The 141,641-nt window shown below is 49.8% G+C and overlaps 5 protein-coding genes and 1 pseudogene across 7 annotated transcripts in view; 3 read left to right on the forward strand and 3 right to left on the reverse strand.

Moving 5' to 3' along the window:
• The first annotated feature begins 15,411 nt into the window (after positions 1–15,411).
• Positions 15,412–40,205, forward strand: TOP2A (DNA topoisomerase II alpha). The gene is made up of 35 exons (XM_065896507.1): positions 15,412–15,432; positions 16,300–16,455; positions 16,672–16,762; positions 17,177–17,240; positions 18,729–18,874; positions 19,068–19,165; positions 19,421–19,633; positions 19,980–20,153; positions 20,343–20,444; positions 20,559–20,696; positions 22,074–22,212; positions 23,232–23,389; positions 23,690–23,815; positions 24,479–24,589; positions 24,734–24,839; positions 24,931–25,040; positions 25,294–25,386; positions 25,792–25,906; positions 25,997–26,118; positions 27,327–27,475; positions 29,235–29,466; positions 29,655–29,789; positions 29,914–30,114; positions 30,293–30,488; positions 32,404–32,495; positions 32,599–32,763; positions 32,888–32,971; positions 33,857–34,039; positions 34,359–34,449; positions 37,567–37,719; positions 37,935–38,058; positions 38,179–38,222; positions 38,643–38,783; positions 39,226–39,425; positions 40,077–40,205. The coding sequence occupies exons 1-35, from the start codon at positions 15,412–15,414 to the stop codon at positions 40,203–40,205; spliced, it is 4,602 nt and encodes a 1,533-aa protein (XP_065752579.1).
• A 4,184-nt stretch (positions 40,206–44,389) lies between these two features.
• Positions 44,390–46,127, forward strand: LOC136139060 (large ribosomal subunit protein uL15-like; annotated as a pseudogene).
• A 6,529-nt stretch (positions 46,128–52,656) lies between these two features.
• On the forward strand, positions 52,657–53,514 carry GJD3 (gap junction protein delta 3). The gene has a single exon (XM_065897895.1). The coding sequence runs from the start codon at positions 52,657–52,659 to the stop codon at positions 53,512–53,514; it is 858 nt and encodes a 285-aa protein (XP_065753967.1).
• A 5,066-nt stretch (positions 53,515–58,580) lies between these two features.
• Positions 58,581–93,667, reverse strand: RARA (retinoic acid receptor alpha). Of its 3 annotated transcripts, XM_065897819.1 has the most exons (9): positions 93,496–93,667; positions 81,624–82,164; positions 67,622–67,770; positions 66,151–66,292; positions 63,652–63,812; positions 63,241–63,417; positions 61,749–61,953; positions 60,773–60,931; positions 58,581–60,131 (listed from the first exon to the last, which is right to left on the reverse strand). In XM_065897819.1, the coding sequence occupies exons 2-9, from the start codon at positions 81,799–81,801 to the stop codon at positions 59,914–59,916; spliced, it is 1,389 nt and encodes a 462-aa protein (XP_065753891.1). In that variant the 5' UTR covers positions 81,802–82,164; positions 93,496–93,667; the 3' UTR covers positions 58,581–59,913. The 3 variants fall into 3 exon arrangements, with proteins under 3 accessions (XP_065753891.1, XP_065753892.1, XP_065753893.1); XM_065897820.1 differs by lacking the exons at positions 81,624–82,164; positions 93,496–93,667 and adding an exon at positions 73,106–73,274 and having other exon boundaries at positions 59,914–60,131; XM_065897821.1 differs by lacking the exons at positions 66,151–66,292; positions 67,622–67,770; positions 93,496–93,667 and having other exon boundaries at positions 59,914–60,131; positions 81,624–81,801.
• A 14,801-nt stretch (positions 93,668–108,468) lies between these two features.
• Positions 108,469–118,637, reverse strand: CDC6 (cell division cycle 6). Its single transcript, XM_065897793.1, has 11 exons — positions 118,460–118,637; positions 117,332–117,613; positions 117,008–117,207; positions 116,582–116,757; positions 115,867–115,973; positions 114,959–115,098; positions 114,011–114,111; positions 112,776–112,840; positions 109,654–109,856; positions 108,863–109,003; positions 108,469–108,558 (listed from the first exon to the last, which is right to left on the reverse strand). The coding sequence occupies exons 1-11, from the start codon at positions 118,635–118,637 to the stop codon at positions 108,469–108,471; spliced, it is 1,683 nt and encodes a 560-aa protein (XP_065753865.1).
• Positions 118,638–126,850: 8,213 nt separating this feature from the next.
• Positions 126,851–141,641, reverse strand: part of WIPF2 (WAS/WASL interacting protein family member 2) — a 38,969-nt gene continuing 24,178 nt past the window's right edge. Inside the window, exons 5-10 of the mRNA XM_065897378.1 lie at positions 138,360–138,492; positions 137,530–137,646; positions 136,521–137,177; positions 128,848–129,057; positions 127,389–127,490; positions 126,851–127,146 (exon numbers count right to left, since the gene is read on the reverse strand). Of these exons, the coding sequence (XP_065753450.1) occupies positions 127,106–127,146; positions 127,389–127,490; positions 128,848–129,057; positions 136,521–137,177; positions 137,530–137,646; positions 138,360–138,492 (1,260 nt within the window). The 3' untranslated portion in view covers positions 126,851–127,105. The remainder of the gene's footprint in view (positions 127,147–127,388; positions 127,491–128,847; positions 129,058–136,520; positions 137,178–137,529; positions 137,647–138,359; positions 138,493–141,641) is intronic.

A 141,641-nucleotide genomic window follows, 5' to 3' on the forward strand; every position in this document is an offset into this window, starting at 1 on the left:
GCACCTACTGGCAACCATAAAGACTGCAGGAGGGCTGGGGAGTTATGGCCGAAGACAAGATTCTGGGATTCTCTCCGCGCCGTCTCATGGACGACTGGGGTCTCTTCTGCCCCATCTGCCTTGGAGAAGGGTAAAGAGAACCAGGATCCTCAAGTCCCTGGGGGAAGCCTGGCCTGTCTCTGATTCAGAAAACTGCCCCCAGCCCCCTCCCCGTCCTTCACCATCAATGGACCCAGTTCTGCCACAAACTTATTGTGTGAACTTGGACACCACCCCTTGGAGCTCAAATGTCCCTAACTGCAATGGAGGTAGGTCATCTCCACCTAGCCTAGCTTTTGAAGCTCTTGTGAGAATAAAATGGGACCAGGAAGAATAGTTCTGATCCCAATGCCAGACTTGTCTTCTAGAGACCGCAGACCTGGGAGGCATAAAGGTACTGGGACATGGAGGAAGGAGGGCAGGACTGGCGAAGAAGCATGAATGCAGGTGAGTGTAGGCAATCTGGACAGATTTCCAGGTGAGACAGATGCCCACACTCCTACCCCAGCAGCCCCCCCAATCCAATCCATCCTCGGGCTCACCCCCATCACCATCTAGGGTAATTCCTGGGAGGCAGGAAAATGAACACGAGGAGGCCTCCCCACCATTCATGCAACCCACCTTTACTGAGCACCTGTTGTGTGCAGGCTTTGTGCTACATCCAGGGGATCCAGACACAGCCGAGACCGCTGTCCGCCCTCAGGGAGCTTACTGCCTAGTGAGGGGAGACAGACATATGAATAAAATAAGTGCAGGTGCCCTGGGGGTGTTTATAGGGGGCAGGGTGGGCCAGAGGCACAAATGGTCAGTTCGACATCCAGAGCGTGGAAAGACTTCATGGAGGAGGTCACCCTTGAGCCAACAACGGTCTTCAATGCTAGAGGAACAAACACAGGTAGTATCGGGCTAACCTGGATTCTATCCCAGTTTTGCCACCAAGGTCACCGGGGAACCTGAAACAAGTTACTGTCTGAGCTTCACTTTTTTTTTCTTTTTTTTTTTTAACATCTTTATTGGAGTATAATTGCTTTACAATGGTGTGTTAGTTTCTGCTTTATAACAAAGTGAATCAGCTATACGTATACATATATCCCCATATCTCCTCCCTGTGGCATCTCCCTCCCACCCTCCCTATCCCACCTCTCTAGGTGGTCACAAAGCACCGAGCTGATCTCCCCGTGCTACACGGCTGCTTCCCACTAGCTATCTATCTTACATTTGGTAGTATATATAAGTCCATGTCACTCTCTCACTTCGTCCCAGCTTACCCTTCCCCCTCCCTGTGTCCTCAAGTCCATTCTCTACGTCTGCGTCTTTATTCCTGTCCTTACCTGGAAAATGGTAAGAAAGAAAAACGGGTTGGGAGGGAAGAGAGAGAAAGAAAGAGTGGCCCGTGCAGTACCCAGCAAACAGTAGGCACCAAATGTTTGCTCCCTCCTGTCCCTCCCTGGTGGAAACTAACTTCTCCACGTGGCTGGAGATCCCTCGGTGGCAGGATCTGTGTGTCCCCCACCAGACCAGAAGTTCCCAGTGGACTGGGTTTAGTATCTCCTCCTCCTCTGGCCTGCTGGTGCCTGCGAGAGGCTGTATATAAAGGGCATGGGATTTGGAGTCCCTGGACCTGGGTTCGAGTAGCAGCACAGCCACTTAAGAGCTTTGTTACACTAGAAACTAACATAACATTGTAAATTAACTATACTTCAATTTTTTTAAAAAAGAGTTTTGTGACTTTGGACACACAATGTCTTGAAGCGTCATTTTCATCCTTTGTTAAAAAGAGAGAGAGAGAGAGAATAATTGGGCTTGCCCCACAGGACGATTGCAAGAAAAAGTGAGATAATGGAAGAGAAAGGGCTTTGGAACCCGAGGAATGAGAAGCAGATGCTGCGTATTGGTTTTCTCCACCTGACTGCTGTCTATTTGACGATAGGGAGCCCCCCAGAGGCAGAAACCTGGTTCTCCTTCTCCGTGGTCTTCCCCAGCCCAGGGCTCTACGGGTAAAAGAAACTCTTCCTTCCCCTCAGCATCCCTGTCTGTCCCTCACCTCCTGGACACCCAGGGGGGCCAGGAAGACGCTCCTAATGGAGGGGTGAAAAGCCTTGCTCCCTTCAGCCTCTTCCACCCCACACCCTCACTGGCTTGTTGCTTAGAAAGAGTCTCACTAGCTCCCTTGTTAGGTCAGTATCGAATGTCTACTGGGCTCCAGCTGGGCTTCTTAGATAATCAATAAGAAAAAGAGCTCTATTCCCAAGGGAAAGACACAGTCCTGTCCTCAGGGAAACCCCCGATCTGATGGGCTTGCCCCAAGGAGCATCTCATAGGATGGAGTAGGCAAAATGTACATAATAATGAAGATTAACATTTAATGAGCGTGGACCTTACACTGGACACGTTCTAAGTGCTTCACTATGTCCCCTTCACAACAACCTCATGTAGTTAGTCACTATCATTATCCCCTTTTTCAGATAGGGAAAGTGAGGCACAGAGAGGTATGTAACTCACTCAAGGTCACACAACAAGTAAGTGGAAGATCAGGGATGTGAACCCAGGCAGCCTGGCTCCAGGGTCTGTATGATTAACCCTTAGGCTTTACTGCCTTCCAAAACAGCTGGTCGGAAGCATTGTAAACAAATGCCAAGAGCAAAAGACTGTGGTGCAGCGTGCAAGCTGATCAGAGCAGAGGGGACACTGACGTGGGACGGGGCCCCAGGCCTCCCCATAACTTTGGCTTCCCAGCCCCTGTCTGGCTGCCCTGGACTGTCCACTGTGCCCACACCAAATAGGGAGCTCAGCTTCCCTCCATGTTGGCTGATGTCCAAGCCCCCGATACAACATCCTTCGTAGTCGCCCCAGGTGTGGGCTGAGCAATGGCACCTCAGTATGGCTGCCTCCTTGCCCACCAGTGCCCCACACTTGGCGAGACCAGATCAGGAGAGCAAGGATCTCCACAAAGACTCCACAGCACAGAGGGAGGTCTGGTCCAGAGGACAGAGCCTGAGTCCTTCCCACAGGTCATGCAGCTCCAGAAGTGAACACCCAGGCAGGGGAGAGAGTGGGGAAAGGAGAGCCCATCTGCCGTTGGGCTGGCCGGGATCCAGTTTCATATCTCCAGTCCATCCTGCTCTGCTGCTTGCACGCTTTGTGGCCACTTGCCCTTCCTCGGCTTCAGTTTTACCATCTGTAAAATGGGGGGAGGGGAACTCACTGAATTGTGAAGTCCTTTCTAGCTGGAGCAGTCTAGGAATCTAGAACCTCTGGAGTTCTTTTACATGGTCATAGGCCCAGTGTTGGCGTTTGCACTGTTTCCAGGCTTACTGGCACTGGCAAAATCTCTGTCTCATTGCTCAAAGCCTGCACCGCAGATGAGCCAAGTGAATGATGCTGGGCTCTTTGAGAGCTCTGTCACCACCCAGAGAGGAGATAAGGCTCACCCAAAGGCACACAGCGAGTAAGTAATCCAGCCAAGACTTAAGCGAGATACAGTTACTGCCTGCTGCAGACTTAGCCACCTGTGCCATGCTACCCCTGCTGCCAGAGCATCGCCGGCAAGCCATGGGTTCAAGACTCAGGGAAGGTGGAGATGGGGGCAGTGGGCGGGGGAGAAAAAACAGATGCTACCTGGGCGAATCTATTCAGAAGACACTTGCAAAAGTAGAGACACAGAGGCAACTCCGGGCCAAGAGAGACAGATGTTAGGGTGGGAAAATCATCCTCCCTGCTTCCCCTGACACCTGTTAAGAGCAAGGTGTCTGCTTGCCAGGTGCCTCTTGGCCTGATAGCTCAGAAGCTCAGAATCAGAGCAGACCCCGAGTCCTTTCGCCACACTCCCTGGAAGACTCCAAGCCCTGCCTCTTACTCCCCTGGCCCTGGAGAAAGAGTGCTACCTACCCCTTAGAAAATCCCAAAGAGACTCTACCAAGGGACTGCTGACCCCACAGAATCGCCCCCAAAAGAGCTCTAGGATTAGAGACCCCACAGAGGAGTCCTCAGATTCAGTAAAACCCAAGAGACAGGGCCTGGGTTCCAGAGAGATCCCAACACTCACACACACAGGGGCCCTATTCCCCAGCTGCATGCGTCGCCCTCTCCCCACCAGCACTAGGAGTTCACAAATAGCCCCAGTCGCACCTTCTGCTTAGTCCCAGACCTCTCTTCTGGCCCCATCACCCCACGTCCAGAGCCAAGAGCTCTGGTCCCTCACATCAGGCTTGGTGTCTCACCCTTTCTTTCCTCCCCACCCCTGCCCACTTCACCCCAGCCTTCCTCTTCTCCCCACCCAGGAGAACATCCTGGTCAGAGGAGCTTCCCAAGCTTGGTAACCAACATCCCAACACCACCGGGGAAACGTGAGGAAGACACACACCCCCCAGGACAAGTGAGTAGACTGCAAGAAAGGAAGGGGGAAAGGAGTAACTATGACCTCCATTCCCTCATCTGCAAAATAGGGGTGATAACCATACCAGCCTCGTAAGGTTGTTACAAGACGCTGTACAGAGTGCTTCCTTCTGGTTATACCTCATTTAATAAATACATATGGAGGGCTTCCCTGGTAGCGCAGTGGTTGGGAGTCCGCCTGCCGATGCAGGGGACGCGGGTTCGTGACCCGGTCCGGGAAGATCCCACATGGCGTGAAGCGGCTAGGCCTGTGAGCCATGGCCGCTGAGCCTGCGCGTCCGGAGCCTGTGCTCCGCAACGGGAGAGGCTACAATAGCAAGAGGCCCGCGTACCGCAAAAAAAAAATAAAATAAATAAATACATATGGAAAAACATAATGGAATACTACTACATATCCTCCACCAGACTTGGTAACGATTTTAAATATTGACAGTACCAGAATGTGGAGTAAGGGGATTCTCGTACAATGCTGGCAAGAAAACAAACTTGTACAACCACTTGGAAGCAACCAACAATCCCACCCCGAGAATACACCCAATAGAAAAGTCTGTGTGTGTTTATTTGTGTGTATTCCAAAACACACGTATAAGAGTATTCATAGCGGCATTATTCGGCCAAACATTGGAATCAATAGTAAAATAGATAAATCTATAATTAAATAAACTATCGCTACATCCAACAACATAGATGAATCACACATTAAACAGATTAATACTGTATGATTCTCTTATTCAAAAGCAGGCAAAGCTAATCTGTGGTTTTAGAAATCAGGTTACTTTTGGGGAGAAGGGTGGGAATAATCACTGGAAGGGGTCTTATGGGGTACAGGTAATGTTCGTTATTTAGTTACATGGTGTATTAACTGTGTAAATGTTCACTGAGCTAAACGTTTCTTGTTTCCGCACTTTCCTGTATGTTACACTTTAATGTTTTTGAGAAAAACCTTTTTTGTTTATTTTTTTAAAGAGCCCTAGCTCTCAAGTCATCCCGCCTGGACTGGATTTCTGGCAGTAGATTTAGAATAAGTTAGCACATCTCTCTGTGCCTGGGTGCCCTCATCTTTCATATTAATCACCCGTCGTGTTATATAGGGCGGCTCTAGTGATTACATGAATGAATCCGCGTAAAATGCTTACAATGATGCCTGCCCCTTATTAAGTGTCCAATGAGTGTTAGTTATTAGCCATGACCAGCCAGGTTAGTGAGGTGAAGAGCCTGAAACCAAAGCGCCGGCACTGAATTCTGGATTTGCCGTTTCCTAGCCCTGTGACTTCAGCCAAATGACATCCTCCCTCTTTTATCCTTAAACGCTCTCTGTTGTAAAAGAGGAATAACACCAGCGCAGCCTGATAGAGAGCTGTGCGAGAACCTACAGAGACTATCTATGTAAAGCAGTCAGCGCAGTGCCCGGCACAGATACATATTAGCCATGATGGTGATTGATCACCATGGTAACCCTATAAACCCATTTTATAGATGGGGCTCCAGGTAGTCAAAAGACTGGATTAAGGTCTCATGGAACTAAACGTGATTTAAATCCTTTTGGGGGATGATAGAGCTCCACCTGGCACCCCCGCCACATCCCCTCTTTCACATAACCCCCATCCTCTTCTCTCCTAAAGCCTGTATTCCTCCCACTCTCACCCCTCAGCCCTCACTGTTCCCAGAGGCTTGATATTTGGAGCCAGTAATCCTCAATACCTGTGCAGTCTGTTCCTCACCCCTACCCAGTCACGATGATCTAAAGAGCAGCAGAAGCTGGTCCCAAAGCCAGGGGAAAACCAGACAGCCCGTAATAGAGACGAGCTTTGCCCTCAGGTTGGGGTGCACAAGCTATAGGTCAGAGAGCTCTCGCAGTCAGAGCTAGGGGTTCGAATCCCAGCTGTGCCCTGATTAACCGTGTACTGTGGGCTTGTCTCTTCACTATGATGGTCCTCAGTTTCCTCATCTGTAAAATGAGGATGCCAGTCCCTACTTCACTCTGTAGGGCTATCAGGAGTATCAAATGAGGCTATCCATATAAGTGAAAGGACATATATCCCAGAACACAGGTTACAAATTAGTAGCTCGATGTTTTGTCAAATCACACTGACATTCAGCCTCTACTCAGGCTCCCCCCACCAGCAAACAAACAAGCAAGTATGCATTAGGAGAGGGAGGGAAGGGCCTGGAGCCCAAAGAGATGAGATGGCCAGAGAGACAGATGGATGCGGGTAGAGGTACACAGCACCACACCCCAGCCTACTCCTCCCTTTCAGGGTCCCACCCTGATGCCCCCTGCAATTCTGAAACCTAGTCTGATGTGTGGGTTTTCCAACACCATCAAGACATTCTACAACACTAGCTTGGTGTCCTACGATTTAACTCAATTCTCACTGTCTACCTGGAGATGGCATCAGATCCCACAGGTTAAGGGCTCAGTCCAACAATACCACCCCCCCTCACCTTCAGATGCCAATCACAAGCTCAGGTTGTCACCTGGGCTTCTGACTGACCAGCTTTATATAAGAAGTTCCAATGACGCCCCGCCTTGGGTTCGATTAATTTGCTGGGGCACCTCACAAAACTCAGAGAAACATTTTACTTACTAGATTACTGGTTTATTATAAAAGGATATAACTCAGGAACAGCCAGATGGAAGACAGACATAGGGCAAGGTATGGGGAAAGGTGGGTGGAGCTTCTCCTACCCAGCCACTCTCTTAGCTCTCTGAGTGTTTGCTGATGCAGGAGCTCTCCAAATCCCATCCTTCTGGGTTTTTATGGAGGCTTCATTACATGGGCATGATTGATTAAATCATTGGTGATTGAACTCAATCTCCAGCACTTCTCTCCTCCAAGGTCAGGGTTGGGACCAAAATTTCTAAACCTCTGATAACTTTCTACTCCCATCGGGGCTCCTGGCTTAGCCCCATTGCCTTCCCCTACAAAAGTCCCTCACCCCAAATATATACCCTCCCCTTCTGTGGTTCACCTCCAGCCTTCCTGCCTCTCCTTCCACATATAGGATGGAATTAGGCCTCCTGGTCCCCCTGGCTGCCAGTAGTTTCCAGAACCCCCAGGACATCAGGGATACCCTGGCCATGAAGACTCCCAGGACCACCCTGGATACCTAGGGACTGGGACTGGCGGGCTCCCAGGAACCGCAGGGCAGCCCTGGCTGTCCAAGGCTGCCAAGCCCACATGGGCTCCCATGGAGGTCAGGGACTGGTGGGGGACCCTCTGGGCAAGAGTTTCCTCCAGGCCAGACAAGTCAGCCAGGTCCACTCACCTTGGCTCCCAGTCTCCTCTATCCTGAGCCCGCCTGCAACTCCCTCAACACCCTTTTTAACTTCTTTCTGGGGACTGCTCACTTATTGCTGAGTTTTAGCCATCATTTTTCTAGTTGTCCTATTGCCATGAGTAGAATGTGAGTTACTGGACATCGGCAACTGGGCCTTTCTCTCCTCCTCTTCCCCCTGTTTCTTTACTTTCTCCCTCCGTCCTTTTCTTTAGCACCTCACCTCCATCCTTCCCTACAACCTTTCCCATAACAAATGCTGCTCACATGTAAGACACTGTGTCCGACGCATCCCTGTGTAGTCTTAGACTGGCATGTAATAGATGCTCAGGAATATCTACTGTTGGTTCACTGACCCTCTACCCTACCTCCCCTCTCTCCCACCTATCTCTCTCCCTTTGGGGATCTTTCCCCAGGACTGAAGAGCTCATCTCATCCTGTGTCGTACCCCCCTTCCCAGTACAGGGCCAAAGAGCAGAGGGAGGCTCTATGGGTGGCCTAGGTTTGTCCCATAGGCTTGGAGGGGCCTCCTGGAGCCCCAGGTCCATCTGGAAATGTCATCTATGCTCAGTTGGATCTCCCTGAGAGGACAGGACAGAGGACCCCTCCTTCATGGCTGCTGTCCCCTCTTTCTCTCTTATTTCCTCTTCCTCCCTGAAGCAATGTTCTCAAATCTGCCTTTCAGATCTCACCATCCGCTGTTAGAGATTAATTGGCTTTGAGGAGGCAGTGTATGTAGTAGAACATCAATAGTCTGGGAATTGTGTGATCTTAGACATCTCACTTCTCATATGTCAGTGAAGCCTGTGAAAGTATTTTTTCCCCTCAGAATAAATGATTCCAGATGCTCCCTTCATCCTCTCTTCTCTCATTTGTTTGCTCAAAATTTGTCCTCTGCAATACCCTGCCGTTCCCCTCATTCCTTCATCTGCTCCACCTCTTTCCGAGTGGCATCAGTGGACACCCTCCTCGCTACTGCCAGTACCCCCATCACTACCCCCCAACACACACCTTCTGTATTCAGGTAGCCCCAAGAAAAGGAGGTAGGAGGGTGTCTACAGAGACCCCGTGGGACTGCCCTGGCTCTGCTTCCAGAGGACAGACCTAACCTGAGTCCCACCTCCCTGCTGAGTGCACGTGAGGCATGTGGATAGAGGAGCACCACACCTCAGCACACCCCCACCTCACCCCATCCTTAGAGGTGCCCAGGTTCGATCCCTAGTCAGGGAACTAAGATCCTGCAAGCTGAGTGGCGAGGCCAAGAACAAAAGTAATCTGGGAAGAACAGAGTAGCTGAGAGAACCGTAGGAGGAGGAGGGCTTGTGAATGAGATTGCTGGGCCTGCTGACTCTTTATCCGCTTTCCAGTTAGGAGTAGGATTCATTCGCCCTAGTGGAGAATTCCTCGCCTTTTCACCTCATGGGGATGCAGACTTACTCAGGAAAAGTCTCTCCTGGGACACTTGCAGCTTACCCCTTCTGCCTCTTCTGGGTTTTCTTTCCTGCAGCTCCCTCACTGGGGAGAGAGTCCAGGCCCAGATGCTCCAGGACAGTCCCAGTGCCCCCAACGGCAGCCCAGCCAACATCAGTAATAGATACTGAGCTTTCCACTGACTCCGCGGAGGATGGAGCAAACTGTTGGTACAGTGGGCCCTAGCTTCCAGTTGGGGGCGCAAGCAGAGGCATTTCCCTTCACTTTAGTGTTTGACTTTGCCAGACCAGCCCTCCAGAGTCCTGCGCTCCTGAAACAGGGGTTTTGCTGCTGGTATGCTGCCCCCATGTGGACAATGAGAGTACTGATAGTACCGTTAGCGGAGAGCCTCCTGGGGAATAATGGGCATCGTACAAGGTGCTGAGGATTCCAAAGACGCAGGCAGCCCCTGCCTTCAGAAGTGCTTGTGGTCTGAACACGGAGCCCTGCAGGTAGACACACCACGGTCAGTGCTGCATAATAGAGAGAAATGCCCCGGATGCCAAGAAAACAGAGGAGCCAGAGTGGTTAGGAAGAGCTTCAAGGGAGGAGACTTTGGATCTAAGTCTTGAAAGGTAAGTAGAAATTCACAATCTTGAGGAAATCACCCTCCAAGCCTCAGTTTTCTCAGTTTAAAAGGTTTTTGTAAAGACCGGGGGGGGGGGGGGGGTGGAATTATGTAAGGTGCTTATTATGGTATCTAGTACATAACCGGCACTCAGGAATTTACATATATCCGATTTATTCTAAGGGACTGGCTCCGATTATGGGAGTTGACGAGTCTGCAATCTGTAGGGCCGACCGGCAGGCTGGAGACTTGCAGGATTTCTATGTTACAGTCTTGAGGCAGAATTCTTTCTGGGAAACCTGTTTTCTGCTCTCAAGGCCTTCAACTGATCAGATGAGGCCCACTGGAATTATAAAGGGTTAATCCTTTTACTTAAGGTCAACTGATTGTAGATGATGCTAATTACATCTACAAAATACCTTCACAGCAATATCTAGACTAGAGTTTGACCAAACACCGGATACCCTAGCCTAGCCAAGTTGACACAGAAAATTAACCATCACAGACATCATTCCAAGCAGAGGCTACTCCAGACAGGGGCTATATTACATTTCCCCACTTGATTAGGCTTTTTTTTTTTTTTTTTTTTTGCAGTACGCAAGCCTCTCACTGCTGTGGCCTCTCCTGTTGTGGAGCACAGGCTCCGGACACACAGGCTCAGCGGCCATGGCTTACGGGCCCAGCCGCTCTGCGGCATGTGCGAACCCGTGTCCCCTGCATCGGCAGGCGGACTCTCAACCACTGCGCCACCAGAGAAGCCCTGATTAGGCTTTTTGAAAAATCACTCTGTTAAACGAGTAAAACGTAAGTGTTTAAATAATACTAGGCTTGAATCTGATAAATAATTTATAGCACAATTCATAGAAATGTAAACTCCAGTGGGCTTGAGCTCTGGTGCAGCTCCAGGCTGGGCACTGGTGGGGGAGGGGAAGACAAAGATGCAGACATACCCTGATTTAAACCAACTCAATGCACAAAAAGTTATATTTGCAATCACACAGTGTTAAAACAAGAAGGGCTCCCCCCCTTAAAAATCATTTGCCCAGGGTTTTTGTTTGTTCATTTTTGTTCGTTTGTTTTTTTAATGTAAGTAGTGGATCATCATTTTCAAATGAAATCTTGCATAGAATCTTACACAGGACATAGAAGATGAAAATGGAGCTTCTCTGGGTTGGAGAACCTGGGCCTCACCTCCTCTAACCAACCTCCCCATTCTCACCATCACCTCTCTAAGACTGAGGAAGGTATAGGCTTCAGTTTACAGGTGGGGAAACTGAGACCTAGAGAGAAGAGATGTGCCCAAGGTCATGCAACTAGTGACGACACAGCTGAGCTAGGACTTCCCACCACTACACACTGTCCCTCAATTTGGTCCAAAGATTGAGTTTTTCTGCAGTCTTCACCACTGGGTTCAATCAACTGCAAGTTCCCCCCGTATATTGAAAACCTCTCTATCTACGAAGCTCACATTCTCACATAAACTTGTATAGTCAGGTATGCCATGTCTTCACTGAGGTGGGGAAAAGGGACAGCAGTGAGAAGGCTGTAGGGCATGGAGGAAAACAAACACTTAGAAAGCCACGTGGCAAAAGGTAATGAAACAGAGAATTACCCAGACCCATGATTACTGAGGGAAATCTTTTAAATTTTGCTTATTTAAGCTAACTTGTCACATTATAAAAATAATATGTCTAGAATTTAAAATTTTTCACATAGGATAGAAGGGAAAACATGAAAAGTTTTCCTTTGCCTCCATATGTTTACGATTCCTTCCAGATGTTTTTCAATGCATACATAAACATTTACCCAAATGGGATTATGCCCTACACACTATTCTTTACCTCACTTTTTAAAACTTAACAATATATCTTAGTGGTATTTCCATATCAGTACACCTAGATCAACTTCATTCTAGAGGAAAGAAACACTGCCCTTCCAAGGGGAGTTCCCAGTGGGAGGATGGAGACCCCTCCCCCACGGAGTGGAGAGACAGGAAACGCACAACACCCAGAAGAAATACTGATGAAAGGAACTCATCCGCATATGCAAATGTACTCCAAAGGTCTTGAGGGAGCCTCAGTAAAAAAAGATGGCCTGAGAAGATTCTCTGGAGACTCCTTGGAAGAGGGAAATCTTGAATTGGTTTTGGAAGAATGGATTTGTTAAAATGGACCAGGATTTGGGAGGAAGGTCTTGAAAAGGAGTAGAGGTAATAACTGCTAACATGTTTTGAGCACTTACTAATTTGCCAAGCAACGCACTAAGGGCTTTGCATGTGTTACCCACCCTGTGGGGAGGTACTCTCATTATCCCCATTTTAGATGAAGAAGTGGAGGTACAGTGAGCCTGAGTGACTCGCCCAAGGTCATACACCCAGCAAATCAGGAATCTGACTCAGTTACTCAACTTTGCCCCTACAGGTGGGTGTAAACATGGGGGCAAGGTCCAGAGTATCTAGTTTGGGCCCCTGCGGAATTGGGGGAAGGAGGGGTCGGGGGAGGATGAGGGTGATGGCAGCCCCCTCTCTCCTTGGAACTGACCCCCAATCCCTTCTTGCCTCCCAGGACTAGAGGCTAGCAGGCACCTAGAACTCTCTCTTTGTGGACGATGCCTCCCAGGCCACCTGTCCCAGACTCCCTTCTTCCCCCTCTCCTACCTCAAGTCCTGCAGGACCCTCTGTGATAGGCTCTGGAAAGGAGGAGGGGCTGAAAGAGAAATAGCTTGTGTCCCGAAGAGAAGCCCACCCCCACTGCCCCACCCCACCACAAGACCATCCTGGGCTGGAGGACTGGAAGGTTGTCTTAGGTGCTTCCATATCTCATTTAGCCCTCTGTACCTTTGATAAAGGATAATGACATGGGGAAATTGAGGCTCAGGGAGATTTCTGACTCAGGCATGTGTGACTCCAAATTCCTTTTGACTCCCCAGTTCTGCTTCAGGGCCTTTGGAACAAAGACCCACACAGTCAGGATCAGGCTAAACTGCAGGGATATTTAAAGCTGGGTACCAGAAAATAGGGCTGGAGCTGCTTATTAAATTCCCATCGCCTCATCCCCAGATGGGTCTTGCAGGGAATTGCAGCCTGGGATGAGCTACAAGGTGGAGGCCAAGAGGCAGAGGCTGGATTGCCATCCTTGGGGAAGGATGCCCACCTACCCTTACTACCTGGGGCCTCTGTGTTCCAAGCGGTAGAAGGCATGGCTGGTCTCTGTCAGGGTCACCCTGTGTCTTGGGGAAGCTGCGGAGAATGACAGGCTGGCCCCAGAGCCTAGGACCTGCTCAGCCTTCCAGATGGGCAGAAGCTACTGGATGTGGATGGGCTTCCCTACAACTGCTCTGAGACCCTGGTGGTCCTGTGCATTGAGGCTGCCTTTCTTTTTTCTTTCTTTTTTTTTTTTTTACGGTACGCGGGCCTCTCACTGCTGTGGCCTCTCCCGTTGCGGAGCACAGGCTCCGGACGTGCAGGCTCAGCGGCCATGGCTCACGGGCCCAGCCCCTCTGCGGCATGTGGGATCTTCCTGGACCGGGGCACGAACCCGAGTCCCCTGCATCGGCAGGCGAACTCTCAACCACTGCACCACCAGGGAAGCCTGAGGCTGCCTTTCTGTATCAGTACAGAGCAGGTGTTGAGCAGGGTGGAGCTGAAAACACTCAGAAACTACTGGAGGCCAGGAGACCAATAGGACAGGGACCAGAGCAATGCCAAAGCTCCATTCCTTTGGCTTTTCCAATTACCCTAGTCTGTGGGCCACTTCCATCCCTGACTTCCTGTCACAACACACCCCCTCCTCACTGGCCCTCCCTGGGGCTTTGCCAGCAGAGTGGGCATTGGCTACTCTGCGGTGATTTAACAATTGGTTGACCTGATTTCTTTTCGAAGGAAAAAGAAGAAGGATTAAATCCACAAATTGTCATGCCAACCTAAGGAAAATCCCTGCTTCCTGATTCTGATACTGTTAGTTTACTATTCTAAACACCTTATGTTTATGTCCTGTAATCCTCTCACCACTCTGCGGTAACAGTTATTTTTCTTCTCTTTTTTGAGAGGAGGAAAAGAAAACACCGAGAAGCCTGCCTCCATCAAGACCACACAACTGGCAAATTGCTGAGTTGGGATTGAAACTAGGGGAATAATGATTGGAAGGAGGTGGTCCTGATGGGTTCGTAGTCACTCTAATTGTGCAGTTATTTTTTCTAGCATCTTGTAAGGGCAACGACTTTTTTTTTTTTTTGTCATTTTAACCTTGTGGATTGAGGAGGACAGAAGAAACCCATTCAAACATTTAGACGTCAGAGTAAACACTTCGGTCTTTGGCATTTCCTCGTCAAATCTGGACTGCAGGGCTCAGGGAATTTAAATCAGAGGAGAGCAAAAGTAACAAGTACGAGGGCATCCTGCTGGCCGTCTGAGGGAAAAGTTATGGTCTTAGAATGGCTCCTAAACCATCCTCAACTCCTGAGGTGGTGACTATAAATTATTCCCTTTGACTGACCAGTCGCGGCCCCACGCCGCTCTTCCCCGGGGCCTGGAATGCTGCTCTCTCTTCTGTGTGGCCTCTCTATGCCCTTCTATTATACGAAAACCCACCAACTATACAGCTTTTGTTTCTTTAAAAATAAATTTGGGGGACTTCCCTAGTGGCGCAGTGGTTAAGAATCTGCCTGCCAATGCAGGGGACATGGGTTCGAGCCCGGGTCCGGGACGATCCCACATGCCGCGGAGCAACTAAGCCCATGAGCCACAACTACTGAGCCTGCGCTCTAGAGACCGCAAGCCACAACTACTGAGCCCGGGTGCCACAACTACTGAAGCCCGCGCGGCTAGAGCCCGTGCTCTGCAGCAAGAGAACACCGAGCGTGCGCACTGCAACGAAGAGTAGCCCCCGCTCGCTGCAACTAGAGAAAGCCCATGCGTAGCAATGAAGACCCAACGCAGACAAATAAATAAATTTATTAAATAAATAAATAAAGTTGGGGGGTGGGGGGGGACGGAGTTTGAGGCAGACGCCAGAGCCTGTTCGCTGAACTGAACCAAATCACGGGGTGTCTGTCCAGAAAGCCGGCGCTGTTTCCTCAGGAAACGGAGTTAGGACTCCCGTTCTTCTCGCTAAAAAAAAAAACAACCCTCAGGATGGAGGACGGTTTTTAGATTTCAGTGGTCTGAAAGACGTTAGCAGCTCCTGAGGTATACATACCCTCCACTTCTCTCTTTTTACCCCAGCTCGGACCTCAGAAAAACCCCTCCCACTTCCACAGCGGATCTCTCTCAGAGTTACACACGGAGAACAAGCCAGCCCCTGTCATTGGCTAGCTTCCCTGTCCGTCTCTCGGCTACGATTCCGAGTGGTGCCTTTTGAATGTCCTCTAGTCCCGCTTCCCTTGCCTAATTGGTTCATTCGAACGGGCCCCCGGCCAGCTCAGTCATTCATTGGTGAATATGAAAGGACAGCTCTGATTGGCTTTTCTGATCGGTGCCAGTGAGAGCGCCTCAGGGATTGGCTTACCTGGTTTGGGCGGGCTAGCGGAACGCTCAAACCGGAGTGGAAGCGCTCTCTTAACCGACGAACGTCTGTGGAGAAGAGGTTTGCTCCGTGATTGTCTCAATTTGCTCCGGCTTAGTCGCTTGCAGGGTTCTCGAGCCGTCCTTCACGACCGTCACCATGGAGATGTCGCCACTGCAGGTACGACTCGCGGAAGGGTCGCGTCGCGGGGCCTCAACGCGGTCCGGCATCCCTTCGGCTGCCTGTGAGAGAGGGAGGCGCCTGGGCAGTGGTCCGGCAGAGGCTGACCGGGAGCCGGTGTTCCGCGTCGATCCGGGTCCCCTGGGCTCGGCGTGATCGCGAAGAGGCTGAAACCCCTTTCTCGTGCTAATAGTGAAGTATTATCGGCTAACCTGGCTTCTAGGGTGTGCAGTTGTGTTTTTACTGTGCCTAGGAATTCACTTAGTCCTGGAGTAGATCGGTGGGATCATGGTCCGCGTGGGGCTTTAAGCGGCGCAGACAGATGCTCTCCTCTTCTACCTGGGGCTGAAAATGGGATTGAACGCCCCTGACCTTGGAAGGGGCCGAGCCAGGCACAGGGTTCCCACCGTGCTGCCGGCAGCCCCGGGGTGCTCAAAATACATCCCTCCAGTGTTCAAAACGTTAACGTGCCCAAAGGATGGGACCCATAGCCTCGCAAACTGCTGCTGCTGCTGAATGAGAATCTATTATTTGCCTGGGACCTAGTAGGCACTCCGTAAATATGTGTGGAGTCGGTGAAAGAAGGGGGTGTATGCTATTGATGGCGTGTAACACGTAAAAATATTTCCATGTCGGACACTCTTGGCAAAATAATATGTCAATTTAAACGGACGCCTGGGAACCTGGCTGCAGTAACTTAAACTGCCACGTTGGTACAAAACGATGTCAGCTCCACTGATAACTACTAAAAGGCTGTGATTTGTTATAGTATGTGTAAGCAGGTCACTGTGATAGGTGTTTTGCTTATGGTTTCTGATACACCCGTGACTCAAAATACCTTCTCTTCAATTTTTAAAAATTTGTCAGCCTGTAAGTGACAATATGCAAGTCAACAAAACAAAGAAGAATGAAGATGCTAAGAAAAGACTGTCTATTGAAAGAATCTATCAAAAGAAAACACAACTGGAACATATTCTGCTCCGCCCAGACACCTACATTGGCTCTGTGGAATCAGTGACCCAGGTAAAACCAAGCTAATTAAATGCAGTTACCAAGTAGTTAAAATGTGTACTTTTCCAGGTTAATTTTCTGTACTTCATTTACTTGGAGTGTCACTGGAACTGACCTAATCTATCATGTATATTATCCTGCTAATCCAGAAGACTTTACAGTAATCATGATGGTAACATAGAATAAATATATGGTCAAAGTAACCATATTTCTTTGCCTTATTTCCAGCAAATGTGGGTTTACGATGAAGATATTGGCATTAACTGTAGGGAAGTCACTTTTGTTCCTGGTTTGTACAAAATCTTTGATGAGATTCTAGGTGAGTGTACTCTTTTTTTTTTTTAAACATCTTTATTAGAATATAATTGCTTAACGATGTTGTGTTAGTTTCTGCTGTATAACAAAGTGAATCAGCTATATGCAGGTGAGTATATTCTTTAATACAAAGGTCCACTGGTCAGATCCTTTCTAAGAAGTGTCATTCCTAGCAAACCTTCTGTAGCCAGAAATCCTATCTTTTCAAACAACAGTTGGCAAAGGTGAGGCAGTCTCCTGGAATCTAGGAAGTTGACTTCTTTCCTAGAAACAGGCCCATGAATAAAAATTGCTAAATGAACCTCATTAATGTTATTCCTGTGCTGCTTGCGATTTTTTTCTTTTTATGTCTTAGAGTTAAAGGATGTTTTTTAAAATACTTTAACTTTTTACCAATGTGTATTTTATCTTCTTTCAGTCAATGCTGCAGACAACAAACAAAGGGACCCAAAAATGTCTTGTATTAGAGTCACAGTTGACCCGTAAGTCTCTTGCTTAGTCTTTTGTTTTTTATAGCTCATTGTTACTGTTAGTTGCATTTACTTTGATTTATAGTAAAGTTGGCTTTTTTTAATTTTTTAATTTTTTTTTTAGGAGTTTATTAATTAATTTTTGCTGTGTTGGGTCTTCGTTTCTGTGCGAGGGCTTTCTCTAGTTGTGGCAAGCGGGGGCCACTCTTCATCACGGTGCACGGGCCTCTCACTGTCGCGGCCTCTCTTGTTGCGGAGCACAGGCTCCAGACACGCAGGCTCAGTAGTTGTGGCTCATGGGCCCAGTTGCTCCACAGCATGTGGGATCCTCCCAGACCAGGGCTCAAACCCGTGTCCCCTGCATTAGCAGGCAGATTCTCAACCACCGCGCCACCAGGGAAGCCCCCTGGCTTTTTTTTAAATGGGAGTTTGCAAAAGTGCAGAAAGGTAGAAGGCTAAAATGAACAATCTATGATACCTACAATCTAGATCCAACAGTTATCAACACTTTGCCATATTTGCTCCATCTATATTTTTTCTGAATCATTTCAAAATAAATTACAGACATTATGACACTTCATCCCTAAATATTTTAGTAAGCATCTCCACTAACTGCTCTAAGTATTCTGGAGTCTATAGGCGTAACTTTTTCTCATGATGCTATTCAAATAGTAAACCAGCAGGTGGTGATAGAGAATAATTTGATCTAACATTTCTGCTTATAAATGTCCCCCTTTGTGGGTAGTCAGGGTGTTGCTTCCCCTTGTTATTAGCCTGATGAGTTATAATATAAACTATACTTTAGACTCTTTTTGGGAAACGTGTTAATGATGTACTCAAATGCTCCTAAGGACTCGATATCATAGTCTTTTAAAAATGTTAAGCTAGATTTAGTTAGTCTTTTTTGTAGATAATACTCAGTACTATTTGTAATAAGAACCATAGTTTGTTTCCGGTTATAACTAAAATATATTATCTTCTGAGAATTAAAATAACTAAGAGATAAGTAAGTCCAAATAAATTTTTAGCATTTTATTAGCGAGCAGGGAAGTTTACAATTAATAATGTCCTTTCATATTTGTTTTGCAATGTACTTTGTTGGGTGGGAAAGCTAAGGGTGCTGGGACAGTACAGATGATCCCCTTAAAAGTGATATAATAATATTGTTTCCAAATTTTGTCCTTTTCTTTCCATTGGGCATAAATCATTTCCCTTTGTTTATCCTAACATTTTAAAATTTCCTATTTTTTCAATATTATCAGTGTCTGCTCAGGTGTTGGAAAAGGATTGATTTTTTTTTTTTCCTCTGGGCTCCTATTTCAGGAGTGTTAGGAACTAAGCATGCCGACGCTCAAAAGGTATATATGAAAAAGCATCATAAAGAAATTGAGACTTGTGAACTCATGTATTTTAGAGATAATAATATTTAAATATTAAAAAATATTAAGCACTACTTTAATATCTGTTTTATAAAAAATTTTTTCACTCTTCTTTTCTTAGGGAGAATAATTTAATTAGTATATGGAATAATGGAAAAGGTATTCCTGTTGTTGAACACAAAGTTGAGAAGATGTATGTCCCAGCTCTCATCTTTGGACAGCTCCTAACTTCTAGTAACTATGATGATGAAGAAAAGAAAGTAACGGGTAGAGTATTGAGGAAAATAAAAAACATATTTGTTGCTGAAAAAAAATACATCTTTTAAATGACTGTCTGTGGCATAAAGGTTAAAAGCATGGAAATAAATCTCTGTAATTGAATAACATTGCCAGTGATTAAGAAATAAAGCTGTTAATGAGATAAGAACAATTAAATAGTATTTTACATTTATTTGCCCAGGTGGTCGAAATGGCTATGGAGCCAAATTGTGTAACATATTCAGTACCAAATTTACTGTGGAAACAGCCAGTAGAGAATACAAGAAAATGTTCAAACAGGCAAGTAAATAGGTATCTTGTGCCTTGATTATAAATTGTACTATAGCAATTTATATTGGTATTAATGGTTTAACATAATTATAAGCTATTACATCATGGGAAATTATTCATAAACATATATTGGGGGGGTTGGGGGGTTTTTTGGTTTTTGTTTGTTTGGGAGGGTTTTTTAGGACTTGTAAATTTGCGTTATTTAGTTCTAGTTTGTGAGATTACTTGAATTTCTTCTCTCTCCTCTATTCTTTATTTCCATAGACATGGAGGGATAACATGGGGAGAGCTGGTGAGATGGAACTCAAGCCCTTTAGTGGAGAAGATTATACATGTATTACCTTCCACCCTGATTTGTCTAAGTTTAAAATGCAAAGCCTGGACAAAGATATTGTTGCACTGATGGTTAGAAGAGCATATGATATTGCTGGATCCACTAAAGATGTCAAGGTCTTTCTCAATGGAAATAAGCTTCCAGTAAGTACTTTCCTGGGTGTGGGCAATGAGGGGCTATTGTGATCATTGTCAAAGGCAATGCTGATTTTTTTTTTTTCCATCCCATATATTTTTCTTAACCACTTCTCAAATATGTTCCTGTAAAGAAAACATTATGCTACATTTTTTTAAATCAGTTAGCTCATTTTAAGGTCAATAAAGTCTTTCTCAAAGAATCTCCTAAATAAATCCTTTTGTGTCTTTTAATGACCATCCTCTTATGCCCATCAGTGAACACCATTTCATTAGTTTTGAAAAATCTTTACAATCTACTTTTTAATTTACTTTAAATAAATTTTTCATACTATTATTTTTAATTCCTGTTTAGATAAAAGGATTCCGTAGCTATGTAGATATGTATCTGAAGGATAAGGTAGATGAAACTGGCAATCCACTGAAAATTATCCATGAACAAGTAAACCCCAGGTGGGAAGTGTGTTTAACAATGAGTGAAAAAGGCTTTCAGCAAATCAGCTTTGTCAACAGCATTGCTACTTCCAAGGTAACTTTATTTTTGAATTATTAATCATGATTTACCTTTACATATAAGAATTATTGTTTAAATTTATAAAATGAACTTGAATATTTGGCTACCTTGGCATAAAGGAAGCTAAATTAGATTTTTTTTTTATGTTTTATTATTATAATTTTGCGGGTAATGAATTTACAGTTTGGTATTTTTCCTCATTAGGGTGGCAGACATGTTGATTATGTAGCTGATCAGATTGTGACTAAACTTGTTGATGTGGTGAAGAAAAAGAACAAGGGTGGTGTTGCAGTAAAAGCACATCAGGTATGATACTTTAACACAGTGTTCTTTTTCTAAAGTCAAGAAATAAGAGAAAGGCTATAAATAAAGCAAGGCATGAGTAAGGTTTTAGTGATTTATTATCAACTTTTACTGCAGGTAAAAAATCACATGTGGATTTTTGTGAATGCCTTAATTGAAAACCCAACCTTCGACTCCCAGACAAAAGAGAACATGACTTTACAAGTCAAGAGCTTTGGATCAACGTGCCAGTTGAGTGAAAAATTCATCAAAGCTGTGAGTACTTAGAGGAAAATAAAAAATAGAAGCACCTTCCTTTATTTTCCATTGCCCTTCTCACCCCTTTATTTCTCAGCAGAAATAAAGCTTCCTCCCACGTCTTCTCACTCTGAAAAGGAAATAAAAAAACAACTCTTACCTCTTACCAGGTCTTACCAAGCCCTTAATTACCATCTATACACCATCTATATTTACCCATTACATGTCACCAGTTTAGATCACTTCTGAATTTAACCCATCTAACTGCTTACCAAGCATTGAATGCCTAAAGTTGCTCTCAGTGGACACATCCAAAACTGAATTAGTTATCTCCGTACTAACTGATCGCCATACAAGGAACTCCCCCACCCCCAGAAAACAAAACTATTTCCTGTTTTAGTCAAAGGCCCCAACTAACCACTAGGTTGCATAAATCTAAATCCAAATTCCTTAATTTGGCCTGCAAGACCCTGCCATTTCCAACCTCATCTCAGTACCACTTTTCCTACATTATCTAAGCTTCACTTCTACTGGCTTTAAATTACTCAAAAGCAGAGTACTCTTCCCCTCCTTAGAGCTTTTTCACATTTCAGGCAGAGGATTACTCTGCCTGAAATGCTTTACACTTGGCTATTTTAAGTCTTTTTTTTTTTTTTTTTTAATATTTATTTATGCATGCATGCATGCTGTGCCGGGTCTTAGTTGTGGCACGTGGGATCTTCATTGCAGTATGCGGGATCTTTAGTTGCAGCATGCGGAATCTTTAGTTGCAGCATGCGGACTTCTTAGGTGCGGCATGCAGACTCTAGATGCAGCATATATGCAGGATCTAGTTCCCTGACCAGGGATCGAACCCAAGGCCCCTGCATTGGGAGCACAGAGTCTTACCCAGTGGACCAAAGGGAAGTCCCCAACTACTTTAGGTCTTTAATGTCATTTCCTCAGGAAAGCTTTTACTTTCTACTTCTTTCCCTAAGTTTGTTCCCATATAACACTGGACATGCATTACTATATGTAACATGCTTTTCACTTATCTGTATCACCTGTCACACTTGTAATTTCTCATTTTATTTCTGTCTTCCTCGTAGTAAACTAAACTCCTTGAGGACAAGGACCATGTCTAATTTGTTTTAACCAATAGATCTCCACATGCAGCTCAGTGCCTGGCACAATATAAGTATGTAGTCAGTAAATATTTATTGAATGAATGAACCCAAAGGAAGCAGCTCCCTCAGTAGTGGTAACCTGAGGCAGGAAGATGTGCCACCCTCTAACCAGACATTACTTTTCTACCTCTTTTCATCTTTGAATTCTTTTTATTTTTGTGTGAGCTCATTTGTACTCCAGATTTCTGACAGAACTCTTCTTCCCTAACATGAATCCTCTCATTTTCAGGCAATTGGCTGTGGTATTGTAGAAAGCATACTAAACTGGGTGAAATTTAAGGCCCAAGTCCAGTTAAACAAGAAGTGTTCAGCTGTAAAACATAACAGAATCAAAGGAATTCCCAAACTTGATGATGCCAACGATGCAGGTACACATTTAATAATGTTTCCAAACTTTAAATATCGTAGTTCAGTTATTTGTTTTATTCATTAACAGCATACTGTGGGTATTTTTCCCTTGACACTTAATACTCAATGGAATATTTGTACTTTGTTAAAAATCAACCAGTTCCCTGTTATTGAACACTTGGGTCGTTTCAATTTTTAGCTGTTAAAAGTAGTGTTGAGATGATTATTTTGGGGTATAAAACAAGAATGTTTATACAGTAATCTATTACCTAATGTAGAGGAGAAAAAAGTCTTCTCAACCTTCTTAGGTCCCTGGCTATCTCTGAAAATTAAACTGACAAAGACAGATTAACAGGAAAAAAGCATGTGAATTTATTTAATATGATTTTTTGTGACACCAGAAAATTGTAAGGAAATGCAGACCCAAAGAAATGGTTAAACCTAAGTGGTTTTATGCTAGCTTTGATGAAGAATGGAAAGTTGTGGAAAGATATGATAGGATAATGATTATGAGCTAAGTATAGTAAACTTGGGGAAACTTAGCAAGGCCTTTTCATTCAGATTCTTCTTGGTGACCCTCAATCTTGGATTAGAATATTCCTTTCCACCAGGTATAAAGAGGGCATCTCCTCGTGAGGGTCTTACGACATGCTTCAGGGACGAAGTTTAACGGGGAGGTCAGGAGATCTTTCTGCTTCTACCATTTTCTCAAAATTCCCTCAGCTTGAGATATTCAGTCTGCCAAGGTGCCATATTTTGGGGTAGCATGTCTTAAACCTCATCACCAACAAATATATTAAATGTAATATGATTATATGAATGTTTAGCAACAGTATAATTGTCATGAGAAATTAGTCTAAGAAACTTAAGACTTTATTAACTTACAAACTTAAGCTAAACTATGTATCTAATTACTTAGCTCCATTTGACTCCTCAGCCAACTTGTTATGAATTGTAAATTATTTGTGTTTTATCACATGTCTGAGTTAGTATATTTGAGGTTGAACTAAATGTGCTAATATTAATTTGTTTATTTTAGGAGGTCGAAACTCCACTGAGTGTACACTTATCCTGACAGAGGGAGACTCAGCTAAAACTTTGGCTGTTTCAGGCCTTGGTGTGGTTGGGAGAGACAAGTACGGGGTTTTCCCTCTTAGAGGAAAAATGCTTAATGTTCGAGAAGCTTCTCATAAACAGGTAGAATATACAAAAACTATCTTCAGAATCTAAATCTAATTTTATAATGCAGGACTTCATGCTTGTATTTCATTCCTTTATTGGGCATTTTGAAATACATCTTGGATATTTTTTTGTTATTTTAGGAAATTGGGTACACTGTAGCATATCTTAACAGATCTTTCTGCTTACGGACATATAGGCTAGTAACTCAAAATACTGGAGTTCAAGAAAACCCAAGCAACATATACTGTTGTAATTCTTTGTTCTTTTAAAGTTTATAAACAAAATAGTACTTTTTTGGCTATACATCCATTTCAGATAATGGAAAATGCTGAAATTAACAATATAATCAAGATTGTGGGTCTTCAGTACAAGAAAAACTATGAAGATGAAGATTCATTGAAGACTCTGCGTTATGGGAAGATAATGATTATGACAGATCAGGTCAGATTTGTTATCAAATATTTTAATTTTTAAAATTTTATTTATTTATTTATTTTTGGCTGTGTAATATACATACATACAGCGCACAGTCTTCATTGCTGTGCGCTGGCTTTCTCTAGTTGCAGCAAGCAGGGGCTACTCTTCGTTGCAGTGCACAGGCTTCTCATTGCGTTGGCTTCTCTTGTTGCGGAGCACGGGCTCTAGGCATGCGGGCTTCAGTAGTTGTGGCACACGGGCTCAGTAGTTGTGGTGCACGGGCTTAATTGCTCCGCGGCATGTGGGATCTTCCAGGACCAGGGTTCGAACCCGTGTCCCCTGCATTGGCAGGCGGATTCTTAACCACTGTACCACCAGGGAAGCCCGATAGCAAATATTTTAGATTGTTAACCTAAATTAAACACATCTTATTGTTGCATTGCTTTTCTGCCATGAAAGGAAATTACTTAACTGGAGCTTTGTTCATTATTTTTAATCCACATCTAATAAGATATATTATGTTTGTATTTTATGTATATTACATATATAAGTTAAGTGAGTCTGAATTTGAATAGCCTTTTTTTTAATCCCCATAGAAAATATTTTGAGAAATTACCAGTAAGTCAATCATAATCTTTTTAGTTTCTAAACAATTCTTTTGTGTTTTGGCTTTCCAAATATTTCTAGGACCAAGACGGTTCCCATATCAAAGGCTTGCTGATTAATTTTATCCATCATAACTGGCCCTCTCTTCTGCACCATCGTTTTCTGGAGGAATTTATCACTCCCATTGTAAAGGTATACTAATTTCTAAGATACCATAATGGATATTTTAAGGCCCTTCTCCTCAACCCTGGATACACATATAACCCCGGTGATGTATGATGGTATGCAGGGGACCCAGAAGTGTGGAAAGCCACAGCAATGTGTTTTTTACCTCAGGTGTCTAAAAACAAGCAAGAAGTGGCATTCTATAGCCTTCCTGAGTTTGAAGAATGGAAGAGTTCTACGCCAAATCATAAAAAATGGAAAGTCAAGTATTACAAAGGTTTGAAATGAAACTCACATAGAACTTCTCATTTTGTTATATACCATTGTACAATATTATATGGAGTAACTTGGTGTTCTTGGTTTTGTAGGTTTGGGCACCAGCACATCAAAAGAAGCTAAAGAGTACTTTGCAGATATGAAAAGACATCGTATCCAATTCAAATATTCAGGTCCTGAAGATGATGCTGCAATCAGCCTGGTGAGTTTGAGTGTATTTCATACATACCTTCTAGTTTTAGAAATCAGTGCTTCAACTATTCAATTGAAACATTTAAATTTTCATATAGTAAAATGTTTTATAAAATAGATTGTTTTTAGTAAGCATATCCCAAAGAAAGGAGCCAGATATTTTAGAAACTGAGTTTTTGTTGTTTATTTGTTAACTTTTTATAGAAGAAATATTTTGGAACCTATTCGTGCCAGTGACATCTTTTTCATCTTCTAATTTGTAGGCCTTTAGCAAAAAACAGATAGATGATCGAAAGGAATGGTTAACTCATTTCATGGAAGATAGAAGGCAACGAAAGTTACTTGGCCTTCCTGAGGTAAAAAAATGTTAAATGTATCTCACAAAATGTACTATTTATTACCTTTAGAGTTGACATTATAGCAAATTAAAGTTACTGAATAATAAGTACCTCAGTTAAAAAGTTAATGGATAACTATTTATAAATATCCTTACTCTTATTTAGACTGCTGCATAAATGTATTGGACCTGAAGGAAACTACAGTCAATGCACCTGTTTCCTGATTGTGCAGCAATTAAATTCATTTTGTCTTAAAACATATAAAATCCTTCATAATTCTTCGCTTCTGAGGGAGTTAGCAATTATCATAGAAGTGATAATGCTAGCGTGTGTCTTTGTTTTATTTTTGTATTAAGCATTGTTAAGACCAGTGATATTTTTTATTTTAAACTAGATCATGTAATACTCTCCTTGGTTCCTCAGGATTACTTATACGGGCAAACTACCACATATCTGACATATAATGACTTCATAAATAAGGAACTTATCCTGTTCTCAAATTCTGATAATGAGAGGTCTATCCCATCTATGGTGGATGGTGAGTTCTATTTTTATCATAAGATGGGAATCAATGCCCCGAAATGGTTCATTTGAGGATATTAATATTTGCACTTCTTTCATTTTAAAGGTTTGAAGCCAGGTCAGAGAAAGGTTTTGTTTACATGTTTCAAACGGAATGACAAGCGAGAGGTGAAGGTTGCCCAGTTAGCTGGGTCAGTAGCTGAGATGTCCTCTTATCATCATGGTGAGGTAAACACATAATCTATAATGTTTCCAGAAAGCATTATAGCAGAAATACCTGCAAAGTCGTTCTCCAAACAGTTGATGAAAGTATAAGCTATACATCCATAGTAGAGAACAATGTGGTGAAATATATCAAACTATAAAATTGCTTATGTTTTGACCTAACAAATCTGTTTATAAAAATAATGTTCCTGTAAGGATACTATAATAGATCAAAAGATATGCAAGGATCTGTGTTCAAAGAGATTTAGTGATGTTTGCTATAACTTTGTTATGCCAAAATTTAGACATGGAAAGTGTCCATCAATTGGAAAATTATTATAAATTATGACACATCTATGAATGGAATCAGTGATATAACTTAAGTAAATCTATATGTACTAACATTGAAGAATGTCCATGTTCTATTGTCAGATGAGGGAAGAGAAAAAAGAGGCAGAATAATACTTGAAGGATACACTCCAAATCGTTAACTTTGGTTATCTCTGGGAATTGGAAAGGGCAACTTTCCAATTTTTCATATATGTCTAAATTGTTTGACTTTATATCAATGCAAACATACACCTGTTCATTTTTTATTTTGTAATTGAAATTGCTTTTTTGCATTTATTATGTAAAACAGTTTTAAAGAATTAGATTGCCTATAAGTTTCTGGAACTTTAAAGGTAATGATTGTCTTGCTTGTTGCTTCAGTCAAAATATAGCAGGTACTCAATACGTGTTCACATAATAAACATTTGTTGAATGCTTAGCATGTACCAAGTATACAAAGATAAATCATACATGTTCTCCACCTTTAAGGTATAATCACAGCTTAACCAGAGGATTATATCACACACACACACACACACACACACACACACACACACACACCCCCGTATAGAATAGTGATACATGCTAGAATAGAAATGAGCAAAGTGTTTCACACAAAGGAGGAAGTATTTCATTCTGCTGAGGGTGAATAGAGGAGCTATACCTTCAAGGTTGAGTAGGACTTGATAGAAATTACTGGAAGGCAAGATCCCTGAACTTGGAGCCAGAATTCTTAGGTTTAGGGTACTACTCCTGCCATGTATTTATCTGGGAAAAGCCAATAAATATCTACACTTCATAAAACCTTACAGGATTATAGTGAAACACACTCATGATAACAAACACGTTATTATCGAGAGACTACAGATTAGATTAATGAATCTTTTTCCCCCCACCCACAGATGTCACTAATGATGACCATTATCAATTTGGCTCAGAACTTTGTGGGTAGCAATAATCTGAACCTCTTGCAGCCCATTGGTCAGTTTGGTACCAGGCTGCATGGTGGCAAGGATTCTGCTAGTCCTCGATACATCTTCACAATGCTCAGGTGGGTATGCTTCCGATTTTTTTGTGAATTGCCATTTCCAATTTTGAAGTATTGTGAGATTTAGTTGACCAAAAATAGAAAAATCCAGTTAATCGGAAAATAGATTTTTGATGCAGATGCTTGGATTATTAATTGCTTAAAACTAGCTCTTTAAAGTTTAACTATGCTACTGTTTGCAATGAGTAGAAAGTCAAAATTCTATTTCAGTTTGATAGCTTAGCCTTTGTATCCCTTAGAAGTATTGTTTCCTTGCCAAACTATAAATGGTTTTACTCCCATTTCTTTTATTTTATTCTCTTTCTCCATATAGAGCTGTGGTTCTCAACCAGGGTAGATTTTACCCTTCAGGGGACATGTGGCAATGTCTGGAGACATTTTTGATTGTCATGACTAGGGAGCTATGCCACTGGCATCTAGTGAGCAGAGGCCAGGGATATTGCTAAACACTCTGTAATGCACAGGGCGGCACCCCCACGGCAAAGAACAAAGATGGCAGTAGTGCCGAGGTTGGGAAACCCTGTAGAGTTTGAGCCGGAGTAAAGAAGAACTTGATTCTTCTTAAATACCACAAGTTGAAATTTTACTTCCTTTACAAGTCTGTGGAAAGTACATTATGAGTGGTCAGTTTTCACCTGTCATCTTATTCAACTTTTCAACAGCATAGGGTACGGTAATCACTCCATCCTTGAAAGTCTTCTTTCATTATTTGTTCTCCAAGACACCAGACTGTTGGTTCTCCTCCCTATTAGTCTTCACTGGGTCATTCTCATCTTCCCAACCTCCAAATACTGGCCTGCCCTAGGGCTCCTTCATCAGACCTCTTTCCACTAACTATACTGCCTTCCCATCCATGGATGGTACCTCGTACATCCAGTCTCATAGCTCCAGCCCTACCCTCTAAATTTCATGTCCCCTCTCAACATTTACCACCTGGATGTCTAATAAGTATCTCAAACGTTAAATTCAAAACCATATCCTTAGTCCCTTTCTCAGTAAATGGAAAGCCATCCTTCTAATTCTCAGGCTCAAAATTTGGAGTTACCTTTGACTCCTTTTCTCCACACTTGCATCCCTGTGGGCCCCACATTGGAAAAATACTAAGCCACCCCATTCATTATATTCATACAGACTATTATAGTCTACCATTCTTCTTTCTTTTGACAGCCAATTGATTTTTTAAAATAGGTTACTGTGGTTCAGAACCTTCCAACTTCTTCATTCAGAGAAAAACTAAAGCCCTATTTTAGCAAACCAGACCCTATATGATATGTGCTCCCACTCCCCATGTCTTTTGATTCCATCTCCTACTATCTCTGCTTCAAACACACCTGGCCTCTTTGCCTATAGTCAAACATGCCTTCAGGGCCTCTGACTTACTGGTCCCTCTGCTTGCAGTACTCTTTCTCTCAGTTTCTTCTCTGCTCAAATGTTATCCTATCAGAAAGTGCTTACCATTCCTTAGCATCCCCTCAATCAATCTTAGCTACTTTATTTTTCTATTTAGCATTTACCGTACCGCCTGACAAAATGCCTGTACTAGAATATCTCCCTATACTGAGCTCCTTAAAGACTGAGGCTTTATATCTGCAGTGCCTGGCATGTAGAAAGTACTCACTAAATAATATTGGTAAATGAATATTAGTCAGCAAGTAAAGCCAAAGTAATTTTCATGTATATATCTGAGATAACATATGTTCTTTCCGTGAAAGTTCTGTCAAAGCCAATATTTTTCTAAAATAACATTCTTTGTTTTCTTTAGCCCTTTGGCTCGGTTGTTATTTCCACCAAAAGATGATCACACGTTAAAGTTTTTATATGATGACAACCAGCGTGTTGAGCCTGAATGGTACATTCCTATTATACCCACGGTGCTGATAAATGGCGCTGAAGGAATTGGTACTGGGTGGTCCTGCAAAATTCCCAACTTTGATGTTCGTGAAGTTGTGAATAACATCAGACGTTTGATGGATGGAGAAGAACCTTTGCCAATGGTAACTATTCTGTGGTACTAGGAACCTTATTAGTTTTCCTCTGGTTTCAATTCAGCAGTTGATATGGTTAAAGAAGACACAAATAGAAAATTTATTTCATGCTTAATGTTAGATTTACTGTTTAATGCTGTTGGAATTTGTTTTAGTATCACATTTAGAAAATATTCTTTTTTAAAATACTAATTTAGCTTCCAAGTTACAAGAACTTCAAGGGTACTATTGAAGAGCTGGCTCCAAATCAATATGTGATTAGTGGTGAAATGTCTATTCTTAATTCTACAACCATTGAAATCTCAGAGCTTCCCATCAGAACATGGACCCAGGTAAGTAATTATGGGTTTCTCTTTTGATTTTTGTGATAGGGGAAACACCTTTTATACTGATGTTTGTTGAATATTCAGGAGCCTATGTTTGAGAAACTTACAAAAGGATTCTTTCTTTCTTTAGACATATAAAGAACAGGTTCTAGAACCCATGTTGAATGGCACTGAGAAGACACCCCCTCTGATAACAGATTACAGGGAATACCACACAGACACCACTGTGAAGTTTGTTGTGAAGATGACTGAAGAAAAACTGGCAGAGGCAGAGAGAGTTGGACTACACAAAGTCTTCAAACTCCAAACTAGTCTCACATGCAACTCTATGGTATGTCTTGTTTCATGAGAAATATGTATGTTTCCATTTATATTAAAGATTAATATCAATTTTTAAAGGATATCTTAGGCTACTTTTACAGTTTCAAAGGATAAAGTCATTTCTCTAAAACGATTAAAGTTTAGCCAATTTATCTGTTGTTGACTCCAATCTTGTTTTTCTTTTCTAGGTGCTTTTTGACCACGTAGGCTGTTTAAAGAAATACGACACAGTGTTGGATATTCTAAGAGACTTCTTTGAACTCAGGCTTAAATATTATGGATTAAGAAAAGAATGGCTTCTAGGAATGCTTGGCGCTGAATCTGCTAAACTGAATAATCAGGCTCGCTTTATCTTAGAGAAAATAGATGGCAAAATAATCATTGGTATGTTTTTGGAACAATAACTTCCTGTACTAAAATTACTATCGTACCTCACTTCCTTTAAACATTTTTGGCGAGAGGGATGATGGAGAGGGCGGGCAAAATCCGTTTATTTCCACTGGTTACACGTACAAGTATTTCTTTCAAATACCTAAATTAGCATTTATAGTTTAAAAGAGATAGCTTTTCCTAGATTGAGCATCGTGAGAAATCAAGATTTAGTTAACATTTAGACAGGAAGAGAACAGAGAGCTAGAAGAGGTCCCAGTGTAAACTGATTGATAAAGAGCAGAGATAAGTCTGATAGAAAAACAAAAAAAGGAAGGAGGATTTTAAATGGCTTATATTATAAGTAAATGGTATACTCAAGACTGAAAGTTATGTCTAAGGGAATTTTTTTAAGACATTCTAGAAGCAACTAAATCAGAGTTTAAGTAACCAGGAAGAAAACAGTTTTGACTAAAGCTGGAGGGTTGAAAGAAATGGCTCAGCTCTGGCCAGAGTAAACTAGAAAAGCCAGGTAACTATGGGTTGTAGTAGCAAGTCCCAAAACATGACAACACAAGTTACCAGTGATCACAGGATCATTTTCTGATGGTACATGAAAATGTTTAACTTAGTAGTTACATGTTCATTTTCATGGATATTTTAAAATACAGTAATGATGGCATATCAGTCCCCTAATTTCACAGATGATATTGCTTAAGACAAAGCTAAAATAAGTAATATTGGATATGACTCAAGGAAAAATAAAAAGTAAAGAGTATTTAGTTGACTGGAATTTAGGAAATACTAGTGACTATCCAGTCTTCTTGAGGAGTAAATATAGAGGGCCTAAAAGTGTGACCTATATCAAGTTAATTGATGAAAGGTTGTACTCAAAACCTCACTCTATTATAGCTAGTAACTCTCAGTGTCCCTCAAAGTCTAACAAATTGACTGCAGTAAACTTTGGGAGAGGGGTGCTATAGAAAAAAGGGAACAAATGCATAATAGGGGACTATAATCAAGAGAAATCAATGTCTGAATGGGTGGCACTAAAAACTTGCCCACTCAGGTGTTGAAATTAAAAGACCAGGGAGGAGACTCCCCTGGTTGCGCAGTGGTTAAGAATCCTCCTGCCGGGCTTCCCTGGTGGCGCAGTGGTTGAGAGTCCGCCTGCCGATGCAGGGGACACGGGTTCGTGCCCCGGTCCTGGTAGATCCCACATGCCACCGAGCGGCTGGGCCCGTGAGCCATGGCCGCTGAGCCTGCGCGTCCAGAGCCTGTGCTCCGCAACGGGAGAGGCTCCTCCTGCCAATGCAGGGGACATGGTTTCAAGCCCTGGTCCGGGAAGATCCCACATGCCACGGAGCAACTAAGCCCGTGTGCCACAACTACTGAGCCTGCGCTCTAGAGCTCGCAAGCCACAACTACTGAGCCTGCGTGCCACAACTACTGAAGCCCGCGTGCCTAGAGCCTGTGCTCCGCAACAAGAGAAGCCACCGCAATGAGAAGCCTGCGCACCGCAACGAAGAACAGCCCTGGCTCGCCACAACTAGAGAAAGCCCATGAGCAGCAGTGAAGACCCAACACAGCCAAAAATAAATAATAAATAAATAAATTTTAAAAATAAATAAATAGAAGACCAGGGAATATAATTGAGGTCAATATTTATCAGAAATAAAGGTTTTGATTGTCTTGTTATTCAAGTTATGGTTAAGTCACTACCTCATATATGATTTGACTGCCCCCTTGTGGTAATTTACATTTGTCAGTGGTTTAGGAGCAGACTTGACTATCCACCAGGATGTACAAATTTATGGAAGAAGACAGTTTAATCTCCAGTTTTAATCTTTTCACTTAATATGGTAAAACCTTATCCCTTTCCTAAAATATTGCTCAAAACTACTATCTCTGTTCACATTTGTTTAAACAGAAAACAAGCCTAAGAAAGAATTAATTAAAGTTCTGATTCAAAGAGGTTATGATTCGGATCCTGTGAAGGCTTGGAAAGAAGCCCAGCAAAAGGTAATTTCTTGGTTAGCATTTTCTGTATTATTAAAGACTACGTATAGTCTAATGTCTATGTTTCGCATTTCCTACTAAAGCTACATTTTAATTTCTCCTTTAGGTTCCAGATGAAGAAGAAAATGAAGAGAGTGACAATGAAAAGGAAACTGAAAAGAGTGACTCCGTAACAGATTCTGGACCAACCTTCAACTACCTTCTTGATATGCCTCTTTGGTATCTAACCAAGGAAAAGAAAGATGAACTGTGCAAACTAAGAAATGAAAAAGTGAGTTGTTGATGGATAGTACATGTTGCTTGGTTGTATTCCAATGGTGAAAGTAAATTGTGTGCTTTGGGAAAACGCTGTTTATGCACATAAATTAACTTAATTTTCTGACTGTCTTATGAAGGAGCAAGAGCTAGAAACATTAAAGAGAAAGAGTCCATCAGATTTGTGGAAAGAAGACTTGGCTGCTTTTATTGAAGAGCTGGAGGTATGTAGTTTATAATGCCTGTGTTAGAATTTTTATTAATGAAATAATGTATTCTAGCAATATACCTCTTTGTCAAGAAATTTCACAATTGGCAATAGAAAGAATATAGGAGGCATGGAGATACATTCCAAGATAACACATAAAATAACAGATTGTTAGAAACTAGTTAGAATAAAGTAAATGGTGCCAAGAAACATACTACCTAAAAGTTTTTGGACAAAGAGGGGAAAGGGCAGGAGTTGATTTTTCACCTATTGGGACTGAGAAGATACAGAGAATTCAAACGCGGAAGAAAACCAGCCCAGTCCCTCAAGTAAACCTGAAAGGACAAAAACAGTTTCCTTCAGGGCTAGCTAATCAGTAGTTCCAGGAGATCCTCTGTTACCAAAATTGCTAATGTGGTTTGTTCTCCAGTATTATCTTAACATAAGAAAAAGTATTTCATAAATTAAGATAAAAGGCCTAACATGTAGATTTATATTATTGTACTTCAAGTTTGGATGTCCAGCTTGTAATCGGTTGATTGGATAAATGTACATTACTGGAATCACATCCTTTCTTATTTCTTAATTGAGTTTACAAAGTGTGCCTTAATGTTGGTGGTATACTTGATAGAACAGCTTATCACAAATTTATGTTAAGATGTAACAAATTGAAATCAGTTTAACCGTTGCCTTTTATTCTGTCCCTATAAAGTGGCATCGATGCTGTAATGTCTTTGTTAGCTTATAAACTTGCTTTCTTTTTTTTTTTCTTACATCTTTATTGGAGTATAATTGGTTTGCAATGATGTGTTAGTTTCTGCTTTATAACAAAGTGAATCAGTCATACATATGTTCCCATATCTCTTCCCTAAACTTGCTTTCTTATATCAACCTTTTGTAGGCTGTTGAAGCAAAGGAGAAACAAGATGAACAAATAGGACTTCCTGGGAAAGGTGGGAAAGCAAAGGGGAAAAAAACACAAAGGGCAGAAGTTTTGCCTTCTCCATGTGGAAAAAGAGTCATCCCCCAAGTGACCATAGAGATGAAAGCAGAGGCAGAAAAGAAAATTAAAAGAAAAATTAAGGTAATACTCTTGAAAGCATTATACATAAAACACTTTAAATATTTTCCCACTTAAAATTGAACTAATCATAAAACTTCTAATACCATACTCAGGAATTTATCAACTAATCATAACTTTCCTTTCTTATGAGCCTGATTTTTTTAATGTTTAAGTATCTTGAAAAAGTCATACCCATACCCTTCTTTATTCAGAGCTCTTAGCCAAAATACAAAGGAAAAAAAATCACTCTTTGACAGATATATATTTGTATATTTGACCTTATATTATTCCAAATAATAAACGGGCAGAACTTAACCATTTTTGTCTTGCTATCTTTTAGAATGAAAATACTGAAGGAAGCCCTCGAGAGGATGGAATGGAAATAGAAGGCCTAAAACAGAGATTAGAAAAGAAACAGAAAAGAGAACCAGGTATTAAAACATTTTAAGGAAAATTAGTTGAGACTAAATTATGTTTGTTACCTAGTACGTTCCATATAGATGTTCAAAAGTTCTTATTGAGGTACATGAAGAAGGGCTATATCTGAAGTATACTTGAACTTCCCTAACATTGTCCTTGGGATTTGATTTATTTTAGAAGAGATCATTTTGTAATGAAATACTTTGTTGGGATCTAAAGAAAGTGTTCAGTTTTTTAGATTTCACTTTCTAGCCAGTTATGAGGTTTTAATATATGTAATATATTCATATGTAAAGCTTCTTGAGGACAGTCACCATATCTTAGTCATGTTGTTTTATCCCTAGAGTTCAACACTATGCCTGGGATATACTTAACACTCACTCAGTAAATTAAATAGAAGTAAAAATTCTGTTAACCATTTGATTATGCCTTTACTGAATATCTACTTTTTTCTGACTTCTTCATTGAGATATTCACATACCAAATTCACTCATTTAAAGTGTACCATTCAGTGGTTTTAGTATACTCAGTTTTAGAACAGTTTCTTGTCCTGGAAAGAAACACTGTACCCAATTACTGGTCACCCCCCCCCATTTTCTCCCAACTCCCCCTCCCTCTAGGCAACCACCAATTTACTTTCTGTGTCTAGATTGCCTATTCTGGACATTTCATATGAATGGAATCATATAATACGTTCTTCTGTGGCTGGCTTCTTCACTTAGCATGTTTTCAAGGATCATTCATGTAGTAACATGTATCAATACTTCATTCTATTTTGTTGCCAAATAGTTTTTCATTGTATGAATATACCACATTATATTTATTTGTTCACCAGCTGCTAGATATTTGAATTGTTTCCACTTTGGGGCTTTTATATTTCTTTGGCGAAATGTCTATTCAGATCCTTTGCCCATTTTTTAATTGGGTTATTTATCTTTTTATTGTTGAGTTAGTTGTAAGAGTTCTTTATATTCCAGATGCCAGACCTTTATCAGATATATGATTCTCAAATATTTTCTGCCAGCCTGTGGATTATCTTTTCATTTTCTTGATGGTGTCCTTTGAAGCACAAGTTTTTAATTTTGATGAAGTCTAATTTATCTTTTTTTTTTCTTTTGTTGCTCATGTTTTTGGTGTCATATCTAATCTTTTGCCAAATCCAAGGTCATTAAGATTTACCCCTAGGGTATTCCCTGGCAGTCTAGTGGTTAGGACTCCATGCTTTCATTGCTATGGGCCCGAGTTCAGTCCCTAGTTGGGGAACTAAGATCCCACAAGCTGTGCGGCATGGCGAAAAAGAAGAAAAGAAAAGATTTACCCCTTATTTTCTTCTAAGAGTTTTTAGTTTTAGCTCTTACATTTAGGTAATTTTGAATTAAGTTGTATATGGCATAAGGAAGGGGTCAACTTCATTCTTTTGCATGTGGATATCCAGTTGACCCAGCCCCATATATTGAAAAACCTTCTTCCCTGTTGAATTGTCTTCACCATTGCCAAAAATCTATTGACCATAAATATTAAGGTTTATTTATGGATTCTTAACTATTCCATTGATTGATGTATATGTCTATCCTTGAGTATCTACTTTTGATAGATAACGTTCAGTTCTGTGGGGAATACAAAGATGAATAAAACAAATGGAAACATCTTAGTATTAAAAAGAAGTAATGAAAGTATGTTGTGTGTGCTGTGTTGTGGAAAGTTATATATTGGCCTTATAATACAGCACATATTTAACTTTAAACCTACCTAGCAATCGATTAGCATATAAAAGCAGTGAATCAGATAAGTATTTTGAACATTCACGTTTCCCATCACTATCTCAAATCTTGTGAGGACACAAGAAGTGGGGAAGCATGGCACTTACCCTCAAGAGGTTTATCAGGAAAGAAAGGTAAAGCAGTACATACTAGCCATTGTAGGGATAGAGAAAGGTGAGATCAGTGTGGGTACATGTAGATTGCAGAGGCTTTGTGAAAGAGGTAAAACTTGGTTTAGAGTCTTAAAGATTGGGTAAGATTTAGGTATCCTAGACTGGGAGAGGGCAAATGGACATATAATATGCATGGGACGATGAGAAGGCCCCTTAACAGAGTGGAAAATAGTAGAAAATAGTTAAACCAGATTATGGAGAGTTAGAAAACCAGGTTGTTGGAGGAGGGTGGATAAGATTAGATTCAACTAGGAGATATGAAATAGGTAGGTGTTTGAAGGAAGAATATGAAGAAAGGACTAAGTCAGATCAATAAGGAGTCTGTCCTTATCTTTGGGCCTAGATGAGGGAAATAAATAGCAAAGGATTGGTATGAGAGACGTTTGAGGAAAAGAATTAACAAGACTTAGTGACTTTAAACCTCCTTAACTCAGCCATTAAATGCTCCTCGAGGTTCGGGCCCAGCCATTCTGTTCCCTTCGAGCCGTTCCCCTCGCCTTGACTTCAGCAGTAACCTTCTGTTGATCTTGCATCTGTTCTTGTGCCTTTCCCATCTCCACACTACAGTCTGAGAGAACTCTAAAATGCAAATCTGGTCATATTTGTTCCCTGTTTAAAACAAAATCCTTAACAAGACCAGCCACTCTCTTGGGACTTCCCCGGTGGTCCAGTAGTTAGACTCCGCCTTCCAATGCAGGCGGCGGCGCAGGTTCGATCCCCGGTCGGTCAGGGAACTAAGGTCCCACATGCCGCGGGGTGCAGCCAAAGATTTTTTTAAAAAGACCAGCCACTCTCCCTCTGACTTCTGTTTTCCAGCCATAATGGATTTCTTTCAGTTTCCTAAGTGCACTATGTTTTCTCACAGGGCTTTGTACATGTTATTTCCTAAACTGGAATGTTTTGTCATCCAGCTCCCTTCAGCTAGTTAACTTAAGCATCTCTTTCTTGGAAAACCCTCTTATTTATATACATATGCATACATACTACATGCCCTATGTAAACATATATACCATGTGGGATTAGATAACCAAACTATAAGCTCCACAGAAAGGGGGACTATGTCCTTTACTGTTCACCATTCTATTCCCAGTACTAGCACAGAGTTCAATAAATATTTGAAGGATGGATGGATGATAGATGGAGAAAAGTGAGTCAAAGAATATGTAAACATGGTTAATTCCTATCTCCCTTCCAGGTACCAAGACAAAGAAACAAACTACATTGCCATTTAAACCAGTCAAGAAAGCCAAAAAGAGAAACCCCTGGTCTGATTCGGAATCAGATATAGGCAGTAACGAAAGTAATTTTGATGTCCCTCCCCGAGAAAAAGAGCCACGGAGAGCAGCAAGTAAGGAAGAGTGAAGATTTGAATGGGCAATCTATTTCAAGGCACATAATCCCAGAAATTGTTATATCTTAGAGCAGTAATTACATTTTTGAGAAACTAAAACATCTTTTAGAGGATTAAACTGAAGCTTATATCTTCAGGAAATGTTATATTAATCTGTGGATTAAATATTTCTCCTATTATCCTGATTCTTTGTATATGTATATTTTTAACAGCAAAAACCAAATTCACAATGGATTTGGATTCAGATGAAGATTTCTCAGATTTTGATGAAAACACTCAAGATGAAGATTGTGTCCCATCAGATGCTAGTCCACCTGGGACCACAACCTCCCCAAAGTAAGCATCCTCTCTAAGAGGGATTTTATCATGATTGTTTTTAATAGCTGATGATATATTCTTTGTTGTTTGACACATTTAGAATTGGTCATCAGGATTTTTTTATTATTATTATTCTAGACATACTAACAAAGAACTGAAGCCACAGAAAAGTGCCACATCAGGTATGTTAAGTAAAAATACTGAGATGTCTGCTTTACTGGAGCACTCAGGTCCACCCGGCTTCTAACCTGGCCTACATTATCCAAGTCCTGTCTTTGAAAATAAATGTGGGTTCTTGTTAGCATTACATTGATATTGTTCATTAGGTTTAGTTTTGCACATAAATAGGTTCTACATTTAAACTAAATGTACTAAAAGTAATCATTTGCTTGCCAGGTACTATGCTAGGTGCTAGAGATACAAAAACTTAACTGTTTGCTCATGAAGAACTCAGTAACCAGAACAGAGTTATAAAAGTGTGTTTGACATATTCCAGGAAAGTCACAGACTTTGTGCTTAAATAGAAATTCAGAGCAGGGACAAAAGCAGTAAACAGATTTTCATGTATTGCTCATATGTATTATTTTCCTTTCCATTTGAAGTAACGGACCTTAACGCTGATGATGCCAAGGATAATGTACCACCTCCTCCAAGCTCTCCTGCTACTGATTTCCCAGCTGTAACTAAAACCATAAACCCTGTTCCTAAAAAGAATGTGACAGTGAAGAAGACGGCAGCAAAAAGTGAGCCTCAGTCTTTGAGATGGGTTAATATTGGGATTAACTACTGGCTGCCACAAGTCAGCTTCAATTTTTATTCCCCAAATTTACTATAGATATTGAAATCAAGCCTTTACCAAATGAAAACAAATCTTTAGATCTTCATAATCAAAACTGCTAGTCAAAAGGTTTAAAAATAGCATGTTTCTCAAAATGCCAGGTGTTAGTTAGCTCATTTCTATGACAGGGATGGGAGTTAGAAACAGTTGCAAATGTTTAACATGAAGCATATACCTACAAAAAAATCATATGCTTAAGAATACTTTGATTCTCTAATGCATTTCATCTCTGTTAGGTTGTCTTTTCCTATGTTGAATATAAGCAGTCAACAGGTTGCTAAAGAAGGTTCACTGTGGGAACAATTCAGCTAAGAGTGCCCCTGACAAATTCCTGTGTTCACTTGCAGGTCAGTCTTCCACCTCTACTACAGGGGCCAAAAAAAGGGCTGCACCAAAAGGAACCAAAAAGGATCCAGACTTGGATTCTGATGTCTCTAAAAAGCCTAATCCCCCCAAAACCAAGAGTCACCGCAAAAGGAAGCCGTCCACTTCTGATGATTCTGACTCTAATTTTGAGAAAATGATTTCTAAAGCAGTCACAAGCAAGGTATTTATCCTAGTCAGTCCTTTTGCTGTAGGTATTTTGAAGCACATAACCAAGCTTTGCTCCTAATAATTTGGCACATTTTTAAGGAAATAAATTTAAATCCCATAGTCCGTTGGCCTTTTACTCTATGTAGTTTAGTTATAAAAAAGTTAAATATGCCACTAATTAGTCAATGAGAGAGTTGCCTTCGGTCTATTTCTTTCCTTCTTTCTATTTTTTTTAATTTATTTATTTATTTTTGGCTGCGTTGGGTCTTCATTGCTGCACGTGGGCTTTCTCTAGTTGCCGCGAGCAGGGTCTACTCTTCGTTGTAGTACGCGGGCTTCTCACTGTGGTTCTCTTTTGGAGCACGGGCTCTAGGCACACAGGCTTCAGTAATTGTGGCACGCGGGCTCTAGAGCGTAGGCTCAGTAGTTGCGGTGCACAGGCTTTGTTGCTCTGAGGCATGTGGGATCTTCCCGGACCAGGGCTCGAACCTGTGTCCCCTGCATTGGCAGGCGGATTCCCTGTGCCACCAGGGAAGTCCCAATTTCTCACTACTCATTAGAAGGTGGAAAACTCCTTGAGTTGTAGTCTGTTGATATATTTTTTGCATCAAAATTCTGCTGTCAGGTTGACATTGTACAAACTACTTGGGCTTTTCTCTTTTAGAAACCCAAGGAGGACAGCGATGACTTCCATCTGGACTTGGACTCAGCTGTGGCTTCTCGGGCAAAATCAGGACGGACAAAGAAACCTATAAAGTACCTCGAAGAATCAGATGAAGATGATCTGTTTTAAAATGTGAGGTGATTATTTTAAGTAATTGTCTTATTGAGCTCAAGACTGGTTTTAAATTTGTGAATCTCAGTTTCTTCCCCTCTGAATTTAGTTTGGGGAAGGTAGTTTTAATTCAGAACCATCAAAGTGAAGTAGAGCCCAAGTGTCCCTTATCTTTATATAACACTGTCTAAGTAGTGACCATCTCGTGGGATTGTTTTTTTCTCTGCTTTGTATATGTATTGAGTCTGTTTTCTTTTGCCTTTTAAGTCTGATTTTAGGTTCTTCTGGGCTCTGGAGGCAGTTGTGTGGTCACTTCAGCATAATGTAGCTTGACCACTCATTAAGCTAAAATTGGAGCACTTTGACATAAAAGTTTCTACTCTGCCTACTTCCTGTAAATATGAGATACAGCATGATGAATTTCTCTGTTTTATCTTAGTTTCACAGATAATTTTCCGTCAGATAGAACTTTATGTAGTTCCAGTACCAAATACTTCTCGCTCAGCCTTTTATGTGCTGAATTTTTAAGCAGTGAAAAATTGTTCATATTCTTCATATCTTTTTGAAGAAGCTGAAGAAAAACACCATGGCTGTGTCTATATAACCTCAACACAGTCAACTGGATGAAGAAAATTAGACCCTAAGTTGAGATTATCTCAACTCTTGACTTGTCCCCTCTGGCTGCCTGTGAGTCTGAATCTCCCAGGGAACAAATTTCTAGGAGGCACTAGATTGCAGAAGAGTCGGGGACGGCATTCCCTCAAAGATCTTATATATTATATTGATGCCATACTCAGCAGCGAGCTGTTACATCCAGTTTGAGGAAATCTCCATAATTTTCAACTTGTAAACTTTTTAAGACCTTCCTGCATTCGTTATATGTGTGTGAGTTGAGTGGTGTTATCAATGTTTTTCGTAAATATTTACTATGTTTTTTCTATTTAGCTTAATTCCAACAATTTTGTGCTTCAATAAAATGTTGTCGATATTGCAACCCATGATTGTTGCCCATTTTTTCCCCCTGCACCACACTCTTTTCCTTAGTCTAAAATATATCCTACTTCACTATTCACCGTAAAATGGTTTTGAGAACTATTCTGATCATTTTCTGATGTGCCTGCTCCTGGCCATAGTAGTAGTTCTGAGAGAGAGGCACCATGACCTAACTGGGGCCAACCAGGCTTATTCCTGAGATTCTTAAACGTGGGTGCTAAATTCACCTCTTCCACACTCAAAAGGCATTGGTCCTACATCAATAAATAACTTTAAATATAAGCTTATTTTTTTTAATGATTCCCTACTTTAACAATATTTTGATAAACTAGTCAACTGCTTGATGATATCAATAAGTTATATTGGGGCAACTGGCTAATCATTTAGGGGAAAAAAATTTAGAAAAATCTAACCCCTTCCTCCCATCTTACCAGAAAGTTAAGTTCAAACAGACTTTTTTTTTTTTTTGGTGACACCATGTGGCACGTGGGATCTTATTTCCCCAACCAGGGATAGAACCCATGCCCCCTGCATTGGGAGCATTGGAGTCTTACTCACTCTGCCAGGGAAGTCCCTCAAATAGACTGAATATCAAAAACAAAACTAAAGAAGTACTAGAAGAAAAGTAGTCGAGTTACAGAGGGATAGCCTAAACATATCCCCAAGGGTGGTGTTGACAAAGATATGGAAAATGAGCCCTTTCACTAGAACCTGGACGAAAAGGTCAAACTCTTTTGTCCCGGCAATTCTCACTTTAAGAAATTTAGTTCAGGAGAATTGGACATGTGCAAAAAGCTATGTAAATACACACAAATGCAAGTTCAAGTAACAAAAGATATCAGTATCCTGGTTACAACATAATTTTACAAAATGCTACCATTGGGGGAAAGTAGGCAAAGTGTACAAGGGATCTCTGTATTATTTCTCACAACTACATGTAAATCTGTAATTATTGCAAAAAATAGCCACATACAAATATGCCTATTAAAGTTTCTGTAATAGGGCTTCCGTGGTGGCACAGTGGTTAAGAGTCCCCGTGCCGATGCAGGGGACGCGGGTTCGTGCCCCGGTCCGGGAGGATCCCACATGCTGTGGAGAGGCTGGGCCCGTGAGCCATGGCCGCTGAGCCTGCGCGTCCGGAGCCTGTGCTCTGCAACGGGAGAGGCAACAACAGTGAGAGGCTCGCGTACCGCAAAAAAAAAAAGTTTCTGTAATAATAAAATTGAAAGTAAACTAAATGTCCAACAAGAGACATCTGGCAAAACAATTAGTTTAAACAAATTATGGTACAATGAGGAATACCAGGTGCTCATTAAGAATGATCAGGCATATTATTTATTGACATAAAAAGGTATTTAGGACATTGCTGAGTGAAGAAAGCAGGTTACAAGTCAAAGGTGAAATCCCTGTCTGGTATGTATGCATTTGTTTACAAAATAAATGGTGGGACAAAAGCATATAAACCTTCTTTGGAAAGGAAAAAATCAGAAATGTTTCCCTCTGGAAACTAGAAGTTCTCTCCTGGTCAGTAGTGCACTTGCTAACTGAGATAAGTGCATTCCGTCCTTGACTCTTCATTCCTTAAGCCACTGACATTCTAGGAGTTAAAATTTTTAGTGCTAATAAACTTCGTGGTTATACACATTTACACCCTTTATAGAATGTAGTTATTCCTTAACACATATGCAACATTGCTTAGATAAATACCTATTACATCAACTATAAATTACAAAAGAATGGCTATTGAGAAAATAAATAAGGGATTCAAAAATTAATTGATAAGTGATACAATAAGTTTTCTAAGGCTTTTTGTTTAGGCTACATTGCATCCCTCTCTTCCTCCTGCAGTGGAATTTTTTTTTTTTTTTTTTTTTTTTGCGGTACGCGGGCCTCTCCCATTGCGGAGCACAGACTCAGCGGCCATGGCTCACGGGCCCAGCCGCTCTGCGGCATGTGGGATCTTCCCAGACCGGGGCACGAACCCATGTCCCCTGCATCGGCAGGCGGACTCCCAACCACTGCGCCACCAGGGAAGCCCTGCAGTGGAATTTTTAAAAATGATTTCTGGCCATTTTTCCTGAAACCCAAACACATAGCAAATCTGCGTTTGTTTTTTAGCTGTGCCTCGCGGCTTACGGGATCTTAGTTCTCCGACCAGGGATTGAACCCAGGCCCTCGGCAGCGAGAGCGCAGAGTCCTAACCACTGGACCACCAGGGAATTCCCACATAGAAAAATTTTTAATTAACTTTTTTTCCTACAGTAATGGATGTTTGTTCTTGCCTGCCTCAGTAATAACACTTTTGGAAAATTATTGTCTGAAAAATGAAACGTTTGTGTCCAAAAGAGTTCATTGAAGCATTGTTTACACTGGTGAAAAACCAGGAACAGCACAGATGTCCCACAATAGAAGAATTAATTAAGCTGGCACATCCTTACTTACCATGTATTATAGAATCAGTTAAAAGTAATGTTTTCCCAAAATATTTGGTAGCACAGGAAAGTTCTCATTCTGTTAGGAAGAGGGCGGAAAAGATACCAAACTCTTATATAATTTGTCAAAACTCAATTATAAAATGGTGCATTTTACTGTGTATAAATTAGATCACAATAAAGTAGGGAGGAAAAGCTATCTTTCAGACAGTATGAGGCTCAAATATAAACCAGTGCTTCTCAAACCTGTGTTTCAAAGCCCTTAGGGATCTTGTTCAACCGCAGATTCTGATTCAGTAGGTCTGGGGTGGGGCCTGAAATTGTACTACTAACAAGTTCCCAAGTGATGTCAATACTACTGGCTGGAGACCCTGCTTGGAACAGCAGAGGTGTAAACTCTGGACCAGTGCTTCTCTGCGTGTGGCCTCTGGACTGACTGTGGCAGCAAGACCGGAGAGGTGGTTAGAAACTCTTATTATCGGGCCCACCCCAGAACTACTGACTTAAAAGCACTTGTATTAACAAGCACTCCAGCTAATCCTGATGGACACTAAAGTTCGAGAATGCAATATGCATTGAAAGGCCTTATTGCAAGTTGCAGCAAAATGCCAGTTGCTTTTCTTTGGATAATGAGATTTGGGTGATTTTTGTTTTCTTCTTCGTATCTTCCTGTAGCTTACAAAAATAGTGATGTTACATGTGTTCTTTCAAAATGAAAATAACTTTTAATTTTTTTTCTGGTTATAAAAGTAATATATGGGTTCCAGTTCTAACGTGATGCTGAACTGGTACCACTCCAGGAGTTGCCCTCAGGTGTTTTTCACTCATGGGCTGCCTCCTTGCAAATCTGAGCAGGCTGTATTGAAAAACCCTGTGATGCTTAATTGTATGTGTCAGCTTGACTGGGTTAAGGCATGCCCAGATAGCCGCTAAAATATTACTTCTGAGTGTGTCTGTGAGGGTGTCTCTGACAAAGATTAGCATGTAACTCAGTAGACTGAGTTAAGATGATTCCCACCAATGCGGGTGGGATCATCCAATCCACTGAGGACCTGAATAGAACAAAAAGGTGGAGGGAGGGTGAATTCGCTCTAAGCTGAGGTGTCTATCTTCTGCCCTTGGACGTCAGTGCTCCTGGGTCTCAGGCCTTCAGACTCAAACTGAATTACACCCCCAGCTTTCCCAATTCTCCAGTTTGCGGATGGCAGATCGTGGGACTTCCCAGCCTCCATAACTGTGAGCTAATTCCTATAACAAATTTTTATATATATATATATATATATATATATGTATATATATATATACCTCCTGTTGGTTCTGTTTTTCTCCAAAGTCCATTTTGGTACCTAAAGAACCCAGGATGACCTAGGATAGTGCATGCAGCAGCCTTGGTTCTGAATGCTGCAGAGAAGATCACATGGACCTGTAAAGAAATCCAGATCAAAACTACGAGGGACTTCCCTGGTGGCACAGTGGTTAAGAATCCACCTGTCAATGCAGGGGACACAGGTTCAGTTCCTGGTCCGGGAAGATCCCACATGCCGCAGAGCAACTAAGCCCGTGCACCACAACTACTGAGCCTGCACTCTAGAGCCCATGAGCCACAACTAGTGAGCCTGCGTGCCACAACTACTGAAGCCCACTCTCCTAGAGGCCATGCTCCGTAACAAGAGAAGCCACCACAATAAGAAGCCCGCGCACCGCAACGAAGAGTAGACCCGCTCGCCGCAACTAGAGAAAGCCCACACACAGCAACGAAGACCCAACACAGCCAAAAATAAATAAATAAAATTTATTTTTAAGAAAACAAAAGGGCTTCCCTGGTGGCACAGTGGTGAGAGTCCGCCTGCCCATGCAGGGGACACGGGTTCGTGCCCCGGTCTGGGAAGATCCCACATGGCGCAGAGCGGCTGGGCCCGTGAGCCATGGCCGCTGAGCCTGCACGTCCGGAGCCTGTGCTCCGCAACAGGAGAGGCCACAACAGTGAGAGGCCTGTGTACCGCAAAAAAAAAAAAAAAACTACAATGAGGTATCACACCGGTCATAATAGCCATCATCAAAAAGTCTACAGCCATCCAGACTGAGGGAGACCTGGAAACTTAGGGCCACATGAGATACAGCCACAGCTGCAACAGCAAACACCGGAAGCACCCGGGAGGCCACGGTAATGCTGGTGGCATGCATCACCACAGGATTAACTTCCACAAATATCACCCAGGATACTTTGGGAAAGTTGTTATCTGGCATTACCACTTAAAGAGGAACCAGAGCTTCTGCCCAGCTCTCAACCGTGATAAATTGTGGAACCTTGGTCGGTGAGCAGACACAGGTAAATGTTGTCAAGAACAAGACGAGCTGCTCCTATCATTGATGTGGTGCCATCAGGCTACTATCAATACAAAGTTCTGAGGAAGGGAAAGCTCCCAAAGCAGCCTGCATCGTAAAGGTCAAATTCTTCAGCAGAAGAGTTGAGAAGATTAAGGGTGTGGGTGGGGCATGTGTCCTAGTAGCTTGAAGCCACCTGGTAGAAGATTCATTAAATGTTAACAACTGCTTAAAAAAAAAAGAAAAGTCTACAAATAATAAATGCTGGAGAGAGCGTGGAGAAAAGGGAGCCCTCCTACACTGTTGGTGGGAATATAAATTGGTGCAGCCACTATGGAGAACATTATGGACGTTCCTTAAAAAACTAAAACTAGAACTACCATATGATCCAGCAATCCCACTCCTGGGCATATACCCTGAGAAAACCATAATTCAAAAATATACATGCACCCCAATGTTCATAGCAGCGCTATTTACAATAGCCAGGTCATGGAAACAACCTAAATGTCCATCAACAGAAGAATGGATAAAGAAGATGTGGCACATATATACAATGGAATATTACTCAGCCATAAAAAAGAACAAAATAATGCCATTTGCAGCAACATGGATGGACCTAGAGATTGTCATACTGAGTAGAGTCAGACACAGAAAGACAGATATCATATGATATCACTTATATGTGGAATCTAAAAAAAGGGAACAAATGAACTTTGCAAAACAGAAGTAGAGTCTCAGATGTAGAAAACAAACTTATGGTTACCAGGGGATAAGGAGGAGGTGGGGGAGGGATAAACTGGGAGATTGGGACTGACATATACACACTACTATATAAAATAGATAACTAATAATAACCTGCTGTGCTCTGTAATGACCTCCATAGGAAAAGAACCTTAAAAAATAAAAGTCTACAAATAATAAATGCTGGAGAGGGTGTGGCGAAAAGGAAATCCTCCTACACTGTTGGTGGGAATGTAAATTGGTGCAGCCACTGTGGAAAACAGTATGGAGGTTCCTTAAAAAACTAAAAATAGAAGTACCATATGATCCAGCAATCTCACTCCTGGGCATATATCCAGAAAAGATCCAAGCACCACAATGTTCATTGCAGGACTATTTACAATAGCCAAGACATGGAAACAACCTAAGTGTCCTTCGACAGATGAATGGGTAAAGAAGATGTGGTATATATACACAATGGAATACTACTCAGCCATAAAAAAGAATGAAATAATGCCATTTGCAGCAACATGGATGGACCTAGAGATTATCATACTGAGTTTAGTAAGTCAGAAAGAGAAAGACAAATATTATGATATCACTTATACGTATAATCTAAAAAATAGTACAAATGAACTTATTTGCAAAACAGAAACAGACTCACAGACATAGAAAACAAAGGGGAGGGTTACCAAAGGGGAGGGGGGAGGGATAAATTAGGAGTATAGGATTAACAGGTACACACTACCATATATAAACGAGATAAACAACAAGGATTTACTGTAAGCACAAGGAACTATATTCAATATCTTGTAATAACCCATAATGGAAGAGAAGTTTTAGAAAGAAATATATATATGTATATATCTGAATCACTTTGCTCTACACCGGAAACTTACACAATATTGTAAATCAACTATACATCAATTAAAACTTTTTTTAAATAAAAGCAAAAAAAAAAAAGATCACATGAAGATCCTCCTTTCTTTACTTAGGAATCATTCACTTGATCTTCTTTCATTAGAAAGACTGACTTTTCCAGTCTGGCCCTAAAGACAGTAATAGAACACAGTCATGTGCGTCACAGCGAGAAGAGATCAATCTTGAATGTGCTGTGTCTGCTGGAAGTTAAAACTAACAGAGAGCAGCTCCTCACTGGCCTATTATATGCCATGGAAGGCACTGAACTCCCTTGCGGTAAGTCGATTCTTGCAGTGTGTATTTCTTATTCCCGGCCCTGTTTATGAATGAACTAGTGATAGTAGACACACTCACACCTAGGGAACATTGGTGTCACTACACTGCCTTATACTTAAGAGTAACGTGTGCACGCATGGTCACGCGGCAATAAATGACAACACTGTAGAACAGTTTTATGCAAAAACATGTCTCCTCCAAGTAGAATATGTGTTGCAACAATGTCAAGAGTATTTAATTTAAAAAGAATGAATGAGGAGAATTGTTGAGTTTTGCCGACCCCTTCAGTTGTAAGGAATTAAAATGCTAAAAATTGGTGGGCACAAGTTCGCTTCGGGTACCACCAAAAAGCCTCCATGCAGCCTCCACCTGACCTACTGATAGGCACTCTCATTAGTGACAATTTACCTGTGGAAAATGAGGAGACAGTTTGCCAAGCCGCTGAGCTGTGGCTAGAGTTGAACACAGAATCACCTTCACGATATTTCTCAACCACATCAAAGTGGATGCTCTTGGAATGACTAAAGAGGAGATGACGATTTCCATTAAAGCATCTTCTGAGGACACTTGTTATCTCCTGATAATGACATCTCGAGAGCAGGCAGTCAAGTTGCTCTGAAAAACAAAAAGGAATCAGTAAAAACAAGCCAACTCCAAGCTGCCTTCAGATCTGCAATTACTTTTACTGGCCCGATGCACAGCAAGATTTCCAAAGACCCTTGGCCATTTAAGTGATCAAAGCCCTGGAAGAGACCAGAGTGTCCAACGGACCAGCAGCGTCCTCATCTTCTTGGGGCAGAGGAGCTCTGCACCTTCCGCAATCCTCTCACCCCATTTCATTCATTCTGTTGCCCCACACATATTAACTGATCTTCTACTAAGTGCCAGGAACTGTTCTAGGTGTTGGGGGCAAGACAGTGTATAAAGCACCAAAAATCCCTGCCGTCATGGAGCTTACACGCTAACGGAGGAGATGGATGCTACACAGGATAAATAAGAAAAATATAAAGTATGTCATGAAGTGGTCAGTGCAAAGGAAATAAAGCTAAGAAAGGGGATAGAGGTCAGGGGTTAAATTCCAGTTAGGGCAGCAAGGAAAGGGCTCACTAAAAGGCAGTATTTATGTAAAGACTTTTTTAAATGTTAGAGGGACACGGGAGAGGAAATACAGCCGTGTGTTGATGATGTCACGAGTATTAATTTACCAGGTGCCAACATGCGTGTGCCTGCATGTGTGTGTTCGTGTGTGATGGACATGCATGGGAAGTGGCTCCACAGCCTGACGGGTCAGGGTGAGGTGTCTGGGACAGAGACTGAACGTGGACCAGGGCAGGACAGGCTCTGAGCCCAGCCCCAGACCTCACGTTTGGCCAAGAACAGGGCCACGTGCCGCCAGCTCTGGGCAACAACAGCGACACCTCCTCCCATGCTGGACGGCGCTATCTGGGAAGAAGGATGGGCCCCGGAGATTGTAGAGTGTCCTGTGTCTGGCCCTGTGGTATCAGGGACTGGGGACAGCACAGGGTGACCGTGGGCTCCATGTCCCCCACCCCCCCAGCCCAGCCCACCTCCTCTGCCACTTTCCACTCTCCACAGGCAGATGGGTCTGGTCTGATGAGGATTTTTCCAGGCTGGGCTGGTGGCCTGACCCGGCAGTGGCCATGCGTCCAGGGCAGGGACCATTCCAGGGGAGATGAGGTATGTCCCTGAGCCCCCGTGGCCGGGGAGCAGGGGGCAGGGAGCAGCTTTAGCCAGAAGCAGGTGGAGGCTGGGAATGGGGAGGTCAGCAGTGCCCTCACATCACATCCTGTTTTTGGAATGGGCCCCAGCATGTTCTTTCCTTTGGACTTGGTCCAGGCCAGTGTCTCCCCACCCAGGCCCAGTCCCAAGGGAACCCCAGCACTCCCAAGCATTAACCTAGGGTTTTTCCAGGCTGGGCCAGGCCCCTGAGCCAGCGTGGGTGAAGGATACCTTTCCCACCCCTTCTTGAAATCGTGCCAGGGGTCCCCATCGGCCCCCACAGCTGAAGAGGAGAGAAAGTGTCACGGAAGAGGAGTCCTGGCACGGCCCCCACCAGCCCCACACAAAGCCCTGGGGACTGTTAGGCCCTGGGACACCACCTGGGAAGCGCAGCCAGGCTGGAAAGGGGACAGTTCCACGATGTGCTTGAGAACACGGTCTCCGAACCAGTGAGGCTGGGCGTGCGGCCCGGAGCTGCTCTTGCCGCGTGAGTGTACCGCGTGGCTTAGCGCTCTGAGTCTCAGCTGCCCTGCTGCTGGCTCACCAGGAGGGCTAAGCGAGCTGACTTGCGCGATAAGTGGGGCGCAGGGCCTGGCCCGGAGCAGCTGCACAGGTGGACGAGTGGAACGGTGTGGGTTGGGCAGACTCCTGAAAAGGCAGAGAGAACAAACAAGTGCTCAACCTGGGAGTGTCCCCTCCCTGGCCGCTCAGGTCACCATTGGTCATCCTAACTCTCCTCCCCTGTGGGACAGCTTCTCCTGCCACGTAGAGCAGTAGGTGGCTCAGTCCAGAGCCTTATGGGGGAAAAGAAGCCTTGCTTTCTATTTACTTTTTGCATTATGAAATGACACACTCATTACAGTAAATCTGGAAATTACAGAAAAGCAGGAAGGAAGCAAAAGTTCTTATTTAAGTCCCAAAGCCAGATACTCTTGATACTTCAAGGTTTTTCCAAAAGGGAATTTCTTCCAGGCTTGGGCTGTTTTGTTCTCTGTAACATGGCTGGGACCTTAGCATTAAGACGCAGAGCCGGAAGGGAACTTGGAGGTCAGCCGGCCCAGGCTCCCCAGCTGACAAGCCAGGAGACTCTGGCCCAGAAGAGCTGAGCGACTGGTCCAAGGTTAGCAGTGACAGAGCTAGAAGGAGAGTTACCAGGTGTCTGCTGCCTCTTAAAATACCAGTGCCTCCGGGCTTCCCTGGTGGCGCAGTGGTTGAGAATCTGCCTGCCAGTGCAGGGCACACGGGTTCGGGCCCTGGTCTGGGAGGATACCACATGCCGCGGAGCAACTGGGCCCGTGAGCCACAACTACTGAACCTGCGCGTCTGGAGCCTGTGCTCCGCAACAAGAGAGGCCGCGATAGTGACAGGCCCGCACACCGCGATGAAGAGTGGTCCCCGCTCGCCACAACTAGAGAAAGCCCTCGCACAGAAATGAAGACCCAACACAGCCCTAAATTAATTAATTAATTAATTTTAAAAAATACCAGTGCCTCCAACACCGGAGCAAACCTCGCTCCAGCCCTGAAGACGGGACAGTCACTTGATAGTGGACCTAGACCTTCCAGTTTGGGGGAATTTATTGGTGATTGGCAATAGAGGGAGCTCTGGGGCTTCCCTGGTGGTGCAGTGGTTAAGAATCCGCCTGCCAATGCAAGGGACACAGGTTCGAGCCCTGGTCCAGGAAGATCCCACGTGCCACAGAACAACTAAACCCATGAGCCACAACTACTGAGTCTGTGCTCTAGAGTCCGTGAGCCACAACTCCTGAAGCCCGCGCGCCTAGAGCCCATGCTTGGCAACAAGAGAAGCCACCGCAATGAGAAGCCTGCATGCCACAACAAAGAGTAGCCCCAGCTCGCTGCAACTAAAGAAAGCCCGCGCACAGCAACAAAGACCCAACGCAGCCAAAAATAAATAAATTTATTTTAAAAAGAGAGAGAGGCAGCTCTGGTTAACCCCTTCCCTCATTTCCAGTTGGGGACACAGCCGTGGGGTGGGGGCGGGTGAGGGGATGGAAAGGGAGGTTGGCAGAGCCCAGCAAGGGGTGTGGCCCTGGGTCTGTTCTCAGGGGTGGAGCCAGCCAACAGGGTCACCCTGTCCCTTTAAGAGAAGGGGAGAGCTAGCCCCTCTCAGCCATCCTGTCTTGTCATCCATCCCAGCAAAATCCGAAAGGGAAAATGAAAGAGGGACCAGGAGGAACAGGTCCCAGCCATCTCCCAAGGTCCTTTACTCGGCTTTAACATCCCAGCGTCAGCTACAGGGCGAGTGGTTACGTACGGGTGAGAGTCTGGGGGCATCAGGGGCCTGTGGGACCTGTGAGGGGTGGGGGGAGTTGGGGGGTTCTCGGGAGATATGGGAGGCTGGAAACAGAGGGACACCAGGGAGGAGATGGGAGAAGGTGGGCCGGCATTCCTGCCACACTGGACTCAGATGGCAGGGGACACCTAGGACATTGGGTAGAGTTATGGAAGTGGGGTTACCTTTGTGTCCGCTCCCTAATTTTGAGAGCAGTTCACTGCAGTAAAAAGGGCAGGAAAATGGGCGGAGAAAGAAGGAGGTGGGTCCTTCTGGGTTTGCTGGCTCCACTTCTCCCAGGGGTACCAAATTGGGTCCGACGGAGAGCTGGGTTTGGGGCACCACTCTTGCGCACAGAAAGCATCCTTGAGCACATGAGGGCGCTGCTGGGTTCCCGCTTCTACAAATGCAGTCAGAGGCCGTTGGAGGGGGCAGGGGGGCTGATCTCCAAGGCCCTTTCCCACCAACCTGGACTCTGGAGGAGCAAAGGGTCCAACCCAGCAGGCCCATGGGTGTCTGACTAGAGCACCAAAGTGGAGCTCCTCCCCAGCGCCCATAGTGGAGAATCACCTAACCCCTCCCGCCCCCGCCCCCCTTGCTAAGCCCTTTGTTCCCACAAAGTCCCCGTTAAACCCAGGCCTGGCTGACCCCCTGGCTCACCTCGAAGTTAGAGGAGGTCCAACTGACTCCACCCCGACGGGCACGGAGGGCTGGGGATCCCGATCCTTCAGCCTCTGACTGCCCGCCCCGCGTCCGTCCCCAGCGCCATGGGGGAGTGGGCGTTCCTCGGCTCGCTGCTGGACGCCGTGCAGCTGCAGTCGCCGCTCGTGGGCCGCCTGTGGCTGGTGGTCATGCTGATCTTCCGCATCCTGGTGCTGGCCACGGTGGGCGGCGCCGTGTTCGAGGACGAGCAGGAGGAGTTCGTGTGCAACACGCTGCAGCCGGGCTGTCGCCAGACCTGCTACGACCGCGCCTTCCCCGTCTCCCACTACCGCTTCTGGCTCTTCCACATCCTGCTGCTGTCGGCGCCCCCGGTGCTCTTCGTCATCTACTCTGTGCACCGGGCCAGCAAGGAGCCGGGCGGCGCGGCCGGCGGGGTGGGGTCGCTGGGGACCCCGGGGGGCCGCCGCGCGTGCCGCTGCTACCTGCTGAGCGTGGCGCTGCGCCTGCTGGCCGAGCTGGCCTTCTTGGCGGGCCAGGCGCTGCTCTACGGCTTCCGCGTGGCCCCGCACTTCGTGTGCGCCGGTGCCCCGTGCCCACACACGGTGGACTGCTTCGTGAGCCGGCCCACCGAAAAGACCGTCTTCGTGATCTTCTACTTCGCCGTGGGGCTGCTCTCGGCACTGCTCAGCGTGGCCGAGCTGGGCCACCTGCTCTGGAAGGGCCGCCCGCGCGCCGGCCACTGTCGCCAGGAGGCCGAGCGCGACAACCGCTGCAACCGCGCGCACGAGGAGGCGCAGCAGCTGCTCCCACCGCCGCCGCCCGCCCTGCCCGCCAGGCGCCCGGGCCCCGACCCCTACGCCCCGCCCTCCTATGCTCACCGGGCGCCGGCCTGCGACAGCGAGGGCGGCAGCGGCCGCAGCAAGGCATCGCTGGCCACCGTCCGCCAGGACCTGGCCATCTAGAGCTACCTGGGGCGGGGGTGAGGTCAGAGGCCAGACCCCACCACCCCGGAGCGAGAAGCAGCTCTGCAGCAACTGTTCGCAGGGTCCCCTGCCCAGCAGATGACACACAGGGGGCATGGCCCGCCGGGCAGCATCCGCAGCTCCCAGCCAAGCTGGGGACATCTAATGAACTAAGGCCGGTCCTTGGTGCCGTCATCCAGGCAGAAAGGAAGGAGGCTGGGGGGCGGGGGGGCTGAGAGAAAGTGGACAAGAGGAGGGCAGAGCTAGTGCAAAGTGGAGGGTCCGGTGGAGCCCGGGTTGTCTTACTGGGGACAAAAACAACGGTGATACCAGCATCCCTGGGGGCCTCTCCTTGTTCAGACTGAAGCGTGGCCTCTGTGTGGGCCCTCTGTGTATGTACACACACATGTACACATACATACGGTGTGAGCTGTGGGTACCCAAGCACACGTAACACCTGTGTGAGCTCTTTGCGTGTGTGTGCGTGCACGCATATATCCTGGGTGAGCTCTGGCTGTGCACGCGTGTACATAAGCACATGTCCATCCTCTGCAGGCTCTCTGCGCGCGTGTGGGCCTACCCCCTGTGCGTTCTGCACATGTGCACGCATCTGTGCGCCCCGTGTGAGCTGTGTGTGTGATCTCTGACACGCACTGTGCGAGTGGCCAGGATCCAGTGCCAGCAGCAGCCACGGTGGCTCCCTCCCTACCTGCAGGGGTGTCACAGGATCATCTGCCCTCCTGACGGATCCCACACAGAAAGGGAGCGGGAGGGGAGGCCTCAGTCTGGGCACCATCTACACTCTCGACCTTGTGGCCTGGGCAAGGTGGCTGGGCCCTCCTTTCATGGAGATAGAGTGGGGGTGGGCAGTGGGGTCAGAGGGCAGGATTGTTTTCTAGCTTCCCCCTCTTCACCCTGCCACTGTTACCCCAGTCCATAAACATCCTCAGAAGAAACCTCCCCCAGAACGTGTGCTCCTGGCCCTGCATTTTCCTGCAGCCATCACCCGCTTCCCCTCCTCCCTCCCACCGCGGCCCCACCCCCGGGGAAATACAAGGATCTGTCTACGTGTCTGCCTCCTTTTCCCCTCCTATCTCTCCTCTGCCCACATCTTCTTCCTCCTTCACCGCCCCAGTGGGGATGCTCTCCGTAAGCAGCCAGCAGCAAACTGAAAACTCCAGGGGCCACCATCTAACCACACCTCCGGGGCTCCACCAGACCCTGCTGAGCAGGCTGCCAGTGCCCCAGTCTTCCATGTCCCCAGTCGCTTCCTCTCTGTCCTCCTTTTTCCTTCACGCCTCTTCCTCAGCTTTCCTGCCTGGCTCCACACAGCAGCTGGAGGAATCTTTCTAAATAGCTCCCCTACTTACGTCCTTGGGGCTCCCCCATCCTCAGGGTAAGTCCAGCACCTGAACGAGGCTTTTGAAGCCCTGCACGTCTGGCTCTGCTTCATCAGGCCCCCTCCCCTTGGCTTCTCCAAGGTCGCCATGCCCCAAACCATACCGAGTTTTCTGTTCCTACCAAGCATGGTACCCAATCTTGCTTCTAAGTGTTTCAACATGCTGTTCCTTTGCCTGGAGCGGCCTCCCTCTCTGCACCGCCCCCTTCCGCTAGCTAATTAATGCCTACCTGCCTTTTGGTCTCACCTGGGAAGAAACTAGATGGCTTCCTTTACAGACAGCCCAACCCTCAAACCAGAGCTGGAGGCCCCAAGGCAGCACCACTGCTGGATGCATAGCTCTCTCCTCCTCACAGGCCCATAGTAGGTGCTCAGTAAACTTGGTCTGGATGAGGAACTGGTGGTGTTCCCCAGGCCCAAGCACTTATCCACGCTCACGGTGTGTGCCACCGTCCCTCCACCTACAGTGAGTTCTGCGTCTGCCGCCTGGACCCTTCCACGCAAACTCAGATGTGAATGTCCAGCTGTTTTCCATATATATTCATTCAACAAATACTTCTTGAGCACTTAGTGTATACCAGGCAGTGTTCAAGATGAGCACTGTTTCATAGAAAGAGGAGGTGAGCCACCCATATAATTCCAAGTTTTCCATTAGCCACGTTACAAAGTGAAAGGAAACAGGTGAAATTCATTTTAGTAATATATTTTCTTTAAGTGCTTTTTCAACACACCATCAATATAAAAAAAGTATCGAGGAGATGTTTTATATTCTTCGTTTTGTACTAAGTCTTTGAAGTCTGGGGTGTGTTCTGCACTTGGAGCACATCTCAGTTTGGACCAGCCGCGTATCTAAGACTCGGCCGCCACCCGTGGCGAGTGGCTGCTGTATTAGCAGATTCTGGTGTTGGGCTCCAGTGGTGAACAAAACTTGCCCCTGTGAAGCTCACATTCTGGTGGACAATAAATATAGACTGTACCACCAGCCAGTGTAAAGAGTAAGCGGAGAGAGAGTGAAACCCCTGAGGAGTGACGGGGAGCAAGAACATACCAAGTTGCTAGCCGTGAAGCTTCTCCGGGAAGAGCATTCCCATTGGAGGGAATGGCGAGAACAAAGGTCCTGAGGTGGGAATAAGCTGGAGGTCTTGGAGGCCAACAAGGAGGCTGGTGTGGCAGGAGTGGAGTGAGGGGCGTGGAGAGGGTCACCAGCAACTCACATGGTGCCCCAACTTCCTTAGCTCTCCTCTCAGTTGCTGGGGTCCCCATCCACCCTGGCCACCTCCGTCTGTTGTTGCCAGAGCCCGTCCTCTGCCCGCCTTCCATATCCCATCAATCACCTGGTCCTCCTGTTTTACCACCTAAGCATTTCCTCCCCTTGGCCACTCTTCTCCACCCCTTCAGAGGCTGCCCAGGGTCAGCCGGTCACCGATGGCCTGGGGTACTCCCTTCCTAGCCTCTCCTCCCGCCCCCTGCAATTCTAATCTGAACACTCACTCACTGGCTTCAAATCCTTCACTGCCATTGCCCTCAGGATCAAGTCCAGCTCCTGAATTGGCCTTGACCAGCCCGTCCCAGCCTCTACAGCTTCACCTGTTCTGCCTTTTCAACCGAAACCCAAAATGGTTAAAACACAGAGCTGGGGATAGTTTCTGATCACCAGAAGCTTCTTATTACCTCTGCATTCCACCTGGCTAACTCTTCCCCTTAGAGATTTAGCTGGGAGAGAGCACCTGTTTCAGGAAGCCTTCCAAGCCCTGCTCCAGGCCTGGTTAAATGCCTCTGCCCTGTGCTCCCATAGGCAAAGCACACGTCAGCCTTCGATGACCAGACTCCAGCAGTGGTTCTCAACTGGGGGCGAGTTTGCCCCCCAGGGGACATTGGGCAACGTCTGCAGATATATTTGGTTGTCACAGCTTGAGGGAAGGTGCGACTAGTGGATAGAAGCCAGGGATGCAGCTAAACATTCTACAGTGTGCAGGACGGCCCCTCTCAACAAATAATTCATAGCCCAAAGTGTCACTTGTGCCGTAGACAAGAAACTCTGCTCTACAGTGAACTATGAACCATCCAGCGCAACCTCAAGCCCCAGCAGCAAAGTTACTATCCCAAGGGGGGTGCTTTGTAAGTGTGGGCGTCACTGCTTTAGTCGTCACAGTGAGGGGCACCCTCTTGGCATTTGGCGGGTAGGGGCTAAGAATGCCAATGTCCCCCCACAATAAAGAATTGTCACACACTCCTTTAGAATGTCCCACTGACACTTACATAGTGAACAGCCTCTTTATAATTACCTGACCCTGTTTTACATATAAAACATTAAGGGTTTAGTTTGGGATTTTTTTTTTTTTTGGCATGGTTTTATTATTCGTTCTTGGTTTTTATCTACCCATACTCTTTAATTTTCCTGGGCTCCTTGTACAGAATAGCTCCTGACTTTCTTACTTCTTTTAAATCCAAATGTTCATTAAAAAAAGAGAAGCAAGCATAAGACTGTGTCCTATCTGCCCAATAATTGGGCCCAAGCATTGACACATGGAAATTCACAGTACTTTCCCTGAATTTCTCCTTTACAATATAGTGTGCCAGCATGGTGGCTTTTTAAAGCATGTGTTTGGTATGTTATGTTAAATTATGTCAGGTTCATAAAGAAACCTGTTAGAAAGTGTTAGAAAGTATTTGCTAGAGGAAGAGAGCCTCTGTCCTCAGCACCCTCTCCAGCCTGGGCCAGACTGTGACATAAGTGAGGATCTGGCGCCACCTGATGGCTGAAGTATAAATGGCAGGTGGACCCCCGTGGAAGGAACTCTTCCCGCCCAGGAATCTCTTCTCGCCCAGGCGCCCTGCTAACCCTCCCCAAACGCAGCCTCCACTGCCACCTCCGCAGACGTCCCTGCCCCCAAAATCTCAGTGCTTGATGCTTCTTCAAGGGCTTCAGGGATCCAGGAAAGAGCCCTGGCTGAGAGGTAGGAGCCCTTAGTACTGTTCCCCGATCTGCCACTAACTTGCTGTGTGACCATGGGCAAGGGCACTGCCCTCTCTGGGCCTTGATGTGTAGTGGCGGGGTGGGGGGGAAACTGGCTTCTGAGGACCCTCAAGGCCTGTCACACTCCATCCTCTCAACCAGGAGCATCCAAGTGCCCTGTCACCTGTCTGTCCTCTGTGCCTCCTGCCCACAGAAGTGAGCTTAGGGGTGGACAGGGGAGGGCAGGACAATTCTTCCTGGAGGCAGAGGGACAAGAGGGCTGGCCTCCCAAGTTTCCATCCCAATCCTGAGCGCTTCTTAGTTTGCAATGAGCCCCTGACCCAGGTCCCCATGCCAACTGCCACTCCTGATGTGAAGGTCATCTGTGGTCACTCCAAAAATAGAACTCTGCCACTAAGTGACCCCCCCAGACTCAACCTCTGGCTTCCCAAGGGCTAGGGACTCTGAGGGCCGAGGTGGCTTTCTGCCTCGGACCGGGGACTCCCTGAAGGCGCAGGCAGTCTCTCCCTTTCTCCCCTCCCCCCACTCCACACTGGGGTCCCTAACGGGCTGTGAAAGCCCCTAGACCAAGGGCTTTCTAAGGGCAGGCTCTGAAGGCGGCTTGGCCCCCCCCAGCGCCCACAACTAACCCCCAGCCCCTGCCCAGACACCGGGAGAAGGCGGCGAGGCAGCGAGGCTCTGAGGCACGTGTAGAATAAATATAACTTTATTCTTTATCCAGTAGATCTCAGTGGAAAGTCCAACAGTAACAGGTGCACCAGCGGGCTCTGGGGGGATGAGACCCCAACCCCGGGGCAAGGAGGGCAGGGCAGAGCCAGCTCCCCAAACCCAGGGGTGCAGGGGTGACGGGAGGGGGCCCCCTGTAGGCCCGTCCTGCGGGGCAAGGAGGGGGCACGGGGGTGGGGTGGGGCAGGCCAGGGAAATGGAGGAACTCGGGCCACAAGTGTCTGCCGGCCCATCTGTCCACTGTGTGTGTGTGTGAGTGTGTGTATCTGGGGGCCCTGTGGGCGGTGCTGGTGGCTGTGAGGCTGGGGGGCAGGGGCAGCTCGGATCCCCTGGCCAGCCCCTTCACGGGGCTCGGGGGTGGGGGGGGCTGGAGGGCTTCAATGATGTGGGCTCTGATGGGGAGGCAGCTCTGCCAAGGACACGAGGCTGAGAAACACACGCCTTTATGTTCTGAGGCCCCCTTGCTTTGCCCCTGCCCCATCTCTTGGGGGAGCCCCCTCCTTCCAGGGGTTGCCGGGAAACTGTCCACGCCCAGTGGTTAGGCAGAGGGAGAGGGGAGGGCAGGCCTCGGAAAGTTAGTACTTCACAGTTTTAAAGAGAAAACTGAAGAGGAAAAGGCTGGGGAGGAGGACTTGGGGGCACAGGGACTTAGAGAGAGAGGGGGCCCCTTCTGAGCCACTCCCCTCCCCCAGGACCCACCCCCTCCAGCTCTGAATCCAGCTCCCCCCAATACACCGCACAGATTCCTTCAGTATAAATGTGCTTAAAATGAAAATTCTTATTAAAAAAATCAAAACCAAAAAAAAAAAATTAAAATAAAAACAAAACCAGCAAGAATTAATACCTGGGGGTTGGTATGGCAGGGTATGTACAGGGGGAATCCCCCACCCCGGCCCACCCCCTCTGTCACCAACCGAGGCAGGGGGGTTCCCCAACGGGGGGGCAATGGCTTGTGAGTTCTGAGGATGGGGGAGCCAGGTCCTGGCATTTGCTGGTGATGAAGATGTGGAGAGGTGGGCAGAGGGGTGTCTTGATGAACACGAGGCCCCCGGGCCCCATCCTGAGGCCCGGGACCAGGGGTCCTCACTCAGTCCTTGCCCCCGATGTCAGCCCTGACATCTGCAGGAGCGGGCAGTCCATCGCAGGCCCGGGCCTCTGTCCGAAGAGTCGCCACCGCCTCCCTCCGGTCCCCCAGGGAAGGGAGGACAGGTGGGGGGCAGGGCTGGCAGGGGTCACATGGTTGGTAGAAAGGCAGAGAAAAGCCAGGGCACGGGGCAAGGGCTGTGTCCACGGGCAGTCACGGGGAGTGCGTGGCCGGGCTGCTTCTGTTTGAGCTGGGGCTGAGGCTGGGGCTGCAGCTGCCGGGCGGGGGAGCCAGGCCGCCCCCATCCCGCCCCCCGCCCCCCGCTTGTCCGCTCAGAGTGTCCAGGCCCTCTGAGTTCTCCAACATTTCCTGGATGAGAGGTGGCATGGAGCCCGGGATCTCCATCTTCAGCGTGATGACCCGCTCAGCCCCTGCAGGAAAGGAGGGACAGAGGTCAGCATGCCCGCCCTGCTCCTCCAGCCCCACAAGCAAGTGTGGCTCCAGGAGGGAGGGTGGAGGCGGTGGGAGGGTCAATACTACCCATATCAGCTTCCACCGTGCACTGAACTCGGGGCTCAGCTCTCTGACATAAAGCAGCCCTCCTAAGCCCCCACGGCTGAGGGGCAGCAGGGCAAAGTGGTCCCAAACTCGGGCTCTGGGGTCAGAATGCCTGGGCTTGACACTGGGCCCTTCCTACGCGCTGTGTGCTGTGGACCCTCCTACTGACATCTCGAAACAACTCTGTAAACACCATCATTATCCCCACTCCTCAGATGGGAAACTGAGGCTCCGAGCTGTTGTCTGACCTGCTCAAGGACACACACCCACACAGTCTGGCTCCAGAGCCCTTAACCACCACGCAAAGATGACACTGGCACCTTGGGGCTCACAGGCAGGGGTCACCTAGGCAAGGTGGGGTCCGGTGAGTGGGGCATCACATGGGCACAAAGACATGGGATGTCAGCTCAGATGCAGGAGGCCTGACCCTGGACATGGACGGTGGGTCCTGGGCCAGGTGTTGAGGCCCAGCCCCAGCAGACACATGGGGCATCTCCAGGTGTGGGAGCCTCACCCTTAGCACTGATGCTTCGCAGGTCTGTGATCTTCATCAGCATCTTGGGGAACATGTGTGGGCGGCTGGGCCTCCGTTTCCGCACATAGACCTTCAGTGCCTCAAGCAGTGGCTCCTGCAGCATGTCCACCCTGTCTGGCTGCTCCAGGTCCTGCCGGTCTGAGGAAGCAGAAATGCCGGCTTAGTAGCTGCCCTAGCCCAGCGAGGATCACAGCTGCACTTCCAGCCTTGACCACCAGGGGGCATGCCTGCCCAGACCACGGGCTGAGCTTCTCTGCTGGGGGGAGGGGGGAGGGCGGGGGCGGTCCCCACACAAAAAGGCCCTAAGAGGCCCTCAGATGTGAGCAAAGAGGGGCTGGGGACAGGGGTTGCCCAAAGGTCCCCCTGAGAGCCAAGTTCATGGAGGTGGGATCCCTGAACACAGGCAGTGCCACCTTAAGTAGAGACAGGTCTCCTACTCCTGCCCATTATTCTAGACACCAGCCTGATAAGGTAGAACTCATAATAATAAAATAATAACAGCAGCCAACATTTACTGGGTCTTACTCTGGGCACACTGTGCCTTATTTATTACCTCCTAATCCTCCCATCAACTTTATGAAGGGAAGACCATTACTGCCCCCATTTTACAGAAATAGAGGCTCAGAGAAGTTCAGCAACCTGTTGAAGGTCACACGTTTGGCCAGGACTTGAACCTGGGTGGTCTGACCTTCAAGTCCTCACTCCTAAGCCCCCTACAAGGAGCACTGCCTGGAAACGGAACCAGAATCCAGGTCTCCATCACGACTCCCTTGCCGTGTGGCCGCAGACCAGACCCTGCTCCTCTGGGACTCGGTTTCCCCCTCTAACAGGGGTCTGACAAGTGTCTGACAGGTCCCTTTCTGATCTGATGATCCCTGAGCTTCTCCCCAGGAGAGGCTCTGGGGGTCGTACCACCACCCTGGGCCTGGCCCCCAGACCCAGGCCCCCTGCCCACCTCCACAGATGAGGCAGATGGCACTGAGCAGCCCAGTCTCAGCATCATCCATCTCCAGGGGCAGCAGCTGGTTGGCGAAGGCGAAGACCAGGTCCGTGAGAGGGCCGAAGCCGGCATTGTGCATCTGGGTCCGGTTCAGGGTCAGCCCATCCGAGAAGGTCATTGTGTCCTGCTCGGGCGTGTACCGCGTGCAGATCCGCAGGATCTGGGTGCAGAGGGTTCTCGAGTTCAGGAACTCACATCCCCCAGCACTTCTAGCACCAGCAACCCCCGAGGACCACCTGGCAGGCAGCCAGACCAGTGCTGTCCCATAGAACCTTCTGCAATGCTGGACACGTTCTACGTCTGCACCATGCAGTACAGTAGCCACCGGCCACCATGTGGCCACGGGGCACTTGAAATGTGGCAAGTGCAACTGGAAAACTGAACTGAATTTAATTTTAATTAATTTAAATTTAAATAGCCACACGTGACCAGTGGCCTCTATATGAGACAGCTGATCTAGCGCATCCTGCCTCCACGCAGAGAATTAAGAGGGAAACTAGAATTTCCAAGAAGGCAAAGACCACAGTGGATGTACGCCTACAGTTCCCAGGACTGGGTACACGACGAGAGCTCCATAAATGTATACTGTCTGCAACTTTCTCAAACCCTGATCCTGCCTCTTGTATCCCACCTGCCACCCCACCCCTGTCAGGAAGAGCAGCCTGGTCACGTCCCACCACAACATTCTACATCTCGACCACCTTGGAGGTGGTCCAGAAGGGACAGGTGGGCTGAGCCCATCAGGGAAGACAGGGAGGACAGTCCTCCCTCCAGCCCTGGATTTGACAATCCCATCCGCCCCCATCCTGCCTCCAGTCCAGCCCACCCTCTGGCCCCACCAGATGTCCTGCAGTGCCCTGAATCCAGCTGGTCCCACACCAGCAGCCGTTTCACATGCCCCTTCTACAAACTCCTAGATGCTACCTCCTCTGGGGCGTCCTCCCTAGGGTCCAGCAGTGTGGCTCTCTGTCCTTCAGGGACGGGACAGCCCTCCCCCATCTCCAGCCAGCGCTTATCACAGTTTTGCAAGCTCTGTTTACATATCTGTTGCCTCCACCAATAGAAGACTTTCGAGAGGGGACAGTGGTGTGTTCACCTCTGTTCCTGACACCCAGTTCAAGGCCTGGCCACACAGGGTCCCAGGTGAATCTTTATTAGACTGAACAGATGGGAAGATGGGTGGTTGGAAAGAAGGTCCAATGGAAAGATGGACTGAGGGTGGATGGATGCGTGTACAGCTATACGGGTGACCCAGTGCACATCCAGGGGCTGAGTGGCTAAGTGGACAAGTGGACACAAGGGGGAGAGGAAGGGTGGCTATTTGGGTGGGTGGGTATTTGGACAGGTCGATTCCAGATGGATGTTTAGGGAGGTGGTTATTTGAGTGGCAGGACATCCTCCAAGGACACGGGGGTAGTGCCCAGGTGGGCAGGGTGCAGACCCTCACCAGGATGTCCAGGCAGGCAGCCTTGAGAAGGGTGATCTGGTCCGCAATGGTGAGGGTGGTGAAGCCGGGCAGCTGCTTGGCGAACTCCACAGTCTTAATGATGCACTTGGTGGAGAGTTCACTGAACTTGTCCCAGAGGTCAATGTCCAGAGAGACACGCTGTTCTGAGCTGTTGTTCTGGGAGGACGGGGGAGAGTGAGGGCCTTCCCCTCTTGGCACCCTTCTCAGCCTGGCTCCACCAGCCCCCGGAGACCTGCCCTCTACTGCCTTCACTTCCTGAGAGCTCCTTGATGGGAGGCGGCAGGGAGGAAGGGGAGGCGGGGTGGGGGTGGAGGGGACGCGGCGGTGGCCCAGGCAGGGGTGCGGAGGGGCAGGCCTGGCAGAAGAAGGGGTGCCCCCGGGGGGCCGTACCGTAGTGTATTTGCCCAGCTGGCAGAGGGCGGGGAAGGTCTCCTGATGCGCTTTGCGCACCTTCTCGATGAGCTCCCCCACCTCCGGCGTCAGCGTGTAGCTCTCGGAGCACTCGGGCTTGGGCGCCTCCTTCTTCTTCTTGTTTCGGTCGTTCCTCACGGCTGTGGAGGGGCCAGGCCGCGCGGTTAGAGGGCAAGTGCGGCCGGCAGTTCGTCCCCAAGCCTGTCCATCCCCAGCCCGAGCTCCTCCCACCAGACCGAGAGCAGAGGCTGCGAAGGAGGCCACCCGGCGGGGGCGCGCACATGAATGCGTACACACGCGAGCGCACAGGCAGGCGGGACGGCAACACACGGTGCCCCACCCGCCCCCCGCCGTGCCCACCCGGCCCACACACCGAGGCCTGCCCCAGGGCCCCGTGACCACCGCACGGACGCCTGCTCTCCCACGCATCTACTCCAGCTCACACTCCGGGTGCGCACGCGCGGGGGTCCAGGGCTGAAGGCACGTGTGCCGAGTGTCCCACGTCTGGGCTCGGCCTCCCTGCCTCCCGCTCCCCCTGCCTCCAGGGAGGACCGGCTCCTGCCTCCACCATCCCCCAGCCCTCCGGGCAGCCGTCTCCCTGGGGTCCCGGGAATGGGCTCGGAGAGCTCTTTGGGCGGCCAGGCGAAGAGTAGGGCTAACCAGCCTGAGAGTGGGGGGCCCGGGTGGGAGAATCTCTCGGCCCATTAGCCGGGGGAGCTGACAAATCACCGGGGGCGCTGAGCCGCACACACCACTCGGCTTTAAAGAAGCGATGGGGTCGTTACCAGCCGATTATCCCAGACACACAATCACTCACAGGACCAGTGGCGGCGGCTGCTGACGCTGGAGGAAGAGAGGGTGGGGGTGGGGGGCCCAGGGAGGGGCAGCGGTGGGGGCGGGGGGGCCGGCATAATTTGGAGATCACTCATGTCGATTCTGCAAATTCAATAAAGTGCAAGGGAGAGAAGGGAGAGGGAGAGAGAGAGTGGGGGGATAATTTGGGAAGAGAAAATTGCAGCTGTGACAAGACGTTTATCATTCGGAAGCTTTAATTCTATTGAAATGGCAGCTGCTCAGCTCCGGGGCACAGAGCAGCCAGAGAGGAGAAGGAGGGAGGGAAAGGGGGAGCTGGTGGTGGAAGGGAGAGGGGGTCCCCACCCTGGCCCTTCTGTGATGAAAAGCTCTGGGAGCGGAAGGTGGCAGAAGCAGAGGGAGAAGGAGGTTCCGGGCCCTGCAGGGAAGGGTCCCAGGCCTGAGGGTCCCAAGCTGTCACCCGCTCTGCAGCGCACAGCAGCCACTTCCTGGGCTCCGGACAACGCAGCCCCTTCCTCCTGAGGCAGGAGGTGGCCGGGTGCTGCAGGATCCCTCTGCTCCTGTCTGGGGCTGCTCGTGTCCCCCCCTCGTCCCCTCCCAGCTTCCTTCTTCCACTGCCCTGCCCACAAAGGGCTAGAGGGTCCTGCAGCCCCTCCCCCACCCCCTCCCCCATGGCTCAGGCACCATGGCAACGGCCACGCAGACAAGGAGGCGTCTGTCAGCGTCATTTATCTCTGACATCATCAATCACCGGTCACCACGGCAACACCCATGATTTCAACACAAGAGGGTCTCCCTGTCCAGCCCTCCCTCTCTCCCTCCATCGGGCCTCAGCTGAGCCCAAACTGGAAGCCCCCGTTCCTCTGGGATCGGAGAAGTCCCAATTCTCTCTTCCAACTCCCGGTCCCAGGTTCCACCAGACAAAGGCTCTAAGATCCCTATGCCTGCAGCACCTCCCCCGCCCCCCCACACAAGAAATACCCAGCAGCACCCCTGTCCTGAGATGCACAATCCCGAGGGACTCGGGGAGGCCTCTGAGCCCCACCCCAAAGCCACGCAGGGCCTGGAAGCTCGGCAGCGGGCGCAGACACATGCATGCACGTGAGCGAGCACACACAGCCCGCCTCACTCGAACAGGAAGGGCTGTCCGCACATGGACACACAACTCGCGAGACAGACAGGGCCCTGCAGCTACAGGTGAACCGTCCTCAAGCACCAGCCTGTACACCACGTCACGAGCACGGCCGTTCACATCCACACACACGCACATGGCCCTGATCGCCCAGCTTTAGGGCCCACGGCACTCACACTCCCTGGACATGCCCCTGATGGCCCAGCTTTAGGGGCCCACGGCACTCACACTCCCTGGACATGCCCCTGATCGCCCAGCTTTAGGGGCCAGGCACTCACACTCCCTGGACATGCCCCTGATCGCCCAGCTTTAGGGGCCCACGGCACTCACACTCCCTGGACATGCCCCTGATCGCCCAGCTTTAGGGGCCAGGCACTCACACTCCCTGGACATGCCCCTGATCACCCAGCTTTAGGGGCCCACGGCACTCACACTCCCTGGACATGCCCCTGATCGCCCAGCTTTAGGGGCCAGGCACTCACACTCCCTGGACATGCCCCTGATCGCCCAGCTTTAGGGCCCACGGCACTCACACTCCCTGGACATGCCCACTTCGAAGCACTTCTGCAGCCGGCAGTACTGGCAGCGGTTCCGGGTCACCTTGTTGATGATGCAGTTCTTGTCCCGATGACACGTGTACACCATGTTCTTCTGGATGCTGCGGCGGAAGAAGCCCTGGGTATGGAGGGCAGGGAGTCAGGTCAGCCACACCCACAGTAGGAAGAGCGCTGGCCTGTGGCCTCAGCCGTGGGGGCAGAGGGCCAGGTGGCTGCTGCCCCCAAGGGCTTTGGACATCAACTACCTGAGTAGACCAGATAAGGCAGAGAGAAGGGTCCACCTACGAGGATACCCCGAGAAGAATCCCAGTACCTGCTGCCTCAACACTGCAGGTGGGCAGAGGGCTTCCCTCAACCCACACGCATAGACCCAGCTTCCTCTCTCCTGGGGAAAAGGACCTCGGGCTGCTGGTGAGTCAAGTAAAGGGGCAGATGGGGCTAGATGAGAGAGAGGCAGAGCTCTGGAACCCACAGCCCTGGGCTCAGAGCACAAGAAGAGAAGGCAAGCAGGAGCGGCCACACAGACACACACACAGGCTGGCCAGACAGGTGGAGAGCGCGCTCAGGAGCAGGGCAGCAAAACACGCATTCGCTAACCAGGCAGATGCTCACAGACTGATCACAGGTAGACCAGGCTGGTCAGGGGCTGCCACACGGGCTAACAGAGAGACTGACAGACAGGCTAAGGCAGACCGAGAACAACCAGACAGGACAGGCAGACACAGAGTCCAAGGCCTGGTGCTTTGCGCTTATCTCTGCCCCACACTGAGGGGCAGCCCGGGGCCCCAAGCCTCAAAGCTGCACAGCTTCTGAGCTCCAATCTCTGGGGAAGAAACAGGTACAGAGGCTCAAGCCTTGGGGAGGGGAGGAGGAGAGGCCACGCCCACAGCTGCTGGGAAGGTGGCAGCCACATCTGCACCCTGGAGCCAAACATGGGCATGTGGAAATCCAGCCAGACTCTGGGAAGCCCACATCCTGGGCACCTGAAGGAGAGGCCAAGGCAAGGCGCCTGCTCCTAACGGCCTCCTGCCAGGCTGCCATGGCGAGGTTCAGGCAGGGCCACAGAGGGCAGGCCTCCTGGGTCCCCAGCCAAGAGCCAGTCGGCAGCTAGCTCACCATGGCAACCCGGGCATCGGTAGCAGAGCGGGTGTACACCCTGCCAGCTGGAGGATGGAGATGATGGGGAGAAGAGCTGAGACAGGAGGGGGACCTCTGGTTTGGGGGACCCCTGCTCATCTACGGGGAAGGAGGTTCTGCTGAAGGCTTCCCCTCCTCCAAGGCTGCTGCCACCTCCCGCACAGAAGTGAGACCAGCAGCTTCAGGGACACCCACTACCACCACCACCACCACCACCACCACCACCACCGGCACAGTCCCAGCCCTCGGCAGTGGGAACATCCCATTTATCTAATCAGGGATTTCCTTCCCAATGACCCCCTCAACTCACCTTGCAGCCCTCACAAGCGCTGACCCCATAGTGGTAGCCTGAGGATTTGTCTTGACAGACAAAGCAAGGCTTGTAGATGCGGGGGAGAGGGGGTGGCGAGGGGGGGCTGGGCACTATCTCTTCGGAACTGCTGCTCTGGGTCTCAATGGCTGGAGAGACAAGAGGAGAAGGGCGGTTAGAGACCCAGGTCACCATCCTTAATACACTGCCCACCCTGCTCCTGATCTCTCCCAGGAGCCTCTCCCAGCCACCCCACTGCCGCCAGAAGTCAAACTCTGGGGCAGGGACACAGTCTCAGGAAACCTGGGACTTCCCAGCCCGACTGGGGAAATGAGGCTGCCGATGAAGCTCCAGCACCCCCTCAGTCCTGCCTACTTCCGCAGGACCCCACCTTCAAAACCAGAAGGAGCAGATAATAAACCATCAGATTTGTATGCGGATGTGGCAGTACTTGGCGCTTGGGCGTGGGTGTCAGCCTGGTTCCACAGCCCTGGACCCTGGGCAGCCCGGCCCCATCTCCCCTACGTTAGGAAGGAGTTAAGGCCTGATGAGGAGGGAGGGAAGAGGACACAAGCTGGGGACAGAGGAAACTGGGGTCAACAGGATATTCAAAGCCGGCCACTCCCCCACCCCCTCTGCTTCCGCTCCCCCCTGCATCCCCTCTGCCTGCAGCCACAGCCCCTCCTCCACCCAAACAATCCCCTGGCCAGGGACCCAAAGCAGGGTGTGCACAGTCACAAATGCTGGGGCACAGCAGGTGGGGACTCCCTGAGATAAGCAGGGGGACCCCCTGGAGACAGGGAGAAGAGTCCCTATGGGTCCCGGAAGCCCATTGCTCTGGGTGCCCCCTGTCTGGGGGGAAAAGCATGACAAAGGGGGTCTGTTCCCATCAATGCTCTGTCTGTCTGGCCTCCATACGATACTATGTCCTGTGTCCCGGTTACTGTTCCCCTCCCCTCCTGTTATTCAGCTCTGAGAGGGCAGCCAGGAGGGTGACCTAGCCAGCAAGGGCAGCTCCCCCTACAAATCCTTCCCAGTGCCTGGCCCCATGCCCATCACCCCAGGCAGAACAGGGCTGGGTTGCATGGGGGCTGTCTGTGCCCGAAGCCAGGGCAGCTGCGGGTGTACTGTCCTGGATGAGAACTGTGACCCGGTCAACCCCAGATTCCCAAGGGGCCACCCAGCACCCTCCTGAGGCTTTGCTAAGTCCACGTGCCCAGGGCCAAGGAGGGGCAAGGATGCCTCCCTGAGGAGATAGATCCCTGCTTCCTCCCACACCCCAGAATCCTAACTAGTCTCACCCCAAACTCCAGCACACGAGGTTCTGGAATTCAAAGGGGCCCAGAGTTCCTGCCCAAGCACCTCATGGCACCTCATGGCTCATGTGGCCCCGAAGCCCAGGCACAGAGAAAAGAAGCACGTGGATGGGGGTGGGGAGCGGTGGGGGGCTGGCTAGCTGCATGCTACTACCCTCCCCCTTTACCTGCAAACACAACTAGGGACTGCCAGGTGGTTGATGACAGGGAGCCAGGCCAACAACCTTGGCAGGGCTTCCCTGGCCACTTCCCTGGTCAGCCCGGCCGACCAGCACTGCTGTGGCCCCACGTCCCTGTCCCTGCCCAGAGGGCAGACTGGAGCAAAGGATCAGTGGCTGCCGACACCAGCCCCGCACCCAGCCAGACTCTTCGCTGACCTCCCCCACCCTCTGCTCCTCACCCCAAATCGAACCGTCCTGGCCTGGTTTTCCCCACCTCACTCTCCCAGAGGCCAGACAAGCAAATCAGACAGGCGAGAGGCCTGAGAACAGCTGCTGGGGGGGGGGGGGGGGGGCGGGGTTGGGGGGCCTGGGTGAGGCCAGGAGGCAGAGGGGTGAGTGACAAAGGAGCCCTTTGTTGTGCTAACTTTTTCCAAGACGTAAAAGGAGTCACAATAGACAATCCAGACTGGTGGGGGGTGGGGGGGTGTCAAGGACAAGGGGGTGTGGGGAGGGACCATGGCCTAGAATCCCAGTCAGAGTTCTGACCAGAGAGGAAGGAGGCTCTGACCTCCCTCCCCCTCCCTCTCTCCCTCCCCATCCAGTCTTTGCCCTGGACCCACCTCCCCCAAGGCCCGACCTCTAAAATGGACCAGAGGAGAGGGGGAGAAAGGACAGAGGGAGCTTTGGGGTACGGAGTGGGGTTGAGGGGAGGGGGGCCGTGGGGAGACACAGGGGGTACCTAGATGAGGGACAGGCAGCTTAAGACCAGGGACTGACTGGGGAGGCAAAGGTCTGTAGAAATTCGGAGCCGAGGCAAAGTCCAGAGGCTGTTTATGAAACTGGAAGAATGTGCTTTTAAAATTGCGCTTTTTGGCAGGATGGGGGAGATGACCGAAGGTGAGGGTACACAGTTTGGGCTCATTGAGGCCTCCCTGCGGCCCGCCCCCCAGCAGCTGGCTGCCTCTGAGGCTATCACACTGGTCTGCACGCCCCACGCCGAGCACATCCCCACCTGTCACCCAGGTAACAGCTCTGAGGTTTCCCACTGTGCCCTTTGAACCCAGAGCCCCGGCTCAGTCCCCACCTCCCGGGCCACCAGCCAGCAGCCAAGGGGAGCAGGGGCACTCTAGGACGCTCCCAGCCTCTGCAAGAGTCAGGACGCAGCCTTGACTCTGCACACCCAGCGGGGGAAGGACTGCCACGGCCTGGCCCCTTCCCGCTCACCTCCCTCCCCAGAGGCCCCAGTCCACAAATCTCTCCTCTTCCTGCAGAAGGACGAGGCGGGAGAAGCACCACACCTTCTCAGCTCAAAAGTTCCAGCGCCCAGCGAACGGATGGCACCGGCCCAGGGAGCCAGGCGTCCCCTCCCGCCCGCGCTGCCAGGCTGCCCCTCCCCCGCCCCCGCTCGGCTCCTGGTGGGCAGAACGCTCCGGAGTCCCCGCGCCCCAGAGCCGCTCGCAGGCCCGCACAAGGGGCCGGTTTCCTGGAGGAGATCTGCAGGAAATCAGCCGGGCCCCCGGCCAGAGGCTCCCCTCCCAATCCTGCTGGCGCCCGCTCCTCCGCAGCTCCGCTGGCAGCCCGCGGGGAGGGGCGGGGAGGGGGCGCACGGCGCTGGGCCCCGCCCTTCCTCCACCCCAGAGGAGGGTGGGGGTGACTCTGGGTGTAGCGCGGCGGCAGCGGCGGCGGCGGAAGAAGGCCCCTACCCAGCGGCCGCCGATAAGCATCTCCCCCCCTCCCCCCACTACGGGCATCCACGTGCTTCACATTCTTGGACGTCTGGGAGCGGGCGGAGGCGTGAGCCGCGAGATTGGTGGGGGACAGATGGAGAGCCACATCCTGTGTACCCCTTGTCCTCTGGCGCCCCAAAACGGGGATTCTGGGGGAGGGAGGCAAGGTCCCCGGGGCCCTGCAGGATCGCGAAGGTCTTCTCCCCCAGCCCACGTGCAGCCTCTTCCCACCTCTGGTGGAGGTGGCAGCAGCCAGTGGAGAACTCGGCGTGAGGGGGCAGAAGGGCTCCTGTCACCAGAGGACCTACACACACCCAGGGGTTCGGTCATGAGCCCGTGTACTCTAGACGCACTCAAGTCACCACCCCCAGCCTCCAGGCCCTCCCAGCCTGTACCCCACCACAACCCTCCCAGCCACTTTCCCGGCCCACTAAGCCTTGGGGGCTGAGCCCAATGCCACAGACCCGACACTCCCACCACGGGAACAGGGGAGCCGGGGCCTCTGGCTCCACGCTGCCCCACACACGGTGCGGGGGGAACAGGCCTCCACTTCCCCCATTGCCCGCGGGCCTCCAGGCTTCCCCCTACCTCGCCTGGCCAGTTTGGGGCCAGAAAGAGCTGAGCTGCCCCCAAGGGCTGGAGCCCAAGGCCTCGGATCCCATCTCCTCCCCAGTCCTCTGGCAAAAGTGGCCAAGGCTGTGGAGAGAGTGCCCATGGCAGCCATGCCCCAAGTATCCCACTTAGCAGGGGACACCTTCCTCCAGTTCTGGAAGGATGGGAGGAAGGGTCCCAGTGTGTGTCACACCTCTCACCTGTCCGTTTTTTTTTTTTTCCTAAAGTGCACCCACGCGCACCCCGCCCTCTCTCCCACGGTCTGCAGCCTGCAGCCTCCCAGGCAATCTGCCCCAGAGGCAAAGGTCAGGGGGCGGGACAATAAAGGCTGGGGGTGAGGTGGCTCTGAAAGGGGCAGAGATGGGCATCTCTGCACCTCAGGTCTCTCTTCCTAGAGCAAAGGCATTGCGGGTTGCCCTTCAACCTACTGCAATCTGCCAGGACCCCAGAGACCCACTCTACCCCTCCTCCCTGGCAGGCAAAAGAGAGGCCGCCAGGCCGGGAGGGTGGGAGAAGCCCCCCAGGGAGGAGTTGAGCCCAGAGCAGGGGAGAGGACAGAACCGGAGCCAAGTAACAATAACCCCCTAAGCACCGCTCTCCCCCACCAGGTACACTACCTCACAGCTGGGTATAAACATGCCCAGGTGTGCACCCCAGGCACGCACAGCTCCCGCCCGCGTACAGAGCCTCTCCCTTCCAGGGAAGCCTGAACCCAGCCAGAGGACGGCGAGGAGAGGAGGTGCCAGGACTCCAGGGTTCTCATCAGCAGCGGCCCTCTTAAGAAGGGACAGCCCAGTGCCTGCCCCATCCCCACGTGAAAACACGGTAACAAAAGGACACGGCTGAGTTGGGAGGGGATGCAGCCCTCATTTCCAGAGTAGCCCCAGACCCACAAAAAAATCAAACTCATCCTCCAGAGAACAAACCGTATTAGGATTATGGGGAGGGGGATTCTTCCCACCAGAGTAGCTTCTCTCCTCCTCTCCTGGCATAAAAGCTTGTGCCAGCCAAGTGTCTAGGGCCAGGACAACCCTCAGATGGACAGGTGCCCTTCCCCAAGGTGTAAGGGTCGGTTAAGCTGGCCGACGGGTATCTGACGGAGTTGCCCCTTCCTGCCACACCCCACTGCCAACACCAAAGAAATGGAGCGCTCCCCTGACACCCAAGAGCTGGGGGCAGCAGCTGTCGCCCAGGACAGGCTCTCCCCAAAGCTTTGGCAGGGGTGGGATCTGGGGAGGAGGCCCCTCCTCCTAGAAGCAGACAAGCCCACAGATAGGACCTTTACCCCACCCTTCAGGGTGGGAGAGAGGACCACTCAGCTGTGAAGCTATCGGATTGCAAGCAAGAAGAATATAAACTGGGGACAAGGGGCTTCACTTCCCCTGCAAAAAGTGGAAGGAGAGATGAACAAACGTTTCCTGAAAGGAGGAACCCCCAAAGTTCCTCAGTCCAAATACAACAGAAATAGCGCCCAGGGTTACTCGGGGGAGTCCAATTGTCCAAAAAGGGCACCCTACTTTCAGCAAGAGAGACAAGGGAAAGTGGAGGGTAGGGTAGAGACAAGACCCTCACTACGCCCCCAGGCCTGCATCTCCTGGTGGAGCGGAAGCCCTACAGCCCACCCTCACCCCCCAGCTCCCACAATAGGAGGGATAGGCCGGTACCTACAGTGGTTTGAGCCATTCCAAAGCGGAGTCCGGAGCGGGGTGGAGTAGGGACCGGGGGCAGGGAGCCCCTTCTCCGGGAGCAAACAGGCCCGGTTCTGGTTATAAAAATCCACCACCAGGAAGGGATTGGGGGTGGGGGTGAGTCCCCCCACGTCCACACTCTCGTACATCTTCCCCGCGAAGACAAGAGGTCCGGGCGTGTAAGTCCTGCGCGCCGCCTCCCTCACTCAGCCGGCGGCGCCATCCGAGAGCTGCTGGGGGCGAGGGGCACGTCCCCCCCGCCCCGACTGGAGACCCGGGCCGGGGGCCGCCCTCTGCCCTTATCCCGCGTCCAAGTCGGCCGGGCGCTCTGCGAGTCCCAGGTGAAAAGCAGGGAAGTTGTGTGTACTGGAGGCGGGGGGACTGGGGGGGGGGTCCTTAGGCTGACCCCGGGAACGCCCGGCCGAGGCCCGGGAACTCGGCGTCTTCACCTCGAGGGGGCTCCCGTCGCGAGTCTCATAGTGTCCGAGGCAGCGTCCCGCGGCTCCCCGAGTGCGCCGGCCGGGGGCGAGATCGGCGCGGGGCGGGGAGTCACCGAGCACTTCCTCCTCCCAGCCGGGGCTCCCGGGCTTCTCCGGGGCGAGGATTCCGGGTGGGGTGGGGACCGCGCGGCTCCGCCTCCGCCTCCACCAGGCAAGGGGCGGCCGCCCTGCGCTCGGTCTCCGGCGGTGCGCGCCGCGGGCCCCCAGCCCCGGCCTACGCGCCCCCTCCCCTGCAGTCCCACCCCCTTTCCTCCGCCCCGTCCCGTCCAGGCACCGCCCCTGCCTTAACCCTTTCCCGGCGGGTCCGGCAGCAGCGGGCGCCAAACCGGGAACTGAGAGGGAGAGGCGGGCCATGGAAGGCAAGTGGCGGGGAGCCCGGGCAGGAGGAGGAGAGAAGGGACGGAAGGGGTAAAAGGCTCGAGAGGAGGAGTGCACGGAGTACTGACGGAGGCTGGGTACCGGGAGAGGAGGGGGCTGCGCCAGGACGGAAGAGGGGCGGGCGTCTCCCCCGTCCCAGTTCCGGCTCCCAGCCTCCCCCGTGCTTTGGTCAGTCCCCGGCCCCGCTATGCCAAGGCGAGGGAGGTGGTGGGCGGGAGGAGGGGGATGGTCCCACTGTCCTCCCCCAACACACACCCCCACCCAGCCCGGGCCTCATTTGCCTAATGCAATGCGGCTGAACTCTCTCTGAACTCGCCTGGCGGCGCCTCACCTCCGGGTGACCCACCCACCGCTGCCCGTGACATCACCCGCTCGCCAGCCTGCCCGCGGGGCTCACCCGCCAGCCCCCTGCCCGGTCGGGCCGCTCCCCCGGAGACGCGGAGAGTGGCGGCAGGAGGCGAAGGTCTGGGGTGCGTGTGGCCAAGTGTTAGCGCCGTGCCGGGTATCCCGGGTATGACATTGTGCAGCTCGGGCACCGCGTGGGAATGAGACACCCGGCTTGTGTCATTGTCTGTGACATCATGTGTGACTGCGGCCGCCCGCCCGCCGGAACCCGATGCGGCAGCTCGGGTGCTTTGGCACAAACGCGTGCAGAGGGGGCTCTCCCCGCAACGCCCGGCGTGCTTCAGTCGAGCAAAGCCCCGCCCAGGGTGTCTCCCACAGGCGGAACCAGCATGGGCCCCCCACCGCACCGTCTAGCCCTGGAGAGAGAAAAGGAGGGGCTGGTGCCTTTCAGCTGACCACTTCCTCCCGGAAGCCCTTGGGATGCCGGTTTCACTGGAAGAAAGATCTGGGTTGGGTAGGTGCAGGAAGGCGCCGGGGGGGGGGGGGGGGGGGGGAATGCCCCAGGAGAAGAGAGTATCTTATTGCTCCCTGTGACCCTGCAGCAGAGCTCCCTCATTTGATTGATACGAATTTACGTGCTTCCCGAGGATAGAACCTTCTAAAAGCCAGGTTTCTAACATATGTGATCATTTAATCCTCACAGCAACTCTTAAGAGATAAGTGGTATTATTCCTATTTTACAAATAAAGAAACTAAGGTCTTAGCAAGGTTAGGTGGGTTATCCAGGATCACACTGCTATTAAAGAGTAGAGTGAGGATTTGAACTTTCTGCCATCAAAGCCCATATTCCCACCATGCCAGGCGGATTCAAGGAAAACTATTTTCTGAGCACCTCCCAGGTGGATACCCTGGGGAGCCTGCCTTTGCAGACCTTATGGTGCAACAGCCATTTAGCAAATAATCACAAATATATATATTTATGTTTATTACTGCATATTATAAATAATTGCAAACTGAGATAATTGGTATTATGACACAAGTAAGCACATAAAGTATGCTTTGAAAGAGAATTAATGTAGGCACCTAATTTAGGTTGGAAGGTCAAAGCAGAGACCTAAAGAACGAGTAGAAGTTTAGAAGTTAGGTAAAGAGCAGGAAGGAGTGGAATCCCAGTAAAAGAGCCTGTGCAAGGGTCCTGGGGTTACAGACGTCCTCTGTTAGTCAAGGAACTAACAGAGGACATAACATAAAATTCAAAAGAAAAAGGAGCAGAGGACCAGGCTGGAGAGGTGGGCTGAGGCCAGGCCAGGTGAGATTGCTGGATTTTATCTCAAATGCAGGGAGAAACCACAAAAAGGTTCCAAGCAAAGGAGAGGCAAGATCTGATTTACAGTGTTATAAATCAGATTTAACCGTGTGAAGCTGTATGAAGAATGGATGGTAGGAGGGCAAGAGAGACCAGTTAGAACAGTCCAGGCAGCACACAATAGTAGCACAGCCCAAGAAACTGGCAGTGATGATAGAGGCAAGTCATCAATGTGGCGGGGGGCGGATAGGGGGTAGTGTGGGAAAGGAAGTAGCAAAGAGGACTCTGGTGTGTGGCTTGTGCTACAGCAAAGTTTCCAAGAGTGCAAAGTAGAAAAGTCTACTGGGCAGGTGGACGGGTGGGTGTTGGGCTCCAAAGTGAGGTCTCACCTAAGTGAGGTCTGGGCTGCAGATGGAACGCTGGGTGCAAGCCTTGGCTGTGGATAAGATTGCTGGGGAGGAGGGCAGACTGCTTCCACAGCCCTTGGTATCTCCTCCCAAACGACGTAGATCCTGGGCACCAGTTATGTGCTAGGCCTTGTGTTCACAGCTTCAAGGTGCTAAGGGATCTGGGACTGTCCCTGCCATCAAAGACCTGGTGATCAGTAAAAGATCTCCCAAAGGATACAGCTCACTGCAGGTACCAGGTGGAGAGAGTCACTTCATGGTCGAGAGATGAGTGTTGTTAAGAGAAAAAATAAGGACCTGCGGGCATTCAAAGGAGGGAGCGAGTGAGCAAGGAAGTGGGAACATCTGTGAAGGTTTCTGGGAAGAGGCGGTATTCGAGATATTCCTTGAAAGATGGATAGGATTTCCGGAGCTAGAGAAGTGGAGAAGTCGGGGTGAGATGCCTGTTCTGGGCAACAGCAAGGTCATGGGGCAGGTCAGAGCAGAACACAGTGTCCTGGGGCAATGGGAGAAGAGGGAAAAAGGAAGGTTCTGGCCACCTGGGGGGGGGCCAGCGGGGACGTGGGGAGGACCGAGTGGCTGGCCTGGGGCCCCGTCCTCCTCTGCCGTGTCCCCCACAACTCCTCCAGGACTGTGTGCTTAGCAGGCCCTCAGCAGGTATGGGCAGAACTGAAGTGGCCTCCGCTTGTGCCAGGCAGGGGTCCCTCCAGTCCCCAACCCCATCTGGAGGGGATAACAAACAGGAAATCATGAGACCCGGGGCCAGACGGACATCAGGTCCCAGTACAGGGTAGCCATCCCCCAAGACAATGCCCAGCTCCACCCAACCCTCGTCATCACTGCTTTTGCAGGGTACTTGAAGCTCGCCCAGGCCCTCACCAGCAAGCAGGTCACCGTGGCCTCATAGCAACTTGCCCAGCAAGCAACGAATTAGGAGTCTTGCTTTAAAGAGGAGGAAACAGACTCAGACTCAGAGAGGTTGAGTGATCTGCCCACGGCTGCGCAGGAAGAGCTGTCCTTTAAGACTTCTGCCAAGGGGGCCTTGGGCCGTGGGCTGAGGTTCCCAGCAACTCAGAAGTCAAAATGGGGAGGGAAGGGCCTCTATTTCTGAGCTAGTCGGGGCAGAGGGCCTCCAGTCTACCCTGGGAGGTCCAGCTCCATGGGCTGTGCCCCACCATTGAAAACGGAGAGAAGGAGGGCGTTGTAGGCACCGCCCCGAAGTGATTTGGAGAAGGGAAACACTTCCTCTTTCCACAGACACTACCCCTCAAAGGGTAGTCAGGGCCTGCACTGGCACATCCCCATGGGCACAGGGCCCTTGGCACGGGCGGACACAGTGTCTCAGGTCTTGGCCAGCCTAAGAGGACAGGCTTCCTTCCCTGAGTCCCCTCCCCCTGCCCATGCTGGGATCCTGCCCTGAGGGGGCCTGTGCACTATAAATGCTTGGAGATAAAAGGTGAGGGGGCCGCATTTTCATTCAAAACCCTGTCCAACAGTCTTTTGGCTGACTCTGCATTTTGGACCCTAGGGAGGGCACTGCTAGCAGTCCCCCCTCTCCCTGGGCTGTCCCTCCTATTGTCCAGGGAAAGAGTGGGCAGGAGCGGGGGGAGGGAGGATACAGACTGAAAAGGGGAGTGGCAGAGGAGAGGGAAAGGAGAAGGGCTCACCCCCTCCAGTCTCTCCAGGCTCCCCCAGACCCCAGGGCCACACAGCAAATGTGTGGATGGAAAGGAAAAGTCTGGACCCAGTCTTTCGGGGCTCCCATCCCCAGCTCCTCTACAGATAGCTTCCAACCTCCCTACCCCCACTCCACAAATGGAAAGAAAATAAGAACGGTAGCTTTTACACTCTGTTCCTACAGTGTCTGTCTGGATGGAGATGGAGGGAGGGTGCCCGCTGAGCTCTGCAAACTCCCCGGGCTGCAGTGGGCTGATCTGGGGGCGGGGATGGGTGTGAACCGATTGTATCCGCAGCTTCCAGGACAGGATGGAGATCTGGCCCAGGCCTCTTATCGGTCTTTCCCTCCAGCCTTCAGGATCAAAAACAGAAAAGGGGGCGTGGCTAGGGGGGCCTTCCCCTACGCCCCCTACTGGGTGAAAGCAGAAGGTCCTGAGGCAGAAGCGGGGCTTCAGCCATGGGAGAGGGGGTTTTACCATGGCCCTGAGCTCCCCACACCCAGGAGGGCTCCCCACAATACCCTCCCGCAGCTGCCTATCTGGATGGTAGAAAACAGCCCAGCTGTAAGGTCACTTAGCTCAGCCACTTAACCACCGGTGCTGTTTCCTCATGTGTAAATGGAGATAATGTCCCTCTCCCAGGATTGTCAGGATTAAGATTTGTAAAACAGAGATAAAGTCCCAGGCACACAGTAGGTGCTCCACAGATGTTAGCCTCCCGTCCTCTCCAGCCCCCACCCAGAAAGGGCCACGGTCCCTTTCCACTGTCGTAACACAGGGTACCACGGCAAGGAGACAGCGATGATCACATGCAAGGTGAAGAGCAGAGTGTGCATTACAGCAAAGATCTCGCCTAATCTCAGCCCTCTGAGGGAGGTTCTGGTCAGATCCCTGGGTTACAGACGAGGACACATGCTCAGAGAGGTTATCACATCTAGTAAGTGGCAAAGCCAGAACTCGCTACACAGCGTACTCCACCTCCCCTCCCACCACCCCCACTCCCCGACCCCGTGGAATTCCCAGGGGAGCAACAAAAAAGGCAGGTTCATTTCCTCTCCAGCCTAGACTAGCGGTAAGAAATAAAGACCCTTCCCTCCCCAAACACACAACACAATCACAGACGCCTCCCCCTTACACCCTCTGTGCCCTAAGTCACCGCCCCCTCCAGCACACAAACTGACACCCCTCCCGGGCTCTGGGTCTGATTCTCCTCATACGCACTCTGACCCTCTCACCCAATACACGTAAGCCATCGACCCCCTCCCCAACACACACCCAGCCTTGACCTCCCCACCCCTAAAACACACCCAACCCTGACCCTCCCCCCAAGGCACACTGAATCCCAACCCTCCACAGTAAATACCAGTCCTCAGAGACCACGCCCCAGGGGCTGGTTTAGAGGGGGGATCCTGTCCCATCTCTGGAGCTTGCCACTCCGGCTCCCTGGGAGACGACAGCAGAAAAGATACCCACCTGTCCCCAGTGACCTGGAGAACAGTTCTGTCCTTCCACAGGCCCCCGGGTCTTTGAAGGGTACACCCAAGGTCCAGCCTCCTGACCTGGGGAGAGGAATGGCAGGTGGAGGGAGGACTATCAAACACCTGTGTTGGTGGGAAGTAGGAGGAGGGAGCCTCATGTGCCAGGTTGCCTACAGAAAGGGTGGCAGAGGACCAGAGCATGTAATCTCTCCTTACAGGAATGGGGGCCACAGATGTCCACCCCTCCTAGGAACTGCCTGACCCCCAGCACCAGCCCCCAGGTGGAGAGAGCGGGGAAGGCGAGGCTGCCTCCATGCCTGAGCTTTGATCTGTCATGCCTCGCTACCCAGTGCTGAGAGCCAGGGTCTCCAGGCCCCTCAGCCCTGCCCAAGAAGGAGGGAGATGCAGGGCTCCCTCAGGTTCCTGGCCACACCTCTGGTCCCAGAGAAGGGGAAGGTCAGGGAGAAGCTCAGAGGCTGGGGCCGTGGGTAGGAAGAGAAGTTGTTGTTTACTAGGAAGGGACAGGGCAACCCACAGGCTCACAAAGGGAGGGGGCAGGAAGGGGCATTGCCTAACCCGAAATGTGGGCACCCCACCCTGGGGGATGAAGGTTAGCAGGATGGGAAGTGGGGTACCCGGAAACCCTCCCCACCCACCTCTAAGAAAGAGGAAGAAGCCTGCAACATTCAAAGAAGGGTAAAACATTTGCTTGTCCGGCACAAGACAGGGCAAGGTCAGGGGTCAGGCCCAGCCCCATCTAACCCTCCATGAGCCAGGCCCCAGGTGGACAGAGCGTCTGGGGCTCTGTTCCTATCACCTGGGGAAGAGCAAGCTGTCCACCGGCACCAGGCTGAGCACCCTCGATGTCGATGTCTCCCTCCCTGAAAACCCCACCCTGGCAGGAAGCAGACACTCCAGTCACTGGAGCTGGGATATGAATCCCAGTCCCTGCGGACCCAGGCACTACCCCACACAGACACACCCGCTCCTTCCCCAGCAGCCCCGAACCCAGACACTGGCCTCCCCCATCACCTAGCATAGACTGAAGACCAGGCCAGAATCGGCGGGCTTCCAACTCCGACTCCCAGGTCAAAGTGCTGCTGGCTGCGCACCCGCAAGGGGGGAAACAGAAGGTGGAGGTTTGAGTAGGCGGCAGCCGCCTGCCCCCTGCCCCAGGGCACAAAGGGTAGGGACCTAAAGGAGCACAGACTTAGAGCCCCTGCTCCCAGTGGCTGGTGGGGCCTGGGAGGGAGGGGGCCACCGTGCAGCCAGAGGAGGTGAGCCAGGAAGCGGTGGTGGCAGTGGGCAGCCGGCCAGCGTGGGCAGTGAGGCGCCCAGCCAGGGCCTGCCCCAGGGACAAAGAGACTCCCTGGCTCCGGGGAGAGGGCGCTGCCCCCACACTGGGAAGGGGGCACTGACCCAGCCCAGCCGGGCGCACAGGGCAGCGGCGCCAGGCATGTTGCCAGTGGCCACGGGAGAGGCGGTGGGTGCCCGGGGCAGGGTATTCAGTACCTGCCTGCCAGGAGAGGTGGGACACGTTTCCCAGGTCAGCAGCTGACCAGCCAGCCCGCCGTCCACGGCCCCCTTCTGCTGTTTCCACCCCCTCCTGCCCCAGGCCAGGCCCCGGCTCCCTCCCCCCCGCCAAGCCCTGGCCCGGCGCCCAGCTGGGCCCTGGGGGCCCGAGTTACTGTAAGCGTCCTGGCAGGCCCGAGGCCTGGACTCTGCCAGCTGGCCACAGCTGCCGCCACCTCCCACTACCTGGCTCGGCCAGCCAGGGAAGGTTACCGAGACCCCCACCCAGCCAACAGGCGACCCCTGTGGCAGAAGGCGGAGGCGGAGAGAAAACGCAGGCCCTGCCAAGTGCAGGCTTGCATCCACAGCCGGAGTCCAGGCTGAGCGCCCCCTCCTGGGACACTGCCCCGACCCACCAGGCTGCCTGTGGGCCCCTCCCTCTCACCCTCCCCACAAAGGGAAGCACCACCTAGCCTGGCCAAGGCGAGGGGAGGGATTCTACGCCTTCAAGCCCCTTCCCCCAGAAGCACTGGATGGGGCGGGGCGGAGGTGGGGCGCTGCTCTCAGTAGAGCTGCCATTTCCACCAAATGTCGAGAGGTTTGTTTACCCGCCTCCAGCCTCCGTGTCCAGTCCTTGGAGCTATTTATAAGGCCCTCCACGGCAGAGCACTGGGTGGGGGGGCGGCGTGAGAGGCGCCGGAGGACAGCACTGTTCAGCTCTCCCTCTGTCCCCCGCAACACCAAACACAATCACAGCCATCAGCCTACAAGCCCCCCAAACGACGATCCCCCTTGTCTGGAGGAGCCCTCGCCACTGCCAAAGAGATGTGCCAAGAGGCCCACCTCGGCCTGCCGCCCTCCACCGCCCCTCCCACCATGCCCACCACTCCACTTACTGGCCGGGGATGGCGTGCTATAGCCGCTAACTGGAAGCTGGTGCTGGAGAGTGGTCAGAGCGCCCGGTGGGGAGAGTCCACCCAGCATGGGGGGGAAGAAGAAGGCGTAGGGGGGCACCGGGTATCCATTGAGGTGCCCGCCCCCAGGTGTTGGGCAAGAGCTGCTGTTACTGGCCATGCCAAGCAGCCACAGTCAGAAGGGCAGGCAGACAGTCTGGCCGAAGGCTCTGGCAGGCTTCAGGCCGCCTCTCCTCGGGTCATGGAGCCTGGGCCCAGAGGGGGTTTGGGTGGTCAGCCCACCCCCCCTTCTGTCCTGGAGCTGCGGTCCAAGGCTAGCAGGCTGATCTCAGCCTCCTGGAGCCCCCACTCCAGTTGGGGGCCAGGTGGGCTGGGGGACGTCCCAAGAGCCGGTCCTTTGGTCACGCACTTCTGTGAGCTCGCACTTCCCAGGAAGGTCCAGAGCTGGCCTTCAGGACGCCGGAAGGATCCCTCTCCTAGGTGGGCCCGAGCTAGGTGGCTGGGGAGGCCATATCCTGTGATGCTGCAGAGAGAAAAAAGACAGGTGAGTGGGCACCGAGGAGCAGGCGCACGGGCATTCCCCGTGGAGCTCCCCAACCTGGGCGGCCGGAGATTTTCCCGTGGCACCCGGCTGAGCAGACAGCTGGCACCATGCCTGGCTGGCAGAGACGGCCTGGGAGTAGGGCCCAGACACTGCTGGGGGTGGCAGGACAGCAGAGCCAGGCTGGGGAGACGGGGACAGAGCCCAGAGCCGAGGAGGACCTCTCACCCACAATCCTGAGAGGAAAGGGTCCCCGGTGCCATGCCACCCCGGAAGATTCCTGCAGCAGAGGAAGGCAGCTGGCCCTCCTTCCCCCAAAGCAGGTTACCTGAGGTCAAGATGCAGAGAACGTGTGCTTGAAGGGAGGAGGGAGGGGGAGGAAAAGCCGCTTCCCTAAAGCGGTGGCACTTCTCAGAAAAATGACTCCTAAGCCAGGGGGCCCCCGCTTACACCACTTCCCCCCCAAATCCAAGCCCGAGCACCCCAGATGGGTCTGTCCCACGGGCCGGAGGGGAGGCCCGTTTACATACATACAAATAGGGAAATGGGAACCGAGGACTCCTGGGTATCACCTCCATTCCCTAACAGCATGATGGGCAGGGACTGCCCAGGGTGGAAGCCCCCTACTCCCGGGCAACGGAGGGGCAAGGGAGGCTGATCTCAGAGTTCACCCACATACTCTGTCTGCAGAAGCAACCTCCCTGGAGAGGGTGGAAGGTGGGCAGAAGATGAAAGGCCAGATGCCCCTCCACCAGTGCATCCACAAATCCATACCCTGTTTGAACAGCTGGGTCCCGAGGACACGCAGAGATAACACCACGGGTAGCAAGAGACAGAGATGAACCCAGAAATTCCACAACACAGTGAGACAGACAGGCAGCAACAAGAGCAGAGAACGAGACGGAGAAAGAGAAGCATCCACAAGAGGTCCAGGAGGATATATAAAAACAGTATCAATAAATATGCATGTATTTATATATGAGTGTGTATATATACACACACATGACATATATGAGAGACAAAAGAAAACAGACAGAAAGAAACATGGCCAAGCAAAACCACAATGAGATAACACTCTGCATCCACTAAGATGGCTATAATCAAAAACACTGATTAAAAAAAAAAAAAAAAAAAAAAAAAAAACACTGATAACAAGTACGTGAGGATGCGGAGAAATTGAAACACCCAGACGTTGCTGGTGGGAATGTAAAATGGTGCAGCTGCTTTGGAAAACAGTGTGGCAGTTCCTTAAGAGGTTAAACAAGAGTTATACGACCCAGCAATTCCAATTCTAGGTATCTACCCAAGAGAAGTTAAAACATAAGTCCACACAAAAACTTGTACATGGGTGTGGCTGTTCATACCAGCACTCCTAACAGCCAAAAAGTAGAACCGACCCAAATGCCCATCAACTGATGAACGGATAAATAAAAAGTTGTACATCCATACAATGGAATGTTATTCTGCCATAAAAAGGAACAAAGTACCGATATACATGACAACATGGATAAACCCTGCAAACATTATGCTAGTTGTAAAAGACTACCTATTGTATGATTCCATTTATATGAAATGTCCAAAATAGGCAAATCTATAAAAGCAGAAAGTAGACTGTGGTTACCAGTGGCTGGGGCATGGGTTCGAGGGAAATGGGAAGTGACTGCTGAATGGTATGGGGGCTCTTTCTGGAGTGATGAAAATTTTCTAAAAGTGATTGTGGTGACAGTTGCACAACTCTTGTGAATATATTAAAACCAGTGAATTGTACACTCTAATGGGTGAATTTTATGGTATATGAATTATATCTCCATAAAGCTGTTAAGATGAAAGAAAGGCGGGGAGGAAGGAGAGAGAAAAGAAAAGAAGACAGGGCCACAGAGATCCCAAATAAGGACTACCTCCCTTTCCAAGCCCTTCCTCCCCAAGCTCAGGCCGTGCCAGGCTCCAAGCTCCAGGCTCCAGGCTCCAGGCTCAGACCTGGAGTCCAGAGGACACACACATGGCCAGCATTTGGCTGAGGACCATGCCTGGGATGGGGGAGTTCTGCCAAGGCCACTATGGACGAGGCCAGGACTTCGGGGCCCAGCCGCGCCGGCCAGCCAGGCTGTGACTGTGCGGGGCTGAGGGAGGGGGAGCGGGACAGGTACTTGCAAGGAAAGGGGCAGCTCCCCTATTGTTAACGAGCATGATTTTGACTGTTACTAATTATGACGACCATAGGGCCTCTCTCCTTACTCCTGAATGAGGTGCCCCCTTCCTTCCCCACGCCCCTGCCAATTCCCTCCCGGGCTGCGAGGCTGACGTCAGAGGAGCAGGGACCCCACCCGTTGGCCAGCTGCCGCCCTGGCCCCCCACAACCCTGAGGGGCGCCACACAAGGGAAACTCGAGCCAGCAAGGGAGGGAGGGGTTGGCTGAGCCTCACCAGCGTTGACAGTCAGACCCTCACATACGCACACACCCACTTGCAGAAACTCACACGCGCGGCTCCAGGGAAAGCATCCGGTGGACAAGAGCACGCGTGCTTGCACACCTAGCCTAGGTGCGTGCGGGCACGCACGTGACACGTGAGGAGAGGAAACCCGGAGATGCGATCCCTCCACACCTGGGCTCCACACACAGTGAAGCCGGCTCCAGGCCTGCATGCCCGGCCCGGGACACAGCTCCCCACAGACGCACAACCACAGCCTCAGTTTCCCAAACTGCACTTACCCTGGCCCTCACCACGCCAGGCGAACCTCTGCACCTGCCTCCCTGCGGGCCGGCCCCCCAGTACACAGCAGGGTCCACAGACACAGAGAAGCACGCCAGTGGATTCACGTCCAAATGGGGGCCGGCCTCTCTGAGGTGAGGCCCAGGAAGCCATTCACTCCAGAACCCAGGCCTCCTGACCCAGCTTTTGCGGGGTGGGGGGCAGCAGCAGATTCGATCTGGACCCTCTGGAGCCAACCCTTGACCCCAGAGGAGAGATTGACGACAGCCACCTTAATGCCTCAATTCTGCCTCTGAGGAGTTTGAAACTGGACCATACTTCAAACCTCAGCCACAGATACACACCCCAGGGAGAGGCTGGAAGGTGTTCCCCACCCCCATCGAAGCCTCACTAAAGGAGCTCAGCCTGCAAACTTCAATGCAGTTAGCTCCCTGGGGAAGGCCTTGAGCCAAGTGAGGGGGCAAAGGTTACAGAAATGGGCCAAGGGCCAGGCTGACCAGGGAACAGGGATGGGCAAGGGCAGGGATGATAGGGGCGGGGCCAAAGAGCACAGGCCTGGCCTCAGAAGGTCCCTCTGGAACTACGACCCTTGGGGAGATGCCTGGGCCCTGGCCCCCTGCACCCAGGGGTGGAGAAGACACTGTCAGAGAATCGAAACCAGCACCAAAGAAAGGGAAAACAAATTACCCACATCCAACCTCCACCCTATGCCCGCCACCTCCACTGCCCGTGGGCACCCTCCCTTGAGGGAGAGAAAAACCACAGGCCCACACCTCCCAAACCCGGAGCCCAGCCTCGGCACAGCAGAAACGGGGGGTGGGGAGGAGGGCCAGAGCACCTGCCACCAGCCAGGCACCCCTGCCCACTGGGGCCTCCCTTACCCTCAAAAGGCTCCAGGATCCCTCCCCCAGTGTCAGGTGTCCCCAGCTACCCGTTCTTTATGTCCCCAGAGTCACACATCTGGAGAAAAAGGCAAATGTTGGCCGAGCTGTGAAGACAGTAGAAAGAACCAGAAGTCTGAAGGGTCAAATCTCAGCTCTGCCACTTTGGGTGACCTTAGGCGAGTCACTTAACCTCTCTAAGCATCTGTTTACTCGTCTGTGAACTGCCTACCTCAACAACAGGCTGTGTGATTTAAGAGATAAAAGTCCTGGAAAGCACCTAGCACAGCGCCCACCCCCGCACACAGGAGATGCTGGGCAACGGGTCCCCTCCCTCCCCCGCGCCTGCCAGCACCACGTCGGGGCCTCCCTGGGCAGTATGTCTGCTGTCCCTTCCCCAGCCAGGGCTAGCAGCTGCTGACAGGGCTGAGCGGGAGAATTATCCATTTTCCTGGGTCGGCTTCCCCCCAGACTGAGGACAGGAATGTGGGGAGAGGAATATTCGGGGTGTGGGTGGAGGCCTGACCACAATCCTTTCCCAAATTCCCTTCTTTCATTTCACAAACCAAAAAAGGGAAACCTTTGGACGTGGGGAGGGGAAAAGGGGAAGAGGAATAGACGATTTCCCCCCCTACCCTCAGGGAAGAGGAGCCAGGGGTCCCCAAACCCAGCTGGCCCTGCCCCCCTTCTTCACCCACTCCCTCCTCTCTGCTTCCCAGGCTACACCACTACCATGGCTCGCAAGGAATAGAAGCCAGGCAGTCCTGGACGGGCTGAGAGGAGGGGATAAGGATTGGGGCGCTTAAAAGAAGGGGGGACAGGGGCTTCCCTAGGCATTCTAGACAGTCAGTGAATCATATGCAAATGACACCCAAAGCTCAAGCTCAACTTGGGGGTGGGGGACAGGGACTCCAGCCCTGACGGAAGCAAAGACCCAGCCCCTCTGGACCCCCACCCCTGTCAGGAGCTGGCAGAGCAGGGCAGGGCGGGACAGGGCAGATTTCAAACCAGAACAGTGGGCTGGAACTATTTATAAACTTTCCAGAAAAATACACACACACTCACATACACGCAAAGCCAAAACCTCTCCCCTCCCCCACACTCCTCAGATCAGCAGAATGGTGAACATTACTCTCTTTTCCCCCTTTTTCCAGAGGCCCCTCTCTCTTCCCAGCCACTCCGGTCCTCTGTTTACCTTTTGCTCTCCAGGCTCTGGGCTGCAGGAAGCCAGCAAGGCCAGACTCATTTTGAAAGAGACCACCCCAGGAGGGCCTGAGAAGGACCAGCGGGGTGAGGTTGGGACAGTGGAGGGCACCTCTTCCCCACCAGTCCTCAGAAGCCCAGGCCTGCCTCGCTGGAGCTGGGACTTGTTGGAAAACCTGCCCCAAGCACGTGCAGGGCCTGAGCACATCTACGGAGAGAGTCAGGGGAGTGCTGAAGTCCAGCGTCTGGCCTCTGGATGCTGCCACTGCCCACTGCCTCAAGACACAGCACCTAGTCCCAGAAAAGTGGATCTGATGTCTCCCCAACTTGTACCCGCCCAAGCTTCTGCCCCAGCTACACAGGGCTGCCTGACCTCCACGGGCCATCATCCCTGCAGTGACTGAATACCAGGCAGAAAGGGCAACTGGACAACCCAAGCCCAGGACAGGCCAGGTGCTGGGAGGAGGAAGTGTGTGTGTGTGGGATGTCTGCTGGTCAGGGCAGTGTCCCGACTCCGCACCCCAGGGGCTGCACCCCAGAGCCCCCTGGGAGATGTGCCCAGGGCCTCCGAAGCCCAGGGTGGCTGAGGGGCCCACCCGGAACCAGAGCTGAAGCCTCCCACCCAGTCTTCTCTTGGAGCAGAGAACAGGTGAAAGGGCAGGGGGCAGCCCAGGCCTCAAGGAGAGGGATGGGCCCACAGGGAAGGAAGAAAACAGGAAGAGGAAGAGATGAGGCTGCCGAGGCCACAGCCAGACCACAGGAGTGTGTGGACCACACAAAGGCAGCTCTGTCCGGGTCGGGGACCGAAGGGGCACAGACAAAAGGGGACACCCCCCCAGCCTGGAAACCACCGTCCTCACAGCCAGCCTGGCACGGGGCTTTCCCCACCCCCACCTTGGCAGCTGCCCCCTCACCACTGTCTCCCCTCTCCGCAGTGCAGGAAGCATAACTCTCACAAGGGGCGGGGGCTGCCGAACACACAGGGCAGCAGGTATGTGCGCGGCTGCGCGGCTGCAACCCGCCTCCCCCAACCCCTCAGCTCTGCCCCAACCCTACCCCAGGGCGGACAGACAGTCAGCACGACCCAGTGCTACCAGCCCCCTCCCGGCGTCCTTCCCTAGGGACCCGGGCTGCAGGGAAGCCGGGAACGCCCGCCCCCGCCCCCCTCCCGCCTCAGGATATCCTTTTGGCTCTGACCCCAGACCAGGCCTGAGTCAGACCGTGCCCCGCCCCACACCCCCCATCCAGCGACCCCCAGGAACTTCCTACGCCCCACGCTCCACACCCACCTACTCAGGTGGGGCTAGAACTAGGGGGAATCTCTTCCCCTCTCCACCCCCAGCTGAACAGGGAAGCCCACCAGGGGGTGGGGCGGATGGTCACAAAGTCCCAGGACCAGCCCCTTAAAGCACAGGGCCTGCGGGATCAGGGTGAAGCGGGTGCAGGCTGTGTGTGGAGGGGAGAGGAGGCCCTGCAGACCACCACCTCCCCGGCCCCAAAACACACACAACTGGGGATCCTGCCCAGAGCCCCTCCCTACTCCAGCCTGGACCCCAAGAAACCACAGAAACTCCCTGGGGAAGGTAGTTTCCATGAGAACACAGGACGGGAGAAGGCTCCAAAGGGAAAGGGGAGAGGGAGCGGAGGTTCCAAGGACGGGCATCTTTCTGGGACTGCGGGACCCAGGCTGGAGGGGACAGGGTCTGCACAATCGGTCAGATTCACAGTCAGCCAACAGCCAAGCACAGCCAGACGTGGTCACAGTCTCCCCGACGCTCAGTCTGAGTAGGTGGCTGTGACTCCTTCCCACAGACAGAAGTCTGGGGGGCCCTGGGGGATCTGGGGCATCGGAGACCACACACACTCAGCTTGAAACAGGCCCCTGGGCATGCCCCCCCAATCCCCCCCAAAACTGTGGGCCTAGGGGGAGGGGCAGCTCCCTCCCCAAGAGAACCAGGGTAGTGCCCAAGGCGGCCATCTCCATGGCAACCAACAACAAACATCCCGGGAACCACAGAGGGCCAGGAAGTGACAGCCACGTGACAGGAAGCCAGTTTTTTTCAGTGGGGGGGGGCGAGGAAGATTGTTAGCAGCCCCCGGGGAATCAGCTGTCCCCTAAGTTTCCCCTACTTGGAACTGGAGGGAAGGGGTCAGCTGGGAAGGTGGCCACACGCACACACCCGACCCCACTGCAGTGTGCGCAGTCGGTCGCAGGGCTGACGGGCCCTCCCTTCCCGCCTGCCACTCACGGTTCTCCCCTTTGGGTCCCCCTCCCTTCCACTTCCTGCCGTGACTGGAGATCAGAGAACTCCCCACCGCAGCTTCCCCTTCTCAAGTCTCGATTCCTGGGCTGAAGGTTTACTGTGGGTCGAGGGACACAAGGAAGGAGGGCTGGGGACCTGCGGTAGGACCCAGGGGACAGAGGCTCCAGGGGAGGAGCCGGAAGGGAGCTACTCCAAGGTAGGTGTGTACACACAGGCACACACAGAGTGAGTGGGTCACGATGACACACCACCGGAGCGCAGTGACACACAGAGACTGCCTGACCTCAGGCAGCTCTGGGGGGAATCGAGCAGGGCCATTGGATCCGCCCCGGCGCGCCCCGCTCCAGCCCAGTTCCTGAGCCTCCGGGTTCAGCTCAGGCGTCTCCTGGCTTCCAGGCAGGCGAGGTCTCAACAGTGCCCAGCCCCCACCGCCTCTCCTCTGCCTTTCCTGCTGAGGAATCCCCCTCCCTGCTCCAAGGTGCTCGCCCAGACGAGGGCACCTTGGCCGGAGGCGGGGGGAATGGAACCTCCCGCCACCCCCTCCCCTTCTCTGCAGATGTCCCAGACTATATTTAGCCCAAACCGGGCGGCTAGCCAGACCCAGACTCCCCACTGGCCCGGAGCTGAGCTCCCAGTTTTTATGCAATTAAAACATTAACAGAGAACCACCCCCATCCACACACCCCCATACCCCCCAGCCCAGCCAGAGCAGCCGAGCTCAGAAAACACGACAAGGGCAGCCCAGCCCTGCAGCCAGCCAGCCAGCGATGCGGCTGGCGGTCATCGGGCAAACAGCAATAAACTCATCCCCTTGCCCATGTCCTGGGCCCTATAACCCCCACAGGCAGGACAGGGACATCACCCACCAGATCAGGTTGACACTTGGTGTGGGGGGGGTAGGCTTTCCTTGTTCCGGGGCCGGAAGGGAAAGGCATATCCAGTGGGTGGGGGGTTGCCTGGTTGCAGAAATTCCACCTGTCATTTTGCAGCCCCCCTCCTTGGCCTGCTCCAGTTACAGGGCTGGGGGTTGGCAACAGGTGCTGGCCAGGCTGGCAGCGGTCTAATCCCCCACCCGCTCCCCAGGCTGACAGTGGTGCCTGAGGTCCAGGCAGGGGCCCTGGCCAGCAGGATGCTGGGTAAAAGAAGGAGGCACTGCTGCCTGGTGGGGAGGGGGCAGCCCAGGCCCCTTCTGTAAGACCTGGCCCCCTGAACTCCGTGATGTGTGTTGGAGGGTCTGAGGAAGGCAGGGAAACCTTAGTTCCACCGCACCTATTTCATTTCCCCACGATGCCAGGCCGGGCGGGCTAGAGTGTGGGAGGTCTGTCTGCCTGCCTCTTCCTCCTCCTCCTCTCCAAATTCCAGGAACAGGCAAGGGAGGCTCCAGTTGCAGAGAGAGAGAGAGAGAGCAAGCAGGCGGTCCCAGCTGAGAGGGAGGGGGGGCGGGGACTGGAGCGGGAGGCAAGATCCAGACGAAGCAAGAGACGCCCACGCCCAAGCCAGACAGGACAGACACACCGACACTGACACATTCTCACACTCTGGGCCTGGTCCCCAAGTGCCGCCCACTCTGCAGGGACACCCAGACTCCCTCAGCCAATCCTGCCCATCCCCAGAACACTCCCTGGACACACATGGAGAGCCAGGCCTTCGCTCCCACCCCACATCCCCCCACAAACCCTGTGGGCTCCGTACAGCAGCCAGAGGGTGGAAAGGGGAACAGAGGGAGGAAAGACAGCAGGCGTCAGAGAGGACATGAAGCCAAAGCCCTGGGAACTGGGGTATCAGTTGCCACACTCCTTTCCCAAAACCCAGTAAGTCAAGACAACCCTGGCCATCTTGCCAGGAGCCCTGCCAGCTTCCCACACTCCCCAAACCACCACCACTAGAAAGGGTGTGGGGTGCTGGGCGAGTGGAGATTACCCCATTTACTCATCACAGGGATAGGATTACCTTCCCCAGATGCCCATCACCCCCAAACCCAGACAGAGCTCCTAAATGGACCCCACAGAGTCCCAAACACACCCACCCGTACAGCACAGTCTGGGTCCTGCCCTGCCCGTGCCACCCAGAGGACAGGGAATGGGGCACTGAGGTTTTTATCTGGGGGCAGGCCCCGCCCTGTCACATAGTTCTGAGGACAACCCACCTAATACCCTCAAGTCTGAGCAAGGAGTGGCGCAGGGGTGGGGGTGGAGGGGTTCCCAGAGGGCAGAGCCAGCTTCCAAGACCAAATGATTTAGGGGAAGGGGAGCTAATTAACTGGAGTCTGGGTCAGTACCCCCAAAACAGGCCTTAAGGGCCACTCAGACAATGCCCTTTCCCCCCACAATAGACATGGTGGCAGGAACCACGTCATGGTACATGTGGGTGACTATGCCCAGCAGGGCGGCATAGGGGTGATCCGGATGGTGCTGCCCACAGCTAGCTTCCTGCCAGGCTGCCACATGGCTGGGAGGTGGAGGGGGACCAGAGAGGTTTCCCAGAGCGGTAGCAGGGGCATTTAGGGTCAACCTGAAGGATGGGGATTTGGGGGCTATAAGAGGAGGTGGCCGGGATTAAGCGGTTCCAAGCCCAGGGTCTGCTCAGAACTGCCACTGCACCTGCAGTGCCCTCATCAGTCTGGCCGGGAAAGTCCTGAGGTGACCACCACATACACTCATTCACACCCTCCCAATCCAGGATCCTCAGCTCCCAAGGGTCAACTTCAGTCTGACCCTAGTGACCGCTCTGTCTCAGGACTGACATGGCCCAGACTCCCAGGCAGAACTGACGTCCTAGCCCCTCCCACTGCACCAACATCTTTCATAGCCACAAACTCCCTGACTCCACAACTACCCCTCTTCTTCCTCCAGGTCCAAATACTCTTTCTCTTATTCCCTCCCCCAGACTCATCTCCACCCCTCACAGGGGAAGCCCCAAAGCTCCAAACCACCCCCCACTGCACCCTGGGGCTTCCCCAGCCCAGCCTCCCCATCAAGCACAAGCCCTGGAAGAGAGTTTGGGGCTTGAGCCCATTTTCCTAGCAAGACCTGGCAACCTTACTGAACCACTTCCCCAGAACCCTGCCCTATGACCACTGCAGCCAGGGAAGGGGACAAGAGATATCCCTGAATCTCCTAACCAGGAAACTGGAGGAGGAATGGCAGTTAGGAGCGGAAGTGAGGGTTGGGGGTAAGCAGCATGGGGTGGGGGAGTGGGGGAGTGTTCCTCTGAAAAGACACACACACACACACACACACACACACACACGTGCACTCATCTCGCAGGTTGAAGGCAATCTGGTTACAGAAGAGGGAGCTGGCACTAGTGGGGGCCAAGGGTACCCCTCCATGCCAGCACGTGGGCAACCTATCCAAGGTAGGATGAATGGTGGAAAAGTGTCTCCAAGACCAGGGGGCTTTTCTTATCTGATTTCCACATGAGTTAGTCCCCATCCCCAGCCTAGCACACTGGAGGCCTGGCCTCCTCACTTAGCCTGACAATAGGGCAATGTCCAGAGAGGAGAAGGGGCTTTGCCAAGCAGATTTTCCAGCGCCCCCCTCCCACATACACATCTGGCTAGCAGCTTCCCCGCCTTCTGGGTGGCACGAGGTCCCAGACACCCTCAGCAGAGCAAAGACGACCAATCTATTCCTTCCTCCCTACACCCGCAAAAGCTTCCATGACTCCATGGTGCCACCCGACCCAGAGACATCCCTCCCTGGCTGCACTGGCTCCCGTCCCCAATCTGACGGCTCCCAGTGCTCCACGGGGGACACCAGCTGAATGGGCCCCGCCCCCCAACCGGCTGCCTCTGGTCGGGGTGGGCCCCCGGGCTGATTCTCCCCAAACCACAGGGCGGCTCAGATAACAGGAGGGAAAGAAGGAGGGGGCTTAGTCCGTTGGGCATCCGATCTCTCCCCAAACAGGTTTGAAAGTCTTTTTGTTTTGCTTGTTTGTGAGGAGAAAAGTGTGAGAGAGCAGGAGTTCCCAGCGGCGGTTCTGCCACAGCTCGGGCGCCGGAGACACGCGCGGCAGACGGCCCCAGACGCCTCACGGCTTCGCGCGAAGACACGGGCGCAGACAGACGGACAGACGGGGTTCCCCCACCCTGAGCACGGTGGCGCGGGGTTGGGAAGCCTAGCAAACCCCAGGTTCCCGTCGGAACCCGCCCGGCACCGGGTCCCCGCCCACGGGTCCTCTCAGGAGCAGGCCAAGGGGCCGCGATGCCTGCGGGAGCCGGAGGCTCTCTAAAATCCCCGGGGGAGAGGTTACCTCGCAGTGGGGGAAAGCAATCCGTCCGGGTCGCCCGCGAGCACGGCGTCTGCCCTGATCCTGAGCCTTGGAGCCGCTCGGCGTCAGGAGTTGCGGGGTCCAGGGAGAGGAGCGCTTTGGGGGGGCCGCGGCTCAGGGGCGCGGGGCGAAAGCAGCGGCCATGGCGAGTCACGTGCGGAGGCTGAAACTTTACCCGGAGCCCCAGACCGGGGGGCGGAGGGTACCGAGCAGCTGGGAGGCCCTCACCCTCGGGCCCGCCCCCGTCCGCCCTCCGACCAATCACCAACCAGGGGCGGGCCCACAGTATCACGTTCCCCCCTCCCCTTAACAGACCCGGGAAACGGCGAGTCTTAAAGGAGCCGCGCCTAGCAGAAGGCTGGACCGTGGGAATCTGGGAGAATCCCTCCCTCTGCCCCAAAAGGAGACATTCAGAGCGAGAAGGGGGAGTTCTGCGCAAAAAATGGAAGGAGGGCTCGGTAGAGAAAGGACTGCAGTGTGCGGTATCACACTCCCTTCCCTCCAACGACACACCCACACTCACAGGGGCAAGGATCATACGCACACACCCCTCACACCTAAACCGGGGTTAGAGGGACTGCGACGTAATATGGAAGCGAATACAGTGACTCCGGCCCTATCTGTCAAGCCCCTGACTCCCATAATTATAATCCTCCTCCAGCAACCCCTTGAAAATGAGAGCTGTGTGACCTTGAGCAAGTCGCTTCCTCTCTCTAAATCCTAATTTTCTCACTGGCAAAAAAGGAGTGCAAAAGCAGGTAGACCGCCCTCAAGTACACCTGCTCACCTCGTCTCCCCCAAACACGTTTCCAGCTCAAGTGGGTCGGAGGAACTCTGGCCCAACCCAACCCTTCAGCAAACCCCAGAACCCTCCACCAAAAAGGACAGCGGCTCTTGTGATCTTCCAAGAGCCGAGTAGGGGGCGCCCAGGAGCACCCCTACATGCTACGGGACTCTCAGACCCAAAGCTTCTTTCTCCTGGCCCAGGCTGGAGGAGCCAGGAAAGCTCGCATTCTCGTTCCAGCGGGGCAGGATCTGAATTACTCTCCCTCTGCAGAGACCCCAATCCCCAAGCCACAAGCCCCCTCCCTGCCTGCTGCTCCGTTTGGGAGGACCATCTCCCCACCTCTAGCAGTCCACTGGGGGAGAGAAAGAGGAATCAATAGGGAACACCCCCCTCCTCGTCCCCGGTCAGAGAAGTAGCCACAAGTAACCCCACAGGACTTCCCACTGGAAGGGGAAGTGCCACACTCCCAGGCCTCCACCCCTGACCCGCCTGGCAGAGCTCTCAAACCCACCGGCCCGACGGCCCCCGCTTTATAGACAAGGAACCGCAGGCTGGGAGTGGACACGGGTTTAGTCCCCGATCACCCTGGCACCGGTTGCACAGCCGGATCTAGGACCGTGGTATCTGATTGTCTCTCTCCAGCTTTGGGGCCCCAGCCTGGGTGAGATAGGACAAGCAGGGTCGGCGGGACGCTGTGCCCTGAGGTCCGGCGGCACAGGGGAAGAGCGTCCGGGCAACGCTTCCCCAGGCCCCTTCCCGCCTGCTGGGCCTGGCCGTCTCCCGCTCCCGTCTGGATTTCCGTCCGCCGGTGCGAACCGCCCGCCCAGCCCCTCCCACCCTGTCCCGTCCAGATCCATCCGCAAACATGCGCTCAGCAGGCAGGAATGCGCCAATGGCTCCCAGATGTGGACGCCGACGCTTAACCCCTTCCCCCCCAGCTCCCCCAGCAAAGGCGTTCTAGCTTGAGTCCAGCCCGCAGCAGGGGGCGCCGCCCAGATGAGTGACCAGCCTGGGAGGGGACTTAGTGCCAGCCAACCCCCAAGCCCGCACAGGCTCCTCCTGGCCTACATTCTACCAGTCTTCCTTCCCGCGGAGGCTAGACGGGAAGGATCACAGACACAGAAATACAAGTGTACACAAACACAGGTATACTGCCTCCCACGAAGGGTGGCCTTCATGTACACCTGCCAGCACAGAGGGTCAGGTACGCTCGCGCACACGGAGATGCAGGTGTGCAAATGCACACCCAGGACACGCACATGTGCACACGCACGTGCACATTCAGAGCACACCTGTATGCACACAGAACAAGCACATACAAGACAGGCCTCTGTACATATGCACGAGGTCATGAAGCAGAGGGCGCGGGTGCGGCCCACTCCTGGACAGAGCAGTAGACCCACAGGCACGTGAGGGAAGAGATTCATGCGCCCGCAAACCTGCTCCCCACAGGGGGCAGTTGCTCACGCACAGAAGATCCGCACCCAGGTATACAAGCATACAGCCTGCACACCTTGAGGGCGCTCCCTCCCTGCCCAGCTGAACTCCAGCTGTGCTGGGCCCACTCCAGTGTCCCCACCCCCCCACCCTCCAGGGACCCTCATGCAGGAGGGAGAAGGAGGCAGCAGGAGACTGGCAGAGGGAGAAAAGCCACAGTCCCAGGTGCTCCTCACTCCTTAAAAAAGACACTCCTTCTTGGGGCCTACCCTTCCCCTGCTGCAGGCAGAAGGAGATGGGCTGCGGGAGGAGCCTGCGCAGCTGGCTACCCAAGACAGGGATCCGTCTTCCCACTAGAGGAAATCTGAGAGAGTCCTGATAGGTGCAGGCCCGGTGACAGGCCCCCCACACGGACAAAGGAGATACAAAACAGCTGTGAAACACCCCGGGAGAGCCCACACTTCCCCCAAAACAAGGCCTCCCTTTCATGGCCTGTGGGGAACTCCTGCATCATTGGTAATCATCGGAACAGAGGATGGGAAACTTTGACCATCTGGATGCAAGTGGGGTGGAGGTGTCTGCTGGAACCCGAACCGACCCCAACAGACTCCTCTCCCCCTCCGCAGCCACCCAGCTCATCCCCAAAGCCCCCTCATGGCTCCGCACATCTGATTCTCACGGTCCTGGAGGGTCATCTAGGGCAGGGCTCCTGCTTCCATTGTACAGATGAGGAAATTGAGGCTCCACCAGGGAATTGCCTTGCTCAAGGTCATACAGCTTGTCAATGGCAGACCTAAGATTCAAACCCACAATCCCCTCCTCACACGCCCTCCCATTTACTCTGAACGAAATACATTTCCATGCGGTACCCTGCTCCCTCTTCCTTTACCCTCTCAGCAGAGCATATGGAAGAAACACCAGCCTTGCCTGGCTCTGCAGAGTTGTGGGTGGGGCCAGGGCATGCCAGAGAGAGATCAGAGAAGATGCTGGGGGCTCCACACATAGCCCCCAACCCCACCCGCGAGCACGATGCCCACCTGCCCAGCAGGCATGGCCAGTGACTCAGCTGCATCCGGGGGAGATGCCAGGGCAGTGACTCACCTACCGAGAAGAGCTGAGCCTGGCACCTTGCCAGCCCCAGGACAGAAGTGACTTAGTCACCGAGACTGTGATACCCAGCAGGCACAGCCCAGGGATTGGGGACAGGGGCAGGCTGTGTCCTCCATGGTTATGTGCATTACAGGCATCCAGGGGCAAGCCATGGCTTTACCCACCCCTGCCCCCTCCCCACTGCTCACCCCCACCACGCCAGGCCCTGCTCCAGTGCAGACAAGTTTTGTGAGACCCCCTGGGCTGCCCTGCCTCTCCCCTGAAGCCTGCCCTTTGCCCATCACTCACCACCCACTCTCCCAGCCCCGCCTCCGCCTGCCACCCAAGTTGTACCCAGGCTGTGAGTCTCCTTTAACATGTCTTGGCAACACCTCCTGCCGCCACAGCCCCTCTCACCACCACCCGCCCCCCCCCCCCCCAAATACACACATGCACTCATACACACTTCTGAGAGCCCTGCTTCTGCCAGCAGCTGCTGAAGTTGTTAGGCGGGTGGGGTGCAGGGATCGAGTTACCAGAGGCTGATGGGGTGGGCTGCCACCCAATCCCTTCCCCAGCTCGTCCTCCTCCCTGGGCACAGCCTGCCTCACACACCTGCTCCCCTCCCACCTCTGGCTGGCAGTGGACTCCACCCAAGCTAGAAAACAATAAATGTTCAAGGGTATTTGTCATGCTAAGACCAGCCCAGTATATGAGAGAGAGGGAGAGAGAGAGAATGAGAGAGAAGACAGCAATGGACAGAAAGAATAATTCCCGTGCTCAGTGCCCAGGCTACAACCACTAGGTGTGTGTATCTCTGCGTATGTTGAGCCAGAAGTGGACTGAGTAACTCCCCAAGTCCTGGGAGAGTTGATGGGGCCCAAGAGGAGCCGACCGGCTGAACAGCCTCAATCCATTTGCACTATTGATTTCTCATACACTGCAGCCTGCCTGATGGGGGGGGAATGATAAGTAAGCCCCCCAGAGACATAGAAACTGAGTGGAGAAGGGGGAGGGGCCCCTGCACCCAATCTGTGGCCCACTGAGACCGTGGCAGGGGAATAGGAGCCATCGAGTGGCGGGAGGGAGGTGGGGGAGTTGGATTCAAGCCTGTCTGGGACACCTCCTTCCAGCAGCATCTGAAGCTGATTCAAAGAAAGAAGGTGGGGGACAGAAGCACCATCAGCGGCTACACAGGCAGGGCTCTGAACAACTGGAGAGAGAGGGTGCCATTCATACCCTGGTCTATGGAGTGGCGCCCCCTGCAGCTGTGCAACATGGTGGCCCTGGGGATGGGGCTGAACTCTGAGGAACCACGTTTCTGTACTGAACTTTCTTACCCTGCACCTCCAACCAGCTGCCTCTGCCTCTAGGCCTCAGAAGGGCTCACTTCTGACTGTGATCAGAAGCCAATAGCAATCTCCCCATGCCTACCCCCTTCCTTTGTTGAGGGGGATTGGCAAACGACCACCTTGACCTAGGCACGGCAGGATGGGCACTCACAAAAGGCTCTGGAGAGTCTGGAAAGCTGCATCCTAGCCCTTGGTCTGTCCCTAACTCATCCTGGGACTGTAGGCACAACCCCCAGCCCTCTCTGGGTCTCTAAAATGGAGTTAGACCGAGATGCCCCTTCTCAAAGGGGTCTCCAAGCTCCCGGCTCGCCAGCCTGTGAGACTTTTGGAACCTGCCCAGCACCTTGATTCACATCTGTGGCCACAGGCCACCTAAACAAACCCCAGCCCTGACCTCCTTCCAGCCTGGACACAGACTCTCTCCACATGGTGGAGACTTATAAACACACCCAGCTGGGGTTTACCGGAGACCCTGTGTAAACAAGCAGAGAAGGAAACAAACCAGGAACCCAGCCCTTGCTGCAGGAGGGGAGGGAGCACAACCAGGTCGGGGGAGAGACCGTGACAAGAGGAAAACAAACAGTGCAAGGGGCCTGGGCTGGGGTTCCAGTGCAGCCAACGACTGGTTGAAGGTCCTAGGGCAAGTCACATGCCCTCAGTCTTGCCCTCTGTAAGGGGGAGGGATGGTCCAGGCACCTCTAAAGCCCCTCTGGTTCTGAGTCTATTTGGACAGAGAGAGCCCAGTCCAGCCCATCTACCAGGTCAGGACCCTCTCCCCCTCTCAAGGTTCTACCCCTGCCCGCCACGCATCCTTGCTCTGTCTGCTGCCCCTCTGGCCCTGCCTCACTCCCCCACCCGCCTGCTTAGCCTCACCTTGGCCAGCCCCTCTGCCTGCCCCGTGCTTTTCTGCACGTCCCTCCTGCCAGGGGACAGACCAACTAAAAATAGTCCCTGCAGCCTTTCTCGCCCACAGCTGCCCAAAGAGCAGGAAATGAGGGGGGCAGGGAGGCCCATGTCCTGCTCTCCCCCACAAACTCCCAGCCCCAAATCAGGTCCAGCCCTCCAGCCTGGGGCTAGTGCCAACTTGGCCATCTCGAGGGCATCCCACACCCCTTCTCTAGGGGGAGGCCTGCCCAGAAGTGCCTACAATCAGAGAGCTGTCCTTACCCCACGGGAGGAGGAGAGAGGAGGCCAGCGGTCTAGAGGGAAACCTTCCCAATTTCTGAAAAATCAGTGCCAACCACATTGTGGGCACCGAAAGGGCAGGGCCTGGCTCCACTGACTGGTCTTTTGAGGGCAGAGGGAATTGGTGTGGGGAAGTTTGTGCTGGTTTTCTTCATCCTGGCCCAGCTGGAAGGAAGACAAAATAGTGCCCCAGCCTCAATTACACTAATCCCCTGCCCCCCCAAACGTGTGGGTGCAGACAGAGGGGTTTCGGTAGCCCCCCCCACCCCCCAGATACCATGGGAAAAAAGTTCAAGAGGCTAGATCTTGGCTCCCACACGGAAAGATGGAAGCCGGGAGGCAAGAAGAGGCCATGCCTGCCAGGCTGGGCAGATGCTGCCCTGAAGCTGAGTCAGAGGTTAGGAGGGAGGGGCCGGGGTGCTGGGGCACCAGGGGCTACAGTGCCCCCACCCCTAACCCACCTGGGATTTCTGACACCTCCCAGCCCTGGGAGAAGGCCCTCCCCACGCAGGAGGAAGGAAACCAGCTTAGCGATTCTCTGGAGGCCTGCAGAGCAGCCCTGCACCATGAGGCAGGCGGGAAACCCAGGAGTCCTGGCGCCCGGCCCAGAGAGTGAATGAGAGAAATACCTTGGAGTGGAGAAAACAGCCCAGAGTGAGGCAGACACATGGTGCCCCAGCAGCTCCCAGATGTGGCCCTTAAGGAGGAACTGGCCAGAGGGGCTGGATGGGGCAAGCAAACACATTTCTGAACAAGAAGAGAGAAGAAAGCAGAGCCCTGGGGATGGGCAGGGGGCCGGGCCAGCCGGTCTCTCACCTCCTCTCCTCTCCTCCCGGTCAAAGTCCGAAATGCTGAGGTTAAGGGCACTAAATATCAAAGAGGTCCTGGGGTCCTAGGTGCGTTCTCCAGTTCCCTTATCTCCAGATCCCAGCCTGTTCATTCCTGAGCTTCCCCTGGCACCCCTTCCCTTGGGCCAAGCCAAGCTAGGAGTCAGCAGGCCCAAGGTGGTGCCTAGGAGGCCTGGGCAGTGCCAGGGGCAGCCCTCATACCATCCTCCCACTGGCTTCCCTCCTGCCTGCTCTCAGCCGCCACACATATCTCAGCTGTCGAATCGGATTAGGGCTCCTGCCCAGTGAGCCGGACAAGGAGGCCACTGGGCAGGGGAGAGACAGGCACAAGGACGCTGAACAGGAATGACAGGAGGAAGGTGGAGATGGGGCTCAGGGGAGAAGGTGTAGAGCCCCAGAGGAAAAGAGCTGGGGGCCAGCTACAACCTACATTAGGGGAATTCTGCAGCCCCTGGGGCAAAAACCCTGTCTGCTTCCTCCATCCCCCAGATGGGCAAGGATGGGGGAAGGGAGCTGAAGACGGAGAGATGACCTAGATTAGAAAGAGAATCCCATCCTAGAAACCCCCCCGCCGCCCCCCCCCCCGCCCCCGGCGCTATTACTACCATTTGCACTGGGCTGTAGGATACATTGCTTTATGAGGTCTTTATGGCCGTATCTCTATTAGGCAAGCGGGTCTTGTTACTATAGCCATTTTTATAAATGAAGAAACCAGAGGCTTAGAGAGCTGTATGAATGCACATAGTTAAAAGAGCGAGCTGAGCCTCACGTTCAGGCCTGATTCTCAGTGCACCGCTCACACCTCACACTCAGAATTTACTTTCCTTCCTGGGTCAAGAGCAGAATGAAGTCACGCTATTATCCAAGTTTTCCTCTAAAACCAACCCTTCGGGGATCTGGGGAGTCATGGAGGGACACAGAACACACCCCACACCCAGACAGAGTTACCAGATAGGGATGTGCCACTCACCTACCACACAGAGAGCTAGAGGGGTTCCCTCAAAACGTGACCCGTCTCTTCCATTGCTCCCCACCCCAGTCTGCTACGCCCAGAGGCGACACCCACACTTACAAACACGGTTACCCCGACAAGCCATACACCCCTCCTGCAAACCCACCAAGCCAGAAGGAGATGCCCTAGATCTTCAGAGAACAAGGCCTCTCAGCCCCCAATGAGAGGGACAAACAAGTCAGTGTAAGCAGTAGCTATCATCCAACCCTCTCCCAGAGAGCCTGCAGGAGGGCAGAAGCTTTGGGGTAACACCAGGAGCCTGAGCTCTGAAAGCCAAGGAGCCCAGGGAGCTGGCATGGCTGGGTGGCCTCCCTGATCTGGTCCACACCCCCTTCCCCAGCCATCTGGGCTGAGTCTGTTCTGGCCTGGGCCACACTCTGGGATGTCTCAAGGCACCCAGTCACCTCCATCCTAAGATTATAGATCTTACAACCATATGGTACACACACACACACACACACACACACACACACACACACAGTGCGGGGGTGGGGGGGCGCTTTTCATAGGTGTTGGCAGGGATGGGAAAGACAGCTCTTTGACCTGAAAGAACTTTCCCCAGAGAAAAAGGCCACACACACACACACACACACACACACAGAATTGTTCACAACCTCCACTACCCTCCAGCAAAGCCTTTGGCCACTCAAATGTGCAATGAGCCTGGAAGGGGGCACTGGTTCTACAAGGTGAGTAGGGAGTGGGGGGCAAAGTCCTGAGCTCTTAGGGCTGGGGGGTCAGAGAGGAAGCAAGAGAGAAATCTCCCAGGGAGTCTCGGGTCCCCGTCCGGCTCCCTGTCCGGCTCTCTGTTACCCCAGCTCTGCCAATTCTCCCCTCGAGGTGAGGTGGGGGAAGGGGGATTAGGCAATACTGCAAAGGAGGGTGCAGGGGCTGGGGCCCGGGCAGACCTTCCCCCCACTTGCCATTCTTAGATAGAGAACGGGAATGCCTCGAGGGGCGTGCAGCAAGGGCGCGGGAGGGCGCAGGGGCTCTGAGCTTCCAGACACCCTTCAGCTCCCAGGCTCCCACCTCCCTGGACTACAGCGAGCAGTGGGGGAGGAGGCATGGGGAAAGCCTGAACTGCCGAGAGGGAAAAGACCAGATCAGAAGCGGAGAGGCCAGGCGGAAGGCGGCCGAGGGAGAATTGGGAAGGGGTGTGCGTGGTCCTACCTGCTCAGGTGCGTGCCGGCGGGGGGCGATGGGGTTCCCAGGAGAACTGGGGAAGCCCTCTCAGCTCGATTCAGGATTCCCCCCTGCTTCTGGGTTAGGCTGCTGCAAGAGGCACGGGTTCCCGTTGGGTCCTAAAGCCCACTCTCCAACCAGGAGGCTCTCCCCACCCTCTCCCACCGTCCCTGACTGGGTCAGCGGATGCAGAGCTGAATTGATGGGGCAGAAAGAACTCACTGTAGAAAGACGAGGTCTGAGTCATGGGCTGGGACAGCAAGAGTCCCCAGTGTCAAATACACAGCACATGGCTGATTTTAGCTGAGGATATTATGGGACAGGAGAAGACGACATTTCTTCTGCCTGGCCTGACCAGATGAATTTGGGCTTTGGGACTGAAGCTGGGGTTAAGATCACTTTCCTAATCACTCCCAAGTAGCTTGGCTATCGAGAATTTGGGGAAGGGGGAGTTCACTTTGGATGGGAGCTCACTTCTACCCTCCCCCTCCTAGACAGAGCACAGTCTCCCCTTCTCTCCCCCACTATTCCTAACTGCCTAGAAGGCCACGCCAAGTGGGAAGTAAAAGTCCTGATTTCCAGCAAGTAAAAAGAGCAGTATGACTTGGATAGCAGTTGGAAACTGGCAGTTCTAGATCCTTAGATCTGGGAGTGTGTACAGATATACAGAGCCAGGTGAGAGTATAAGCAGGTGGGGCTGGGGGAATTTGGGTTACATCCATTAGCAGAAATGGCAATTGTCAGTGAACGAAGGGGATGCAGAACCTAGGGGTCAACTCGGGCCCCTACCCAGCCCTTAATAGGATCCTGAGACTTTACTAGAATGAATACGTAAAAGAAAGAATATTTTCCCAGGTACGACTTAGGATAAATATAGAGGGGCAGAGGGCCTCTTATGCACAATTAGATCAACTTCAAGGTTACAGACCCCATTTAGGATAGCCCACCTTCTCCAGAGGGAGAACTCAGGGTTGGTGGGCCAGGTGGGCCACGGAAAGGTGGATGGGAAAGCTGCAGAGGGCTGGGGGGAGAACATTTTGCAAGGAGAGTTGCACATATCTCCAGCACCAGGGCAGGGAAAATGTCATGGGGTGAAGGGCCAGGGGAAGTCAGGAACAGAGTCGAGGGAAGGGAGAGGGCATGGCTTCTTCCTAGAAGAGGCAGGAACTGGGGAAAGGAGCTGGACGGGAAGTTTGGAGGGCCCCGGGGTGGAGTCCATGGGGTGAGCTCAGGTCAAGCCTTTCACCCTAATCTGCCTCAGTTCTCTCCCAGCTGTTAAACAGGGCTCTCGGTTCTTCCCAGGCAGTTAATGAGTGTTTACAGAAGAGCCTGGAGATATTCAAATCTCAGCTGGGCCACCACTACAGTTATAAAGCTCAATAAGGGCTGAGTGTCATTTGGGGAGGGGAGGAGTAGAGGAAGAGGGAAACAGACTACTCTCTTACAACCTAAGGATAAAGCCACGCTCACAGAGCAGCACAAGCCTCAGCTGCCACAGGATATCCTTGTGCCCAGGGATGGAGGTCACACACCTCCATCCCTCCAACCACCACCAAAGGATGGCCTGCAGCTAACTGTGGGCAGAACCCAGGCTACAGCTGGTCTTCATTAACTCCAGCTTTTTCCACCACCCCCCCCCGGACCCCATACTGTGAACCCACAGCTTCAACAGGCCCAGGCTGGAGGGGCTGCCCTAGCCTGACCTTGCAGCTGACTCTGGGGTGGGGGGCACTGCACCAAAGGCCAAGCTACCAGCTGAAAATAAGGTTGAAGCAAGACTCCCTTTTTGCCACTGGGAGCGAGCAGGGAGGAAAGAAAGGAGTGTGGGGCTGAGAGGGTGGAGGTGGGGGAATTTAGGGCAAGCAGCAGGCAGTGAAGTCAGCGGGATCGGGGCCCGGAAACCCCTACACCCTGGGGCCAAGTCCTACTCTGGCTTCGCCTTCAGCTTGAGTCTTGGCGGGGCCCCAAACTAGGGAAGGCCCCGGCTGCCCCTTCCCGCCTCCCTCCCCCTACCCTTATTAAATACACATTTTATCTCTCTGCATCTTCATTATCTTAACTGAAGGAGACAAGCAGTGGATGGCGGCAGCAGAGAGCACGGGGGTGGGGGGGTGGGGGTGTGGGGGTGTGGGGGTGTGTGGAGCAGATGCACCCTTGTTATAAAGTGCTGATCTAGCTCTTTCAGGCAGTGTGGGAAACGGAGGAGGGATCAAAGGGAGCCAGGCTGATTCAGAACTCAATTAGAGCTTTTTTAAAAAAGAGCTGGCTCTCTCCTTTCGCCAGTCTTCAGACAGCCTTCACCCAGGCCCCTTGCACCCAATTAGCTTCTCCTGCCAGCGCCTTGGGCTGGGGTTGAAATCAAGCGGAGGCCAGAGGGCAAGGTTTCTTCCGCTACAGAACCACCTCTTCTGGGAGACGGAGACCTGCTGCTGTTCGTAGCTTAAGACAGAAATGTCTTCGAGGGCACCTGATCTTTTCGGGAGGCACCGGAGATCACATCTTTCCCCAGAAGTTAAAAAGTGGGACATCAGGGGGTTTCCCTGGTGGCGCAGTGGTTGAGAGTCCGCCGATGCAGAGGACGCGGGTTCGTGCCCCGGTCTGGGAAGATCCCACATGCCACGGAGCGGCTGGGCCCAGTGAGCCATGGCCGCTGAGCCTGCGCGTCCGGAGCCTGGGCTCCGCAACGGGAGAGGCCACAACAGTGAGAGGCCCGCGTACAGCAAAAAAATAAAAGCGGGACATCAGAGGTGGGTTCCTCCCTGATACCTTGCCAACTAGAGGCACAGCTTCTGGCCCATCTCTAGGGACATTAGGGAACATCCAGACAGGCACCCCCTCTTCCCAGCCTGTAGGTGGACTCTTCCTCCAAAGCCAAGGCTTCCTGGGAGCAACATGGAAGTTGCCTCAAGCAAAATACCACATCAGAGGGAACCACTGGAACGCATCTGTGAGGCTGATAAATGCTGTGCTGACACATGTTGTAGGATGGAGCACCCCCTCTTTCACAATGGCCTGCTCCACCTCGGTGCAAAAGCACAAGCGATGTCTGCCTCCAGATTAGAACTGTCCCCAAGATGGAGGGAAAGCCAGCATCTTACTTGGTCATGTATCTGTTCACTCAACAAGTTTATTGAATACCTCCCAGGTCTCAGGCATTGTACTAAGTGCTGGGGACATTTACAAATGTAAATAAAATCTCCATCTCGGCTCTCTCTTTTGGTCTCCCTCAGTAGTCAAGGTAACCTCTCCACAGATACTTTTTAAAAGCCCCAAGTCGTATCTCTTTCCTCCTTCCCAGTTCTTATTGCTGCATCTTAAAAGGACACTGAATAAAGGCAGGGAGCAATGAAGGGGAAGAAAGAGAGCTCTGCCGACTTTCTGGATCTCTGGATAGCCTGGACCTCACACCGTCTTGCCAGTCATCCAGCCACAGGCAGGTCTTCACTGAGCCAGAAATGTCAGTTGCAGCTCTGGGGTTGAAACTCATGCCAGTTTTATTGTGTCTGTGTGCGTTCCATGGCAATACCCACCAACACTCTATGGAAGCTTCATCTGCTACTGTGAAGAAAAATAAATAAACCAGGATACAGACACACAGCCCACCACCTTCAAGAGGAAGAATGTAGGTCAGCATCTCTGCCACTACTCCCTGTGAAACAGCCTATGTTCCTGGTAAAAAACAAGTAACCACAGGCTCAGCCCAGCCCCTTAAAAATCCCACCACCTTCCCAGAGCTGTCAGCTTCAGTGAGAAAAGGACTTCCTTCCCCCCTCAGTCTGCTCCAGCTGTCTGAATCACACTGAAGACCTCGCTGACAAACATGCATCAGGTGTTGCTCCCACAAGGGCAGCGGAAGCCAAGCAGGGACTCTAAGTCAGCTTCACGCATCACTGACAGAACCAACCCTGTTCCAATTGCTGAAGTCTTAAGAGCATCAATGACCTAGAAATTGACAGTGTGGGGAGAATGGAAGGAAAGGAAACTAACAAACTAGTACACAGAAAACCTGATTTCCAAATACCAGGGGAAAGGGAGAGAAAGGAGGTAGAGGGGAAAGAAATTTGGCCCCTTTGAATCTGCAAACGCGATCTTGGCTCAGAGCCATGGAGGATGCATAGCAGCCCCACTGCGAGGCAAGCCATGTTCCTGACTCCAGCCCTGCAGTTAAGAGGAAGGCGCCAAGCCTCCAACACAACGAGGTGGGGAGGCTGCTCCTTTTTGGGCAGGATCCTACTGTGGACACAGAACAGACAGCAGCTGCCCACAGTGTGGAAACAAACTGTAAAGCAGTCACGTCTCTTAAGGCTGCAGCATCCAATAAAATGTAATTTAAATCAAGCCTCGCATCTGTTCTCAATCCCATTCAGTCTCTGCTTTCCATCAGCCTTCGGACAATCTCTGCAATTATGCTGGTTAACCCTTATAGCCCCAGACACTTTCCAAGCTTCTAGGTATACAACTGTGTCCTCCCCTCACAAATTGCTCTCAGAGGGAATGAATGCTCTAGTAAAGGAGTGTGACGGTGAGACAGTCAGACTCCTGTCTATAGGCTATGCGCTGCTACACACACCGGTGGGTAGTGTTCATTTCAGAGGGCTCTCTCTGTGTGCCCTTCTATCCCATACCACCTGCTGTAGACCAGATCACATTGCAAGGATACAGTGGGCAGCATGAACGAAACAGTGGCCAACAGATCATTTGTACACATATCAAGTTCTCAAACCCAAGCCATGTTGGGAAGGTGGGAGGAGGCAGAAGAGCTCAGGGAGCAGCAGACTTGGTCACTGGCTCTCAGACCATTCATAGCGCACATGGTTTGCATTCCAAGCATTTGCTCGAGTTATAAAAGTACAGCAACCTCCCAAATGAAGCAAACTTGTTTCTCTTTTCCCCTTCTCTCAAAACTACCCCAGCCCTATGCCTGCACTTTCAAGGCAGTCAGTGTTATAATGGTGCCCTCTGGCGTCCCCGTCACAAATTGCCATTTAATGCCACTGGAAACCAAACCCAGAAGAAAGGGGAGACTTGAGTAACTATATGGATGCATTTACCTAGAAGACTGGGAAAATGAGGTGTCATTGAAAATCCAACCCCAAACGAAGGCATCTTGAAACAAGTGGCTTCATCTGAGGGCAGCTAGGACAGTGGACAGTTTGGGGAGGATTTTCACAATTTTCACATTGCCTTCTGAAAGTTTGAGCTCTCCTGAAATGTGACTGCTTAAGAAGACAAAGAATGCAACTTGAAAATAAATATATTCACAGCCTGTAGTCACATTCTCCTTACACCTCCACAAGCTTGGGAGTGCCCAAGACACTCAATGAGACTTTAACATGTCACAATGTGGGGGCTTCCTGGTGGCACAGTGGTTGAGAGTCCGCCTGCCGATGCAGGGGACACGGGTTCGTGCCCCGGTCCGGGAAGATCCCGCGTGCCGCGGAGCGGCTGGGCTCGTGAGCCATGGCCGCTGAGCCTGCGCGTCCGGAGCCTGTGCTCCGCAACGGGAGAGGCCACAACAGTGAGAGGCCCACGTACCGCAAAAAAAAAAAAAAAAAAGTCACAACGTGGAAGTATCTGCAACATGAACACAGTATACTCCAAACAGAAAGACATTCTTTGATCAAAGTGTCCTCCAGATCTCCACGTGGACTTGCTTATTTTCCTGGATCAACCCCTTTTTCATTCTTCTTCCTCTAGCCCAAAAATTCTTTAAAATACACCAATGTTTGAGGAAACAGAGATAAATATATAAACTTTCCACAGCCTAAGTCTGTATACTTGCAAGCATGTTGGTTAGAGGCACACTAGAGGTAGAGGCAGTGAATGTAATTAAAAAGGGTCTATTTGGTAGTTTTTAATGCATAAACATAATAAGACCCAAAGATAAATAATTCTGTGCTAATATTCACGAATTTATAGCTTAAATTTTATCAGTTTTAAGTAAAAAAGGTCATGTTTGCTTTCAGACCTAAGTGTATATGAAGTAATAAAATGAAGATTCCATCCCTCTCCAAATGCCAGCCAGATACTTTTAGGCGGAGTATTAGTATAAAAGAAAAGAATTTAAGGCAATCCAGTAGCTAAGATATTTCCAACTAAAGCTCTGTCCTTCAGAGCATGCTCTATTTCCTTCTCTTCAATCTTCAGAGACACCTGCAAAGAGAAAAGCACTTTTCATGGTGGAGAACTCACAAAAGCAGTTTTTATTACACAAACTTCTACCGTATTAAACTTTTCTCACAAGAGGCAAGCAAGTTAAACACTGCTTTTGCAATAGCCCGAAAAAAAAAAAAATCTCATTCATACTACAGCCCTATCTTCACACACCTTAAACCTTACCTAACAAAAAAATTGTTTATCTATTTGTGGTCATTTTTAAATCTTTACTTTAGCAAAAGATAAGCTCGCCAAAGCAGGACAGTTAAAAGCAATGTCACAAAGAAGCAGTTCGTTGTACCTTTGCGAAACGCGTTTCCTTGTTTTTCTTTAATCCGAAAATGCCTCTGGCCTCCAAGAGCCCTGAAAGTGACAAACACTCTGACTGGTCCACAGCTGCCACCTGCTGTTTGCGACAGACGTTACTATAGGCTTCATATAACTGAGAGGAAACAAGGGAGAACAAATGTTGCTTAAAAGTCATGTCTTTTTTTTGCGGTACGCGGGCCTCTCACTGCTGTGGCCTCTCCGGCCATGGAGCACAGGCTCCGGACGCGCAGGCCCAGAGGCCATGGCTCACGGGCCCAGCCGCTCCGCGGCACGTGGGATCTTCCCGGACCGGGGCACAAACCCGTGTCCCCTGCATCGGCAGGCGGACTCTCAACCACTGTGCCACCAGGGAAGCCCAAAAGTCATATCTCTTGTAACCCTGTAATCTTTAAAAGAATGTGAATCTGGGTTTGCAAAACAGTTATCTGAATACCCTAATTCTCTCCCTTTACAATGAAATCCTTGAAAAGGCATTTTGGAGATACTGCCAAAAACCTATACTGTAATGCAAGAAAGGGGCTTTATATATTTCATAGGGAGAGGCAGAAATAAAGGGGAGAAGATTAATGGTAAAGTCTCAACCACAACCCAAGGGAAATAAAGTCAGCTGCCTTTTACATGATACCAGTACTTATTCTTACTGTTAAAATCCATTTTTAATTCACATCAGCTGGAGCGTGATAGGCCTTTTGGAAAATATCTGCTCTGCAAAGCAGATTCTCATCTCCACCCCAGCTCCATCTGCTGAGATTCCCAACTAACCTTCCCCAGAGTGACCTCTTTGGTTTTCAGCTGCCTGGTCAAGAGCAGCAAAGAGCAGACCAAGATCTTCTGCTGAAGAGGGAAGGAATCTTGTGCTCCTTCTTGGCTCAAAGTCATTCTGTTTCCATCAACTTCCGAAATGACTTGTGATATGTGAATAACACCAACCCGCTTGGGAACCAGTGACTCAGAGGGTGATTTACCTATAAATTAAATAAATCAAGCTTAATTAGATTTTTAAAATATTGTGGGTATTGAGACAGATGATATTAAGTTTTAACAGAAGGAAATTCAAGAGCAAAGCAGAAGTTCCAATTCTGTAACTAGAAGCCAAAGGATGAGACAAAATGTGATCCTTAGAAAGATGCCAAAGTGTGACATGACTTGGAAAGTACAGTTATCCTTCTTCTGGGCAGAACGGTGAGCTATTTTATCCTGTAGAGTGCAATTTAATGTCAGAGACAAAATCCACCTCATGAAAGAATAAGGACCAGACAGAGAACCAATGTACTCAGCCTTGCTTGGAAGATTCCTAATATCTCAAAGGCAAAGGATAGAACCTTGAAACAAAGATGGCTGGGTCTGGTCTTTTTTTTTTTTTTTAATTCATTTATTTATTTTTGGCTGCATTGGGTCTTTGTTGCTGCGTGCAGGATTTTTCTCGTTGCAGCGAGCACGGGCTACTCTTTATTGTGGGGCGGGCGTCTCTCATTGCGGTGGCTTCTCTTGTTGCAGAGCACAGGCTCTAGGCACACGGGTTTCCAGAGTTGTGGCTCGTGGGCTCTAGGGTACAGGCTCAGTAGTTGTGATGCACAGGCTTAGTTGCTCCGTGGCATGTGGGATCCTTCCTGGGCCAGGGCTCAAACCTGTGTCCCCTGCATTGGCAGGCAGATGCTTAACCACTGTGCCACCAGGGAAGTCCCTGGTCATTTTTAAAGGCTCAAAAAATTACCTAATATTTCAAATCAAATGAGTGGCTAGGGGACTGCCCTGGCGGTCCAGTGGTTAAGACTTCACCTTCCAATGCAGGGGGTGCGTGTTCGATCCCTGGTTGGGGAACTAAGATCCCACATGCCTCATGGCCAAAAAACCAAAACATAAAACAGAAGCAATATTGTAACAAATTCCATAAAGACTTTAAAAATGGTCCACATCAAAAAAAGTGTGGCTAAACGTGGACAATCCTACCTAAGTCCTCTAGATAGCCTCCCCAAATGACCTTTGAGGTTGGGTTCATTTGCCCAAGCTGATCTCCAGGAGAGCAACACTTGAGAAAATGTCACTGGATATCTTAGCAGATAGCACCATCTCAGAGTCTGGAGGTTGGGAAACTGCCAACAAGCTTCGGAGGATTGTGGCCTCATTGTTTGGACGCAGGAATTGCAAGACAGAGGAGCGATTTGCTCTGTAACAACCTTTGCCTAAAGTTACTTCCTGAGACCAAGTCAGTTGTCTCACAAGAGTTTGCTTCTATTTCATGATCACAGATGGGATGCTACCGAGGACTAATCATCATGGAGAAACTGGAGATCAGCGATCAAACAAGCAGAATCTTAAAGTTGAGAGGAATTTAGAGGTCTAGTCTCGCTCCCTACCAACAGCTGAGTCTCTTCAAAACAATCCCAAAAAGTGGTCACTGGGCTTCCCTGGTGGCGCAGTGGTTGAGAGTCCGCCTGCTGATGCAGGGGACGCGGGTTCATGCCCCGGTCCAGGAAGATCCCACATGCTGCGGAGCAGCTGGGCCCGTGAGCCATGGCCACTGAGCCTGCGCGTCTGGAGCCCGTGCTCCGCAATGGGAGAGGCCACAGCAGTGAGAGGCCCGCGTACAGCAAAAAAAAAAAAGTGGTCACCTATCCAGCTTGTGTCAGTATCTTCAACACTGGTGTACCCACACTGTGTCAAAGAAGCCCAGTTAGTGCTATTTATTGGAGAGTGTCTTCTTATATTTATTTCAAGTCAGTCTCCCTATAGCTTTCTAGAGCCATTAAAAGCTAACCACACCGGGGCTTCCCTGGTGGCGCAGTGGTTGAGAGTCCGCCTGCCGATGCAGGGGACACGGGTTCGTGCCCGGTCTAGGAGGATCCCACATGCGCGGAGCACCTGGGCCCATGAGCCATGGCCGCTGGGCCTGTGCGTCCGGAGCCTGTAAAAAGCTAACCACACCTACCAGAGGTCAAAAGACAGGAATTAGATTAATAATTTATGACAGGAATTCACAACCCCTTTTAGTTGTATGTGTGTAGGCGGTGCTCACAGGGTCCACTGATAAGCCTAAATGTTATTGGTAAGGGAAAAAAGGGAATAATGTGAAAAGTTGAAGAGAAACCAGTATCTAGTCTATGCACTGGCAAATATTACCTGCTATCAGTCTAAGCACTAAGTGTGGCTAATTCTGAAATACTTTTATTAATTTTCTTTCAACAAGTTGATGAAAAAAAGAGTTTTCTGTGGAACTATGGTGCTAGAAACAATTTTAGTAACACTCAACCAGTGCAGGAGTGAAGGAAGAAACAATCAAATCAGACTGTCCTGTTTCTAAAGATTAAGAGTGGATATTAAACACAAGATATGTAGTTCATGGACATTTTACCTCTGCCATAGCTAAGAGAACAAGGTTGAAGGAAAGGAAAATTAATTTTGTCATTTTTGTAAACGGCTGCAGTTTACCGTAGCAATACTATCTTTGTACCTCCACCCTCCTAGACTTGTTTAAAGGCTTGTGATATCTCAAGTTGAACTCAATTCTTTCCCGTCTGACTCTCTTACTTCCCAGGCTTTGCTTTCACCTATGTTGAGACGTAAAGTGCACTCAACGTAAGTACCCAGAGAGAAGCTGATCCAACCTTACTGTCTAGTTTTCATTCCTAGAGCTTGGAAAGAAAACTGACTCTGTCCCAACCATTCATGTAACACCCTGGAGAACTCATTTCCAGTAACACATGGATTATAGCACTCGCAGGCAAGATGGAAATAAAGTGGATGAAATTGATGAAAAACACGACATCCGTACACAAATGGGTGAGTGTGGATTTAACTATGCTCATTTCAGCTCTCTCTCTCTTTCCTCAGAGAAGTTAAGCTTCAAATTATAAAGGAAGACAAAAAGGAGATAAACTACTCACATTCAGACAGTGGTTTGAGGATAGTCTGGCTTTTGACATCCGACTCTACAATTTCAATAGCCCTCCTGTAAAAAAAAATATTTCTAAAATTAATTTAGGCTGAGCCAAACCAAACACCACACCAAACCACCAAAGCTCAAAAACAGGCACATTAACAAAAAGCAACATGTCTTATAACTTTAAAGCCCCCAGACAAAACTGGGTTATGTCTCAGCTCCAGGGGACTTAATTGCCTTGAAATAATTCATGGACCAGGGAATCTGAGAAACTTCAACACTACATGGTTTCCTATTACAGAGGCCAAGTAACTCATCGTACACTGAGCCAATGATAACATTTTGAACAAGGAAAACCTGTCATGGATGGGAGAGAGGACACGTAGTGTGGGTGCTTGACTAAGAGAGCCAGTACCGCCCATACACACCAGACCTAAGAGGAGGGTCCTCAGTTATCTCCACACAGGATATGTGTAGGCTAGAACCACACTGGCCTACTTGACTCTTGCTCATAGTGGCAGTCTTTACCCAAGTAGTTCGCTGACTAGGGGAAACTTTCAAATCCAGAATGACACCATCTAGCAATAGGAAGAGCTTACTCTCCCACTGCTCTCTCCAAAGTACTTTGCCCACAGGAAGCCATAAGCCAGACCTGGATCTTCTGCATCGCAGTAGGGGGAAGTTGGACCAGCGGGCCAACACAGCAAGTATCATTTTAATGGACCAAGTGTCCCTACTGGGAAGGAAGAAATTTCATCAGTCAGCACAGAGGCTTTCCCCAGCAGGAGGGGCCGGGGGATGGGAAGGGAGAGAGAGGTCTGGAGTACAACTGTGGGGGACCACCAACTGGAGGAAGGGGTGCTCACAAAAGCAAAGGAAGGGGAAAAAAAGTCTAAAGGCAAAGATGGTTCAGGTCCATAAATAAACCTGCTTGAGATCAGCTAATGGAAAAGTAAACTGGAGTCTTTTTTAATACAAATGTAATTAACCAATCTATAATCACCACAGGGAGTGCCAGCAACATCTCATTTGTTTCTCCCTCTGTAGGTAATGGACTGATAATGTTTTAGACATTAACACGGTGGAAATGCAGAGCTCCCCACTGAGAAACAAGTCCTTCTTTCTGAGCATAAAAAGTGGCAGAATGGAGCCTCTTAAGCCACATTCACTTGAGTTACATGAGACAATTAACAGCATTTCTTTTTTTTAATAAAAGCAGCCAACAGTGCCATAACTCACCTGCAAACATCCAGCGCTTTGCGAACATCTCCCGAAACAGCAGAGACTTTGCGGGCACAGAACTGAATGGCAGCATTGTCCAGGACCTGATCTTTAGATGCCTTTGAACAAGACATAGAAGATGACAGTTTGAACTATAAGACTTCCCCTCTGCAATTTAGGTCCCAGACTTGACTGACCAACCTTTAGGGTCTAAGACGCCTTTTCTGCTTAGAAGTAAATGGGGACTTCATACATTTAAGCATTTTGTAGGAATGTGGTAGAGGTTCACAAAGGGAAAAAAAAGCACTTGAAACTTAAATTAGCAAAACTAAACTAAACGAAAATCTATTTGGTCATTTCCAGTACAGAAAGTGTTTTCATAGGTCCTATTTTATAAATTTATTTATTTATTTAGGGCTGTGTTGGGTCTTCGTTGCTGCTAGCGGGCTTTCTCTAGTTGCGGTGAGCGGGGGCTACTCTTCGTTGCGGTGGGCGGGCTTCTCACTGAGGTGGATTCTCTTGTTGTGGAGCACAGGCTCTAGGCACTCAGGCTTCAGTAGTTGCAGCACGTGGGCTCAGCAGCTGTGGCTCACGGGCTGTAGAGCGCAGGCTCAGTAGTTGTGGCGCTTGGGCTTAGTTGCTCCGCAGCATGTGGGATCTTCCCAGACCAGGGCTCGAACCCGTGTTCCCTGCATTGGCAGGCAGATTCTTAACCACTGCGCCACCAGGGAAGTCCCCATAGGTCCTATTTTAAAAGGCCATTAGAGAAGCATTTGGGTGACTCCTCTAACTCTTTTTATTCCAACACTAAGGCATCTAAAATGGAGCCAAGAGTAGAAATTCATATAAAAATGAATGGGCTATAGGAACTCCCTGTTTAGTAATGCAATCAAAGCAAAATATTTTTGAACCATCTTCACAGGTGATACAAGGAACACTCAGCTTGGTACAACGCTTGGCACTCACCTGATTAAGTCGATCCTGCAGGATAGTGGCTATCTGATTTTTGGTGTAAGGTGGGAAGTTCAACAGCCGTGGCTTACATTTTTCTCTAGCTTGAAGCCTTGGCAGAATTCTTTCTGTGAGATCCAGGGTATTAGCAATACCTGAGGAGGAGATAAATGACACTAAGCATCATTGGTCAAATCATCGTAAAAGGAAAACCAAACCCTCTGAAAGCTGAATAAGGGACTTCCCTGGTGGTCCAGTGGTTAAGACTCCACGCTCCCAATGCAGGGGGCCCGGGTTTGATCCCTGGTCAGGGAACTAGATCCTGCACGCTGCAACTAAGACCCAGCGCAGCCAAATAAATAAATATTAAAAAAACAAAAAAACACCCACCAAAAAACTGAATAAAATTTCCAGTTATAATCCAGCATTCCAACAGTTGCTTCGCACTTTCCCTCACCCCCACCCTCAATACCCATTCGATAAGATGTGTATAATCATCGAAGAATGCTCTTTTTGAGTTAGATTTAGAATTGTTCAATTATAAGCAGGATCAGATACTCCCAAAATCAATTGTCTCTGAAATGCAGCATTATGTCATTTCTATCCAGAGTTAACAAAGTTGACTTGACTTAGATTAAGGTTCCTATTATTTTATAGTAACTTTCTTATTTTGGTAAGAGAGCAGAAAGCTGGTGTAAGATCAAATAATAGTTGATAAGGGAATTCCCTGGTGGTCCGGTGGTTAGGACTCGGCATTTTCACTGCTGGGGCCCAGGTTAAATCCCTGGTCGGGGAACTAAGATCCCGCAAGCTGCAGGGCACAGCCAAAAAACAAAACAAAACAAAATATGTGATGAATAAACTGAAGAGATTAGAAAAAGGTCTTTAGAACCACCATGTAACATCAACAACAGAGCACTAACCAATCAGCACCAACCGAGAATTGCTTAGCCATGGCCATTCAAACACTGTGTACAGTACGTCCTGCCCTCTGCTGTCCAGCTGATCCATCTCGTCCAACACCAACACACTGCAAAAAAAGAGAAACAATTAGTATCCATGTTCACCTTAACTCTCCAATCTGCTTGATCTGGACTGACACTAGGTCACATTCCTACAGCTAAGACCAGTTTGAAGGGCTTCCCCGGTGGCGCAGTGGTTGAGAGTCCGCCTGCTGACGCAGGGGACACGGGTTCGTGCCCCGGTCCGGGAAGATCCCACATGCCGTGGAGCGGCTGGGCCCGTGAGCCATGGCCGCTGAGCCTGCGCTCCGCAACGGGAGAGGCCACAGCAGTGAGAGGCCTGCGTAACGCAAAAAAAAAAGACCAGTTTGAAGATCATAATCTGTCCCACCTCCAGTCACTGTTATGATGATATCCCCCATCAACACCAGAAAGTAACATACAGGTTTTTCAAGTAATTAGTTTAAAAACATTTTCCCCCAATTTAAAATTAGAAGGCTTTTGTTTTTTCTTTTCTTCTTTCCCTTTAAGCTTATGTAACTACCCCTCAGAGAGAAAATATAGGAAATGTTCTTTTTATGAGCAAACTGATACATTCAAGGGACGAGAATGTGAGTTTGTGGGCAATGGATCCTGCAGATTTTCACAGAGCAACATGCAGCAGAGCAATGCTTACATCATGGGGCCCTTCTCCGCAGTCATATGGTTTTCCAGTTTCCTCATTATGTCCTTCCCAGCTGGCCTGGATACTTCTTCCTGACAAATCTCCTGAGCAATGGCTGGGAATACAGCCTGGGCACTCCTCAAGGACATGCAATTCAGCATGATAGTTTTAAAGCTTTTCAGTTCCTTCTAGAAAAATGCAAACATGCGAGTTATTTTGGCCTCAGATAAAGGTTTGATGGAACGTGAAGTGTCTTTGAAGAGTTAACAGCATACAAGAGAATAAGGTCCACTTTCATTTGGAAAGATTTAGACAGTGCAATTAAAAATGTCTTACTGTGGGGAAAACTGCAGTGCCCTAAGCACTTCTACTTTTTCTTAAGCCTTGATGACCAAGTGTCATTTTGGCAAGAGCATCATAATTCGACTCTCAATGTACCTTGAGGTCCTGCAGAATTCGGCTTAAGCAGGCAGTTTTTCCAGTTCCAGGAGCACCAGAAAGATAAAGACTTCCAGCTTTCTTCCCACAGATGTGCTCCCTCAGGAAATTCCTGATGACATCCATCTCCTTTTCCCTGGCAGGCAGCTGATCTGGGACAGCTGTAGTCAGGACCTGCTTTGCTTGCTGGTAGCAAGTGCCTGTGCCAGACATGAAAGGACAATTAGACACAACAGAGGTGACTGAGAAGACCCACCAGGTTTCACTTGGAATCACCAGCCATGTTTATGAGGCTGCACTAACAGTTGCCATGTAAGAACCAACCTTCTTGCTTGAGAAGTCTCAGACATGCAGATTCTTTCTCCAGTGGACATCTCTGCTCAGAATTTGTTGCGATGTCTTGACCTTTTGGAACTGAGGAACATATTTTGTTTTGGTGAAGTCTGGCTTGTTCTCTTTTGCTAGGAGACTCCGTTGTCAGCTGATTGTCAAATACCAATCTGCGCCCCTTAGATGTACGTGAGCGAGGGGGACCATTTTCTTTCTTGCTTTGCTTTGGTGGAGAACAGGGAGGTAAACGGGGAGTGTTACACAGGTTGTCGTCACCTGAAACATTAAAATCAAAATGTGGTCATTCATAGCAGTGGATAGTAAAAGGACTTGGAAAGATCTCTGCATCCCCCCCAAAAAGGGGGATGAATTTCTATCATGGTCAGAACCACCAAAATAAAATGCCTCTCATCCAGAAGCAAATAGTGGCCACCAGATGGCACCACTGAGTCTTACTATTTGGTAGAGGTTTTAATGGGATGAAATTCTAGGATTGCTCTAAAACAGGGTTTCCCAACCTTGGCACCATTGATATCTTGGACCAAGTAATTTTTCATTGTGGGGGACTGTCCTGTGCACTGTAGAATATTGAGCAGCATTCCCAGCCTTTATTCACTATATCAGTATCACCCCCTCAGTTATGACAACTAAAAATGTCTCCAGATCCTACCAGATCACCCCTCATTAAAAACAGATGATCTAAAACAACAAAGGAAAAAACAAACAAAAAATAATTTAAAAAAAAAAGGAAAGAAAAATAAAGGATTACCAACCACTGCTCTAAAATAAGAATTGTCACCTGTTTTTCTTAACATCACAACTAACGAGGCAAGTTTCAAAATACTATATAATTAACTGCAAGGTTGTTTAAAACACTGACAGAACCAAGTTCAGTATTAAGGAACTGAAGATCAGACCTATTAAGTAGTTCAGAAAGTGATCTCAATAAGTAGCTTAACTCTGAAGTTCAGTAAGCACTTAGCAACCACTCTGAAAATAACCAAAGGGAACAGAGTGGTCTTAACTGAACTCAGAAAGCTGTTTCAAAGGCATCTTATTATTGAGAAAGAGAGGTCGAGAGCTACCAGTCAAAAAGTTGTACTCAAATAATGGATAGCTTACCCAGACGTTTTCTGGGGCTAAGAGGCAGAATTTTTGCACAAGGAGAACGGGGTATGGCCTGGACATTTGTCAGTTCTAGTTTGGTGTCGCTGGAGTTTTTAGCTTTGTCCAATGTCCGAGGCTGTTTCTTTTTTGGAAAACTGATTGTAGCCTGTGACTGGGAGCGGGTTTGAGGCATGACGGTAACACAGCTGCGTACAAAAAAGAGAACAGGACAGCCAGTCAACATGTAAAAGTGAAGAAAAAACAACTAACATGTAACTTATCCCGAAGATCGAAATTCATTTCATAAGTAGATTATGTTGTAACAATATTTTAGCATTTGATTTTGCTTCATATCCGAATCTATGCAACAATAGCGAACACCACCTACTACGAGTAAAAGGCTGTCACAAACATTTTAGGTATTAACTCCTTTAAGTTTTACAACCACCTTAGAGGTAGGTACTATTATCCTTATCTTAATGATAAAAAAACAGAGGCAGAGAGGCCCAACGTCACAGCAAAGCAGGATATAAGACCAGGCATTCTGGCTCCAGAGCCCAAATTTTTAACCACTCGAGACGTACAATAACAAGTTGATCTTAATTGGCGTCCATAGTACTTCTACCCCCCTGGCTCCAGGCACGGGGTACATCGTTAATACCAGCTTAGCCCAGCAGCCTCCCACATTTACAGGCTTCCTCAAGCCCTCACTCCGCACTCAATCCCCGCTCTACCCAACTCTCGGCCCCACAGAGCCCCAGATGTTCGGGGAACGTCTCCCTCCTGCCGCACTCAACACAACTGCCAGAGCACTCCGAGGGCGCACGTCTCCCTTCCCTCCCCCGACCTTCTCACCCTCCCGCGATCTGAGCTCTCCTCCTCTTACGGAACCCGCGGTCCTCGCCCTAGCCCCTCACCCAACTCCACCGCCCCCCAGGACTCGGGCCTCCTCTCCTTTCCACCTCACAGTGCTGCGTCACCTCAGTGCCGGCGCCTTCTCACGTCTCCCACAGAAAACTAAAGGGACTGTCCACGACAGGATCCTGGACAAACACCACACCGTCAGCCGGAAAGCCCAGACGCGCTCGCGCCAAATCTGCACAGCCGCAGCTTTCCCGCCTCCCGCCAAAGCCCGGCCACGTTTCTGATTGGGTGTCGCCAGAGCGCCGCAAGCCTTGGCCCCAGACCCCTCCTTCACAACCAATCAAGCGGGAAGGCGCCCAACCAATAACAGAGCCTCAGGTCTCAGCGCCACCATGAGGCCACGCCCACCGAGCCGTAGGGGCAGTCTACATCCGGGGCCTCGGCGGAAAGATGCGCGCTTGCGCCGGGGCCGACTGAGTGAGGCCCGGCGGGAGCTGTAGTCTTTACCGCTCGCGACTGTATTCCCACGCCCTTCCTTCAATACCTTCTCACTGCTGCACATACCCATTTTTTCCTTACCCTAATGGGCTATATTTTCAGAGAGCTACTACATAATACCTGCCATTATTTGGGCGGTTCTGGGTGCGAGGTATGATGCTAGGCGCTTTACATATCTAATGCCCAACACTGCAAGACACAAAGCAAATGTGCCGAGGGTTAGTTAGAGGTCACAGAATTTTGGTGTCCTCGAAGGGCCTAGGTCCATTTCCTGACACCAAAAGCAATGTTTCTTTGTAAAGTTATACATACATACATAAATACACTGCACTTCATCACAGTATCTCCCTGATTTGTGTTTCAAGGGTGAGAAAAAGGGCCAGGCCTTTGCTTTTATTTTGTTAAAGATAAGAATACGATATTCTGTGCACCTTCCTATCATTAATCCCATTAATCCACACAATGTGGGGAGTGGAGAGAATCATGGCCCCTTAATTTTAAAATATATTTTTATGGCTAAATACAATGGTTTCAGGGCCAGAGAAGATCACTACAGATGGAGTGGCAATCTGAACTTTTAATGAAAAATATAAATTAAAGCAGTAATTTACAGGCCAGCTTCCAATGCTAACAACCCAGGTTCCACTAAAAACCCAAATCCAATTCTAGGTGATGGTAAGCATGTATCTGTCATCCTTCAATATCAAATGAAATAGAGCAAGCCGAGAAATAGGGAAACAATAATACAATCAACTTAATTGTAGTTCATTCATATAGGAGATAAAAACCAATATTGAGTGCTTGTGTGTGCCAGGGGCTGAGCTCTGGTATTTTACCTATATCACCTTATTAATTCTCACAGGCAACCCCATGAAGTTGGAATTATTTCCATTTCACAAATGAGAAGACTGAAATAGAGAGGTTGAGTAAATCTGCCCAAGGTCACACAACTAGTAAGTGGAAGAACTGGAATTCAAACTCAGGAAGTCTAACAGGAGATCAAACTCCTGACCACTTAAACATACCGAGGGGGAATAGACAGATGCGGGTTTTAGAGGGAGAGATGGCGAAGGAGCACATCTGGGGAAGGCTTTCTAGGAGCTGAAAATTACAAGAGTGAAGAGCGTAGGCTGCCACGAATGGAGAAGGCGTTACCACAGAATGGAGACTTTTTTACCAGCTGGTATTTCTGATCTCTTAACAGGGGAACAGAACCTAGAAAGAAGCAACTTTCACTGTCCATATTTATTTTTATAACCTGGACACCTAAAACTTGTCCTTCATAACCAGAAATGGTAGTAACAAGTGCCCAGCCAGCTTTTAAGGGATGGTGGTGACCAACTACCTCAGTTACAGTGGGACAGAGGGGGCAGAGGAAGCCATGAGTACTTAACGCGCATATTGGAGCCTATGAAAGCATTCACCAGGAAATATAGCACCGGTCCAAGAAAAGCCTACAAGAATAAGTGACTATTGTGGAAGCAGGCAGAGAATCACAGAACGTCCAGATTGAAAGTTCTCTAAAAGGTTACCTAGTTGAAGTTTTCTCTTTTCACTACTCCAGTAACATGATGAGCATACCATCATACTGTTTCTCGCTTCTGTGCCTTGTCCTTGCCGTTTCCTATGTCTGGAATGCCAGTCACCATCCTCCTGCCCTGGCTAATTACCATAAAGCCTTTAATGCCCCGCATAGGTTTCCCTTGGTGGCTGTCCTGAAGTCTCCTGCTAGACTCTGAGCTCCTTGGAGGCAAAGACCATGTCCTATTCGTCTTCATATTGTCAGTGCCTGGCACAGAGTAAAATATGCAATCAATGCTTGCTCAATGAGTGGAAAGGATATCCTGCCAAGTGGATATCCATCTTTTGCTTGAACATTTTTTTGTAGTCAGACAGCATACAGTCCTTTAAATCTCACACCCCTAAACCTAGGAGTGGAGAATCCATTCAATTATGTGTAAAAACAATCCAGACTGGGCTCCAGTGATGTCAAAGACGAAGCATTTCCCCACAGTTATCCTCTGGGGTGGTTAGGATCCTGAGGTTGACATTTTAGTTCTCTTACCTCTGTCTGCAGAGTAATAGGAAGTCAGAGACAGGTAGCTTCCTTGCAGTAAGCTGCAGTTAGTGGCTGGGCTGGGCCAGAAAATACTTAAAGAGGCACATTCACCATAAGCGGCTATGTCTTGGTAATAATTAAAGTGGGCAAACTAGTGTCCTTATCACTTGCTAATCCATACACAGTGACATGGGGGAAGGGACCAAACGACACAGGAAGAACCTGTCCGGCATCCTTACGTGTGTCTGTGTGCGTGCGCGTGTGCACCACACGTACACAGACTAGCAATACCATCCCAATAGGACGGAGAAAGCTTATAGGGTTAGGAAGTTGAGAGTCATCTAGGCAAACTCTATTTGAGGGCTATTCAAAGTCACAGGAGGAACAATTAAATCAATAAATAGGTAGTTTATTAATCATATTAATAACAATGATGGGTCAAAGAATCAGGAATTCAGCCAACCTGGCAAATATGGATGAAAATGAAAGGAGGCCCTTTTTTCCCCTCGCTCCCGCACCCTCATAGGTTTTTATATCAAACTGTGTGAGAGTGGCTCATACACACACCTATTACGAACCAGTACGGGAAATAATTTCAAGACCTTTGCTAGTGATGAAAGTGTAGATTAAGCTCATTAAATCTTAGTGGTGATTACGTCAGCTGACCACAGTAAGCAGAGAATGTCTGGTTCAATTCTGACACCTATAGTCAAAGTTCAAGAAAGTCAGCTAAGATTTCAACTTAAGCAGTGAAGAAAAAAAGGCAACACCCACATAAAGACAGACACAGTCTGCGTGTTCTGCCCTCACCTTTTCTTCACACTTCAGTGTGAGAATCTACCACACAGACAGGTGGAAAGAAGCATTAGGGATATAAGGAAAGGACACAAGGCCAGGGGGTCTCCTGAGTTCCCTGGAATCATGGGCAAAGGGGAGTTAGGTGGCAAATATAAATAATGACCAACTCTATCAGAATCACCCAGTCAGCCTGGCTAACTGGAACTGTGACTTTCAAAACACAGCGGGAGGGGAGGAGAGAAAACTCCGAGGAAGCTGCAGGTGCTTCTGCCCAAGTTAGTATTTCTACTTCCTCGGAGGATCTGGAGTCAAACCAGTACGCTAACCGGAGGCAACAGATTTTCTCTCTTCTATGCCACCGCTTGTGGTGGTATTCCAGACAAGACTACACAGTTTTCAGGTTTTTTGCTTTTGTTTTTTTAAGCAAGGTTTAATTAAACTGCATGGCATCCAGAAGAAAGAAATGTACCAAAGAATCCAACCTGAGACCGGATTATACACTGTAGAAGGGGGTAAAGAAATCAACGCTAATTGGGAGAGGGAGCCCTGTAATCAGAAACAAATCCAAAATAAATCATACAATAAATTATTTTTTAGAAGAAAAGAAGCCAATCCACATGCAGACAAAGATGGACGCACACATACATACACACACTCTTCATGCACGTCACTCTAGTCTTTTATTCAGTGTTGACGATGGCTCCCATGCTGGTCGCCGTGGAAAAGGACAAGGGTTAGACGTGAGAAGAGAAGGCTCGGCCCCTCTGCCACCAGTGGAATGAGATTTAAGACCATTAGAGAGGGAACCCACTAAGATGTCAGACAAGAAGAGAAAGAAGGAAACAGCAGTTATCAAGGAAGATTTTAATTGCTTCAAAGAGGGAGAGAGGAAGAAAGCACAGAAATCTAACACAAGTAAAGGCACAATGAATGTGGAGTTGAATGGAACCAAACCCTTCCTTTGGTTAAAATTATCCTTTTTTTTTCTGTATGTGTTTTGAAGGTGGTTGTAGTTTTGCTTCACTTTGCTTTTAAGAGACGAGTCTCGAAGGCAGAGTTGTAATGCCTCCCATTCCCTAAAGTAGGGTGGCTCACAGAAAGCCACCTTGACCACGTACAGCCAGGGACTGAGATTCAACAGGGAAAGAAAGACTACAACTGGAATGTGAGGAATCTGATTTACAGTTGATTGTAGGTTGGGTTTCCAGAAGAACAGACAGCTCAGTGTAGTGCCATCAAAGGGCCTCAGATGCCCTCTACTCCACCCCCAGAGCTTTGCATAAGGGAAGGACCCTGGAGTCACACTTCACCCCCACTCCCATAAGCACTCAGCCTACAGATTATTTCAAGTGATCAGGAGAATTAAAACACACCCCAACCCTGAGTTGCTCTGTAGCAAGTCTATTTACAATTTTATCTCACCTCTCCCTGGAGGTAAATTTAGGTTTCAAGAGGGGAAGCTATGGGGTGAGGGGATGCCCCCAGGGCAATGGTCAGTGGCTAGTCTCCTTGCCTTTGCCAGTTCAGAGGGCTGGGATGAATTTTTGGAGACAGGAGCCTCATGTCTGTTGGGTGGGATAGCCCCTAAGTGCTCTCACTCTGCGGGCCCAGCTGGGAAAACGCTGGGCCTCTGCAGCTGGAGGAAACCCCCACGATAGAGCAAACCACACCTGGAGCACCAGAGTGCTGCGATCCAGGTCTGGGGACCAGAGGAGACGGGGAGAGGGGCATCTAGCGCATTTAAAAACCTGCAGACCACTGGCCTGCTTCCCAGAAAGGGTGGTAAGAAACAACTATGAAGTTTTTCCCACCCGAGAAAAACATCATAAAACCAAACCCACACGAGGGCTTTTAACACAGCTTCTTGATGCCTAGTTGGGCAATGTCTCTTCCTTCTGGGAAGGGATAAGGGGGTTAACGGGACTGGGCAACAGCCTCAACATGAGACCACCCAATCTTCCACTGAAGAGATGACATTCCCACAAGCAGATGAAAAGAGCAGTTTAAAAGGTGAGAAGTTTTAGTGCTCTTGTAGCCAGCCCACCTCAAACCTATATTACAAGCTTTTTACAGCATACAAAATAGATCAATAACTATGAGGCTCACATTCCCATTCATCAATAGTAAATATACATGATAATAAATCTGTTATTAACACAGGGACCAAACAGGGTATAAGGCAAAGACATTTAAATAGGTACTGTGTCGTCAACATGCTCTGAAGAAGAAAATCCATCTGACTAGATCTAGTCCCAGGCCTTTTTCCACGAGGCCAAGAAAATGATAATACAGTCAATGCCCACGTGACACAGTCCAAATGCTGGGGAATGTGAGGGGCAGCAGGTCGTACGGGAGGAAGATAGTAGCCCCAGTGAGAAGCTGGGGTTTGGCTTTTACATGTGATGCTCATTTCGATGCTCTATGTTTGAGGAGTGAGGGGAAAAGAGATACGCTTTGATAACATTGTACAAAAGGCATCAACTCCCATTTCAAAAATAAATGGGAAGACTTCACAGTCCAAGTTCAGTAACTGGGGTCAGCATCTACCCTGGAACTCTGCTGCAGTATCAAGTCTTGTACTTTCTCCTTTACCCTCCACTAGCATCCTCTCTCTAAGCTCCACTGGCTTCAGGATGCTGGGGGGATACTGCTGGGAGGTAACTGCTAACAGATTTGAAAATAAGAATGATAAATAAAGAATGATTAGAAAAAGCGTGGTCACAGACCTAATCACGGTTCGCCCCAAAAGTCAATATGGTCCAGGGGATGGCAAAGGATCGCAGACCCCAGATAAATAACCCAAGTTGAGAGCTCTCTCATCTAGCACTGGGAGGACTTGGGTTTCACTGGGCACCATGTACAGATCCTTCGTCTGTGATCCAACAGATAGGAAAGGTCCCTAGGGCAGTTTAAGCCTGTGATGTAACTGATGAAAGCTCCTTTGCTCTCACTTCAAGCTTTGAGCAGCCTCTGCACTTGACAAGAGCTTTAGCAAACCAAACCAGCTGGACGTGGAGCCCAGGAGCTCCATCATGCTGTTGGAGAAGGGGAAGTCCCTGTACCACGATCCAAGCTCAGTTCCTACCTAGACTGGGAACCTCCATTTTCTCTGTGCTCTTTAACTGGGACCTGGAAGACGAAACAACAGACTGCTGGCTGCCAGGGAAGATCAACTGGCCTGAGGCACACCGCACCAAAGTCCTTGTGCTTTTGGCAGAGGAATCTTTGACTGCCCCCATAAGCTTCCTCACCCTTCTCTACTCTGCTGTGCTAACCCCTGCAGTCTTGGGGTTGAGTGGTGCAGAAGGGAACAGGACGAGCCTGCTCACTCAGACGGGCTATGCACTTCACAACGAGTGGGCCTCAGTTAAAGCCATTCACAGCCCGCAGAGCTGGTCCCTTCCACAAGGTGCTTCACCCTTCCCTTCTTCGTCATCCTGGAGCACCCATCAAGGGCTGAAGTTTCTGAACAGGGATGAAAGGGCCAGTGGCCTTCAGGGCCAAGCAGAGAAGACTGAGGCAGCCTCAAGGTCAAGGTTAAGGCCAAGGCCAAGGTCCTATCTTCCTATCTCTCACTAGAGGTTCTGGGGGTTTCTGAATCCATATTGAATGAATGAAAGGGACTTTTCTCTTGAGGGGATAGGTGGTGAGAGGAGGAAAAACATCCCTCAGCCTCAGCACCTGAAGAAATGGAGCAGGGAGCCCCAGAGGGCTCACATGGCTCCTGGTCCCTGTGACGCAGAGGAACTGACTAGCTCTAAAAGGACCCCCAGTTTACTTCACCCTCTCTTTTTATTAGATGTTTAGTTCAACTGATTAGTATTTAGTGTTTATATCCAACCTATTTCTGGGTATAAGCGTGGGGTGGGGTGAGGGCAAAGCCAAAATACCCCTAAAAATAAAGCAGACCCACTTCCTTGCCCATGCTCTAAACTTGACCTTTAAAACAGATCACTTCTCTGCAAACTCCTTTCCCATTTCACTAAAAATGCCCACCCCCAGAAGTCCTGGCCATGCCAGCCTCCTAAAATGATGCAATATAATACACCCACCAAGCTCCCCCCGCAGTGGGCAGGAGAAGGCAGGAGTACCATTCTCCACCCCGCCCCCACAATGAGTTTATTCATCACAACAAGGCACCTTTCCCCAGAGGAAAGCAGGAGACATGGAATCTTTTTCCTCATCTGGCCAGCAGGGCTTGCAAGAGGAGGGATGGATGCAGGGTTTGAGACCCTACTGTCAATATAAAGAGTCCGGTCACCAAGTCCAGAGACGAGATGCATAGATGGAGGTGAGCTGGGTGGACGCTTGGAGTCTCGAGGTTGGTTGCACTGGAGAAACACGTTAGGAGCTGTCATGCAGGTTTCAGGGAGAATGGAAGGGACCATCCGAGAAGAGGAGAGGGTCCATCCTTTTCCTGAGGAACAGGACCAAGCCAGGCTTCACCTGAGAATGGGTGGCAGAGGTGGGGCTCCACGGGCAGCTGAAAAAAATAAATAAAAACCACATACGCAAGGTCACCCACCAGACCCTGAATAACTCAAACATTCCTAAAATGAGAGACAGACAGGCTCTTCAAGCTAACCTTTAAAACCTGGGACAAGGCTTTGTTGTCTGTTTAAGAAAATGCAGACAAGGAGAAGCAAATTTTAAGCTAAGAAAAGCACACACCAATTCTACAGCCTATGCAATTGTGGAAGACCCTCCATGATTCTCTTCTCTCACCTCGGTTTGTTTTGCTGGGATATATTCTCTGAAAGTGTTTATACTCTTCTGGAGCAGGAAAGTCTTCTACTGGATGGAAAGAATACTTTGACTCAAAATCATCTGCAAAAGGAACAATATTAATTCATATCACCCTTCCTCATGCTCCCACACACCTCTCTGCCACTTCTGACTCTCCCCATACTAGTCTCCCGGGCTTCCTGATGTACCATGAGGGCCTGCCTTGCCCACTGAAGCAAGGTTCGTGAGGGCAGCAACAGCATTACTCTCTGCACCTCGTACGCACAGTGTGTTCAAAGGCTCTTTACGTTAAGGAATGAGTCTTTGAACTGGTTCTTTAAATCTTTCCACCCCAAACCAGGCACATACCAGGAAAGGAGCCCAGCTGTTTGCATGGCAGGAGAAGGAAATACAGTTCTGTCTTTCAGTAACATAGTCATGTTAGAGACTATCACCATGGGAAACCAACTGAACTAAATCCACAAATTGGCAGAAATTAATCTAAAATGGGACTATATGCCACAAGCTAGGGAACGATCTGACCAGAAAATTCCCTTTTGGCCCAGGCTCCCCTCATTGAGCTCTGCAACACAGTCGGGATGGCCATGTCATGGCTCCCACTCCCACTTTCCATGGCCCCTCTACAAGAAGGCTCAAATGTTCTATGGGTGTGACTCAATCACATTCCAAAGGGCATATCCTCCAAGCAAAAATACTGGTCCACTTAACAGGAACAGACTAGAGCAGGGCCAGAGAAAAGTCAGCCATTAAAGAATCTACAGTGTTCAGGCTACAAAGGACTGTGCAGATCCTTCCAGACTTCCTCAACAGAGGGTCTAACAATACCTGATGGACAATCTTTACTTGGTGCTCCATCCCAGACCTAATGAATTAGAATCTCTTAGGTGGAGTCTAAGATTCATTTATAACCTTGGAAAAGTTAATCCGATACACTCTTGAGCTAGTCAGTCTCCTTGTTTCATAGATAAGGGAAGTGAGGTCCAAAAAAATGAAGTGACTTCTTCAAAGTAACACAACTAGTCAGTGGCTTTGGATTACTAGATAAAAGTTGGGTACACAGTGTTGTTTTGTTTTCAAAGGTCCAGAAAGGAGCTCTTCATCCTAGGAGGATACGTAATTCCTGTCTCAATAATCCTGAAGAGGATACAGTCTCTGACCTAAAAGCTAACCACAAATAATGAGCCTTGGGGAGCAAGAGATTGGCTTTAGAGTTAGCACAACACCTGCTGATCTTACTTCCATCTATTCCAAAGGGATCGTGCCTAGAATTTGCCTACGGAAAGGGATGTCCATGGATGGACCCAGAAGTCTGAGGGAAGGTCACGAGAGGCACTGCAGTGAACAGAGGACACCAAGTGACCACTCCCACTCTGCAGAGGCCACTGGAATTAGTGAAGTCACCACAGGAACTATGAGACTAAAACAGCTAGCTACTCACCCAAGAAAGATCGGATAGTGGTAATAGAATCTCTGTGGCCATTCCTCAGGGGTGGTGGAGGCGGCGGGGGGGGCCCGGCTGGCGTCCTTGAGGGTGGAGGTGGGGGCCTTCCTCGGCTCAGGGGTTCTGACCCATGCATTCGGTACGGTGGCGGGGGAGGGGGGGCATCCCTGGCACCATTTCGGATCATGGGTGGCGGGGGTGGAGGAGCTGCAATTAAAGTTCAAAGCAGTTAGGTTTGGATGTAGAGACGGCGATGGACGGAGGGATTTGAGAGACATGGGCCAAAAGAGTGCTCGGTGCTTTCCCAAAGAACCAGACCCTGTGAACCACTGGGCAGCATGTTAAATATCATATTCACCCTCCCCTCATCCCTATTTCTTTAACAACATCACCATTCTTCTCGATACCAAAGTTCAGAATAAATTTATGACCCTTTTTCATTTCCCAAGACAAGTCAGTCAAGAGTTCCACTTATCCTCGATGATTTTTTTCTCTGCTTTCGCATGCCTTCCTCCACAATTCTAAGTCAGGGCTTTCTCATTCTTATCTTGTTCTACTGCAAAAAGCCTCTCAAATGTTTTCCTTGCTTCTAATCTCTTAGCCTGTCAATCCATTCTGCATACCACCAACTCACTAATCTCCCCAAAATACTAGCTCAAACTTTTCCAAGGGCTTTGCATTTCCCATATCATAAAGTTTCAAATCCTTAGCTTCCACACTGACTGGGTCTCACCCAATCATTTTCCTTTTTTACACAGTAACCCACCACATCAGTCAGCCTGATTGCACCTTCTTTTCTTCCTTGATCCCTACACTGGATTAGGTACCACTCTTCTGTACTGCTCTATCGACTCTGTCTCTCTCTACCACTACTATGTTTTTTACACGTGCTTCTTCCCGAGGATACTGTATATTTCTTAAAGTCAGAGCAGTGTCCATTCATCTGAGTTCCCAAGCTCAGCACATGGTAGGTCTTCAATCAATACGTGCTAAATAAACCAAATTACATATGCTTTACTCTTGTGACTCCCCCACAATACTCAGAAATACCACCCCTCATCCCTTACTATCAAATCCTACTTTTCTTTAAGGTTCAACTCAAGTCCCATCTTCTCAAGGCTTTTCCAAAGCAATCCACACTAATCTGATTCCCTCCTTTGCTCTCCCACAGCATTTACAGGCTATGTCACTTATTCTAACACTTAGTAGTACAGACTAAAATGGGTGATTTTCAAATTATCTATAATAATTTCATCTGCAGAAGTTATATATTTCCAATGATAGGCTCATTGCTCAAAAAAAATAGGGAACACCTCTTTTGGAATTGCCTCCAAACCCAGGTTGTCAGACAGATCCATAAATATTATCATATGATGGTCACTTCTCATTTCTGAGGTTGCACCACCAACAAAAAAATTCATACCTATGTCTGACTCTGATTTTTGGCCATTTTCGAAAATCAAATTCACCCTTAAAAGACAAAATTTGCCACCAAGCATAAGGTAAGGTCAAAAGCATGTTGGGGGGACTTCCCTGCTGGTGCAGTGGTTAAGAATCTGCCTGCCAATGCAGGGGACACAGGTTCGAGCCCTGGTCCGGGGAGAGATCCCACATGCCGCGGAGCAACTAAGCCCGGGTGCCACAACTATGAGCCTGCGCTCTAGAGCCCGCGAGCCACAACTATGGAGCCCGCGTGCCTAGAGCCTGTGCTCTGCAACAAGAGAAGCCACTGCAATAAGAAGCCCGTGCACCGCAACGAAGAGTAGCCCTCGTTCGCTGCAACTAGAGAAAGCCCACGCACAGCAACGAAGACCCAATGCAACCAAAAATAAAATAAATTAAAAAATTAGAAAAAAGAGCATGTTGGGGGACTTCCCTGGTGGCATAGTGGTTAAGAATCCACCTGCCAATGCAGGGGACACAGGTTCAATCCCTGGTCCAGGAAGATCCCACATGCTGCGGAGCAACTAAGCCCATGTGCCACAACTACTGAGCCTATGCTCTAGAGCCCGCGAGCCACAACAACTGAGCCCACGCACCACAACTACTGAAGTCCGCACGCCTAGAGCCTGTGCTCCACAACAACAGAAGCCACTGTGATGAGAAGCCCAAGCACCGCAACGAAGAGTAGCCGCTGCTCGCCGCAACTAAGAGAAATCCTGCGTGCAGCAATGAAGACCCAATGCAGCCAATAAATAAATAAAAAGCATGCTGGACATCACTGGAATAGGTTCGAATGTGTTTAAGTTAGATTATTTCTATGCTTTGCACTAACAATAATAGTAACTACCATTTATTTGATATCCATCATGTTCCAGGCACTGTCCTGGGCACTTTATATGTATTAAATCTTTAAAAATTCTTGTAGCCACCCCTGCACAAGTATGAGGCATTATCCCCATTTCATAAATGAGGAAACTGGGACTCAAGCTATTTGTCTAAGGTCACAGATCTAACAGACCCAGCATACGTCTGCTCTTCCACAGTAAGAAAATTGCTACACAATGCTTTTCACAACAACCTCAAGTATTAAATATCTCCCGAACAAATGTATAACCCAGTGAGATGGAAATGTGTCTTTTGGTACCTGGGCCATGTTACCAAACAGTACATAGAGACTACTTGGCTTAACAGACAACACTGTCTTAGTAATAAGAGTGTATATCATCCTTCCTGAATTACTGTGAGAATTTCTATAGAGTAACCATAGTTAAGAATGAAACAGTAATGGCAGGATTTTGTTATTGTTTTTGTTTTTTTTTAAATATTTATTTGGCTGCACCGGGTCTTTAGTTGCAGCATGAGGGATCTTCGTTGTGGTGTGTGGGATCTTATAGTTGTGGCATGCAGACTCTTAGTTGTGCCATGAGGGATCTATTTCCCTGACCAGGGATAGAATCTGAGCCCCCTGCACTGGGAGCGTGGAGTCCTAACCGCTGGACTACCAGGGCAGACCCTGGGATGATGCTTATAGACAAGAAGTCTGGCACTGTAGGCCCAGTAAATGTTAGTTTTAGCTTCCCATAAAACACACTCAGAATGTCAACTCTCCCTCACTCTCCAAGGTCTGTACAAGTATGGATGGGGCCATTAGAGGCCATAATTAAAGAGAAATCTCCTTAACTCCTCCCAGCAGATCTCTGAACCCTGTTTTCATTCCAAATCTGCCCAAACCGAAGCTCTTTCAGGTCATCCTCAAAGTATTTTCCTAAGACTCAGATTTCTCAGGGCCCTGAGAGTCTGCATCTACTGCGAGGGCAGGGTCAGGGAGAGTAAGGTAGATGGTCGGTCAGGCTCAAAAGGACACCAGCTAGGCTCTGAGCAGGAGGCAGTGATGAGGGCCAACCTGGATGGGCAAAACGGAGCAGGACCAAGAGCTACCTGCTTGGCTCCCTCAGCACCCTCCCTCAGGGCCGGTCACCCTGACCAGACTCTGCCATCTCTAAGAAGTTTCTGAGCTCTTTGTCACATCCAGTTTCAAGACTTTCAAGTGACAGAGCCAGAACCCGAGGACCCCAAGAAACAAGCAGCATGCAAAAGAAACCCTAGGATAGGAAGACTGACTTTTGTAATCCAAGATAAACCCGTATTAAAGAAAGCATGATGTTATTTTTATTTTAACTGAAGTATAGTTGATTTACAGTGTTGTGCTACTTTCTGCTATATAGCAAAGTGATTCAGTTATATTCTTTTTTTATATTGTTTTCCATTATGGTTTATCATAAGATATTGAATATAGTTCACTGTGCTATACAGTAGGACCTTGTTGTTTATTCATTCTATATATAATCACTTACATCTGCTAAATCTAACCTCCCACTCCATTCTCGATTCTTTTAAAAAGAAAAAAATTCCCTTAAAAAAATAGTGTTTTAGGGACCTCCCTGGTGGTCCAGTGGTTAAGACTCCGTGCTCCCAATGCAGGGGGACTGGGTTTGATCTCTGGTCAAGGAACTAGATCCCTCATGCCGCAACTAAGACCCGGCACAGCCAAAATAAAATAAATAAATAAATAAATACATATTTTTTAAAATAGTGTTTTACTCTGCAAAGGAAAAATTCAGAAAACAAATGCTATGGACAATAAGGGACTTTTTGGTCTCTGAGCACCCCGGGGAGGGTAAAAGACTACATACTCATTCAAATGTAAATAATTCATAAAGAAACAAAAGTAAATTATCCCGTGTTATCACACCATATGGCTTATTAATAGAGATAAGTCCATGAAAACTGCCTAGAAGTCCTTTGCATAAAACCACTATATTCGTCAGCACACCACAGTCTATAAAGCACTTTTACACATCCTTTTATTTATAACCATCTCTGAAAAGTACTGTGAACACCATTTTACAGATGAGGAAACAAACTCAGAGAATCAGAGTGATCTGCCCAATGTCACAAAACAAGTGGAGCCAGTACTCGAAAGATCTCTGACTAAAATATCTCAATTTTTTTTCAGAGTGTCACTCTTGAGAACTGCTGCCCTGCTTACTGATACAGAAAGCAGGCTGAGGCCTATGTCAGGCCTCGAAGTTGGTGATGGCTAGTAGACAGAAGAACAAGGCTCATAACTTCACATTTTTCTAAAGAAATCACAAAAAAAGAACTGAGAAGTGGGAAGCAAGAAGTCTGCAGACATTTAAAACAACTCAGTTCAACCCACAGAAATTACATTTTTCTCTGCTTCTATTCCTGGTTGGCTTCAGAAAGATATGGGCTCTGCTCAGATAAAGGGGCATTTAAAAAAATCCCTAAGTTAAAAAAAATTTTTCTTTTTAACCTAAACTTTGTAGAGTCAAAGGTCACGTAAGGACTATATCCTTATGGCTGAAGCCAGGGAGATACAGGGTCGGCCATGTACCAGGCTCCTGTGTGACCGCCTGATGCTACTGCCAGCTCCTAGAATACACGTCTCTGTACCTAATCAAGCAGCAGTACCAGTTAATGGGCCTTTAATACATACTTCCTGATGACACACCTGCTTAATCGATGATCTCATCTATACCTGCAGGGACTGTTTAAAATCAAAGTTCAAAAGCCATTTGTGGAGGCTGCGGCTCAAAGCCCAATGAAACAAGAGAATACAGGAGCCAAAATTCCTAGGTCTGAGAAGGCCCCAGCATGGTCTCGTTCCCTCTCTACTTTCAGTCAGCCTATTTTGTAAGATGACACAACCTCTCCCACCTTTTTGAAGGTTCCTTAATCCCCTCCTTACCCAGTTCAGGACCATGGTCCCTTGTTACAAGCACTCCCTTACACACACCCTTAACTCCCTTGCCCTGCTCTCCATTACAGTCGCACATGCCTAAAAACCGCTAACCTGGTTAAATACAACTCTGCTCCAACTCAGTACCTGCAGAAGCACAGCTGAACACACACCGCGCTGATGAATCTCACTTGAAATGTGTGGCCCCTAAGCTCGAGCGGGGCTTCCGTGATGCTGGTCATCCTAGCACACTTCTCTCCTCCACTCATTCTCCTGCATGCCCAGATGGCCATTTTGTGCCCTCTTTCCTCTCTCCTCAAATCTCCCTCTATTTCCTTACCCTCATTCACAGCATATGTTCTTGCTTTCAATTTCACCCAGAATATAGAAGCAAAAGAAAAAAAAAGGGCTTCCCTGGTGGCACAGTGGTTAAGAATCTGCCTGCCAATGCAGGGGACACGAGTTCAAGCCCCAGGCTGGGAAGATTCCACATGCTGCGAAGCAACTAAGCCCATGCGCCACAACTACTGAGCCTGCGCTCTAGAGCCTGCGAGCCACAACTACTGAGCCTGTGTGCCACAACTACTGAAGCCCACGTGCCTAGAGCCCGTGCTCCGTAACAAGAGGAGCCACTGCAATGAGAAGCCCGCACACCACAAGGAACAGCAGACCCCGCTCCATGCAACTAGAGAAAAGCCCGCGCGCAGCAATGAAGACCCAATGCAGCCATAAATAAATATATTTATTTTTAAAAAGTTTTAGAAGAAACTTTCCACATGCTCCTACCACTACACCCACCTACCTACTTGCTTGTTTGCCTATATGCTCTGCCTTCCCTCCTGTTACCACAAAGAACTGTGCTCTTCTCTAAGGCCAGCCCTTGACCTGTGGATCAGGTTCCATTCCTTCTTGCCTCCCCAAGGACACTATCCAGGCAATTTCCTCCTCTCTACTGGATCATTCCATCAGCACACAAACAGATGTTGAAATATCTCCCGTCTTGGGTGGGGTGGGGCGAGGGGGAACCAACCCTCAATCTCTCATCCTCCTCCAGCAACCATTCCACATACCTGTACCCCCCACTCCCCTTTACAGCAAACTCCCTAGAGTTTCTCTATTGCTATCTTCATCAAGTCCTCTCCTATTCCGGCATGCTTGAACCCACCCCAATTAGACTTTCACCCTCACGCTCCCTCCAGCACTCCACTGAAACTACTTAGAAGGGTAGTTTGGGGGTCCCCAAGATGACTCCCACGTTGCTGAGACCAATGTCATTCTCAGTGTTCAACTTACCTGACCCACCTGCAGCACAGGCCACAGCTGCTCACTCACTCTATCCTGGACTTTCTCCATTACTCTCTTGGCATTCCTCCTTTCTTCCTCACTAGAGGCTCTTTCTCAGTTTTCTCTGCTTAGTATTCTTATCACTCTCACCTGTCAACGTAGGAAGGCCTCAGGTCTCGGACCTCTCCTCTTCTCTATACTCACGCCCCAGGTGATCTCACCCCAGCATGTGGTTCTCAACATCCTTCAAGTTTCTCTCTCTAGCCCAGACCACTCCCCTGAACTTCAGAGTCTGAGAGTCAATCGACAATTGGTTATTTCCTCTTGGATGTCTAACAGGCACCTCAAACTTGACATCCAAAACTGAACACCCACCTTCCCCCAAACCTGCTGTGATCCTATCCATCTACTCAGATTATTGCACTAGCCCCCTAAGTGGTCTCCTTTGGTCCCTTTGCCCTCCTGCGGTGGGTTCTCAACAACAGAGCCAGTTGCCTTTCCAAAAGGTAAATCAAAGCTACTTCTGTGCTCCAAGCCCCCGTGCCGCACCAGTGGCTCCCCATCTCACACAGAGTAAAACCCAAAGTTTTCACAAAGTCCTCCAGTGTCCTCCCGTGGTATCTGGCTTTCTGACCTCCACATCCTGCCGCTCTCCCCCTCACACATCCTGGTCTTGCCACAATGGTCTCCTTGCTGTCCCCAGTCTCAGGGTCTTTGCATTTGCTGCCCTCAATGCCTGCGTAGCGTACTCCCTCACTTCCTTCAGGTATTTGCCACACTGTCACTTTATCAGTAAGGCCTTCCCTGACCCCACCTCTACCCTCACCCCTATAATTTAAAATACTACCTCATCCCCACTCCAGTATATCCCATTCCCTTTCTCTGCTTTGTATTTTTCTAAAGCATCTATATACTATGTATTTATATATATATATATATTTTTTTTTTTTTTTTTTTCTAATTAATTTGTTAACTGTCCAAGAGAACAGGATTTTTTGTCTTTTTTATTTACTGCTGTTTTCCTAACAACAGAGTCTGACACGTAAAGAGGCACTCAATAAACCTGTTGAATGAGTATTCACTTCAATCACTGAAGGAGAGCTTTGGGGAAAAGGGTGAAGAGGAAGGATAAACTCAATCTCAGTATGGTAGGAAAAATCAGGTGCTTCCAGGCACTTACCTGCTCCCCGACTGGGAGGGTCTCGGGCTGGGGGAGGTGGCCTATTACTCTGTAAAGAAGGGGAGGCTGAGGTGGGTGGAGGAGGCGCTAGGCCTCTGACAGGCCCTGGTGTCTTCCTATGCAAAGAATTGTGTCTCTGTGGCAGCTCAGGGGCTGACTCGTTAGTGGGACTGGAGGGTCCATTGGGGACCCCAGGAGGCTGGCGGTAAGGCGGAGGCGGAGGAGCTGGAGACTGGCCACCTGGTCCTGTTCTGACATTCACAGGGGAAGGAGGCGGCTTGACTGGGGGTGGAGCGGGAGGTCCCTCTCGACCAAGGTGAAGCCGCTGTCCAGGTGTGGGTGGCAGGGGCTTCTCTCTGTTGTAGGCTGCGGCTTTGCTGCCGTGCACAGGCAGAGGCGTAGGGGGGGCGTTGGCACGCCGCCCCGGGGGAGGCGGAGGAGGGGCGGAGGAGCTGTGCTTCATGCCCGTATTGCTGGTGGTATTAGGCCGAGAGAGGTCCGGTAGCGAGGGTCTCTGCGTCCGGGGCAGTTCTGGGAGTGAGGCTCGGTTGCTGTCTGTATCATCCTGAGGGCGCCCGCTGGCTGTAGACCCCGGAGGCCTTGGGGCAGCAGCTCGAGAACTGGGGACTTGTAGGGCTGGCTTGCCAGCTAGGTTCTCTACAAATACACCAGACAGCACTCGGTCAACAGAGCTGGACCTATGTTGCTGGGTATCTCCACGTCACCCCGCCTCCTTAGTGCAACCTGCATGGCAGCAGGGCAAATACCTGTATGATTCTGGGTTTTAACCTGGTTTCAGGCTCAGGGCCCATTAACAAACACTACTGATGCAAGTTGAATGCATTCTTATTTACCCTGAGCTTCTGCTTTATTCTACTTTATAACCCCTGCCCTGCCCCCACTCCTTCTTCCCATCTCTACCACACTCCTCAACCCCAGAGGGCCCACCTGGGACCAGTGAGAAACGAACGCGCTTGGGAAATATCCTAAGAAAGTACTTATCACATACCTGAACCGTCCTTGGCTCCCACAGGGCGGAGCTTGGGCACTCCTCCTTGGAAGAGACCTCCCTTGGGCTGCAGGGCAGCTGCTCCAGAGCCATAACCACCACTGCTTCCTTTGGGTTCTGGAAAGCACACCATTAGGATTTTCATTTCATATGCTCTGAGGCTGGTGACCAAGTCAATCCTGAGGAGAAACCCCTCCTCTACCTGGGCTTTAATTTGCAAACAAACCGATATTGCTTTTGCCTTTCCACTGAAATAGAAAGCTGGGCTTCTCTGCTCCACAGCTTCATGTAGGTGTGGGGATGAAACTCTGTGCTGTGATGAAAGAGAGAAAACAAAAGGAACGAGGAGCCAATCTTCCTTTATTTAGGGCAGAGTGGTAACCAGGATGAAGACCTGTTCAACAGAGTTCTCTAGGCTTTCCTCTCCAAGTCCCAGATGGCGAGGGTGCTTAATGGCTCAGGGACCCAGTTGTGAGAAAACCCCCAGAGGCCTTTCAGAATGAACACTTGTAGCACTTATAAAATCATCGTTGGCTTCAGCTTACAGGTTTTTAGGACTGTGGTGGTCTTGTCAGAGAAAAGCCAAGGATATGCCCTAACAAGCACTAGTTATAGTAGGAGATGGGAGGCTTAAGACCCCGAGAATGCTTCTCAAAGGTCAAAAAGCAATTTCTAAGGTATTCAAATGAACAGATGAGAAGACAGCCAAAGAACATGCCAAAACAAAACTCTCCCACTCACGACCCAACAATAAAAATGACAGCCAAGCCTAGTCCCCGAGTCAATCCTGGGATCCCGGTGGTTCATCAGGAGATGAAGCTTAGACTCACTCTCGAGGAGGGGAGCGCTGCGATCATTAACGTTGGTCACCTTCTTCAGCCGGGTCCCTTTGCAGATGTCCTGTAAGAGAGCACCTCGACCCCGCTGCTCATCTCTACTCAGCTTGGGTAGCTCAGTGTTGGCCTAAAGGAAGAGGGAAACATAAGTTCACCCTCGATATCCCCTTTATCAGAAGCTCGGGATAAAAATGCCTTAAGCCAAACTGGATTCCACGAGATGCCTGTCTAACCTAATAAGATACATGTGCCAAACGACAGTATCAATGTCCATTATCCTTCTCCTTAGAGCTTTCTCTCATGCTGTACCTTCTGTGAAGGATATAGGTCTTCCTCCTGTTTAGAAGCTTCTGACAGGAGGCCTGCACCAATACTTACTGAGCACCTGTGTGCTAGGCTTGTGTGCCGGACACTTTATTTGTATCATCACCACCAAGGCAAACGTTTATTGAGCCCCCACTATATCCCAGGCATTGTGCTAATAATAAGCACATTACTTTCATTATCTTGTTTAAATCCTGAAATACTCCTATGACCAACAACAACAGGAGCATAGGGACAGACAGCTAGATAAATGGAACAAAACAGGAAGTCCATAAAGCAGGCCCAGGTCTATACAGAAATAATAAAAGTGTATTTCTTCAGTGAAGAAAGGATAGATTATTAAATACAAGGTGTTAATAACAAGTGGTTAATTTTTTTGGCCATGCCAGGCGGCATGTAGGATCTTAGTTCCCCAACCAGGGATCGCACACACACCCCCTGCAGCGGAAGCGTGGAGTCTTAACCACTGGACCCCCAGGGAAGTCCGACAAGTGGTTAATTTTTAGAAAAAAATAATAAAGTTAAATACCTACCTTAGCACTTTACTCTCAAATAAATTCTAGCTGAATTATAGAATTTAAGTGTAAAAAAATAAAACCACAGAAGTACTATATGCAAAAATATAGGTAATGGGAAGGACTTTCTAATCAAGACAATCAAAATACAGGAAAAGATCGACAGATTTGCTTATTTCAAATTATTTACTTAGGAATATAATAAGCAGATGACACACTGGAAGAAAAATTGCCGGTGACAAATGTTAACATATGATAGAAACAAAGGTAGTGGCCCAAATCTATAGAGCATTAACATATAAAGATGACTTAGGAATCAGTAGGATAATAAGCAAAAGATATGAACAACACTGCATAAAAGAAGTCAAAAGAGCCAACAAATATGGAAAAAAAACAACTATAATAAAAAAAAATGTAGTGCAAAACTATCACTATCTACCTATGATACTGGTAAAGGTTAAAATTACAAAGAGACTGCTAGCTTTGTGAAGGCAGAGACCACTGCCTGTACAGTGCCTGGCACACTGAAGATGTTCAAAACAATGTGTAGAATAAAAAGCTGCCCCATGGTGATCTTAAGGATCCAGGAAAACAGGTACTCTTTTCTGCTACCTGTGGTAGAATAGATTGGTATGATTTTTCTAGAAAGTAATTTATGTATCAAACACCTTGTAAAAGTCTAGCACAAGAATTCTACTTCCAGAAATTAACTTTAAGAAAATAATTGGAGACGTGCACAAAGACGATAATAATAGCAAAAAACAGTTTATAATAGCATAAAGCGGAAGTAATCTAAAAGTTCAACTGAAAAGAACAACAATGGTATAATCATACAGTGGGATGCCAGTTAAGCTCTTAAAGGATGTAGAAGTAAGCATCTTTTCATGGAAATAAATATCTGACACAATCAAGCAAAAAATATTATAGAACAATACATATACCAAATACAATACCAATACACCAAAATGATTCCAGTTTTCTACAGGAGTCATAACAGGACCTATCTCATAGGGTAGTTTTGAGAATTAAATGATAACACTTTTTAAGAGCTTAGCACAGTGCCTGGGGTATAGTAAGAGTTCAATAAGTAGCAGCTAGCTTATATTGTGAAGAATAAAAAGGTACACACAGGGCTTCCCTGGTGGCGCAGTGGTTGAGAGTCGGCCTGCCGATGCAGGGAACATGGGTTCATGCCCCGGTCCGGGAAGATCCCACATGCAGTGGAGCGGCTGGGCCCGTGAGCCATGGCCGCTGAGCCTGCGCGTCCGGAGCCTATGCTCCGCAACGGGAGAGGCCACAACAGTGAGAGGCCCGCGTATCGGAAAAAAAAAAAAAAAAAAAAAAAAAAAGGTACACACATACAGAAAATTTCTAGAAGGATATACATTGATACTAGCAAAAGTTAATCTGGGGTAATAATTATTTATGTTTATCTGTATTTTCTAGTTTTCCTACAATAAACATACAAAATGTTAACAAAGGTTAATTATAGATTAACATTTTCTATGTTTATTGGTGTTCTCTAGTTTTTTCTGGATTTTTAGTAAAGAATTTTTTAATGATATCACTAAACATTTAATGACATGGCAAGCCATTCATGATGTATTAATGAGGAAGAAGAGCCAATCAGAAATCAGTATGTATATAAAGCACAGCCTTTTTTTAAAAAAAAGGTAGATGGGCTTCCCTGGTGGCGCAGTGGTCAGGAACCCGCCTGCCAATGCAGGGGTCACGGGTTCGAGTCCTGGTCTGGGAAGATCCCACATGCTGCGGAGCAACTAAGCCCGTGCACCACACTACTGAGACTGCATTCTAGAGCCCGCAAACCACAACTACTGAGCCCACGCGCCACAGTTACTGAAGCCCACGTGCCTAGAGCCCATGCTCCACAACAAGAGAAGCCACCAAAATGAGAAGCCTGCGCACCGCAACGAAGAGTAGCCCCCGCTCACTGCAACTAGAGAAAGCCCGTGTGTAGCAACAAAGACCCAATGCAGCCAAAAATAAATAAATAAATAATTTTTAAAAAGGTAGACAGATACAAAAGGAAGAAGGAGGGAGGGGAAGGCTAGACACAGAACTGTTATGAATGGTTGGATTATGGGTAACTGCTCCTTTTTGCTTAACCACAGTTCATAAATTTCTTGAACATACTACTTTTGTAAAGAGAAAAATATTACTAAGCATGTCCAAAATTGAGCTCATATCCTCCTCCACAAACCTGTTTCTCTTGTAAATAGCACCAGCATTCAATCAATCCCCCAGGGCTTCCCTGGTGGCACAGTGGTTGAGAGTCCACCTGCCGACGCAGGGGATACGGGTTCGTGCCCCGGTCCGGGAAGATCCCACATGCCCCGGAGCGGCTAGGCCCGTGAGCCATGGCCACTGAGCCTGCGCGTCCGGAGCCTGTGCTCCGCAACGGGAGAGGCCACGACAG

This window comes from Phocoena phocoena, chromosome 19 (assembly GCF_963924675.1).
Source record: "Phocoena phocoena chromosome 19, mPhoPho1.1, whole genome shotgun sequence".
In the NCBI taxonomy this organism is placed as follows: domain Eukaryota; kingdom Metazoa; phylum Chordata; class Mammalia; order Artiodactyla; family Phocoenidae; genus Phocoena; species Phocoena phocoena.

Coding starts and splice junctions, on each gene's coding strand:
- TOP2A (XM_065896507.1), top strand. CDS start 15,412: ATGGAGATGTCGCCACTGCAG. Junction 37,720..37,934: donor AGAGCCACGGAGAGCAGCAA/GTAAGGAAGAGT, acceptor TATTTTTAACAG/CAAAAACCAAATTCACAATG. Junction 39,426..40,076: donor CTAAAGCAGTCACAAGCAAG/GTATTTATCCTA, acceptor TTTCTCTTTTAG/AAACCCAAGGAGGACAGCGA.
- GJD3 (XM_065897895.1), top strand. CDS start 52,657: ATGGGGGAGTGGGCGTTCCTCGGCTCGCTGCTGGACGCCGTGCAGCTG.
- RARA (XM_065897819.1), bottom strand. CDS start 81,801: ATGGCCAGTAACAGCAGCTCTTGCCCAACACCTGGGGGCGGGCACCTC. Junction 63,813..66,150: donor AGTGGGCATGTCCAGGGAGT/GTGAGTGCCGTG, acceptor GCCCCTCCACAG/CCGTGAGGAACGACCGAAAC. Junction 60,932..61,748: donor CATCTGCCTCATCTGTGGAG/GTGGGCAGGGGG, acceptor CTGCTTCCTCAG/ACCGGCAGGACCTGGAGCAG.
- CDC6 (XM_065897793.1), bottom strand. CDS start 118,637: ATGCCTCAAACCCGCTCCCAGTCACAGGCTACAATCAGTTTTCCAAAA. Junction 112,841..114,010: donor AAAGCGCTGGATGTTTGCAG/GTGAGTTATGGC, acceptor TTTTTTTTACAG/GAGGGCTATTGAAATTGTAG. Junction 108,559..108,862: donor AGGAAACGCGTTTCGCAAAG/GTACAACGAACT, acceptor TTCTCTTTGCAG/GTGTCTCTGAAGATTGAAGA.